At 31.7% G+C, this 112,941-nt stretch overlaps 3 protein-coding genes across 4 annotated transcripts in view; all 3 read left to right on the plus strand.

Moving 5' to 3' along the window:
• Positions 1 to 2,923: 2,923 nt before the first annotated feature.
• On the plus strand, positions 2,924 to 11,563 carry LOC127700941 (beta-1,3-galactosyl-O-glycosyl-glycoprotein beta-1,6-N-acetylglucosaminyltransferase-like). The gene is made up of 4 exons (XM_052204677.1): positions 2,924 to 3,013; positions 3,779 to 4,882; positions 7,305 to 7,531; positions 11,211 to 11,563. The coding sequence occupies exons 2-4, from the start codon at positions 3,861 to 3,863 to the stop codon at positions 11,519 to 11,521; spliced, it is 1,560 nt and encodes a 519-aa protein (XP_052060637.1). The 5' UTR covers positions 2,924 to 3,013; positions 3,779 to 3,860; the 3' UTR covers positions 11,522 to 11,563.
• Positions 11,564 to 24,426: 12,863 nt separating this feature from the next.
• LOC127702465 (rRNA 2'-O-methyltransferase fibrillarin-like) lies at positions 24,427 to 72,345 on the plus strand. The gene is made up of 10 exons (XM_052206674.1): positions 24,427 to 24,483; positions 49,007 to 49,183; positions 49,484 to 49,501; positions 50,810 to 50,869; positions 51,336 to 51,430; positions 52,237 to 52,407; positions 61,044 to 61,176; positions 62,377 to 62,489; positions 69,107 to 69,252; positions 71,209 to 72,345. The coding sequence occupies exons 1-10, from the start codon at positions 24,471 to 24,473 to the stop codon at positions 71,225 to 71,227; spliced, it is 945 nt and encodes a 314-aa protein (XP_052062634.1). The 5' UTR covers positions 24,427 to 24,470; the 3' UTR covers positions 71,228 to 72,345.
• A 32,696-nt stretch (positions 72,346 to 105,041) lies between these two features.
• Positions 105,042 to 112,941, plus strand: part of LOC127702469 (2-oxoisovalerate dehydrogenase subunit beta, mitochondrial-like) — a 47,932-nt gene continuing 40,032 nt past the window's right edge. For both annotated transcript variants that reach the window (XM_052206678.1, XM_052206676.1), the window contains exons 1-2: positions 105,042 to 105,193; positions 106,830 to 106,877. The gene's annotated coding sequence lies outside the window, so the exon portion shown is untranslated. The remainder of the gene's footprint in view (positions 105,194 to 106,829; positions 106,878 to 112,941) is intronic.

A 112,941-nucleotide genomic window follows, 5' to 3' on the forward strand; every position in this document is an offset into this window, starting at 1 on the left:
TCGAATTGCCAGACACGCAGAAACAAAAGACCTACAATTTCTAACTCAGGATAAGGGTAACTTCAAAATAGGATGGTAAGGTCGGGGAGGGGGGGGGAGGGGGGTATTTTCGGTCACGTTTTGAAATTTTTCTTCATTTTCTTATCCCATGGGCTCCAAGATCTTATGATAGGGAAATGATTATTTAATCCAGTCTTCGTGCTTTTAAGTATCTCAATCTTTCCGAAATGTGCTTTGTTCAAACTTAGAGCTTACCTATTCCGCAACTAAATGCAAATCCTATTTCAAGGATTTCCTTTCGAAGTTTTCAGTAGATTCTCTGATATTCGACGTTTCGATTTTGTCACTACCCCATTCTATATAATTGTTTGTTCCTTTATAGATTGGCCGAGATGCAATTTGGTGTTTCAAAACCAATTTCTATTTATAATATTCATTCTTTCTAGTTATGAAAATTATACGAGAGTTTATCTACATTTTTCTTCGGAAATAGTTGTTTTCCTGGTAATTATATTATGACTCACAGTCCTTGCATTCGTTTTTCGTTAATGAGCAAACTAACCACTTAAACATGTTAAAAATATTTTTTAAAACAACGATTTTCAAAAAATCGGAACATGCCAATCTTTCAATTGGAACTGCGGAAGTTTTCAAAATATCATACAATAAGATGGTCATTAGCGAGATATTATCAAAAGTTAATTATACATTTACCAATCGTCATTTAGAGATCTTTAAGTAAGCGATTTCCCTTTAGTAATGTACATGTGTGTTAAATATTGACAAAAATAATTATCAAAATTAGTTTCTCGTGTATATGAAAGTGTATTTATAAAATTTAAATGTCCAAATGTTGGTATTTTCTGTGTAATTAGAATTTTATTTGTTAAAGGTCTTATAAATCTATCTTATTTAAACGGTGTTTGATCCGAGTGACCATTCATATAGAAAGTAAAGTTTGTTAGAGGGTAAGGACGTCATTTGTTTATTTTATATATATTATTCATTCCACAGACTATGAGGTTTTTTGATATTTACGTTTGTCACCTCTTACTACTGCACACAGACATATGATGATTTTACGAATTTGATTCACAATCCTCTAGCATAAATGACCATAACAACATCTCAATAAGATTGTGTACATATTTCGTATGTGTACACACCTTTTTGTTAAATTATGGAAAAAGGAATTTAACTTGAAAATAGTATGACCAATTCAGTGGTACTATCATGTGCCGTCCATGAAAAACATTCACATGAAATATACAAAAAAACAACATCCGATAATTTTGCAAACATTTTGATAATATCAAAATCGTGATAATATTTACTCTTTTAGTATATTAAGTATAAATACATACGTTGTATAAAAATAGTAGGAGTAATTCGCCGTTTCCAAATTTAATGCATTCTGGGTAATATTTTCAAAAGTGTACAACAAAACGTAGTGATTGTTAAAAAAAACATGGTTAACAATAGAAATTAAAACAATGACGTGACGTTTTGAGATTACCCATAGTCATTTAGATTCTAAAAGGGCGAATAGGGTTGTATTGCTTCAGATGGACAAGTTTAAATGATACACGCCCAACCAGAGTTGCTATTTTATCAAAGACGGGTTTTGCTGATTTAGGGTGCATTCTATACAAATGTGATCATAGTTTACGAATTTTCATTGAAAAAATTCAAGAAAATATAAGAGATAAACACATTTTCTTATTTTCAGTTAGAATTCTAGATTCTTTTCAATAATTTGTATGTGAAATCTTATATAACTTTGTGACTTTAAAATTCTCCCTTGTACTATTACAACTTAGTCTAGGAAAACATGGTTTATATACATATACAAGAGGCTGTGAACTAGCTTCCAGTAACTGCGTGTACTCTTTGTGTTTTTTTTTTTGTTAGTTGTTTGTATTAAATATTGATCTGATAACTAAGTCAAATCTTTTCTAGATAATTTTTACAGTTTGTTCTCACGTTTTGCGGATGCACCACTGTCCAAAGTTATTGGAGAGTTGAGCGCTGATAATAATTTTAACGCCGCCACATTGTTTATGTGACTGTCCCAAGTCAGGTTGTCGATGTTTACCATCTATCCTTATTGAGGGTGTGGATGGTGGTTTACAGAATAGAGAATAATGGGCAAAAAATATAAAGAATAGAGAAAAATGGACCAAAAAAATAAAGAATAGACAATAATGAGGTGCTAAAATATAAAGGATAGAGAATAATGGGCAAAACGCATAAAGAATAGAGAAAACTGGCCTAAAAATTAAAGAATACAAAAATGTTATATGCTATTGGTTCACTCATCGTTGAATTCATTACGAACGCCCTTATGTTGGTAATGAATGGATCTAAAACAATTGTTTAAGATTAAATATTATAATAATAAATGTGTTTGAAAATTGATAATTGATTAATTCAATAAAATTACTGAAGGATTGACCATATGTTTACAAAATTAATTTTCATATCTCCTTCCATGTCAAAGTTACAATTAACACTCATCAGATTAATTTAGTTTGTGCAATTTTAACTATCAATATCTTTTGCTCGCTAAGTATATACTACTTTATTGAAGATGACCTTTATCTCAATATACGTCTAAATTACCATTAAAATTCAATATTTTATTCATGGTGAAACACTTCATCAGCAAACAGGGTATTTTTGGATGCACGACAATATATCTCTCGTCTTACCCAAAGAAATCACTAAAAAAACAAAACACATCGGTACAAGTTAATTCACATAACCTTAAATTTGATCAAGTTTGAAATGATAACAGGGGTTTCCAGGCAAAGGATGAACAATATTTTTGTTTTTGTTTCCGGTCATTAAAATTAAAATACTGAAAACTAAACTTTTGGTACAAAATTGTTTAAACAAATATAGGGTTGAACTCAGAGATAAACAATCTATATATATTTCAGGTACATTAGAAATGTTTTTGTTGAGTAGATATTGATATGGAGATTACAGAACAATTCTTTGCTTTCAAAAAGTAAGTTAATTCAGTTTTCCTGCACGTGACAGGGGCGTTCGACTCCAATCTTAATTGACAAGGATTGTCAGTTTTCCTATCGGTTTTGTGTTAGGGTTTATTCACGTAAACGTCATGTTGCTTGTATTACTGGGCCATACACCGGTGTCATTTACAAATACCAGTATGAATTTATGTATTGCATTTCTGTGTTTTACATTTTAATTATTTTCAGGTTTAGACGATAATTCTTGTAGAAAAGCAATTACTTCCTCTGAAAGAGATTTGTGCAGTCACAGTTTTGTATAATTTAGCACGAGTTTTTGTTTTTTGTTTTTAGTTTTTGTAGGAAGGATTTTGAGCTCACGGGTGAGCTCGGATGCGTTTATTGACACGCTGTACTGTTCACGCAACTTTTGATTTCCTATTTTCAACTACTTTTGTCATCAAAATTATTGGCTAATAACAAAATGAGGGGTTGATGTCGTTTAGTATCAAAATATATAACCGCTGTTATGTTCAGACATATTCCAAAATTACCACTGAACCTTAAATGCGGTTTTCAAATATAAAAAAAAATGTTGTATTGAATAGATGTCATTTGATAATTTGTATCGTTTGACTGCTGTCTCTTTGTCTCATTTTATTCATATAAAGCTTTATACATCTTTCATAGGATAGACATTACAGAAAATGTATCATGTGTATATAAATACACCCTGAACTAACTACATGTCATGAAATTTGTAAAATAGTGATAATATGATATCTTTTACTCTATTGTAGAATCAAGACGGCCATCTTGTTTCCATAGCAACGTTGCATAGTTTGCACCGCATTAAAAAATCTGCGGCTACCTTTTTCAGTGATGAGAATAACCAAAAGCGAAAAGTTCAAAAATAGCATTATATATATTTTATCGTTTTTGCTAATATGCATATACTACATTCATTATAATACTCGAATTTCATACATTCCAATAAAACAAATAAAGGAACGTGACAAATTTTCCACCTTCATATCTTCGAAATACTCTGAAAATAATGGAACATTACACCTAGAAGGCTACTTTGAGGGTGGCACATTCGGAAAAATATCTGTTATGGACATTAAAAACTTATCGTTTTTATCTCTGTGGAATAAGCATTCTACAATTTTGTACCAAGAAAGAAATGAACCAATGACAGTTTCAAAGAAAATAACAGGCTGTCCAGGATTTATCCCGTACCCTAAAGTGAAAATGAATAAAATGGATGAAATTAATGAGAGTGAAAAGAAAAATCTACCGGACTGGGTGTTATTTCAACAGGACAGAACAGTCGAAAATGTCAACTGCAGGCGTCTATTTGATAATAACACATTAGAACAAAACAAAACCTTAAACCATATGTTGAAACAACCATTTGCAGAGATAACGTCTTCGTCATACATAAATATAAGCAAAGACTGCGAAAAATACAAACAAGACAGAGGATATATAACATCTTCCCTGACAGAAGAGGAAGAAAATTTCCCAATAGCTTATAGCATTCTTGTCTTTAAAGGCATACAACAAGTCGAAATGTTATTAAGATCAATTTATCGTCCTCAAAACGTATATTGTATACATTGTGATACAAAAGCTGATCCCAATTTCAAACTGGCACTTCAGAGTATAACTAGTTGTTTCGAAAATGTGTTCATATCTTCAAGATCTTTCAATGTAGTATGGGGGACAGTTGGAGTTTTATTACCGGAAATTGCATGCATGAAAGATCTCTGGAAACACAAGAAGTGGAAATATTTTATTAATTTGACTGGCCAAGAATTTCCATTGAGAACAAATTTAGAGTTAGTAAAAATATTAAAAAGTTATAATGGAGCCAACGACATAGAAAGTACTGTAAAAAGGTAAGTGAAAATAGTTGGAATGTTTATTTTTACTATGAACATTAATGATTTGTTTTTATATGACTCTAAATGTGTATCAACTCTCATGCTTTCAGTCAATCTATGTTTACATATACATTTGTGCTACTATAAACTTTTTTATGTGATATAAAAAGAAGATGTGGTGAATGACACATAAATTAACAACTTAGGTCACCATACGACCTTCAACAATGAGCAAAGCCCATACCGCATAGTCAGTTATAAAAGGCCCCGAAATGACAAATATAAAACAATTCAAACGAGAAAACTTAATACATGTTTTAATGAAATTACCGATATTTTCTACTTCATATAATTCTTGTTTTTGATGTTGTCTAGCGAAAAACGTAATCGTTGACAGTCCATGCTTCCATCCCATTTTATGGCGAATAGAAAACCTACCTCTTTTCCCTGCGTTACTCAGTTATTTCCTAATAAACGTATTATTATTAGAATTTTAGTATTCTACGTTACGAAAGAATGTTCTATCATAATAGGGCACCCATTATGACCGTTCATTGATAAATAATATTTAATTTTAAATAAAATGAAATATCTTCCTTGAGTAATTACTATGTCGAAAACTAATTGTATCAATACAAGTTTAAAATTTTGAGAGAGAGATATCTCGTAACCTTTTTGTCATGATTATTCATCTGCAAATTTATAATTGAGGGTCTGAATAGGGTCCATCATTTCTGTATTCTTTAATTTTCTAGGCCATTTTTCTGTATTCTTTATACTTTTTGTCAATCATTCTCCATTCTTTATAATTTAGCCCCTCATTATTCTCTAATTTCCTTATTTCTTTGTCTTTTGGTTTTTTTTTCTATTCTTTATAGTCTTGCCCATTATTCTCTATTCTGTAAACCCCTATCCAAACCCTCATAATTAAGTATTATAGTCAACTTGGACATGTTGGATCAATAACCTTTGAAAATATTTTTAGCCATAGGAATTACCATCTCTTGTTTTCAGAAAGTGATAATATCGGTTTCTTTTTCTATTTCCAAATCTGTTGCAAGTCTACAAGTAATTATGATATATGATTTTTTTGGTCAAAAATTATAAAAATAGTAATAAGTCATAGGAGAATTTCTTTTTAATTAATATATAATCCCTCCGACTATAAATGCTATTCCCGAAGCTTCTATAAGATTAGCACGCCTGACTAGGACATATAATTTTCTCTTTTTAAATATTCATTTGAATATTAAAGGGAAGTCTGTGGTAAACGTCCTTGAGATAGCAATCCTGCGACTTAGAAAGATAGACATCTAGAGATATTCATGAATATACACAGTCTTCTAAAATGAATATTAAGTGTCTGTATTATATATACATGTACCAAACCCTAAATCGCCGGAGTCTTAGAAAAGCTGTGAATGTATTTAACAGAGATTATCAAAGAGCTGACTGTAATGTAATACCAGATTTCCTAAATAATAAAAAACATAGAGATTTAACAAATGATAACAACCAAAGACGACGGTGCTCAACTTTGCTACAACTAGGAATGATTAAGTTTGGTCTTTACTCGTCCTTTTTTTTTATTTTCATCTGTTAAATAATGAAAAGTATTTAGAAAAAAACGTATCAAGTACAATCAAAACAGTAATGAAAGCTCGAAGTATTAACTCGGTTGATAAGAAACTCTGCCGTTTTACACTCTAATATCGGCAGCTGTCCAGTACATTATATGCAGACCTTTATCAGTAAATCTTTTGAATAACATGTAATTCATCTTCAAAAGAAATAACTGAAAAAAAATCGAAACTTTTAGCTTTTTCAACAAATGTTTAGTGTAAAGCTGGATATCCTGAAATATACTTGTATAATTATTTTGCTGTAGCAAAAAATATAAACGTAAGCACCAGGTACTTGTTTGTTCAATAATTTGAAATCCACTGCGTATAACGATATATTTTTTTCAGTCTTTCTTACTTTCTTTTTGTTTGTTTTTTGTTTGCTCAGGTTTATATTTTTGCAACAGCGAAATTATCATACAAGTATATTTCAGGATGTCCAGCTTTACACAAAACATGAAGGCAAATGGAAAAAGTTTAATTGAAAAAACAAAAAAACCTTCGATGTCGATCCTAAAAAAGCCATTTGCTTAATATACATTGCCATATTGGCTTGCCAATAGAAGTCCTGTGGAATATATAAAGTATGCCAGTCATTTTACGTCTCAATAGTTTAAGTTGTATATAACATTTTGTCTAATAAACACAAAAGTTAAAAAAAAAAACACTGTAAAACTTTCATAAATATCAGAATTATGTGTAAACAATAAGCTGAACACGAGTGTTAAATTATGATTAAAATACATGGTCATTTGTTATTCTTTTTTTCAGTGAACAGAATTATTTAATCGAAACAGTGTTTAATTACATTTCAGAGCTAACAAAGCTAGATGGAAAAATGTACTTCCACCACCCCATGACATTCGTCCTGTAAAAGGGTCCGTGCATGTTGCTGTTACCAGAGGATTTGTAGAATACCTCCTCTTTGATAATATAGCTAAGGCTTTTTTCAATTGGACTCGAAGTGTTAAAGTTCCTGACGAAGTGTTTTTCTCTACACTCAACCATAATCCGCAGTTGAATATTCCAGGCTCATACAAGGGTAAACTATAATATATTTAGCTTTGCCATTAACATGCCCATACTATGATTCATTGCAACAGGTTTATTTATTCCTTAAATATTGCAGAAACTTATAACATGTATTTGCGCGAGCTGTATTAATTCCGTTGTAGATCTGGTCTTGATGACAGCAAAAGTTTAGTTGAAGCAATCATTTTCACTGATGACTGGAGTACTACTAAATGAGTAAATATTCAAAATATTTAAATTCAAATCCGATATTATCATATAATTTTGAAATGTGAGTGTAAATTTTAAAGACATTACGTATTGCTTGAACGGTTGATTCAAGGTCAAACAGAGAACTGTTTAGACACTTTGCTTGTAGTCAAAACGGATCTACCAGTTCATTTTACAATATATTCAGCACTCATTGTCCTCAGGCGGATAACTCTCTTACATTTACATAACTTATTTTTTAAGGATGGTTCAAGCTTACGTGTTTAACTTTATTAATACTTTATTAAGCACAAACTACACCCATAAGAGGGTCAAAGGCATAACAATTACATGCATAACAACAATATAATGATGACATTTATATTCACATCAAAATAAAACAAAATATTAAACACACAACACAACAAATGACCTCAAGTGCCCCCTGACCTCAGTTTCATTAAAAATCATTATTTCTTTTACATAATAAAAAGAAATGGGATTCATCATCCACAACTTTGCACTTATTACAAAGTCTTTGAGGGCGTGGACTATTTTTATATCTTCCAGTTTCAATAGCGAGAGAATTATCACTAATTCTAAATTTGCATATAAGTTTTCTTGTATCAAGATTAGGGCTAGGGTATGTCAAATAAAATTCTTGCTTATATTCAGTTTTTATATGCTTTACACAAAAGAAGTTCAAGTGTCAAGAGATGATATCTAATTGTCATATATTTCTTTATATCTTTGCTGAAGTTCATTTTTATAGTATTTTTTACTAATTAAAAATTCTTACAGGCTATGTATTTGTTTTTAGTGTCATCTTTTGGGTTTGCTAATATTATTGTCGGACCTAATATGATTTACATATGAGTATCATGAGTATATACCTTGATCATGTAGTGACTTTAAAAGAGAGTAACACTCTTTAAATAAATCAGATGAGTTTTTACTCAAAAGTCGATCTTCATACAAAGGCGACTGCGTGGAAATGAAACAATAAAGAGGGAATCTTCCTAATTCAGATCTAGAGGCAATGTTACTGGCACATTTCTTTATTCCAAGTGTAAATTTACAAAACTTATTGTGAATTTTTCAGGGGGACTCTTATCTATAAAATTGAGTTTATCCGAAGGAGAATTATTTTTCTTGCTCTAGCAATTGCATTATAGTATATCTGTACACATCCATATACCAAATTTCACAATTATATATACTATGTAAGAATAGGACAATCCAAAGAATCAAATAAATGAACAGACAAAGGACAAGGTACGATAAGGCCTGTTTTTGGCCCCCCATTTACTCATTTTTCAAATTCTTTTTTGGAGAGCTACTTATTATGTTGAAATATTCCCAGATGCTTGAAGTTTGTTTGGATGAACTTCAAAACCACTTATTTTAGCAACTGGGTGAGGTGAGGGGGGTAAACTTTCTGTTATTATTCAAATATTGTCAATATTATTCACTTTGCAGGTGTTCCGTACGACGAATTTTTAGTTTTTAAGTGCCTGCGCCGACGTGACCCAGTAATTTTTTTATTCCAAGTTCATAAGCACTGTTTTTGATGTCTAAATCGCCGTAATTTTCTCCGGGTCACGTAGGCGCACCCTATTCAATTTTAGGAAACCATGACCAAAAATCGTAATTTTTCCTTCTTTTGGCGTTTTTGATGCTCTTTGACCCCCCTATACTAACCTATTTTCTGAAATAAATGGTTTTGAAGTTCATCCAAACAAACTTCAAACCTAAGGGAGTATTTTAACGTGATAAGTAGCTTTCCAAAACAGAATTTGAAAAATGAGAAAATAGGGGGGCCAAAAACGGGCCTTATCGTACCTTGTCATTTGCTGGTAATTGGTTCAGACCACTTGATAGCTTTTGATAGAGTACATAACTTTAAGAGCTTATTTGGAAAGTGCTTCCGCAGATGACAATAAGTTTCCATTGTGTGAGAGCAAGTTGCCTAAAAATTTAAATTCATTTACTGATTCTAAAAAAGTGTGCTTGCAATTAAATATTGTAATTTGCGTCTTTTTATGACGATGAGCAACAACCATAGTCTTAGTCTTTTTACAAATAACAGTGAGTTGCCATTTATCACAGTAAGAAGAAAATTTATCTAAGCTTTCCTGAAGACCTTCTTTTGATTCTGACATTATTAATATATCATCTGCAAACATTAAACTTCCAATATATCTTTTATAAAAATGCATATTGCAAATTACTTTCAGTGTTAACCGTAATGTGACTCGAATTATGTTTCTTCCTAAAATTTCATCAAAATACAAGTCATTAATATTTGTACTTTTCGAAAATACATCGAGTATGCCTTATTTTGTAAATTACGGATGATATTCATATTCTTCATCATCATTAATAGAAATTCCAGAACACAGTATGCGATTTTGTTTTTAATGTTATTTCATGATTTAAATCCACTATACCTGCGTACTTCTAACTAATAGGTGTTTCATGTGCATCACTCAAGACAATTAGGTTGTTATTTGAACTTACTGATAATAGGATCTACTTAATGAAGGAACTGGAATTTTGAAAAGACGTAACAAAAATATATTAAATAACAGACACAATGGATAAGCATAGGATCATGAAAAAGACATAATTCAGTCTCTGGGTTCATGGTATCTTTTTAACAAATCAACGCTTATCAATTGTATTCTCTTAAAACATCTAAATGATCACAGTTTAATTGAAAAAAAAATGTACATGTACCTGCTATTCAGAAATAGTAATGTTTTAACAACCTAACATCGACAATAAAACAGCGAGAATATACCAAGGGATCAAGAAAACCCCATATATAGGTCGCTAAGATAATAATCCCAGGATAACACAATAATCAAATCAAAACCGATTAATTGATTGATTGCTTGCTTAACGTCAAATTGAAAATATTTCAAGCATGTAAAGAATTATATATTAATACTCATATAGTTTTTGCAATCGTTCTTTCCGTGGAGAGAGCGTGGCACTCTTTTCTTATCTAATGTCGTACGAAAGAAGAATAAGGGATGACTATGTTTCTATACCCCAGTCAACATTTTTGTGGTTCAAGACAAGACAAGACAAACAACAGCCCACACAGCACTACATAGAAAACTATTTATTTCATAACACGAACCCTATTAAACTGGTTGAATGCTAATAATCTAGAAGAATCAACAGCATCTGTGACACCAGTAACACCCGTCATGTTTCTACTGTTCAAATAGGCCGATGAGTCAGCGGATTGTCTAATGTATCTTTGTAGGTACAAATACAAGTGCATAATGTACCGGAACGTGTTAATTCTCTAACCCTATAATTTTACTGAAGCGGACATTTGGAATGAAAACACCAAACAAAATAATGGCTCGAATATAACACTGAAAATTAAAGAAAACCGACCTCATGATTATTTTTAGATGTAAGTCAAGACTTTGACACCGACTTGTTAATACTGTCAAACTATTACATGTATATATTTTTTCCAGGTGTTCCGGAAACAGACTGTGACACAAAGCCCTTTCTTACACGATTTAAAAACTGGGGGAATCACATCTATAACTGGCCGTGCCATGGTTCACGTGTTAGACTGGTTTGCGTATTTGGAATAGGAGATTTGCCATTGCTAGCTTCAAGACCAGAAATGTTTGCCAACAAGTTTTATCTCCATTACCAACCATATGCCTTACAATGTATGGACCAGTTAATTTACAATCGAACAAGGGACGAATATTTCAATGCTTTGAAATTTGACGTAACTAAATATCAGTCGTTAGAATTTATTAAACATACTGTATGAAATTTCAAATATACTGACGGGCATTAAAAACGCAACACTAGATTATTCTTTTTCTTTTTTTTTATGAAAAAAAAGCAATATTAAATCAATATACAAAGTAACATACATTACTTTAGTGTCTGAATAAGGTGAGCTGTTCGAATGTTTGATTAATTACATCACGTTTAATGTTCAAATCATGTGGAATGCACTGAAGGCCTGGTTTTCTCCTTATCAATGACTGCTTAGAACCAGCACCTAAATGATTGACAGAAAAGTCAACCAGTTCTATTGGGCATGTTTTGCGTGTTGTTTAGTCACTTCTGATTTTGCCTCTGTTCCACCCATTACAGTCTGTTTTGTCAATTATGTGGTTTAAACTGTGGCCCTTAAATGGTTTTCTGCAGTTGATTCTATGGCATTTCAGTATGTGACAAACATTTATGGGGTGAATCTGTCTCCCATGACATATGACGACTTGTTAAGCAGTTGAGGTTGCAATAGTAGACATGCCTCCAAAATGGCGTTGCATGAAGAAATTTTATTGACGTGGCAATGTCACTACAGGTTTATCTAGTCATGGGTGGTCATTAACTAATCCAGTCTGTCTGTACCGTTGTTGTAAGGACTGTAAGAGGAGTTTCTAACGTGATATGTACCGATTATCAGGTTGTCTGCATATTGATATTGTAAAATATCAGCTGCGAGTCACAATATGAAGTTTTTTGTCCAGTGTGCGCAGCGAAAGAGTTCAAAAAGGCTTCATATTGTGTCATACAGACGATATTTAACATTATCAATATGACGAAGATCTGATAATCGATTTATAGGTTGTATTTGTGTATTTTGCATGACAGAAACAAGTATTTTCCTTCGTTTCACCAGCAAACCGGAAGATGAAGTTTTAAGAAAAAATAATAGGGAGTCCCGGCGCGGCCTTACCAAATTGTGATGTGTACTGAAATTGTGCTCGTGTGTAAACAACGAATGGTAACGTCATGTGACCACATCAGTTCTGTTATCCATGTTCCAGTTTAAAATATTTCATATTTATTTTTCCTGGGTAAACCAGGTCTGTGTCAATTCGTCCCGAGCTGAAAATTTGTCAATGACAGTAGAGGTTGAAAAATGGCGGTTCCGAAGACAGAAAATTAATGATTTGAATTTCTTTTTCAACAACACATTACTTTGACTTCTTATATTTTTCAAATAATTTTAAAACTCATAATATCATGTATACCGCTCATGATACGTTTGGTTTCTTAAAATTTCACAAATTCACGATTTCCTACCGGGTTGTCTTCCGCGGGGAATTTTTTTCTGCGCAGCGACATCTGTTGACGGCTTGCCCAGAAATTATCTCTACTTGATTCTCGGCCGTAATAAACGGGATTTTAACGGACAAATCACGGATTTGCTGTCCGGTGCTAAATATATATATATATAATAGTACAAATAAGTTTGTTCATGAAAAGTGTCAACAAAAGTAACTCGTAAATTACTATCGGAACCGCTTCGTCAGAAATTTCGACACATCGAAGTGGCATATTTGCGTATTACAGCGTATTTAGTGGCACAAATTTGACACAGGCCAGTTCATTAAAAGCCTCATCATATATTTAAAATTCAGCATAGGTTCCCCAGAAGTTAAGAAAGAAATTTCAACTTGTGTGTTGAAAAAATTGACGCGGCGGGTGACGACCTGGGGTTTGAAGGCTTCGTATTCTAATTCAGTACGTTTAATCAAAACAATTTGTATGTTAGAACTTCTAAAACGAATATGCAGTTGGCATTTATAACGTACTGCATGCTTTGATTTCATTTGATATGACTTTTTGGAGGAAATAGACTCGTTTCAATTGATGAAAAAGTGACAAAAAAATGCCCAAATATGGTAGTCTCATGACTTCCATGGTTGTCTATAGAAATGGGGTCAAACCGGGGTCAGCTTTCCGACTGTTTATAGCATGTGACACAACATAACAAAATAGAAATAAACAATATTCAACAAGATCATTAATATATACAGTCCGCCAAAAGTTAAGCACCGCCTATATATAACTGTCAATATTTTTTTAACTATTGCGAAAAAAATATTTATGTTTGGTGTTATGAATTGCCTATAGCATACACTTAGAAAATTCATTACGACCAAAAAAATTAAACTCCGATATACCCGCCAAGCAACCTTTTATTAAAGGTCATCTGCACTTTTACAAATACACTGTTTCGATGCCTTTAAATCATCTTCCTACTGTCCCGCGTACACATGAAATTTGACCTTCACCAAGTCACTGTGAAATATGGCAAGCCGTAAGTTATCTGTGACTGAACGTTGACAAGCAATTGACATGTCAAATGCCGGTAGGAGCACTAGGAGCATTGGTAACCATTTCAATGTTAATCGCACCGTCATTGTCAGATTTTTACAACGTCATATTGACCCAGGAACTGTAAATGATGGACCAAGGTCCGGAAGACCCCGTTTAACTACCTATCGTGATGACAGACTACTTATTGGTCGTGCTAAAGCCAACCCATTTACTCCTGCCCCATAGCTTAGACACCACTGGCCTCCAGGTGGTCGTGGTAGTGTTCGAACATTGGTCCGTCGACTTCATAGAGGCTACATAAGAGCACGTCGTGTTGTCAAAAGACGTGCCCTAACAGCCAGGCACCGTATAATCAGGTTTCAAAGGGCTAATGCTCATCGACGATGGAACATGAGAACCTGGCAAAATATTCATTGGTCAGATGAGAGTTGATTTCTGTTACGACCAATAGACGGCAGAATACGAGTTTGGCGGGGAAATAAAACTGCCTATCCCCAAAACAACAAGTGCCCAACGACACTGAGCAATCGTTGATGGTGGTGTTACAGTATGGGGTTTCTTCTCATACTGTTGTAAGCTGGGTATGCATATTTTGCAGGGTAACGTGAACAGACAGACATGCAGGGATTTGGTGCTTAGAAACATTGTAGTCCCTCATTTTGAGAATCCCCAACTTGCGTCAAGACCCTCTTACATGGACGACAACGCTAGATCACACAGGGCAAGGATTGTAACCGATTACAAAGATCAAGAAGCCATTGACACTATCTTTTGGCCTTCAATGTCTCCAGACCTGAACCCTATCGAACATGTCTGGGATGCCATTGGCAGAAATCTCAATCGTTGAGATCCACCTTTGCAAAATCTTGGCGATTTAAGAGGGGCAATTGTTGATGAATGGAATAAATTTGCTCAACTAAAGTTCAGAAGGCTTGTACAGAGTATGAGACGCCGTGTTATGGAACTGTACCGGAAGAGAGATGGTTACACATCCTATTGACTTAAATATTGACATTAAATTTGCCGAACATACCAAAGATTATTTGTAGAGACTTTTAATGATTTTGGGTGATTATTTGTTGTAAAAAAATAAAATCAAAGTAAAACTTAAATTCCGTTTCTGATTTGTGTAATTTTCACTATTTCTATGAACGCAAAGTTCAAATGCATAGAACCTGCGTCAGTGACCAAACTTAAGTTTATGGTTTGTTTATGGCATATGTTAGCAAAATTGCTACATGAATATTTTCTCTTTTTCGAGGATTAACTGGTTTTTTTAAATGAAAACAATTTCGATGCAACAAAGATAGGTGGTGCTTAACTTTTGGCGGACTGTATACATAATAAAAGTAAATAGTTCAAGAGTCCCCTGTCCTCAGTTCTATAGACTGTTTTAAAAAAGATCCGAGCTTATTTACCTGAATGTGTGATCTTAGGTTGAGAATATATGTAATTTTATCTATATATATCATTTAAATCTGTAAATTGCATATTCTCATTTATCAAAAAATCAAAATAAACTTTTCTATTATTACTGTTACTGCCACAATATAAAAAGAAATGAATTTCGTCTTCAATTTTTATGCAGTTTTTGCATAATCATTCTTCTCTTGGTATTTTAAGATATCTTCTCTTTTCTATTAATAAATTGTGGTCACTTATTCTAAATTTTGTTATCAGTTTTCTAAATTCAAATTTTGAGCAAGTCAAATATTTTTCTTCTGTATTTTTTAGTTTTACATGTTTATAAATAGTGCGTTTGCTGTTATCCTTTATATCTGATATTTTATCCTTAACTAGCTTTTCATAAAAATGCTTCAATTTCAATTTTATTTGTTCTCTTATAGTTTTAGTTTTCTTATGTGAGGAATATTTCTTCAAAGTGACCAAATCCATACCGGTTTCTTCTCATACAAGTTTTACATATGAAAACCAAGAATAGATTCCCAATAGATAAAACAAAACAAAGGATTGATCATGATTTTGTAAAAAAATAAATCACCAAAATGTGTGTTACGTTCTTAGGTCCGTTAGTATACTTAGGTCTACTTTAAAGCAGTTCAACCATTCGAAACTCTTTTGAGATATTGTTCTCGAGATTACAATTGAAACGTAACATGATATAGATTGGTCTATATTCGGACTAGTTGAAGTAGGTTGTCTGTGGAAGATATTTTGTTGATGTTCCTTACTTCCACTTACTTTTCTATGTGTGAATAAAAGGAAATAAGGGTATACAAGTCAATGAGATAGCAATCCAATGACACAAATAAAAAAGGAGGGTACAGTATAGTCTTCACTTAATTATTTGCAATTTAGCTATTACTATGATTTTCTTCCGGCTATGAAGCTGCACCTTTTCTCCTGAAGGTGGTAAAAAATAATTGTGCTGGAGAATTACTGCTAATATATTCATGATTTTGCTCTTCTAAAAGAAACAAATTGCGCAAATTTGTTTATTTTTTCATTCCACAGAGTGTATTCAATATGAAAGAAAACATTTCAAAACGAATTATTAATAAATGAAATTACGACAATCAATGGGGTGACATTTGACGCAAAACCAACATAAAAATGCAGAGAAATTAAAATATTAAAATAAAACCCTAAACGCCTTTGTAATAATACAATAAACTAGCATTGGAAACATGAGGAAAACAGAGCCAGGTACAGTTTAACCATACTTACAAATTTATTTATTTTGAAAAAATATTTGCGTACTCCTAACAACAAAATTATTATATTTAAATTCACCTGTGTACGTTATTTTTATTTAACGCCATTTTGTCCCAGGTTAGAGTTGTCTTTTTGACATTGTTCTACAACTTTTTTTTTATTAATATTGTATTTACATTGTGTCATAGATCAAACTTATTCGTTCAGTGTATGTTTACTTGTTTTTGTTTATTATATGTCTTTTTGATCGAGTTAAGCCATTTCAATTGATATTTTATAGTGTGTCTTTTTATGTTGTATTGTTACACTACTGTTTCAGGTTAGGGTGAAGGTTGGCGCCTGTTAAAACGTTTTAACCCGCTGCATTTGTATGCACCTGTCCTAAGTCAGGAGCCTGTTGTTCAGTAGTTGTCGTTTGTTGATGTGGTTCATAAGTGTTTCTCGTTTCTCGTTTTTTATATATATTAGACTGTTGCAATGGTTTTCCTGTTTAAATTGTTTTACACTAGTCATTTTTGGGCCCTTTATAGCTTGCTGTTCGGTGTGAGCCAAGGCTCCGTGTTGAAGGCCGTACTTTGACCTATAATTGTTTACTTTTTACACAGTGTGATTTGGATGGAGAGTTGTCTCATTGGCACTCATACAACAACTTCTTATTTATATTGATGAGGGAGTTGAAACCTTAGTTTCGTATAATTTCAAAATTTATTAACGGACAATTTTTGAAATGTTTGTTATAAATCATGTCAGTACCGAAGTACTGACTACTGAGCTGATGATACCCTCGGGATACCCTCGGGAGCCGAAGTTCTTTTCTTGATTTACCTTCAACAGGAACGCTCAAATCCGAATATTTGAAAACCAAGATGTCTAGGCAAAATCAAACTTGTTTAAAGTCACAGGAAAAAAGTCAAATAATGAAAAAAGTAAACTAGTTATTTTGGTTTAATAGATTTTTAAATGAGTTTTTCATACATTTTCAGAGGACTTAATTAAAATATTTAAAAGTGTTAAAAAGTATTTCATTGTTTTTCTCTTTTTTTTTAAGTTTCCAGTAAGAACTGCCCATCCCTTCTAAGGGCTAATTTTGGCCTAAAATTTGAAGTACATCTGATTAAAGATTTTTGACACTTTTTAAACACTTAAGTGTGTACTTTAGTAGATTCAATTAGTTTTTTGTAAAAGATTTGAACTGATTTGGTCATTAAAGACGCTCAAATTCAAGCTTAAATATGAAAAATCTATCAAATATGGCACAAAACGTCACTTTTCAGATGGTTTTTGTCTAAAATGAAAGTGGCCGCATTCGTGTTCAGTTTCAACCTTTATATATGTTATGTAATATCATCAAGTACAACATATATTTAAATATTAAGACTGAACACAAGTGCGGCCACTTTCATTTTATACAAAAACCGTCTAAAAATAGCTCAAATGTTAAAATTGTGAAGATTTCGGTAATTTTGCAGGAATTAATGATGCTAGTACCTGATGCATGTGCATTGTCTTGTCAAAAACAGCCAATATTTATGTAGCAAAAGTATTCTACTTTCCAATATGTAGCTAAAAGTTTACATTTTAACAAATTTGTAAAAATGCTATATTTTGGGGACAAAAGGGAGTCTTACCGGACCTACTCCTTTGTCATGTCGACCGGTACCATGCACCACATTTTTATTGTTATTTCTTCATAGACAGAAACAATGTTAGTCATGTCTTAATTAAATGCAGGTATTTGTGAGTGTTTACCATTAATAACGGATAAAGGATTTGATTGTGGATATGACAAAAAATTAGAACATTTAGCAAATTAAATGATCAAGATTTATCATTTTTAGGATTTTTCCAATCCTGGAGATATTGGAAAATTATGAGACTGAATTAAGACAGATACTTCCTTTTTCCATATGTCCGGTAAATCACCTGTTTCATAGGATCGCCTGAAGATGGTTGTTAGGATTGGTGCAATGTCTATGGCTAATTCCTTCAGCACCCTTAATTATAATTCATGCCATGGACTATTTCAGAAATCTATATAAAAGGTGTTTATTCATTGTCTTTTCAATTGAAGTGAAATGGATTAAAAAGAACATTCCACAAACTGGTGACATTTTCCTTGTCGGTGGAAATTCAGCACCGGTAGATCTTGCGATGTTAACGCTTACAAGCCATACCATAATAACCGTTAGAACATTTGACTGGATTGTTGGATGGATGACTCGGGGGGAGACAGTTCACTATATGCACCCGGCCACGCCTGACTCTGCATTTTCTTGACTTCATTCGAACTGTACTGATCATTTCTATCCGGGATGGATTCTCGTGGCATAAATAAAAAGAGAGACGATAAACCCCTGGTTTAGTGTATTCTAAAGTGTCTCATGAATTCATATTAACTTGAATATAAAAGAAGTAAATTTCACGAACTTTGCTAAAGTCTAAAATTGTTTAGAAATTAATTTTCATTAAGTACTACATGTAACAATAAAATATAATAAACAATTAGTATATTTACTAAACATAATTATGTTAAGGGTTAAAGTCAGGATTCTGAAGGCTTTAGATACTTTTGGTGATACAAATAAAAACCGACCTTTTTGAACTAAGGCAGTTATTGCATGAGCTTAAATACATGGCAAATGCATGTTAAATGTTATCTTTCATTTTTTGTCATCACTTCATTAGTATGCTACAGATTAATAAATATAGATTATCAAATCAGCTGTTATACTTGAAAACGATACATACCATTTTCAAATTTAGAAAAACTCTATTTAACTTATATAAGACCATTATTTGAGTATGGTTGCGAAGTATGGGATAATTGTGGTGTTACTAATACTGAACTGTTGGAAAAACTTCAGCGTGAAGCTGCAAGAATTGTTACAGGCCTACCTTATTATTGCAACAGTGAAATTTTATATTCTGAAACGGGTTGGGAACCTTTTTCTGATAGAACAAACCGAAGAAAACTTCTCAATCAGTTATTCTATAATATTTATAATGGACAAGCACCTAATTATTTACGAACACTAATACCACCTCCTGTATCAACTATTTCTGGATATAATCTTCGTAACAACCCTGACCTCATAGTACCCTTTTGTAGATTAGAACTAACAAAAAATTCATATTTTCCAAATACTATAAGAAAATGGAATAAAATCGATAGTGCAATTAGAAATGTAGATTCAATCTCCAAATTTAAGTATTCTCTACGAAAGATATCACATCAATCTAAAGCCCCAAAATACTATTATGTTGGAGAACGTAAGGCAAACATAATATTAACAAGGCTTAGACATGCATGTTCAACTCTAAATTCTGACCTTTTTAGATTCAAAATATTAATTATCAAAGCTGTCGGTGCGGTGCGGCAGTCGGTCTGAAGACAGATTTCATTTTTTCTTTGAATGTCCGCTTTATGCACAAATCAGAATTCGCCTTTTAGACAAACTAATTTTTGTCCCGTCTTTAGATCTTGGTACTTTACTAAATGGAAACGAAAATTTAACTCTCAGTCAAAATACATCTTTAATTAAAGAAGTCTTGCATTTTATTCGGAAAAGTGAACGTTTTGACCTTTAGAAAGATATTTTTCTTTTTCTTTTCTTTTTTTTTTTTTTTTTTTTTTTTTTATTATAATAACTGATATAGTTAAGTATGTCGATGAATTAAGCTTTTTGACGTAGGACTGTTGTTTATCTTTTTGGGAAATTGTGAACTTTCTTCTTTTTTTTTATAACTATTGTACAAATCTATATATAATTATCTAATGTTGTTGTTGCATGTCTTTATATTTATATATTATAACTTATTATATTTAGGAGAGGACTATCTAAGTTGTGATTACTTGTGTCTGATCCTTTTTGTTATATGTAATGACAAATAAAATATGTTTAAATGAAATACCATTTTAAAAAAAAGTTACTGTAATTTGATATCTTAATCAGCCAAAATATCTAAGTGTAAAATAGATTATAAACAGTGTCATCTGGTCAATAAAACCGCTCTTTTATCGAATTGTAAACAGTTGTGTAAAAAAGAGTAATAATACAGACAAATGTCCTACAAAATATGATACAAAATGAAGAAACTCCCCTTTTTTTCCCTGTCAAGACATTCTTTGCTATGCAACATGACCCAAAAGACATAAACCTAAATTCCATTGCAATTATATATTGTGCATCGCCATGAAATATCCCAGACTTATGTGTTCTGTCTTATATGTGTTCTGTCTATATATATAATTTAAATTTATAGATATATTGAAAATTCAGGATAACTATGGTCAAATTTATTAAAAATTATCTTTATTTTTACCTGTTTTACCTGTAAAATGAATGTAAATTAATGAAAAGCTGCGCACAAATTAACGTAAAAATATTTAATCCCCAAATGCGCGCAAACGTAATGTACCGATTTGATATCTGTAACAACAAGTTATCACACCTGTCGTTGATTTACTTGAAGGTCGTCTACCTGACATAAAAATGTCCTAGGAAGATTAGTGTACGACCTTTTTATTTCTTTTACAAATTTTATTGGCAAATTTGATGAAATATAGCTTTTCGTCATTTTGAATATCTTTTCGTAAAATGACAGAATATGTTCTTCAGACTAAATATGCGTGCAAATTCTTAATAATTTTTATTCAACCGCAAGATGATCAATAGATTGTCAACCATGCATAGAATTATGTGAACCGTTTGAAACTAGAGGCTCTAAAGAGCCTGAGTGTGTCGCTCACCTTGGTCTATGTGCATATTTAACAGGACACTCTCCAACATTGTGGACGAGAATAGGATTCATGACAAAATCTCTGTTTTGTGAATCTTGTATTACTGATCATTTAGTCTGATTAGCTGTAGTTTTTGCTCAAATCACAAAAGAGGATAAAAAATCCTCTCATAAGGGCAATCACTCCTATAAAAAGTGACAGTCTACTAACTATATGATCAGCAAATTTTAACTTGTTAGTAGATCTTGCCTTAATTGTTGATCACTTTTGTGATTTAAAGTGTCTTTTATCTATTATAATTTTTATCATAAAAAACAAAGCGTAAAAAAATAGTAAATATTGTTACAGTATTTAAAGGACAATAACTGCAATAAGGAGTCGTCGGACGATTTCCTTCTTTTGTCTAACTTGTATATCTTGACTTGCTGATCATTTTTGCTTATTTAAGTTTTCTATCTATCTATTATAATTTTTAAGATATATAAGGCAAAACATAGTCATCAAAGGGCATTAAATGTAATAAGGAGTCGCTGACGATTTTGACCATGTAGACTTATTTGTAGAACTTGTCCAGCTTATCATTTTTGCATTCTGAAGTTTCTCTATAGCTATAATTGTTTTCAAAATAATAGGCAAATGTGAAACAAAATGGTAAAATTTGTCATTTAAGGGAAATAACTCCTTATAAGAAGATGTGTGACGGTTTTAACGCATATGGACAATTCGTAGATCTCAACATTATAACTATTGTTGCTCCTGTCAGATTTTCTCTATTTATTGCTGTTTTTCAAAATAAAAGACAAAGTCAGTAGGCTTAGAATATAGATCAGTGGATATATGCCATCTGTGAGCGAGCTGGAGGTATCGAGGACGCCTCAATGGCCATAGGAGTAATATCTCTAAGAAGCCACTTCTCCCAGTTTCTCAGCATTTCAGACAGTCTGGTAACAAACTTGATGACTTTAACCGCATGGAAATCTTTGTGATTGAACAGAACATTCACTGGAGTGATGCCCAGCGACAGGTTCGGGAAAGCTTTTGGATAAAGGAACTAAATGTACATCATCCAAACGGCATCAATAAAAAATACTAAGTTTTATTTTTCACTCATTTTGGGATGTAAATACACACAGTCACGTTTATTTGAGTATCGAGTTTTGTTTTATATTATGATGTTCAGGATTTTGGATTAAATCAATAGACCAAAACTTACCTGTATTACTGATCTATTTTGATACATACAATCAGTATTGTTAAAATTATTGACACTGAGAAGAAGGCTATTTGTTAAGCCGAAATATTTGACAACACGATTTAATAACAACATCTTCGTATAATACCATATTATATGCGTTGTGCAAATCTCTAGACTTATATAATTGTTTCCTTATCTGCACAGTATCGACTATTCTAGACGATCCGGTACATAGTAAATTTGCTGGTTGGTCCTTTTTATAGACTTCTATATATATATATATATATATAAAATGACTGAATAATAGCCAACGATAAATCTTACGGGGCGATGGATCATATAAATATGATACAGTACACTACAAAATATAATATATAACCAGTCTAAAAAGGTACAACATCACCAAAAAATGACAATAAACGAACAAATGTAACTATAAATATTTCGGATAACAGATATCCTTCATCAATATGAGCACGATGTAAAATGAATCAGATAAATCTATTCTGATTATTAAACTATAGCAATCTTGAATTCTATACAATAAAAAAAGTGAAACAGTTTCACCCGAACATCATATGTAGAGACGCAAATTTTTATTGTATAGAATTCAAGATTGCTATAGTTTAATAATCAGAATAGATTTATCTGATTCATTTTACATCGTGCTCATATTGATGAAGGATATCTGTTATCCGAAAAATTTATAGTTACATTTGTTCGTTTATTGTCATTTTTTGGTGATGTTGTACCCTTTTAGACTGGTTATATATATATATATATATATACAAAAAAGGCCTTTATGCTTTGGCCAAAGCGCTTGGTCGCTTACTTATCATGATACTTTCCTTCATCAGGAAATATCTCTAGAAGTTAATACTTCTATGAGACAGTCTGGATGGGTGGTCTTTAATTTCTGTATTCTTTAATTTTTTAGGGTATATATATATATATATTTATTCAAGATAAAAAGGCATCAATTTGACAGATACAAAATATTACAAAGACACAGATATAGCACTAGATATAGTTTATAGACACTAAAATGATATACATGTTTACTAAAAATTTTAATTTAAAAAATAAAATTATGAAATTATTAAATAATGAGTGAAATTTAAATAGCCTAATATCTTAGGATGACCCACAAAAGTTATTAAAACTTATTTCCAGTGGGGTCCTTTTATAATCGGAGACTTCCAGTTTACACCAAGGAATGACACATAGGAAATACAAGCACAAATCATTTAGAATTTATCACAGATATATGGTCAAAGCCCCAGTATAATTAATAAAAAACAAATTCACTATTAAAGATGGATTTAAATTTATCCATCAAAAACTTTTTCACTTGTACTTTAAAATTATATTTTTTAGAGCAACTTTTAATCATGTCTGGTAACGAATTCCAGTCTTTTATTCCATTATAAAAGAAAGTGGTGGATTCACACCCTTTAATTCCTGGTATATAGAAGTTTTTACTACTAGATCTTGTATTGAAAGATGTTTTATTTTTAACAAAATTAGTATGTAAATAATTTGGGCATATATTGTTAAAAATGTTGAAAACATGATTGAGTCTTAGTTGTTTGACTCTATTACTAATAATTAAAAAGCCCAATTTCTTAAATTCAACATATGTCACACTCTTTCTGGGATGTCAATCAATCACGTTCAGTTCACGTCCAATCAAAGACTTCGCAGTTCACATCCAATCAGACTTCGTTTATTTATGGTACGTTGTTACTTTTGATCGTATTAGAACTCACATGAGGTTTGTAGACAGTCCATCAAAGCGCACTCGTCTAAACTCGGCCGATTTCGTTCCTCCATCTGCATTCGTCACAACTCGGCCGATTCCGTACCTTCATCTAAGGAGAGTAGCGGATTCACCCGAGGATTGTCGATTGCCTCCATCTGTTGCGGATTCCTCCGAAGGTTACCGATTACATCAATTCGGAAGTTGCTTTTCTAATGCATTTTGGGTAGATAAAACGACAACAACGACGAACACGTGCTGTAAGAATGGGATTTCCAGGTACGAATTTGATAGCAATTACAGCACAAATATATACTAGCACTTAAAATCGAACTTAAAATATCATTATCTATGCTGTGATATCTTTGCAAAAATACTACTGGGTCATAGTGTTCACTGTTGCAATAAGGATAAGAAATTTAGAAAAAGGGGGGTTTCACAACCACGTGGTATCGCATATTTAATCAAATATCAAAGTTTTAAGCAGATTGTTACGATCGGTAGCCTTTTGATTCTGTTTTATAATTAGATAAAGCATGTCAAAAATGAGAATGAAAACGTAAACTTAAAAAATTAATACAATTGAATTGAAAAATTATGGTAAACTCCCCTGCACGTTTATTTATTAGAAATAAGATGTGGTATAAGTGACAATGACACAACTCTCAATCCAAGTCACAAATGTGAAAAGTAAACAATTATAGCTCAAAGTACGGCCTTCAGCACGGAGCCTTTGCTCGCACCGAACAGCAACCTACAGAATGTATTGAAGGGCCGAAAAATTACTAGTGTAATACTATTCAAACAGGAAAACCAACGGTCTATAAAGCTACTAGTATATAAAAATCGAGAAACACATATGAACCACATCAACAAATGACAACCACTAAACCACAGGCTCCTGGCTTAGGATAGGTGAAAACAAATGCAGCAGGTAGTCAAAATAGTTATGTCATCTTGAGAGGATCTTATGACATCGAAGGAAGGCGTTGGAGCAAAACAATTTAAATAGCTCTAACCCTTTCAGTCACAACAAAAAAAAAGCCTTTGAACATTTGGACTAATTATTTATTACAGTTTCTTTTTTTTTCTGTTAGACATTAGTCCAAATAATTATGACGTCTTGAAAGGCTATTTTAATTTTTTTTTCTGTGTTCCAGGTGTCACAGAAAAAAAATTTAAAATAGCCTTTCAAGACGTCATAATTATTAGGACTAGTTAGACATCAGACTTCACAGCTTAACAGACGAGTTTGTCTTATCAGACATACGTACATGCATCTTAACTATTGGACAACAATGGCTTTGTTTTCACCTAGAATATTAATTTCCTGAGTACAGAGCTAGACCAACCCGTGAAGTTGGAAAAGTTTTAAGCCATTATGATCCACTGACCTTACTTTTAACACTTAAAAAGACAATTATATTTAAATTTCAAGTACAGAATACCATGAATATTTATTAAATCCTACAAAATCGGGAAGACATTTAAATTTATTGACAAAAAGAAGACTATTCCTTTCTGAAGGATGTACTGGGTATATAACAGTCTGCACCATAATCTTTTCCAACTTCTAGTCTGAAGACCAATATTCCAAAATTTTTCTTATGACTATAATGGGCTGTGTGTAAACAAAGTTTTGCAAATACTTTCTAGTGACTAGTTGGAATAACATTTTACTATTTGGGCTTCGGACAAGTGACTAACAGTGCAAACTGTGTAAACCATCACACCCTGAATAAAACTTTTTACTCCTCAATGGGATATCTGTCAAGTCTTATTTCTGTTGATAGTGGCAAGAAGATGTTAGGCACAAGTTTTACTCAATGTTCCATCAGGGTTTCCCCTGGGTCAATTTTCTTTTTAGCCACCTCTTTCGTCACTTTCAATTATTTTTCGCCAACTACAGAAACATATTTTTCTTTTTAAATTTCCTACTTGCTAACAAAAATATCAGTTTGCAGCATTGTTGTCTAAAATCTATTATAATTCTACATATCGATTGTTTATTCAATGTACATTTTAATAAATAAAAACTCATAAATTATTTACTTTTTTAAAAGATACTGTAAAATTGCAATTTAAATCTGACATGAAATCATCATATTTGATTTCTTGGAACATGGGATTAATCTTCAATAAGTTTATTGGATACTTCGCGTCTAGTTGAAGGATAAAGGCTAAAGTCAGATATTTTTCTTACTTTTGAACATTTCATAACAACAGTTTTTTTTTCTGCACCATCGTTAAAAAAATTGAATACGTATAACTATGCTCTGCAGGGGCGGGTCCAGGTAAGGGCGTAATGGGCGTACGCCCCCCTTTTCAAAAAAAAAAAAACTATCGTTATCTGCTTATATTGTATTGAATATGGCAATTTATCATATTCATTAATTAAACACATACTCTGATTTCTTTTTATACTGATTCCCCCATCCGATAGGTGACTTGGACACCTTTTTTAAACAACCAAAGCAGTTAAGTAAATCTATACATGAAATGGTTGTTTTGTGTGACACTTCCCCAATGGCCATTCTACATCTTCCCGGGGGATACTCGCTATATATATATGATACCGGGTATGTTCCGACAAACGGGGTTGCATTTTCAGCTAAATTGTCTGAAATGGGATTAGGTTTTTTTCGCCTTGCATTGGAAGGGGTCAGTTTGACTATCTAGAACGGGGTATCGTAAATATAAATACAATGTTACACTACTGTTTCAGATAAGGGTGAATGTTTGGTACCATTAAAACGTTTAAACCCGCTGCAACTGTTTGCACCTGTCCTAAGTCAGGAATCTGATGTTCAGTAGTTGTCGTTTGTTGATGTGGTTCATAAGTGTTTCTCGTTTCTTATATAGATTAGACCGTTGGTTTTCCCGTTTGAATGGTTTTACACTAGTAATTTTTGGGGTCCTTTATAGCTTGCTGTTCGGTGTGAGCCAAGGCTCCGTGTTGAAGACCGTACTTTGACCTATAATGGTTTACTTTTATAAATTGTGACTTGGATGGAGAGTTGTCTCATTGGCACTCATACCACATCTTTTTATATCTACTAAATTGAAAACAACGTTCAAACCTATGATTGCGTTGGATAAAACCTCAATTTTTATACGTGTGCATGCAAAACAAATTTCTGGGTAAAGGGGTCTAAATACAGCACAAACAACATTTTCCAAAAGACCAAAACAGTGAAAAGGTATATTTTAACAAAACGGGTATATCAAAAATTCAGAAAAAGCTATCTTTAAAGATTTATTTTTCATTTGTTATGCCCATTTCATATAACCTTTAAACTGAATTTACAACTTCTTCCAAAGATTTGATATCCACATGTTAATCAATACATAATTTGAATGATCTGAAAGCAGACTATTTTCACCTATTTGTCTATCATGGAGTCTGTTATAATACTTCATAATTTGATGCTAAATTGTTGAAATCCAGGAGCTTCTGACCTTCCCCATGGACCCTATTCCAGGGCAACCGGAATAACGCCTCCCGTTCATAAAATCCTGGCCTAGGACTATTGAAATGTAAAGTAACGCCCTATACCCTAGAATTTGGAATTTCTCGTTATTGGTCTACTGCTGTTAAGATCCATCCAATCATTTTAATATACCATAGACAATTAATGGAGAGAATTCGGCATAAAAAATATCCAACCCTGACACTTTAACTATAAAATATACATGCTCCAAGTCAGGAACCGTTACATTAGTGCATTTCACATTTATTTTATGTTTTTTAGCCAAAAAATTTTTCGCCTCGGCCCGCTCAGCAAAAGATTGTATCCTACGCCCCCTCTTTCAAATATCCTGGAAACGCCCCTGCTCTGAACACGTGCGTCGTTAAAATGATTGTGAAGTACCCACTTCAAAACAATTATTTGTATCAAAGTTGTAAAAAAAATCCTTTCTGTGATCAGTGAAGCCATTTTAACACACAATTTCATTAAACAATACAATCGACATCTTTATTAATTAGTCCATTGTTGCGGATAGCTATTTTAAAATGCAATCAGCTGATTATTGATTTTCTGTCAAGATCGTAACGCTCGACGAGTTCAAGGTTCGGCTGAGTCTTCAGTCAGAGCTCTGACATAAACAAGTCAGAATAAAATGACTTCCATAGGTCAGATATAATTTGATGTAAGTGTTGTCTCCCTTCTTGCACTCAACAGAATATGACTTGTACAGGTCAGTTTATGTCAGACTTTAATTTATCATAAAATGACTTCCACAGGTCAGCTTTTGCACAAAATATTGTGACTTAATATCTTCATATTCTAATAAGATTTATGCCCCTTTTTAATGCATTTTGACTTCGAGAGGTCATTTTTGTTCTGATTTGAAGCAGTCATTACTACCACTTTGTTCTCAATCTCCATAAAAATATGGTGATTACTAGTTTCGAATTAAAGAGTTTTAAAAAGTGGGGCTCATCTGACATCATACCTTCTCCTTTCCAGAATCTAAACATAATATATTTATCTCATCACTTTCAATTATTTCAAAATACATTTACTAGTACCATGACAATACTTCAAATCTTCCAAGGAAAAACAAGACACTTATTCATGATAAGACTATGTTAATAAAAGATATATTCTCATCCACTTTAAGCTAAATGTATTAAGAGCAAAACATTTATTATTTTAATATTTCATTGAGGTAAATACTGTTGTGCAAACTGACTCAAACAAGTCACATTATGTTCTGACTTACTAAACGTATTACAACTTTTAAGTCTAGTATTGTCATATTGATTTAAAAATGTATAGGTAAGCCAGATAAAAGACTGAGGAAATTAGGTCCCCATAAGTCACAATAATGATGACTATAAAAAAGTTTATTTGGTATATTCAATATTAAATGTATTTTGTTTTAAACAGGTCAAATCATGTTCTGACTTAAAAGAGTCAGTCCAAAACTAAAATAAATTTATTGAAATATTTAAGCCGGGCATTGCCATATGATATTAAATGAATGTATGGGAACGTCAGATAAAAGACACAGGAAATATATGTTAAGATCCCCTAAAATAAATACTTGTGGTTGCCAAAAAAAATAATATTTTAATAACCATTTGGCTGAATTGTTTCTAAAAAAACTTATCAATTTATTAACTCAACAGTAGCAGATTCATATTTAGGAGAGGGGCTTAGAGGAAGAACACCTAGCTTTGATTGGAAATTTTGTTCTGTAAACTGACTCAAGCAGGTCAAATCATGTTCTGACTTATAAGAGTCTGTCAAACACTAAATGGATTGCAACTGTAACAGTCAGGCATTGTCATGATTGTGATGTGATTGTTAGAATGTATGGATACAAGTAGGAAAAAAGATCACAAATATTAAGTCACAATTTTTAGAACTATATAAAAGTTTATTTGGTATATATTTGATATCTTAATATTTCATTGAGGTAAATCCTGTTGTGCAAACTGACTTGAACATTAAGTCACATTATGTTCTGACTAAAAAGAGTCAGTCAAAAACTATACTTTTACTAATTATTGCAACTTTTAAGTCTGGAATTGTCATATGCATTTAAGAATGTATGGGAAAATCAGATAAAAGACACCCAATAATAAAGTCACAATAATGAGGACTATAAAAAGTTTATTTGGTATATTTAATATTCAAATGTATTTTGTTTACAAATTTCATCAAATTATCTTAAAATTTTATTCTATTTCTGCATTTTCATGACTTTTTTTTCTGTTAAGTTAACATATGGAAATTTTGGTTATAAAAAATCTTATTTTAAAAACCATTTGACTGAATTGTTTCTAAACAAACTTATCAATTAATTAACTCAACAGTAGCAGATTCAGATTAGGGGGGGGGGGGGGGGGGCTTAGAGGAAAAGACCAGTTTTGATTGGAAATTTTGTTCTGTAAACTGACTTTAACAGGTCAAATCATGTTCTGACTTCAAAGAGTCAAATAAAACTTAACTTATTACAACTTTTAAGTCTAGTATTGTCATATTGATTTAAAAATATATAGGTGAGCCAGATAAAAGACAGAGGAAATAAGGTCGCCATAAGTCACAATAATGATGACTATAAAAAAGTTTATTTGGTATATTCAATATTAAATGTATTTTGTTTTAAACAGGTCAAATCATGTTCTGACTTAAAAGAGTCAGTCCAAAACTAAAATAAATTTATTGAAATATATTAGCTGGGCATTGCCATATGTTATTTAATGAATGTATGGGAACGTCAGATAAAAGACACAGGAAATATATGTAAGATCCCCTAAAATAAATAACCATTTGACTTAATTGTTTCTAAAAAATAATCAAATAATAAACTTGAAAATGGCAGATTCAGAAGCAGGGCTTAAAGGAAGTACACCTAGCTTTGATTGGACATTTTGTTCTGTAAACTGACTTTAACAGGTCAAATCATGTTCTGACTTCAAAGAGTCAAACAAAACTAAACTTATTACAACTTTTAAGTATAGTATTGTCATATTGAATTAAAAATGTATGGGTGAGCCAGATAAAAGACAGAGAGAATAAAGTCCCCATAAGTCACAATAATGAGGACTATAAAATAGTTTATTTGGTATATTCAGTATTAAATGTATTTTGTTTTAAACAGGTCAAATCATGTTCTGACTTAAAAGAGTCAGTCCAAAACTAAAATAATTTTATTGAAATATTTAAGCCGGGCATTGCAGGGCTTAAAGGAAGTACACCTAGCTTTGATTGGAAATTTTGTTCTGCAAATTGACTTAAACAGGTCAAGTCATGTTCTGACTTTAAAAAATCAGTCAAAAACTAAATTTATTGAAATGATTAAGTCAGGCATTGCCATTTGATATTAATGATAATGTATGGAAAAATCAATTAATAAACTCAACAGTGGCAGATTCAGAAGGGGGCTAAGAGGAAGAACACATAGCTTTGATTGGAAATTTTGTTCTGCAAATTGACTCAAACAGGTCAAATCATGTTCTGACTTAAGAGTCCGTCAAAAACTATATGGATATGCATAAAATCTGGTTCATAATTTTTGAAAAGATGGAGAGGTTAATGAGTCTATATTTTGTTATTCCGACTCACAAATGTCACTATGTGACAAATTTTGGGAATTTTTCTCTCCTTTTGACTGATTCCTACATGTTGTATGGGTGCCATAACTATCACTACAATTCATGTACAAAGTCAGCACATTCTAAGGGATGCCATCAAAAGACCAATGTAGGATAAAAAAACTTAAATCAAATAGTTTGGGGGTGGGGGTGGGGTTAAAGTTACTGCAAGTTTTGTTTATCCAAAATCGATTTTACATAAATCCATATTGGTCAATCAATCTTTCCCAAATTAAGTTAAGAGGGGGGTAGGTGGGTCAGTGAAAAAACTATGTGATGTGAATTAAGTTTTTTATCCTACATTGAACTTTTGATGTCGTCCCTAATGACTTGACCTATTACAGTATTTCTGTCTGAATTTTGTATGAATATTCTGTATTTACTAATTTAACTACATGTATGTGATTGCAAGTGTATTAATTAGCTTTGTTTATTACTTATATTAAACTAAACCTCTATTAATCAATTATCTTTACTCTGGTTATTGATTATATAAGAAAAACTCTGCCTATTACTATATGACTGTAATCTAAACTCTGATTGTTAACATCCTGGATTGCATATCTGCATGACCATTAAACTCATGGTATGCCCATTTTATTTGAGGATTTAAAAGTATTGTTTTTTCAATATAACATTTTCAGACACATTGAATCTGTGAAGACAACTTTCAATTTGACTTTAGAAATTAAAGAGTTTGTAAGCAAAATGTTTGGGAAATTTAATTATAATTAAGAATGTTTAAAATTAGTTAAGAAAAAAGCCGACATTTTTAATGTTAAAAAAATTTTGAGGAGAAAAAACATACAAATTCAGACCAAATATGGTGACTTTGTTGTCCTTCAAGAAGCCGTACATATAATCCATAATATTTTCACTGTTTTTTATACGACCGCAAAAAAATTTTGCGGTCGTATATTGGTATGACGTTGGCGTCGGCGTCGTCGTCGTCCGGCGTCGTCGTCCGAATACATAATGGTTTTCGCACTCTAACTTTAGTTTAAGTGAATGGATCTCTATGAAATTTTACCATAAGGTTCAATACCACAAAAGGAAGGTGGGGATTGATTTTGGGGGTTATGGTACCAACAGTTAAATAATTAGGGGCCAAAAAGGGGCCGAAAATAAGCATTTTTGTAACTTCCAGACATAACTTGTGTGTTATTGTATGGATCTCTTTGACATTGTACTACAAGATTCCATATCACAAAGGGTCGATGCTGGGATTGATTTTGGGGTTAATTTCCTCGAAATTTTAGGAATAAGGGGCCAAAAGGGGGCAAAAAACAAGCATTTTTCTAGTTTCATGACAATAACTTGTGTGTTAGTGTATGGATCTTTCTGAAATTTTACTACAAGGTTCCATTTCACAAAGGGAAAGCTGGAATTGAGTTTTGTGGTAATTGCCCAAAACGTTTAGTAATAAGGGGTGAAAAATAAGCATTTTTTAGTTTCTAGACAATAACTTGTGTTCAAGTGTATGGATCTCTCTAAAATTGTATTACAAGGTACCATACCACAAAGGCAAGGCTGTTATTGAGCTTGGTTTGGGGGGGAAGGGGGGGGTGATGAATCATAGGGGGGGGGGTAAAAAAAGGGGTAATTATTTTTTTTCGTTTTTTTTTGTTTAAAATTTACATTTTAAGTTAGTTTTTTTTATCATGAAGAGAATTTGGGGGGGGGTCCAAAAAGGGGTAATTATTTTTTTTCGTTTAAGGAATAAGGGGAAAAAAGGTTAAAAAACTAGGGTTTCCATTTTAATAGACAAATAATTGAGTAAAGAACATTATTTAAAAGCAGTGTAAGGTTGGTAATTCAAACTCATTTAAATATCTCACCTGCACTATGTTTGAATTATGTAAATTGGATATTTGCCAATTATTTTAGTATAATAAACTTCATTGGAAATTTGCCAATATAAAATTTTGCTGATGAAGGTTTTTTGTTTACCTTTAGTCTGACTATGATGTCATTTTCTATTTTAATAGCCTTATGATGTAGTAAAATTTTTTTAAATACTTTTATGATGTATTTTAATGCGCTTTTATGGTTGCAAATTTATTGTTTTAGTATAATAAACTCCATTGGAAATTTACCAATAGTTTGTTTATTTTTAGCTATGACTATGATGTCATTTTCTATTTAATTTTAAGGTTACAAATTAATTTCAGTTTTAAATATTATTGTAAAATGTTTGCCCAAAACATTTATTAATAAGTGGCCAAAAAAGGGGGCAAAAATAAGCATTTTTTTAGTTTCCAGACATTAACTTGTGTTCAAGTGTATGGATTTCTCTGAAATTGTACTAAAAGGTACCATACCACAAAGGGAAGTGGGTAAAAAAATTTTGGGGGGGGGGGGGATTTTTTTTCCTTTTTTTTTTCTTTAAAATTTTCCATTTTAAGTTGGTTAATTCTGATCACAAAGAGAAAGTTGGAATTGAGTTTGGGGGATAATTGCTCAAATGTTTAGGAATAAGGGGCTATAAAGGGGTTAAAAATAAGCATTTTTTTTTAGTTTCCAACAATTAATTGTGTTTAAGTAATTGGATCTCTGTGAAATTGTACAGCAAGGTACCATACCACAAACTGAAGGCTGGGATTGAGTTTGGGGGGGCGTGATGTGTGAAAATTTTCCACTTAAAGTTGGTTAATTATTTCTGATTTAGATATAAAAGCAAATAATAATGATGTGGTTTGATTTTATCAAAAACTTAAATTGAAGTTATGTATATCGTAAATTTAGGTTACATTGGAATTTAAGAATTGGCTTTGGGGTAGGGTTATGGCTCAAACCTTTAAATAATAAGGGAAAAAAAGGTGAAAAAACAAGGGTTTCCAGGTTAATAGACAAATAAGTACAAAACATTATTTAAAAGCAGTGTAAGGTTGGTAATTCAAACTCATTTAAATATCTCACTTACACTGCTTTTAAATTATGTAAATTGGAAATTTGCCAATAACTTTATTGTTAATAAATGCATTGGAAATTTGCCAACAATTTTAGTATAATAAACTTCATTGGAAATTTGCCAATATAAAATTTTGCTGATGAAGGTTTTTTGTTTACCTTTAGCCTTGACTATGAAGTCATTTTCTATTTTTATAGCCTTATGATGTAGTTGAATTATTTAATACTTTTATGATGTGTTTAAATGGGGTTTTATGGTTGCAAATTTATTGTTTTAGTTTAATAAACTCCATTTAAAATTTGGTAATAAAAAAAATTTTTGTATATTTTTAGCTATGATTATGATGTCATTTTCTATTTTACTTTTATAGTTGCAAAGAAATTTTTATTTTTAGATATTACTGTTAAATGATGCTGATTAAGGTTTTTGCTATGTTTAGCCATGACTATGATGTCATTTTCTATTTTAATATCTGTCATGATGTATTTAAATGGGCTTTTATGGTTACAAAGGAATTTTATTTTTAGATATTACTGTAAAATGTTGCTGATTAAGGATTTTGTTTATTTTTAGCCATGACTATGATGTCATTTTCTATTTTAATACCTTTATTATGTAATTTCCATTTTTAGATATTACTGTTAAATGATGCTGATTGAGGGTTTGAATGCTGGGATTGATTTTGGGGGTAATTGCCTCCAAATTTTAGGAATTAGGGGGCAAAAAACAAGCATTTTTCTAGTTTCATGACAATAACTTGTGTGTAAGTGTATGGATATTTATGAAATTGTACTACAAGGTTCCATATCACAAAGGGAAAGCTGGAATTGAGTTTGGGGGTACTTGCCCAAAACGTTTAGGAATAAGGGGCCAAAAATAAGCATTTTTCTAGTTTCCAGACAATAACTTGTGTTCAAGTGTATGGATCTCTCTGAAATTGTACTGCAAGGTACCATACCACAAAGGGAAGGCTGGGATTGTTTTTGGGGGTAATTGTCTCAAAATGTTAGGAATTAGGGGCCATAAAGGGGCAAAAAACAAGCATTTTTCTAGTTTCATGACAATAACTTGTGTGTAAGTGTATGGATCTTTATGACATTGTACTGCAAGGTTCCATATCACAAAGGGAAAGCTTGGTTTGAGTTTGGGGGTAATTGCCCTAAACTTTTAGGAATTTGGGGCCAAAAAGGTGCAAAAAAACCAAGCATTTTTCTAGTTTCCAGACAATAATTTGTGTTCAAGTGTATGGATCTCTCTGAAATTGTACTGCAAGGTACCATACCACAAAGGGAAGGCTGGGATTGAGTTTGGGGGTGATGAATCATAAGGGGGTTTCAAAAAATTTGGGGGGGGGGGGATTTTTTTTTCCTTTTTTTTCTTTAAAATTTTCCATTTTAAATTGGTTATTTCTGATTTATATATAAAAGCAAATAATAATGATATGGTTTGAATAGGTAAATTAAAAAATTTTAAGTTCTTAGACTACTTTCATTCTGTGTGAGAAACCTATGCTGTGTCAAATATTTAATTACAATCCAAATTCAGTGCTGTATCAAGCTTGAATGTTGTGTCCATACTTGCCCCAACTGTTCAGGGTTCGACCTCTGCGGTCGTATCAAGCTGCGCCCCAGCGGAGCATTTTATTAAATACATGTAAAAGTTGAAAGATAACTATCTATTGATTTTTTTTTTAAATAGCTTTTTTCACAACACTTATAACTTTGTAATTTATGTTCCATTGTACACTTGTTATTCTTAATATCTTTAAAAATTGTTGTTTGGGAACAAAATCTTGTCAGGGTTTCTTATGGTACTAGCATGACAAGTGCATTCATAGTCTAAAATACTCTAAACATTAAAAAAAGTCAGTATTTTCAGATCATTCTGAGTCTTTCTGACCTTATTAAGTCAGAACATTCAGACTTTTATAAGTCAGAACATTCTGACTTCCAATGTTCTTCTCACTTCTGTAGAAACAAAGACTATCTATGTCTTAAATAAGAGGTAAATGCTTCATGTGGCTAAGCATCTGGGGTAAGAATTATAGATGTGTAATTTCAGAGGAAAACAAATATGCCAAAAATTTTTTTTTTTATATAGATAAGACCGTTGGTTTTTCAGTTTGAATGGTGTTACACTTGTAATTTTTTTAGGCCCTTTATAGCTTGCTGTTCGGTGTGAGCCAATGCTCCGTGTTGAAGGCCGTACCTTGACCTATAATGGTTTACTTTTATAAATTGTAACTTGGATGGAGAGTTGTCTCATTGGCACTCATATCACATCTTCCTATATCCATGTAATTAATAAGATGTGATGCATGTGAGAGGAAAATAATACTGAATAGACAATTCTGTTTGCACAAACACTGATAAATATAATATGTAAAGGTGGTCTCTCAGCAGATTAAAATAAACAAGAAATAATTGTAACAGGATGCTGTTACGAAGTCTCCCAAACAAAGCTCCCGTAATTTGTCATTCCCATGGTTGCCTGACATTGGGCAAGTTCCAGTACAAATTGGTTTTGTCTAGTAAAGTGATATGCATAAGTGACGCCTAGGGTTTGACCCTGCATGTCATTCAAATCTTCTTGAAATGACGAACAGGAATATCATATGGTTTACCTTTAGGGGTGGTGATCCAGAACATTTCAAAAAGGGGGATGGGGATGACCCCAATGGACTTCCCCTATATTTCATTTGATTTTTATACGACCGCAAAAAAATTTTGACGTCGTATATTGGTATGACGTTGGCGTCGTCGTCGTCCGAATACACAATGGTTTTCGCACTCTAACTTTAGTTTAAGTGAATGGATCTCTATGAAATTTTACCATAAGGTTCAATACCACAATAGGAAGGTGGGGATTGATTTTGGGGGTTATGGTACCAACAGTTAAGGAATTAGGGGCCAAAAAGGGGCCGAAAATAAGCATTTTTGTAACTTCCAGACATAACTTGTGTGTTAGCATATGGATCTCTTTGAAATTGTACCACAAGATTCCATATCACAAAGGGTCAATGCTGGGATTGATTTTGGGGTTAATTGCCTCAAAATTTTAGGAATAAGGGGCCAAAAGGGGGCAAAAAACAAGCATTTTTCTAGTTTCATGACAATAACTTGTGTGTAAGTGTATGGATCTTTCTGAAATTTTACTACAAGGTTCCATTTCACAAAGGGAAAGCTGGAATTGAGTGTTGTGGTAATTGCCCAAAACGTTTAGTAATAAGGGGCCTAAAAAGGGGTTTAAAATAAGCATTTTTTAGTTTCTAGACAATAACTTGTGTTCAAGTGTATGGATCTCTCTAAAATTGTATTACAAGGTACCATACCACAAAGGCAAGGCTGTTATTGAGCTTGGTTTGGGGGGAAAGGGGGGTGGGGGGTGATGAATCATAAGGGGGGCGGGGGTCAAAAAAGGGGTAATTTTTTGTTTTCCTTTTTTTTTTGTTTAAAATTTACATTTTAAGTTAGTTATTTTTTATCACGAAGAGAAAGTAGGAATTGAGTTTTGGGGTAATTGCTCAAACATTTATGAATAAGGGGCCAAATATTGGTCGAAAATAAGGATTTTTATACGACCGCAAAAAAATTTTGTGGTCGTATATTGGTATGACATTGGCGTCGTCGTCGTCGTCGTCCGGCGTCGTCGTCCGAATACACATTGGTTTTCGCACTCTAACTTTAGTTTAAGTGAATGGATCTCTATGAAATTTTACCATAAGGTTCAATACCACAATAGGAAGGTGGGGATTGATTTTGGGGGTTATGGTACCAACAGTTAAGGAATTAGGGGCCAAAAAAGGGGCCAAAAATAAGCATTTTTGTAACTTCCAGACATAACTTGTGTGTTAGTGTATGGATCTCTCTGACATTGTACCACAAGGTTCCATATCACAAAGGGAATGCTGGGATTGATTTTTGGGGTAATTGCCTCTAAATTTTAGGAATTAGGGGCCAAAAAGGGGAAAAAAACAAGCATTTTTCTAGTTTCATGACAATAACTTGTGTGTAAGTGTATGGATCTGTCTGACATTGTACCATAAGGTTCCATATCACAAAGGGAATGCTGGGATTGATTTTGGGGGTAATTGCCTCCAAATTTTAGGAATTAGGGGCAAAAAAGGGGCAAAAAACAAGCATTTTTCTAGTTTCATGACAATAACTTGTGTGTAAGTGTATGGATCTTTATGAAATTGTACTACAAGGTTCCATATCACAAAGGGAAAGCTGGAATTGAGTTTGGGGGTAATTGCCCACAACGTTTAGGAATAAGAGGCCAAAAAGGGGCCAAAAATAAGCATTTTTCTAGTTTCCAGACAATAACTTGTGTTCAAGTGTATGGAACTCTCTGAAATTGTTCTGCAAGGTACCAAACCACAAAGGGAAGGCTCGGATTGATTTTGGGGATAATTCCCTAGAAATTTGAGGAATTAGGGGCCATAAAGGGGCAAAAAAACAAGCATTTTTCTAGTTTCAGGACAATAACTTGTGTGTAAGTGTATGGACCTTTCTGAAATTGTACTGCAAGGTTCCATATCACAAAGGGAAAGCTGGGTTTTAGTTTGGGGGTAATTGCCCTAAATGTTTAGGAATTTGGGGCCAAAAAACAAGCATTTCCAGACAATAACTTGTGTTCAAGTGTATGGATCTCTCTGAAATTGTACAGTTCATACATGTGAACCTCCCGACGGGAGTACAATAATCCCGTTTTCAGGGGTCTCCTCCCGACCTCCCGTTGAAGACAAAAAAATCCCGTGTATGAAATATTTCATGAATGAAAAATTTCAGCCAAACATATCTGGTGTAACTGACATTACTGAAGTTATATTTTACCTGTAAATCAATTAAAATGCATAATTATATGGCCTCACTTGTCACCTTGGGTGTCAAACATACTGGTAATAAACGACTTTTACCTCAGGCTAACTGCCGTTGTGTAATAAAACTTTGTTTATCTAAAATGAATGTTGGGTTACTTCCCTTGATTTATCCTGTTTTAAGTTACTTTCCTATAAATAATGTAAATTTTTAAAAGAATATAAATAAAATATAAATTGAACAAATAATCATAAAAGGATGGTAATTAAATGATTTTAAATGTTTTAGGACAAATAAAAAAATAATAATTTGAAAATTATTTGAGGGTTCTATACTTCCTTTCAAGGCTTAAATTGAAATTTATATAGTAACTATGACCCATGATAACATTATGAATGTGTTTCTTATCATGCATTAAAAATTTACTTGCATAAAGATAAAATAAAAGATCTACTTGCAGATAGATAAGCAAATGTTCTGATTGCAATGAATAATGGTAAAAAAGATATGACCTAAAAAATTTAAAGAACATACTGAAAAAGAAGAATGTTAGATTGAACAAGTTGAAAGTTTAAAAAGATAGAGAAAATTTATAAGTACAAAGGTACTATAAACATAATACATTCGGATGGAAAGTTGAAGAAAACACACTTTAACAGACAATTTCTACAGCACACGGTTACATTTACGACAGAATTTATGTCGATAAAAAACATCTGATCTGAGTCCTAATCTCCAAAACTCCTGATCTTAGTTTCACAGTCCATCACATGTATGTGTACTGCAAGGTACCATACCACAAAGGGAAGGCTGGGATTGAGTTTGGGGATAATGAATCATAAGGGGGTTCAAAAAATTTGGGGGGGGGGGGGATTTTTTTTTCCTTTTTTTCTTTAAAATTTTCCATTTTAAATTGGTTATTTCTGATTTATATATAAAAGCAAATAATAATGATATGGTTTGAATAGATAAATTTAAAATTTTTAAGTTCTTAGACCACTTTTATTCTGTGTCAGAAACCTATGCTGTGTCAAATATTTAATTACAATCCAAATTCAGTGCTGTATCAAGCTTGAATGTTGTGTCCATACTTGCCCCAACTGTTCAGGGTTCGACCTCTGCGGTCGTATCAAGCTGCGCCCCAGCGGAGCATTTTATTTTAGTGTGCTCTAATGTTTAAGGAATAAGGGGAAAAAAGGTTAAAAAACAAGGGTTTCCATTTTAATAGACAAATAATTGAGTAAAGAACATTATTTAAAAGCAGTGTAAGGTTGGTAATTCAAACTCATTTAAATATCTCATCTACACTGCTTTTAAATTATGTAAATTGGAAATTTGCCAATAACTTTATTGTTAATAAATGCATTGGAAATTTGCCAACAATTTTAGTGTAATAAACTTCATTGGAAATTTGCCAATATAAAATTTTGCTGATGAAGGTTTTTTGTTTACCTTTAGCCTTGACTATGAAGTCATTTTCTATTTTTATAGCCTTATGATGTAGTTGAATTATTTAATACTTTTATGATGTGTTTAAATGGGGTTTTATCATGTTTATGGTTGCAAATTTATTGTTTTAGTATAATAAACTCCATTTAAAATTTGCCAATAAAAAACAATTTTGTTTATTTTTAGCTATGATTATGATGTCATTTTTATACGACCGCAAAAATTGAAAATTTTTTGGTCGTATATTGGTATGACGTTGGCGTCGTCGTCGTCGTCGTCGTCTGGCGTCGTCCGGCGTCGTCCGAAGACACATTGGTTTTCGCACTCTAACTTTAGTTTAAGTGAATGGATCTCCATGAAATTTTACCATAAGGTTCAATACCACGAAAGGAAGGTGGGGATTGATTTTGGGGGTTATGGTACCAACAGTTAAGGAATTAGGGGCCAAAAAGGGGCCAAAAATAAGCATTTTTGTAACTTCCAGACAATAACTTGTGTGTTAGTGTATGGATCTCTCTGACATTGTACCACAAGGTTCCATATCACAAAGGGAAGGCTGTAATTGATTTTGGGGGTAATTGCCTCAAAATTTTAGGAATTAGGGGCCAAAAAAGGGGCAAAAAACAAGCATTTTTCTAGTTTCATGACAATAACTTGTGTGTAAGTGTTTGGATATTTCTGAAATTGTACTACAAGGTTCCATATCACAAAGGGAAAGCTGGAATTGAGTTTGGGGGTAATTGCCCGAAACGTTTAGGAATTAGGGGCCAAAAAGGGGCCAAAAATAAGCATTTTTCTAGTTTCCAGACAATAACTTGTGTTCAAGTGTATGGATCTCTCTGAAATTGTACTGCAAGGTACCATACCACAAAGGGAAGGCTGGGATTGAGTTTGGGGGTGATGAATCATAAGGGGGTTCAAAAAATTGGGGGGGGGGATTTTTTTTTTTTCTTTTTTTTTCTTTTTTTCCTTTTTTTTTCTTTTTTTCCTTTTTTTTTTCTTTTTAAATTTTCCATTTTAAGTTGGTTATTTCTGATTAATATTTAAAAGCAAATAATAATGATATGGTAGGAGATACACACCAAACAGGATGTGTAAATTATTATATAATAAGTATTGTGCAATAGCAAGAAATTTTCAATTGCACAGTATTGCACAATTGCAAGAAATCTTCAATTGCACAGTATTGCGCAATAGCAAGAAATCTTCAATTGCACAGTATTGCGCAATATCAAGAAATATCCAATAGCACAATATTGCACAATAGCAAGAAATTGTCAATTGTACAGTATTGCACAATAGCAAGAAATATTCAATTGCACAGTATTGTGCAAAAGAAGATACTTCGTATAAATTGCTTATTTCTTGATCAATTTCAATGGGGTTTTATTCTTGAATTCTTGGGGTTCTTTAATATGCTGAATCTAACCGTGTAATAAGTTTTTGGATTTTGGGCCCCGTTTTTAAATTGGTCCACATTGAGGTCCAAAGGGTCCAAAATTTAACTTTGTTTGATTTCATCAAAAATTGAATTATTGGGGTTCTTTGATATGCCGAATCTAACCGTGTATTTAGATTCTTAATTTTTGGTTCCGTTTTCAAATTGGTCTACATTAAGGTCAAAAGGGTCCAAAATTAAACTTAGTTTGATTTTAACAAAAATTGAATTTTTAGGGTACTTTGATATGCTGAATCTAAACATGTATTTAGATTTTTGATTATGGGCCCAGTTTTCAAGTTGGTCCAAATCGGGGTCCAAAATTAAACTTTGTTTGATTTCAACAAAAATTTCATATATGGGGTTCTTTGATATGCTGAATCTAACCATGTATTTAGATTTTTGATTTTTGGGCCCCGTTATCAACTTTGTCCACATTGAGGTCAAAAGGGTCCAAAATTAAACTTTGTTTGATTTCATCAAAAATTGAATTCTTGGGGTTCTTTGATATGCTGAATCTAACCATGTATTTAGATTTTTTATTTGTGGACCCGCTATCAAATTAGTTCATATTGAGGTCAAAAGGGTCCAAAATTAAACTTTGTTTGATTTCATCAAAAATTGAATTATTGGGGTTCTTTGATATGCCAAATCCAACCGTGTATTTAGATTTTTAATTTTGGGTCCCGTTTTTAAATTGGTCTACATTAAGGTCCAAAGGGTCCAAAATTAAACTTAGTTTGATTTTAACAAAAATTGAATTCTTGGGGTTCTTTGATATGCTGAATCTAAACATGTGTTTAGATTTTTGATTATGGGCCCAGTTTTCAAGTTGGTCCAAGTTGGGGTCCATAATTAAACTTTGTTTGATTTCAACAAAAATTGAATATATGGGGTTCTTTGATATGCTGAATCTAAACATGTATTTAGATTTTAGATTATGGGCCCAGTTTTCAAGTTGGTCCAAATTGGGGTCCAAAATTAAACTTTGTTTGATTTCAACAAAAATTGAATATATGGGGTTCTTTGATATGCTGAATCTTACCATGTATTTAGATTTTTTATTTGTGGGCCCGCTATCAAATTGGTTCATATTGAGGTCAAAAGGGTCCAAAATTAAACTTTGTTTGATTTCATCAAAAATTTAATTATTGGGGTTCTTTGATATGCCAAAATCTAACCGTGTATTTAGATTTTTAATTTTGGGTTCCGTTTTTTAAATTGGTCTACATTAAGGTCTAAAGGGTCCAAAATTAAACTTAGTTTGATTTTAACAAAAATTGAATTTTTGGGGTTCTTTGATATGCTGAATCTAAACATGTGTTTAGATTTTTTATTATGGGACCAGTTTTCAAGTTGGTCCAAGTTGGGGTCCAAAATTAAACTTTGTTTGATTTCAACAAAAATTGAATATATGGGGTTCTTTGATATGCTGAATCTAAACATGTATTTAGATTTTAGATTTTTTGGCCCAGTTTTCAAGTTGGTCCAAATTGGGGTCCAAAATTAAACTTTGTTTGATTTCAACAAAAATTGAATATATGGGGTTCTTTGATATGCTGAATCTTACCATGTATTTAGATTTTTTATTTTGTGGGCCCGCTATCAAATTGGTTCATATTGAGGTCAAAAGGGTCCAAAATTAAACTTTGTTTGATTTCATCAAAAATTGAATTATTGGGGTTCTTTGATATGCCAAATCTAACCGTGTTTTTAGATTTTTAATTTTGGGTCCCGTTTTTTAAATTGGTCTACATTAAGGTCCAAAGGGTCCAAAATTAAACTTAGTTTGATTTTAACAAAAATTGAATTCTTGGGGTACTTTGATATGCTGAATCTAAACATGTGTTTAGATTTTTGATTATGGGACCAGTTTTCAAGTTTGTTCAAGTTGGGGTCCAAAATTAAACTTTGTTTGATTTCAACAAAAATTGAATATATGGGGTTCTTTGATATGCTGAATCTAACCATGTATTTTGATTTTGGACATTGGACCATAATAGGTAAATTAAAAAAATTGAAGTTCTTAGACCACATTCTTTCTGTGTCAGAACCTATGCTGTGTCAAATATTTAATCACAATCCAAATTCAGAGCTGTATCAAGCTTGAATGTTGTGTCCATACTTGCCCCAACTGTTCAGGGTTCGACCTCTGCGGTCGTATCAAGCTGCGCCCAGCGAAGCATTTTATCTATTTTACTTTTATGGTTGCAAAGAAATTTTTATTTTTAGATATTACTGTTAAATGATGCTGATTAAGGTTTTTGCTATGTTTAGCCATGACTATGATGTCATTTTCTATTTTAATATCTGTTATGATGTATTTAAATGGGCTTTTATGGTTACAAAGGAATTTTATTTTTAGATATTACTATAAAATGTTGCTGATGCTGATTAAGGATTTTGTTTATTTTTAGCCATGACTATGATGTCATTTTCTATTTTAATACCTTTATGATGTAATTTCCATTTTTAGATATTACTGTTAAATGATGCTGATTAAGGGTTTTTTGCTATGTTTAGCCATGACTATGATGTCATTTTCTATTTTAATATCTTTATGATGTATTTAAATGGGCTTTTATGGTTACAAAGGAATTTTATTTTTAGATATTACTTTAAATGTTGCTGATTAAGGATTTTTGTTTATTTTTAGCCATGACTATGATGTCACTTTCTATTTTAATACCTTTATGATGTATTTAAATGGGCTCCCATGTATTTAGATTTTTGATTATTTATACATGTTACCAAATTGGTCCACATTGAACAAAAACGGTCCAAATTTCAACTTTATTACATTACATCAAACATTGAATTCTACATATTCTTTGATATATTGAAATTAACAAACAATTTAGTTTATGGAGATTCCACCATAATAGGTAAATTAAATTTTTTCCAGTTCTTACACCACATTCATCCTGTGTCAGAAACCTATGCTGTGTCAAATATTTAATGACAATCCAAAGTCATAGCTGTATCAAGCTTGAATTTTGTGTCCATACTTGCCCCAACTGTTCAGGGTTCGACCTCTGCGGTCGTATCAAGCTGCGCCCCAGCGAAGCATTTTATTTTTATTGTCCTGTGCAAGAATGTATATGGTTTAGGGGTGGGGATCTCGACCGTTTACAAGTTTTCAAACATGAGGGGGTTGGGTGACCCTCAGGGACTTCACCTATATTTCATTAGATTTGTCTTATTGACCCTTACAAGAATATATATGGTTAAGGGGTGGGGATCTCGACCGTTAAAACGTTTTAACACAGGAGGGGGTGGGGGTGACCCCAAGGGACTTCCCCTATATTTCATTTGATTTGTTTTATTGTCCTATTCAAGAAAATATATGGTTTAGGGGTGGGGATCTCGACCGTTTACAAGTTTTCAAACAGGAGGGGTAGGGGTGACCCCCAGGGACCTCCCCAACATATCATTTGATTTGTTAAATTGTCCCATACAAGAATATATATGGTTTAGGGGTGGGGATCTCTACCGTTTACAAATGGCAGGGGGTGGGGGTAAACCTGGAGACTAGCCCGGTATATTTCATTCAAATCAATTTGACATTATAAAGAGGAATAGAGAAATGACAGGGATAGGGGTGATCCCTGGAGACTTGCCCTACATTTCATTTGATTTGTTTTATCATGTCCCATGATCATAAATGAAGACCAGGTGTGTGCATCACTTATTGTTCTTAAGTTATAACTTTAAAAATAAAAAAAAAATTCTTTAGTAAAACCCCCTCCCTTTCTTTTTCTTTTATTAAAATTTTTTCCATTTTCGTTTCATTATCATCATATCAATATTCACAATGATCGTTTTTCTCATAGGGAGAAACGAATCAGAAAGGTTAAAATCAATTCGTGATTGAGTTTAAAAATAGAAAAATCAAGTGACGATGTTCAGCTCGAAGCAATAATTTTACTTTTTAAATTGCACTGACTGGTTAATAATGTTAATATTGTTTAAGACAACACGAGTTATCTCCCGAAAATAACAATTCATTATCATAACAACATTTTCTGACCTGAACAAGTCAGAATTGTCAAACACCAGGTCATCTCAAAGACCACGCGTCCGTATTTACAGGTCGCGCGCCTTCATGAAACAGCAAAAAAATCACTTGCAAGGAACTTCTTTATAGGCAAAAAATATAAAAATGCCCATGAAAATACGGAGGTAATATGAATTACCTTTCTAAAAATGCCCACAATGACCTAGATTTTCACTAAAAATCGTAAATAATCAATATAATATTCAATGACTTCTCATTCGAGACACTTCCAAAACAACGACTCTCAAACACGTGATCTCTTGCAAAAAACCACGTGATCGTATGTGTCGTAGATCGGCGGCAAATTCAAAATAACTTCTGGTTTGACGGACTCGAGTGAAAACTACGCAAAACAAAAATTGACGCGTACAGGTCAGAATTTCAAAACACTTTCTGACTTTAAGAAGTCATTTTATTCTGACTTGTTTATGTCAGAGCTCTGACTGGTCTTTCTCCAATAATGAATTTTAATCGCCACAATTTTTATTTTTTCGCAAATTGTGGAACAGTGGAAACCCTGTGTTCCATACATGTAGACTGAAAACAAAGCTTTTAACTGATCAACCCAACAAGTTTAAAAGGTTCCAACAGAGTTCGCAAAAATGGTCAGTCCTGTCGGTCAAAATGAGGCTCGGACCAGTATTTTGGAGGCTAGTGCTGGTCCCTATGACTGATGTAAAAACGGCCGTTGTAGTGCATATTTCAGCACTTTTTTACATCGGTTATTAGATGTAACACAACTGTTTCCAATAAGTGTTTACATCGGTTATCAGATGTACCCGCTGCCAAATTCCGGTACTGGTTTACAGATTTATTATAAACAAACCAAAGCGGCGATCTACACGTGGCCTACTAAATTTGTTCATAGAGCCATTCCTGGCAAACAAACGGCGATTGAACCCTACAATGGAGCAAACAAATACTGTAACAGCCGAGAAAGTGATTCAGATGATGAAATGGATAGTGAAGATGACTTTAAATAAGAACAATCAGAAGACCTTCTTCTTCTTCAGTTATACAACAAAACTTCAGGATACTGGTTTACCTGAACTGGTCCTTCATTGTTGATTTGCCTGTGGGTGCGAAGAATAAAACTAATATTAATAAAGTTATTTTGCAATAAAATTTATTATTAATTTTATTTCAGGATAAAATTGACAGATTTTGTAGGACTGGCTAAAATTTTGTAGGACTGACAAATAATCATGCTTTGTCGGTCCCATGACCGACGGGTCAAAATAAGTTTTCGCGAACTCTGTTCCAATATATACTAAATTACAAAAGAAACTTGGCATCAGTATTTACTACATGTACATATATAGTTATTTGATTTTATAATATGCTTTGTATTCAGAGTCTACAGGAATCTGAGAAGTAAAATCAGAAAAAATTCATGCACGTTTTTCTTAGTTTAAGCACTTTAGGCCAGCTAAAATTAGTTTGTAGATTTTCATCCAGAATGTTGAGAAAAAAAATGGGGCGAGAAGGAGGATTCTATTTTTATGCCCCCGCCACGGAGGGGGCATTAAGTTTTACCCTTGTCCGTCTGGACGTATGTAAAATTGGTTTCCGTTCTCTAACTTGAGTTTGCCTCAACCAAATGTTATGAAACTTATTCACAATGCTTATTACTACAAAATACAGAACAAATTTGAATTTTGGTAGCGTCACTCTAACCATTCTAGAGTTGTGCCCCTTTATCAATGGAAAAATTGCAAAGTTTCCGTTCTGTAACTTAAGTTTGCCCCAACCAAACATTATGAAACCTTAACACAATACTTGTTACCACAAAACTCAGATCAAGTACAAATTTGGGTAGCGTCACTTTTATTGTCTTGAGTTATGTCCCTTTATAATGTTGTATGCAAGCAGGGTTACATATTATCTGTGTCCATGAGGACACATTCTCCATTTATTTAATTTTCATTTCCTCCGAAAACCCTTTTGTAATGTGTTCTTCGAATGCAGAGGTAATATTAAGCTTATATCATGTACATATATACATGTACATAAGGAATTCTACATCATTTTTCAAATTCTTAAATAAATATTTCTGTTTGGCCATCACTGCTCTACTTGGCGCTTTAGGAACCTATTTGCAGTAAATACCAAAAACATGGAAAAATGATCTCTTTTAGGCAACCTACATCAAATTTATTTTGCTTTCTAAGCTGTGGTTTGTAGTGCCCATTAAATGAAACATATGCATCATGTGCATTGGTAAGCAACACAAATATTATGAGTAGAGTGAAATGAAAACTCAAACTCTGTTGAAAATACTAGGGTTGATGCTTATAAGATTCTTATGTAATGTGCAAATATAATAACAACAGAAAGAACATGAACTTTACCAAAAAGAAGTTGTTAAATGAATCTATTGAGGGGCTGGGGACAGAGGATGTTTGCTGTTTGACAACAAAAAACAACACCCTCTGGGTAAATCTAAGGGCTTGCTAAAATACATTTTGTACATTGGCTGACTTTTTGTACTCAATATACGGTCATAAATCGCACAAGTTTGTGCTTGTGTCAATTTCTTTATTGCAGTCATGCTTTTGTATCAATTTCTTTCACGAATCTCATTGAATCAATATAAATAAACATGGTTTTCTAATCACTGAAATTTGTGACATACCACTGAAGATTTCTGTTCTTGGACACCCTGAATATTTCATGGTAATCAATTTCTATTCTTGGAAGATAATTTTGTCATCATAGAGCAGCAGAATATGTGGAATTTAATTATTTTGGTTAAATTTCTCAAAGAAATACGAAAACCGAAATTTGCAACAGGAAGTTTTGAATGAAATGAAAGTATTGTCGGTTATATTATCTTTAACAGAAATGAAAAAATAGAGAAATTATAGTTTTTTTAATTTAAAAAAAATGGGGGTGGGCGGGGATGAAAATCTATCAATTATTTTTAAATGGCCTTACTTTTTACATGTATTTAGAGATTGCACAGTCTATTATTATTTAGTCATTAACTGAAAATTAAACCATCTGATATCTTTTGTAGGATTTTCACCAAGAGGAGGGCGGGGTGGCAGAGGAGGTGGTGATAGAGGTGGGGGACGTGGTGGATTCAGGGGAGGCAGAGGTGGTGGTGACAGAGGAGGACGGGGTGGATTCAGAGGTGGAAGAGGTGGTGGTGACAGAGGAGGGCGTGGAGGTGGATTCAGAGGTGGCAGAGGAGGTAATACTTAAATATGCTATGGTTACTCTAATGTTTTGCCCAATAATGTCATAAACAAATTCTGCTGTTTAATTTGGGATTGTACACGTTTTCCTGTCATTAAATAAACTGTATGTTATTACTTACTTCCTTTGATAAATCTGGTTTCTAAAGCTATAATTTTTGTACAAATAAATTGAACATTTTCCTGCAATGTTGATATGTTTATTGCATATTTTAATTGGTTGATTAAAAATGTGAGTTAAATTGATTTCCTTAACATCATTGAATGGTATTGATAAATCTTTGTTTCTTTTGTAGGCAGAGGTGGGGGAAGAGGTAAATACGCTCAGAAGATGTTTCTTTACATTTGCAGCTCATAGTACTACATGTATATATATAGATATAAGAAGATGTGGTATGAGTGCCAATGAGACAACTCTCCATCCAAGTCAAAATTTATAAAAGTAAACCATTATAGGTCACAGTACTATCTCCAACACGGAGCCTTGGCTCACACCGAACAGTAAGCTATAAAGGGCCCCAAAAATTACTAGTGTAAAACCATTCAAAGGGGAAAACCAACGGTCTAATCTATATAAAAAACGAGAAACACTTGTGAACCACATCAACAAACGACAACTACTGAACATCAGATTCCTGACTGATGTATGATATCTATATTCAATTAGTCCATTTTTCTTGGTTTGTTGAAATATCTATGGTTAAGTGTTTAAAATCAAAGGTTTTGTACTAAGTATTGTACACAACAAAAAAAGGTATAAAAAACTTAATTGATACTCGACTTAAAAGAAAAAATAAGTTCCTAACGATTGTAATATTTATTTACAATTATACCTTACTAAGAATGTGAATTATAAAGTGTATCAGTCAAGAATAAGATTGTCTTCACATAATTTATTTGTTGAAATCGGCCGATACCGAGTTGTTAATATAGATAAGCAAGAAAAGGCACTGTACTGTGAAACAATAAAGGCTGAATTTCATTTAATTTTACAGTGTGATTGTTATAATGAAACAAGGAGACAGTACATTAAGCCATTTAATTATAGACGTCCATGGTCATTTAAGCTTTTACATGTTTACTGGTGTTGAGCTCAGAAAATGTAAAAGACATATACACCCTTTGTAAAGTTCTTTTCCATGCATTTAAAAACAGAACAGACTTGTTAGTATCCAATAATTAATATAGATCATTATTTTTCTCTGATGTATTCATTAATCAGTTATGTATTTATTTATCAGTGATTGTATTTGCATATATATTTATATGTCATTCTGTTGATGAGCATTATTTGCTTAAAGTATTAAAGACTTGAATTTTAAAGAACTTGAACTGCAGATTAAAACTATCTGACAATCTTGCATCATGCCATGACACCATTTCTGTATAGACAATTGAAAATAATTACTGTTAACTCACAGCAAGTGATATTTGTATATTCTGAATTATAAACCAATCATTTGTGTAATAAATTTACATTATGTTTATTAACTTTGAAATAAATAGGTTTTTCAGTTTCTTAAAATTAAAGGGTAACACTTTAGTTTACAATGTAAACAATAGTACTGACCGATTGAAAGATAAAAAGTTAGCCCTATGATAATTTTGATGAACCATTGTAGGAGGCAGAGGAGGGTTTGCAGGTGGAAAGAAAGTTGTTGTAGAGCCTCACAGACATGAAGGTAAGATTATTTAGAGATGATGAACAGTCTAAAAGGTTGACAGTGTCCATTGATGAAGATGTTATAAGTCAGAATGATAAAAAATTATAACTTTCAAGAGTCTCTATTTGTAACCTTTTTGAAAATAGAAAATGGATCAGTCAGAAGATATGGAAAGGGGGATGGGGGATAAACAATGCACTGCTCTATTCTTATAACTAACCCAGAGGTCTGAGAAATTTTTTATTTTACGTTACTTCAAATCTGTGGATGTGCCTTGTAATTACAACTCTAACTAAAGAGCTAGGAGAAATTGATGAAACTTTACAAAGTTGTAGAAAACTACCTGAGGAAGTGCATAAATGAATGATCCTACATGTTAAAGGGGGAGATAATCTTATTTACCTACTTTAATACTGTGATAAGTCTATTCATTGTAAAAGTTTGTCTTATAAATGATATTTGATAAACATACCTTCATTTGCAGGTGTATTTATAGCTAGAGGTAAAGAAGATTCGTTAGTAACATTAAATTTGGTCCCAGGTGAAACTGTGTATGGAGAAAAGAAAATATCTGTAGAGGTATAATAAAAAAAATTACTGTCAGATAAAAATATGGTCATTTTTTTGCATTGTGTATTAAAAGTCTCGTCATGAATGTGCATGAAATTTTTGCCATCAAGCATTCAGCAAACAACCAATACATCAAACTTGTGTGTCTTCTTCTGGTTGAGATTGGATTTAAAGTATTTTGGAGTAAAGGAGATGTGATACTTGTATCTGAAAAAAAATCATATAAAGGGAATATATCTAAATTTAATCTTTAGAAGTGATGTCAAAAAGATGGTGTTTACAGCTAAAATGGTGTAAATAAAGTGTTTTCAAAAACTTTGAACATTAAGGTAATAGTCAGTACATCATGAATCCCAAATGGTTTTATCAAGATGCGAAATTTTTAAAGTTGTGTCAAATGATGTCATTCATAACTGGGTATATGAAGAAAAGTTGGCCTTGAACATGCTCGATATATGTTAATGAGACCGCAACCAAAGAACACAGAGAGTTTTGACAGACATGAATAAAAAGAGATGTTGGGTATATACCAACGAGACAGTTACACTATGTCACAGAAAAAAACGAATTCAACAAAGGTCATCTAGTCTTAAGACATTTGTCAGGACAATTTATGAAAGCTTTAATATAGCAACACTTATTATGTCACTGATTTTCAGATTTTTTCGGCGAATGATCCAGAGGTAATTCAATGAAAGCTTTTGCATAGCAATAATATAGGTCACTGTCACTAATTCTCAGTTTAATATACAGTATCAATAAAAACTAAAATTAAAAGCTGTCTAATGCAAATCTAATTATAATGTGTCTTTTAGGAAGGAGAGAAGAAGATAGAGTATAGAGCATGGAATCCTTTTAGATCTAAACTGGCAGCAGCCATATTGGGTGGAGTAGATAACATACACATGAAACCAGGGTCAAAAGTGTTATACCTTGGTGCAGCCTCTGGAACCACTGTCAGTCATGTCTCAGATATTGTAGGCCCAGTAAGTATTCTAATCCAAGACAATTCAGTATGGACTGGCAATGTACACTGCAGCTTTGGGGATTTCTTTGTTTTAACCGGTCAAAAGTAGGAGTGAACACAGCGTGCAGGAAATAGTTATATGGTCCTTTGTTACAACCTTTTGGGAGTACACAAACATTTCTTTTCTTTTAACATGCTAATTGAACATACAAAACCATGATTTTGATTTAGCAGACATTGTGTAGGCTGCATCTTTGTTGATAATCGATGGAAATTCTTTTTCTTGACTTTTGTTTAAGAATGTATATGATTCTACTGTTGAAAAATGGTGTAAAGAAATTTCCAATGATGAAATTATACATTGCCTGAAAAACATGAGGGCAAATTACTGATTTAACTCATTGGCCCCTGTAGACACGGATATGCGTCATTTTTACTTTCGTTTTGCTCCCTGGTGACGCATATGTGCGTCTGAATCCGCTATTTTGTATTTCCCGAAAGACGCATATAAGCGTCATTTTGGTTGGGTCCCGTTTTTGTTAAACCTCTTCTGATTGGTTCCTAGTAGAAGGATGGCTTTAGAGTCACATGATTCTCTAATGAATATTTATGAGATTTAACACGTGGCACAGTTTTCATTCATAAAATACTCATCGGAATTTTACTACAAAGTCATTGATCTGTGAAACGTAAACAATGGCCGGCGAAATCGACTTTCACTTTGATACTAGCTCAGATGAGGGTGAATTTGAAGGATTTACGCCAGAAGATGTAATTCAATCAATAGAGAAGGGTGCACAGTTGCACCAGATCAATGAGGATGAACTGTCTGACATTAGTTTTGACGAAGATGACGAAGACGAAAGTCAAAGTGAAAGTGGAAGTGACGACAGCGAAGATGAATGGACTGATGCCTTGTCACAAATTGATTTGCCTGTATTTACTGAATCTGTGGGACCAACAACTGCAATGACAGCTGACAGAAATGAACTAGATTTCCTGAATTTAATGTTTCCAACAGTGATCTTTGAAATTCTAGTCGCACAAACTAACTTATATGCCAAGCAGCTACAAGAAAAAGCAGGCAAACCTGACACTCAGTGGTCGGATACCACAGTGGTAGAAATGAAGGCATATATAGGAATAAGACTCTACATGAGCATCCTTCAACTTCCAACAATGGAAATGTACTGGTCTAAAGATTTTATGTTTGGAAATTTGTTTGTTCCTAATATTATGCCCAGAGACCGGTTTGATAAACTATGTCAGTACTTTCATGCGAATGATAAAACTACCAATCCTCCCAGAGGAATCCCAGGACATGACCGTTTGCATCATGTCAGAACAATATTAGAAATTGTCAATAAGAACTGTATTGATAACTACAAGCCTCATCAGAATACTAGTGTTGATGAGGCAATGATTGCATTCCGTGGCAGACTTGGTTTTAGACAATATTTACCAGCTAAACCAACTAAATACGGCATCAAAGTTTGGATGCGTGCTGACTCAGAGAATGGATATTGCAATGAATTTGAAATTTATACAGGGAAAACTGGAGATACCCAAAACCATGAGCTTGGTCTTACCTCTTGGGTGGTAGTTAACTTGACTCGTAGACTAGAGAACAAGAATCACATCGTAAATATTGATAATTATTTCACAAGTTTTGACCTGTTCAAAATTTTAAAGGGAAAGAAGATTTATGCTAGAGGGACTGCAAGATCCAATAGGAAAAATTTTCCTAAAGCTCTACATGCTAAATGTGTGAAGAATCCAGGGGAGAAAAAGGTGGTTCAAAGAGGGAGGATTACAGCTTATGCTTGGAAAGACAAGAAAGTGATTTTTTTCTTGTCCTCAGCTGATGATCCAACTTTAGACAACCTTCAAGTTCAGCGTAGACAGAAAGATGGTACTCAAAAAATGGTTGCCAGTCCATCTGTCGTACAAAACTACAATGTCAAAATGAATGGTGTGGATAAAGCAGACCAAACTAGAACAGAATATCCAACTTATCGAATGTGCAAAAGGTGGTGGACATACATTTTTTATTTTCTTCTAGACCTCTCAATTGCAAACTCTTTCATTTTAATGAAAGAGTCTCCAAACCATAACTTAATGACAAATACTGGAAAGAACAAAGTAAGATCATTGCTTAGCTTCAGAATGAAGTTAGCAAAGCAACTCACAGGAAATTTCAGGGGTAACAGAAAAAGAAAACGTTTATCAAATATTGATCCTCAGGAAGTTGAACATTGGCCTTGTGAAAATGACAAAAGGGGACGTTGCAAACAATGTTTTTCTAACAAAGTGAGAAAAGGTGTAAAAATCAAATGTAGTGGATGTGATGTCTTTCTTTGTCTCAGCTGTTTCAGAGAATTTCACAAGAAATAATGGATAAATATATGGAAAATTATTACAAAACTACAATATAGTGCAATAAACAAGGAAATAAAAATAAAAGTCAGAATGTATTAATTTTTATTTTACTTTATTTATAAAATATAACATATTATTGAAACAAAAAACAAAACACAACAATTATATCTGTTTGATAAATATTTTTAATTATTTTTTTAAAATACACCTATGTTTACAATCTATGGCAGCCATTTTCCTTCAGGGAGAGAGATGCTGCTGTTGAAAATCTAATCAGGAATATAGTGCAGTTATCTAAAAATAGATTCAGGAGGCAATGAGTTAATGAGTCTGAGGAAATCTTATACCATTAATATTAATGTGAGATTTTATTGACATTGGTCATTTGTAATTTATGGATTAATGACTATATGAAGTACTTTAGATGCATTATATAATTCATAGGATACCGATTTTTGCAGATTTCGTGGTTATAGGTTTAAATGTTCCAAGATGTACAAATTTTCTATGGGCTTGTGTATACTGGCTTTGACAAAACCACAAAATCAAATATCCACAAAAAATACAATCTTTCTTCAATCCACGATTATTGGTATCCAAGAAAATAAAAAATCCACAGTATGCAAAATTTCTCGCATATGTTGGCTGTGTAGTCATTTTAATTTAAGCTTCCTACCATGCCTACCCAAATTTGGTTTCCGTTCTCTAACTTTAGTTTGCCTCAACAAATTGTAATGAATCTTATACACAATGCTTATTACCACAAAATACAGATCAAGTTAGAATTTTGGTGGTGTCACTTTAATCGTTCTAGAGCTATGCCCCTTTAAGCTATTCCTGCTGCACTAGGTGCACTCGTCTTGTTACTCATTAAAATATACACTAAAATCTGATGTAAAGGTCACCTCTTTTACAGGAAAACCTGTCTTGTAAGGTCACCTCTTCTTGGCTTGCTGCATTTTGAACCTCAATTTAAAAGTCACTTCTCTTATAAGGTTAGATTTCTTTGGTCTCAAAAACTATATTTTTATGCCGTTCTCTAACTAAATGTTATGAAACTTATACACTATGCTTATTACCACAAAATACTGATCAAATTTGATTTTTGGTGGTGTCACTTTTACTGTTCTAGAGTTATTCCCCTTTCCAAAGGGAAAATTGCTGAATTTTTTGTTTCCATTCTCAAACTTAAGTTTGCCTCAAACCAAATGTTATGAAACTTATACACAATACTTATTACTACAAAACTCAGATCAATAACAAATTTGGGTAGCATCACTTTTACCGTTCAGTTTTGTCCCTTTATAACTTTATATGATATGCAAGCGGGGGCATGGACACATTCCCCATTTATTTTTAAAAAGTAACTAGAATTGCATTTCTACAATGAGATATCAGATTCCCAAAACTAGATGTTCCAACTACGAAACAAATGGCTACTAAATTAGTTTCCAATGATGATATCATACTTTGCCTGATATATATGAGGGCAAAATACTGATTTAATGAGACTGAGGAAACTTGGTTCTTTTCAAGAAATAATTATTGTTTAAGGGATCTGAAGCCATGAATAAAATTTGAATTAAATGGGTTGTGGTTGTTTCTGGAGATTGACTGAAATAAAAGAAAAAAATCAATGACAGTTTATGCTTCATATTTGATTTTTCAACATCACTGACAAAATTATTTTCCTAATGACTGATTCCAATTTCTGTAGGAATGAGCTTTTCGTTTATTGACACACAACTAATATTTGCTATACAACATGGTGTTACATGTAGATGATACATGGATCGACAGATTTTTGTCTCAGATCAATTTGCTTAGTTTACATGTATAAGTTTGTGATTATGTCAGTTAAAGGGGAACCATTAGTGGTAGGTCAATGATATTTGGTATGCAGTTGTATAAGCATTGGCACTTCTCATTTCCCGCCCCCTCAGTCATGGTCTATTGACATGGAGCTTTTTTTATGCCCCCACCGAAGCGGAGGGGCCATAAAGTTTTACCCTTGTCCGTCCGTACGTCCCAAAATTGGTTTCCATTCTCTAACTTAAGTTTTCCTCAACCAAATGTTTTCAATCTTATACACAATGTTTATTACCACAAAACACGGATCAAGTTTGAATTTTGGTGGTGTCACTTTAACCGTTCTAGAGTTATTCCCCTTTATAAATTGAAAAATTGCAAAATTTTTCATTTCCGTTCTGTAACTTAAGTTTGCCTCATCCAAATGTTATGAAACTTATACACAATGCTTATTACCACAATACACAGATCAAGTTTGAATTTTGGGGGCGTCACTTTTACTGTTCTAGAGTTATGCCCCTTTACAAATGGAAAAATTGTTAAATCAACTACAATCAATGCTTTAAACAATGCAATGTTTAATTTTGCCTTCCACTGATAAAACACAGATCAAGTTGAATTTGGGTAGTGTCAGTTTAACCATTATTGAGTTATGCCCCTTTATAAATCGAAAAATTGCAAAATTTTGTTTCCATTCTGTAACTTAAGTTTGCCCTTACCAAACATTATGAAACCTACCGTTCCTACTCGCTTATTAGTCGGAAAATTGGGAGTAAAATTCATAATCCAGAGAGGGGGACCGACTAATAGACGAGATCTAGCGACCAGAGGAAAAATCCAAGCTTGAGAAAAGTGGTCAGGAGTGAATTTCCTGTTCAAAACTACGTTTTTGATTGCCAAACTTACATAAATCAATAAATAAAAAGTTTTTGTTGAAAATAAATGACTACAATACTGTCTTTGTGTTTTATTTGTTCTTTGGTAAACATTTTCTGCAAATTCGTGTTGAAATTCTACTGTTTCCGGTTTGTGTATTGATTTTCATGGTCACATGGTTTTCCTATAAACCCAAAAGAAGAGCCAAGAACCAAAATTGAAAAGGAGATAACAATGTACCAAATATGTGAAAGGATGTTTTCAGCGGAGTTATTGTGTCATTATTGTGATATCATGATATCAATTCAATGCTTATAAATCATATAATAATCAAAAAATAATTTTAAGATTCATTCCCAAAATCAAAACATTATTCATTAAAGTGTCTCAGGCAAACAAAAATTACAAAATTGATTGACAAGCCAATATAATCCATTGATAACCCCAATTAAGAGACAAAGAGTTGTATTTACTAAAGGTGTGAAAACTATCAGTGATAGGTAAACAGATGACACTAATGAGTTGGAGTTAGTTATTTTAATATATTGATTAGCTTCACTTAATTTTTTTAATCCTTTAATCATCACAATATAATAAGAATTATGAAGTGTACATGCTCATTTAACACCGAGTTATGTATGCTGTGAAAAATATTTTCATCAAGTGTTGATTGACTTTAAATTTTTCAGGTTCATATTGGTTTATATTCGCTTTTCTCAAACAATAGGTTATTAGTCATACCCTACAAAATCATTGATGCATTACGTAAACAACACATGGCTAATCTAACATTTGAACAGTGAACAAAACAAGAGAAATGAATACATCTTTATTATTAACAGCAATATAAATTATCATGATGAGCATCAACTAAATTCAAACCAAACAAACATTAATGCAGAAATGAATATTATTCCTGGATTTGCATTGGTTTTACCGGCGTTCAGTTACTGTCAGCTGAAAAAAAAATGCCCAAATTTTGTCCGACTTATACGAGGGTCAAGACTAAATCCTTAGAATTTGGAGCTGAAAAGGGCCCCCGACTTATAGTAGGATCGACTATTAGGCGAGTTTATACGGTACACACAATACTCATTACCACAAAACTAAGATCAAGTACAAATATTTTTTCCGTTCTCTAACTTTAGTTTGCCTCAACCAAATGTTATGAAACTTATACACAATGCTTATTACTATATAATACAGATTAAGTATGAAATTTGGTGGCATCACTTTTACCATTCTTGAGTTATGTCCCTTTATAAACATAAAAATTGCTGAATTTTTCGTTTCCATTCTCTAACTTTAGTTTGTTCAACCAAATGTTATAAAACTTATACACAACCGTTATAGAGTTATGCGTGTTTACAAATAGAAAAATTGCTGAATTTTTCGTTTCTGTTCTCTACTTAAGTTAGCCTCAACCAAATGTTATGAGACTTACACACAATGCTTATTACCACAAAACTCAGATCAAGTTCAAATTTGGGTAGCGTCACTTTTACTGTTCTTCAGTTATGTCCCTTTATAACTATATGATATGCAAGGGGGGGCATCATCTGTGTTCACATGTGGACACAATCCACATTTATTCTTACCTGTAATACTGTCTTACTGCTTATGTGCATAATATCAGATATCAGTATCCAAAATCCAAATATGATGAAAATAATTCAATTTTTTTCAGAAACATGAGTGTGTAATGATATAAACAGTTGATATTTGCATAAAAGTTTCATTGTTTTGGCAAGAGCCTGGAGGTTAAAGTAATCCATGAACTTTTATATGATAATCTAATAGGTTACTGTAGAACACTCCACATTGAGAAAAAAGTTTTGCTTTGCCTCTTTAATAGTTGGAAATGATGTTGATAATAAATCTACAGTGTAGATTTACAAAGATTTTTTATTTGTTTGTAATACACTCTAATGATTTAAAATTTTGTATACATGAATTTTTTACATTTGTTGCAATTAAGTCCAGTTATTAAGCAGTTATAGAAAATTTGTAGTTCACATATGAAATAAATCTGGTATTTTTACCCTCTCCCTGATCTCATACAACAATAGGTTTTGCCAAGAGGTGAATGAAATTGCATCAAAACAAATGTAGGGTATATTTCCTTGTATTTTTCTTCTTTTTACATTAAAAGTTATTGTAATATAAAGGATAACTATTGGAAGATGTCCCAATTTCAAAAGTTGTAATGAAATAGTGACAAAACAACACTGTTAATTTACCATGCTCATTCTTAATCTAATGTGTTGTTTAGTCACTAGTGAATATGTTTCAATGTATAGACAGCAGTGAAAAATCATGAAAGGTCTTTTCACAAAATGTTTTAGTTTTAAAGGTTAAGCCTTTGACCCTAAACACTTGATCTGAACTTATAGAAAGGTTTCCAATGATGATATCATACATTGCCTGAATAACATGAGGGCAAAATACTGATTTAATGAGACTGAGGAAATCTTGATGTATAAACCAAATATATTTGTTTACATACTTTTCTTTACATTATATTTAGTGAGCTTAGTGTCTGAAAGTTCATGGTTGGTTTGTAGATATTGAGCTGTCCAAATTGCAATTAGTCAGCCCTTTGTCCATTCTATATATTAAGTGCCAATCTGCCTAAGAATCAGGCAGTGGTGAAAACATGACAAATAAAAACCCACTCAAGTTTACATTAATTTAAGTTCAAAACATATAATGGTGCACTAATAAAACGTTCATTTCCTTGTCCAGTTCTGCTAATTTACGATATAATTTGGTTAAAATGCACTACAAATTACCAACTGAGGGGAGCTAACTCTGTAATTTGCTATCATTCTAACCCAATGTTATCAAGAGATTTATCGAATTACCAGACACGCAGAAACGCAAGACCTACCATTTCTAACTCAGGATGAAGGTAACTTCAAAATTGAATGGTCAGGTTGGTGGGTTTTTTTGGGTCAGGTTTTGAAATTTTTCTAAATTGCCTGATTCTTACAAAGACTGACACTTAAGGTTAAAGTTTTGATTTAATGTTGTTAACCATATTTAATGTGGTCATATCAACTTAAAACTTAAGCCACATGTTCATTGTGATGTAAACTGTTTCAAAAATATGCCAACTTTGGGTTTTAGCCAAGATTTCAAGGTTCACTAAACGTGGAAATGTGATAGAGTAAGCGCTGCATGGTGTCTTATGGACACATGATCTAGTTTAAATATATATGCATATAAAAAAATTGAAGAAATGAACAGAAAAAACTTAGATCTGTCAACAGCACTTAATTTTCCAAATAATAAAAAAAGCTTTTCGTAAACTTTCTTTTAAACTTGTTTTCTGTATTGTTTGCTAAAGAATTCATAACATTGTTAGAAGTTTAGAAAGTCCCCTTTAAACCCTCTGAAATACAAAGTTTCTTCAAACCAATTAAACTGACCATTATAAAATTGTATGAAAGTCGAGAAAGTGCCTTTGAAACCCACCAAAGAGACACATCTTTCAGCACATTGCAACACCGCTAACATTTGCCATCCAACATGGTGTTTGAAGATACTGAGATCTACAGATTACTATATTTATTTTGTATTTGTTTACAGGAAGGTTTGGTTTATGCAGTAGAGTTCTCACACAGAAGTGGTAGAGATCTGATAAATGTAGCAAAAAAGAGAACAAATATCATACCAATCATAGAAGATGCCAGACATCCACATAAATATAGAATGTTGGTTGGTAAGTTGAACATAAAATGAGGTACTGACTAGTAAGCAAAACTTTCAACCTGTTGAATTGACCTTTATTCACCATGTTCACACCAGAAAAGATCTATTTTAAGCCAGTGTATTTTTTAAACCATTTTTGGGGTAAAGAAAGCACGAAATGCAATCAAAACCCTTATGGTACTGACTCTATCTCTTCCAAGTTTTATCACTTTTTTTTAACTTTGATGGTTAAAAAAAACAATGCAGTGAAATGATGATTCTTTATATCCTAGTCAGGCAATTTATTGATGATATGTTATACCTAGACATTTAAGTTACAATCTGATGTTTATTTGAATAATCATACTTTTCAAGAAAACTTTCATTAAAAATTATATATTAAAGTAGTGCATGGTGTATGGATCTGTTATAAAAATAGGTTCAACTACAACTGTACAATCATGAACAAAGGAAGATAACTCCAACTCAGGACTATAATTTGCCAAACTAAATACAATTCAATGTTCTATTTCAAATTTACAAAATTGCAAAATGAAAGCAATCTTTGCCCTTCAATGCGTGCTCACAAGCACTTTGATTTTTTCTTATCAACAAAAACTGGAAAGCATCATTTTCCATGTCAGCTCAAATCTACACCACACACACAATAAAGATAGTTACTACAAGTGAAACTTCTGAAATTTCAATGTTGCATGTATGACAACTTTTTCAATTGATTTTAGACAATTTTATTAGGACTGTTTCAGAAAAAATATATATGGGGGGTTGGATTGCACTTTAATTATTTTTGTATGGGTTGGGGTAGGTCAATTGTATGGGTGATGGCCATAAAAAAGTGCCTTCCTACCCCCATATTGTTTATTTCTGGGATAGCCCTTACAAACAAGTCAGTGGGAATAGTATTCATAGTCTACTCATTTTAATTTTCCTTGTTTTGAATGATCTTTTTTAAAAATCCTCTTGAAAATAGTAAATTTCATGCATTTTTTAGATCTATTATTTCACAGAAAAATATAATTATATGTTCATATTTATTCATAGACAGACTTAAAAAAAGGAATAATTTATTAAAACCAAATTTTCTCCTGGATGTTTAACAAAAAACAATCAACTTGACAATCAATCCATATGTTTATAATGTGGTACAACCAAAAAAAGATAAAAATTATGAATACTCAGGATTTGTAATTGTATCTAATTGTATTTGTAGGTATGGTAGATACGATATTTGCTGATGTAGCACAGCCTGACCAAGCCAGAATTGTAGCCATCAATGCCCACAATTTCCTCAAAAATACTGGTCATATTGTAATTTCAATCAAGGTATATTTATTCTTCCAAAACCTTTGAAGTTTTCTTTATGATAACTCCTTTCAGTAGAACAAGAAGGTTAATTATTGTACATCTTTATCTCTACAAATGTTAAATTTTGGTTATGTGGACCTTGAATATTGAAAAGTTTGCAAAAGTGTAAAATAAAAAAAAATATGTGATTTGGGACTATAGCATGTACATGCTTTATGATGGTAAAATAGTCATTAAGCTGTATATTTCATATTTTAAAACTTTGTTAGAAAGTTAATTAACAGAACACTTAACTTTCCTGAAAGCCGAACAGAGGATTTTCAAAAAGAAACTTTTTACACAAGAAGAGAAAATATCTAATCATGATAATATCAACGTCAGATCTATTATATCTATTTTTGATAAAAGTTCTGCAATGTTAAAGAATTGTGTGTGTATATTTTCTTATATTGCATCAGTGACCTATTAAAATTCATCGTTCATTTGTATACAAATTTGACAGATTTTTCTTTCCTGTAATTTCAGCATCCAACTTATCAATATCGAAATGATGCAAAAAAATCAATGCCCCAAAACTGTTATGTTAGGGCAGAAATTGATTGAATAAAGCTGACGAATATTGATAAGCAACAAATGCAATGATATTTAATTATAAGTACACATAATGTATTCGTATACATTGATAAATATGCATAAGTACGATAAGATTTGGGGAAAATGTGATTGTTTATTTTGCTGGAATCTGTGAGTGCCAAGTTAAGGTATGTTATTTAAATATAGCACATACTATAATATTTTTAAACATGTATTTTAAGACTAGGACTGTTATAATGTGTGGCTCTTTAACTAATGAAATAAAAGTCCTTTCATGTTGAAAGATGAATTTTGGATATTTTTTTTTCCAGTTTAGCACCATATATGGTTTATTATACATTTAATGTCAAGATTCCAAAATATGGCTTACACCCTATCTCATTTTTAGGAAACAGCAGTAAATTATCAATTTTTATACGACCGCAAAAAAATTTTGTGGTCGTATATTGGTATGACGTTGGCGTCGTCGTCGTCCGGCGTCGTCGTCCGAATACATATTGGTTTTCGCACTCTAACTTTAGTTTAAGTGAATGGATCTTTTTGAAATTTGACCATAAGGTTAAATACCACAAAAGGAAGGTTGGGATTGATTTTGGGGGTTATGGTACCAACAGTTAAGGAATTAGGGGCCAAAAAGGGGCCAAAAATGAGCATTTTCTAGTTTCCAGACAATAACTGTGGAACGGTGTATGGATCTCTCTGAAATTATACTACAAGTTTCCATACCACAAAGGGATGGTTAGGATTTGCTTTGGGGGGTTATGGCTCAAACCGTTTAGGAATTAGGGGCAAAAAAGGGGGAAAAACAAGGTTGTCCTGGTTAATGGACAAATACTTTAGTACAAAACATAATTTAAAGCAGTGTAAGGGAGATAAATCAAATACATCATTGAAATTATCTCCCTTACACTGCTTTTAAATTATGTATTAAGTAATGATTAATGAACAATAAAGATAATCTAAAACAGTGTAAGGGAGGTAATCCAAATACAACGTTTTGGTTACTTCCCTTACACTGCTTTTAAATTATGTTTAAAGAAATGCATATTTATAAAGGAAGACCAGTAAAAATATCTGCAAATGTTTTCATCTTTTTTTTTTACAAAAAAATCCATATGAAAGATTTGACACTATATTTTTATTAATTCTATTATAAAATAGATTAAGTTAGGGATCATAGATTTATTCTTACGAGGAAGCTCCGAGCATGCTCGGAGGATGCTCGGAGCTTTTTCAGTAGGCTCTTCTCTGCAGTTTATGTGAAAATAATTATCATGATCCATTAAGATGTCAATCAAATCTACACCACTTCTATAATAAGGAAAGTTGAGCATTATAGAGGAAGCTCAATTAACACCTGTGTAAACAACTGATCTATTCAAATACATTTTGCATGAAATTTTACAAATTATAGAATAGATAAGAAATTCTTCAACAGTACTGTGTAATGCTTGGAAAGAAATCTCAAGTCTCCACAAAAAAGTGAAAGTCATTTAACAAAAAATATACTATTATTATATTTAATAATCATTTCTTTTTTTTATAATAAAAAAATTCTCAAATTTTATAATTATATGATATGATTTAAATATAGTTTATATTATATAATATGCTACATAAAAGTTATCAAGACACAAACAACAGTCAGGGGGCGATACTAAACGAGTTATTTTTTTTAGTTACTTATATTAATAGGGTATTTTTTGTTTTTTTAAATTATTTGATATAATCTCAATTGTTATTTTAAATGTCAAAAGTGGACTAAAATGTAGTTTTTAAGAATTTTTATATCATTTCATTAAGTAAAATTAAGTATTTATCCAACTTGAGATGAGTATAGAGAGGTTACTTTAAAAATAATGACAAAAATATTACTTTTATAAATTATCTTATACATCTTCGAAAAACTAAGTATACTTACAATTATTTAAGGAACATATGTAATTGTTTTTGATAAATATTTCAAATTACAAATAACTTCAAGTCTTAATTAAATCACAAGGTTCCATCCATTTATATTTGTTCATCTCTAAGATTTTGAAGGAAAATGTTATTTTAATAGCCCCAAGAGACCAATCTATGACCAAGAAGTGTGGCATCAGAAAGGCAATTAGTGTTTCAGGAGGATTTAAATAGTTTTATACTGCATGGGGAAAATAACCAGATGTGAAAATTTGTTAAAGCTTGTAAAACCTGTATGAATGGACACCTATAGAATTAACTTATTCATGATATATAAGTAATATTTGAAACAACCTTGTTTTCAATATAACTTGTAAGGTAATATTGAAAATTAAAAGTTTTTAAAAAATTGTAAGTATACTTAGTTTTTCGAAGATGTATAAGATAATTTATAAAAGTAATATTTTTGTCATTATTTTTAAAGTAACCTCTCTATACTCATCTCAAGTTGGATAAATACTTAATTTTACTTAATGAAATGATATAAAAATTCTTAAAAAATACATTTAGTCCACATTTGACTTTTAAATAACAATTGAGATTATATCAAATAATTTAAAAAAACAAAAAATACCCTATTAATATAAGTAACTAAAAAAAATAACTTGTTTAGTATCGCCCCCTGACTGTTGTTTGTGTCTTGATAACTTTTATGTAGCATATTATATAATATAAACTATATTTAAATCATATCATCTAAATATAAAATTTGAGAATTTTTTTATTATAAAAAAAGAAATGATCATGATGATTATTTTAAAAATATAATAATTATATTTTTTTTGTTAAATGACTTTCACTTTTTGTGGAGACTTGAGATTTCTTTCCAAGCATTACACAGTACCATTGAAGAATTTCTAATCTATTCTATAGTTTTGTAAAATTTAAGGCAAAATGTATTTGAATAGATTAGATGTTTACACAGGTGTTAATTGAGCTTCCTCTATAATGCTCTACTTTCCTTATTATAGAAGTGGTGTAGATTTGATTGACATCTTAATGGATCATGATAATTATTTTCACATAAACTGCAGAGAAGAGCCTACTGAAAAAGCTCCGAGCATCCTCCGAGCATGCTCGGAGCTTCCTCGTAAGAATAAATCTATGATCCCTTAGCACTATGGTAAATTTAAATGGGTAATTATGGTTGCCAACTCCATTGGAAATTTGAATTGAGATTATGACCATATCTTGAGGGAAAGAATTTTTTTGGGGAAAAAAGGGGGGGGGGGGGATAAAAAGAAATTGTGGGGGGCCAATTTTTTCTCATTTCAGATTTTAGAAATTAAAAAGAATTATTCTTCAAATATTATTTTTTTTTCAAATTTCAAATATTGAAAAATTTCAAGAAGTAATCTTTAATTGCACAGTATGGCGCATTAGATTTGTAAAATCTTTGATCACATTTATTTATTTGTTATGCCGAATCTAACAGTGTATTTAGATTTTTAATTTTGGGTCCAGTTTTCAAATTGGTCTACATTAATGTCCAAAGGGTCCAAAATTAAACTTTGTTTGATTTTAGCAAAAATTGAATATATGAGGTTCTTTGATATGCTGAATCTAAACATGTATTTAGATTTTTGATTTTTGGCCCAGTTTTCAAGTTGGTCCAAATTGGGGTCCAAAATTAAACTTTGTTTGATTTCAACAAAAATTGAATATATGGGGTTCTTTGATATGCTGAATCTAACCATGTATTTAGATTTTTTATTTGTGGACCCCGTTATCTAATTGGTTCATATTGAGGTCAAAAGGGTCCAAAATTAAACTTTGTTTGATTTCATCTAAAATTGAATTATTGGGGTTCTTTGATATTCCAAATCTAACCGTGTATTTAGGTTTTTAATTTTGGGTCCTGTTTTTTAAATTGGTCTACATTGAGGTCCAAAGGGTCCAAATTAAACTTAGTTTGATTTTAACAAAAATTGAATTCTTGGGGTTCTTTGATTTGCTGAATCTAAACATGTGTTTAGATTTTTGATTATGGGCCCAGTTTTCAAGTTGGTCCAAGATAGGGTCCAGTATTTAAACTTTGTTTGATTTCAACAAAAATTGAATATATGGGGTTCTTTGATATGCTGAATCTAAACATGTATTTAGATTTTTGATTATGGGCCCAGTTTTCAAGTTGGTCCAAATTGGGGTCCAAAATCAAACTTTGTTTGATTTCAACAAAAATTGAATATATGAGGTTCTTTGATATGCTGAATCTAACCATGTATTTAGATTTTTTATTTGTAGGCCCCGTTATCTAATTGGTTCATATTGAGGTCAAAAGGGTCCAAAATTAAACTTTGTTTGATTTCATCTAAAATTGAATTATTGGGGTGATATTCCAAATCTAACCGTGTATTTAGGTTTTTAATTTTGGGTCCTGTTTTTTAAATTGGTCTACATTGAGGTCCAAAGGGTCCAAATTAAACTTAGTTTGATTTTAACAAAAATTGAATTCTTGGGGTTCTTTGATTTGCTGAATCTAAACATGTGTTTAGATTTTTGATTATGGGCCCAGTTTTCAAGTTGGTTCAAGATAGGGTCCAGTATTTAAACTTTGTTTGATTTCAACAAAAATTGAATATATGGGGTTCTTTGATATGCTGAATCTAAACATGTATTTAGATTTTTGATTATGGGCCCAGTTTTCAAGTTGGTCCAAATTGGGGTCCAAAATTAAACTTTGTTTGATTTCAACAAAAATTGAATATATGAGGTTCTTTGATATGCTGAATCTAACCATGTATTTAGATTTTTTATTTGTAGGCCCCGCTATCAAATTGGTTCATATTGAGGTCAAAAGGGTCCAAAATTAAACTTTGTTTGATTTCATCGAAAATTGAATTATTGGGGTTCTTTGATATGCCAAATCTAACCGTGTTTTTAGATTTTTAATTTGGGTCCCGTTTTTTAAATTGGTCTTCATTGAGGTCCAAAGGGTCCAAAATTAAACTTAGTTTGATTTTAACAAAAATTGAATTCTTGGGGTTCTTTGATATGCTGAATCTAAACATGTGTTTAGATTTTTGATTATGGGCCCAGTTTTCAAGTTGGTCCAAGTTGGGGTCCAAAATTATACTTTTTTTGATTTCAACAAAAATTGAATATATGAGGTTCTTTGATATGCTGAATCTAACCATGAATTTAGATTTTTTATTTGTGGGCCCCGCTATCAAATTGGTTCATATTGAGGTCAAAAGGGTCCAAAATTAAACTTTGTTTGATTTCATCAAAAATTGAATTATTGGGGTTTTTTGATATTCCAAATCTAACCGTGTATTTAGATTTTTAATTTTAAGTCCCGTTTTTTAAATTGGTCTACATTAAGGTCCAAAGGGTCCAAAATTAAACTTAGTTTGATTTTAGCAAAAATTGAATTCTTGGGGTTCTTTGATATGCTGAATCTAAACATGTGTTTAGATTTTTGATTATGGGCCCAGTTTTCAAGTTTGTCCAAGTTGGGGTCCAAAATTAAACTTTGTTTGATTTTAACAAAAATTGAATATATGGGTTCTTTGATATGCTGAATCTAACCATGTATTTTGATTTTGGACATTGGACCATAATAGGTAAATTAAAAAAATTCAAGTTCTTAGACCACATTCTTTCTGTGTCAGAAACCTATGCTGTGTCAAATATTTAATAACAATCCAAATTCAGAGCTGTATCAAGCTTGAATGTTGTGTCCATACTTGCCCCAACTGTTCAGGGTTCGACCTCTGCGGTCGTATCAAGCTGCGCCCCAGCGAAGCATTTTATTGTTTATTAAATCCTTAAGTCGAGAGCCTGAAATAGGATTGGAATGAAGAAAAAAGAGAATAACAGATTCAGTAAGATAGAGGCAGTGTTGTATTGTGTTATCATATATAGAAGATGAAGGGAACACCGTAAAAGTGGGCAGTATATTTAAGAGTTTGGTATAAACCGATCCACACAGCTAGAAAATTTAACTGGAATAAAAACTGTTTGAATAAACTATTTTTAGGGGGGGGGGGGAGGGAATTGTTAAAAAGAGAATGAAAAGCTTAACTTGAAAAATACAAGCAAAAAAAAAATTTTAAGCAATTGATTGTTTTTTAAAGGCTAATTGCATCGACTCAACAGCTGAACCTGAAGCAGTATTTGCAGGAGAATTAAACAAATTGAAGACAGAGAAGATAAAACCACAGGAACAGTTAACTTTGGAACCTTATGAGAGAGACCATGCTGTAGTGGTTGGAATATACAGGTATGTTTATCAGAATTTTCTTTAGTAGTTGGAATTGACAGGTATATTTATAACAATTTTCTGTGGTGGTTGGAATTGACAGGTATTTATAACAATTTTCTGTAGTGGTTGGAATTGACAGGTATGTTTATAACAATGTTCTGTAGTAGTTAGAATTGACAGGTATGTTTAAAACAATGTTCTGTAGTGGTTGGAATTGACAGGTATGTTTATAACAATGTTCTGTAGTGGTTGGAATTGACAGGTATGTTTATAACAATGTTCTGTAGTGGTTGGAATTGACAGGTATGTTTATAACAATTTTCTGTAGTGGTTGGAATTGACAGGTATTTATAACAATTTTCTGTAGTGGTTGAAATTGACAGGTATGTTTATAACAATGTTCTGTAGTAGTTAGAATTGACAGGTATGTTTAAAACAATGTTCTGTAGTGGTTGGAATTGACAGGTATGTTTATAACAATGTTCTGTAGTGGTTGGAATTGACAGGTATGTTTATAACAATTTTCTGTAGTAGTTGGAATTGACAGGTATATTTATAACAATTTTCTGTAGAGTTGGAATTGACAGGTATATTTATAACAATTTTCTGTGTGTGTGTTTGTATTGACAGGTATGTTTATAACAATTTTCTGTAGTAGTCAGTAGTGACAGGTATGTTTTTAACAATGTTCTGTAGTGGTTGGAATTGACAGGTATGTTTATAATAATTTTCTGTAGTAGTTGGAATTGACAGGTATATTTATAACAATTTTCTGTAGAGTTGGAATTGACAGGTATATTTATAACAATTTTCTGTGTGTGTGTTTGTATTGACAGGTATGTTTATAACAATTTTCTGTAGTAGTCAGTAGTGACAGGTATGTTTTTAACAATGTTCTGTATTAGTTGGAATTTACAGGTTTATTCATAAGACATATGAATGTAATTTTAAAAACAAATTCTCTGACTATCAGCCAACAGAATGAATGGAAAACAACTGTCATATTCCTGACTTGGTATAGACATTTATGAAGAAAAGGGTGGGTTTCATAGCTAGGTAAATCCCCACTTTCATGACTGTTGTTTACAGTATTATAGTACATTTGAGTTCTATAAATCTTCAAAAGGTGAATTATTAAAATTCAATTTCCATTGATGCACCGGTAGATTTTAAGTCCTACATATTTCTTATCATTATACAAACTCTTCACAATTTTTTATGCCCCACCTAGGGGCATTATGTTTTTTCGTCCGTTCGTTTGTCTGTGTGTCCTGCTTCAGGTTAAAGTTTTTGGTTGAGGTAGTTTTTGATGAAGTTGAAGTCCAATCAACTTGAAACTTAGTACACATGTTCCCTATGATATGATCTTTCTAATTTCTATGCCAAATTAGAGGTTTGACCCCAATTTCACGGTCCACTGAACATAGAAAATGATAGTGTGAGTGGGGCATCCGTGTACTATGGACACATTCTTGTTTGTAATTAGAAAAAAGTTGCCAATTAGCATGATTAGGTGTCTAAAGTTAACAAGTATTTCAGCTGAGAGTTTCAGATGAATAAATACTGGAAAATAAGCAACGTTATTGGCAGATCCAGGGGGTGTAACAGGGGCTGGAACTCCCTTTTTTTTCGATTTTTTTTTTCTCAGTCTTTTTTAATTATGTGAGGGTTTCATGGTGCTACTAGGGTTGGAACCCCCTTTTTCAAAGTGTCTGGAATCGCACCTGAACATAATTAAACAAAATTGATAATTTATTTTTAGAAAATATATAGTTCTTGAACAGACCTTAAATTTCTAATGAAGGTTCAAAAAGCTTCCTGAGCATCTTGGATGATCTTGGATCTAGTACAACCTTTCAACATGTTCAAGGAAAAATCACATTTGTCAGTTGTATATTCATTTTTGTAGTGTCATAGTTTAAACAATGATATATCTGTAATTAACTAATGCCTGAATTTTATTTATCTTTTTAGACCTCCAGCAAAGAAATGATGATGATGACAGCTTAAGATATACATATATAGACAATAGTAGTCCTATTCTGAAGACCTAAATCAAGATCAATTGTGTTTTGAAAAAGGAACTAGAATTTGAAAGACTGTACTGTGGAAAGATCTTAATGTACAGATACATATGTTAATGTGTATTGTATTAGAACAGAGAAAATACACACAATAAAGTTTCATTATATCATTTTAATTCTTAAAACAGACATGCATACTTTTACTGCTCCCAATTCATGATTAGCATGACTGACTTGTCTGATATATTGTGTTCATAGAGTGTTATTACTATTACTATAATTTGAGCATTCAAAGATAATTTTGGAATGGTTTTGGAATACATTCGTCTATTTGATAAAGTGAAACAACTAAAGTTATCACTTTTAAAAGGTGATCTACAAGACAATATGAGAGTCTTGATTTTTTTTCTCAATTTTTTTATCATCAGAAACTGCAGACATGTTTTGTGTCATTTTAGAAACTTTACTCTGTTCATATACCACTCCATTGTTAAATAATATTCATTAGTTTGTATCATTTCATTCAGTTTAAATGCATCAATCATTCATTTTAGTATACAATTTCTTATCTTACTCTTAACAACTCAACAACAACATGATAAAATTGTTTGCCAGATTCAACATTTATCTTATTGGTAAATGGTGAAGTAACATTACTGTATAGTTGTAATATTAAAAGTATGGACATTAAATTTCACTCTGCTTCAGTAGTAGAAGTAATAGACTTATATTTAAACTTTAAAACAGCTATTGAGATTCATCTCTAAGACTTGATATATCTACATGTAAACTTAACATGGTAATTGTTATTTACATATTGTAAAAGGAAGCGAAAAAACAAAGATAATGATCATGATGAATTCAGGAATTGGAGATGGTTTAAAAGTCATAATTTTTTAAGACCAATTCAAATTTTGCAACTTGTACAAGGTTTTTTAATGTACCTTTATGTATCTTTGATATTTTTCTTGAGTGATTAAATTCTGTTAAGTTTATTATGAATCATGAAAATAACAGATCTGTGTTGATCATTAATCAATCATGAAAAAGTTAAAGAAAATCTGTGAATAAAATTTTAACAGTTCAACTTTTATTGTGATTTAAGCAAAAAGTTTTTCAGGGCAAGTTACTTGGTCTTTTTCTTTTTTAGCCATGGCGTTGTCAGTTTATTTTTCGACTTATGAGTTTGAATGTCCCTTTGGTAAATTTTGCCTCTCTTTGACATGTATGGTCAACTGAGTTAGTACAAACACTAGTCTGCTGGGTTATACCATGAGGATGACTTTACAGTTATCACTAAAACTAGGTATACCTACTTCTGTGAGACAACATAGAATCTACCTGTGTGCTACAGTATCAATAGACCCTATCATGTTGATGTAAGCTACTATAAGTCACTGTATGGCCTATACCAATGAGCAAAACTCAAACATAAAGTAGAGTAAGCAATAAAAGGTCAGACATGTCAAAATGTAAAACAATTCAAATGAGAAAAACTACAGCCTGATTTATGTACAAAACAGTTAACAAAATGAAAATATGATAGCAACCTACACACACCATGTAATTACAGGGTCCTGACTTGGGACAAGCACATACGAATTGTGGCATGGAACCCATAGCTTGAAACACAAAATGTATATAACATGAGCAACAAAGCCAGATAAATCAATAGAAGAGTACAATCTTATACCATACCGAATTTAATATAACTTTTGAAAACAATCCAATAGTGTTATTATGAAGCAATATGTATATATATAATCTTGTTATTACGGAAGCCCTGGTTGCTATGCAAGACGGTACACCAACCCTGAACTGGATTTGAGATGCCATCAATAACAGTATGTTACCAGTTTTAAGTGTGCACACATGATTAAATACACTAAAACTAAAACATATTGGATTGCTAATACAAAAAACATGATGGTTACAAGTTCGCTGTTTTTGAAAATGAAAGTTTGCAACAAATACTTTGCGGATAAGATTGAGTTTTCCCTTGCTTGATTTTAATAAACCTTATACTGGTAGAACAATTGTGAAAAGAGGAAAGTCTTTATATTTAGTGACAATAGGGAATTGAACATCGTTTTTTTTGGGAAACATTTGTTTCCTGATGATATCTTGAATTTATTATGACTTTAAATGAAACCTTTGGGAAGAACCTTTATGTCCTTACTGTTCAAAATTTGTTATAGGTTTTGGATTTTCAATTGGAGCATAACTAAAGAGATATTAATTGCTGAAATGCGCATCTGTTGCAATAAAATTGGTACGGTTTATGTTATTACTGATATTGTGTTTAAAAGTTTATTTGCACATCTAATTTGTTTAACTTGGACTGACATGTATAGACAAATAAGATGCACTTTTTTGTTTTGGATGGTTACTTATGGTACAGTTAATTGAGTTTGATAAAGCTTATAAGTGGTAGGTTGTAAAAAAGATACAAATCCTGTTAGTAAGAGGTCACCAGGTGATAGACTTTAGTTCCAACATATACTGTAACAGCTATTTTAGGAGTAAGATTATCCAAAATCTTTGTGTGTTTTGGCATTTTGTTTTAAATTTCCGTGAATATTTATATTTCGCAGTTCGTGTACAGACCCAGACTTTGTCAGTTATCAAGGATCAGTGGAACCCCTCCCTTAATTTGTCTCAAAGAGACTCCAAAAGGGGAACATGTATAACATGAGGACTGTTTAACACATGTCCAGCTATATATAGATGAGATTAGAAACAATCTCTTGAAATGGAATTATTTTTTTACTAACATTATTATTGGGCATAAGTGTACACCTCAGATGTGGCGGGTTAACCCTAGTCTTTGGGAAACCTGTATAATTTTAAAGGTTCGTTCGTTCGATTGATTGATTGATTATGGTTTAACGCAACTTTCAGCACTATTGTGCTATTTTGTGGCGGTCAATTTTTGTCCCCGCGTAACGCGTTGCGGGGGACATAGAAACACCGAGCGTTCTTCTGTGCGTCCGTCTGTCTGGTCTTGTCAGCGCTCTCACGCCAGATTTTCATAAAACTTATATCATAGGTTTTATCAGCAATGTCTAAGACAAGTTCGAAAATCAGTGCCGATCATTTATTCTTAAAAGAGTTATGCCCCTTGGAAACATTTATATGGGAAATTGCATCGTTAGCGCTCTCATTTGTACACTTCTTGCCAGATTTTTATGAAACTTATATAATAGGTTTATATTAGCAATGTCTTGGACGAGTTCAAAAATCAGTGCCGATCAATTATTTTTTAAAAAGTTATGCCCTTGGAAACATTAATCATATGGAAAATTGCATCGTTAGCGCTCTCATTTGTTCAATTCTGACCAGATTTTTATGAAACTTATATCATAGGTTTATATCAGCAATTTCTTTGGCACTTTCGAAAAATAAGTGATGATCAAATACACATTGCATTTGCTCTGGAGCCTTCATTTCTCTAAGATATTAATAAAAGTTTATAAAGAACAAAAAAAGTGCTTTTTAGCTATTGCCCTTGTACCTTGGATAGATAAAATATGTGCAACGCGGGGAACATTGGAATTATGTCCTTTTATTATTGGTGAAGGAAGCTGGAGTGCCCGGAGAAAACACAGACTTTCGGTAGCAAACTGACAATCCTAGGTAATTAAAATTGGAGCCTAGCTAGTGCACCCGCACGAGCGGGGTTCGAACTCAAAACCTCAGTGTTTACTAGGTAGTGATTACAGTAGTTGAACTACTTGGACCACTCGGCCATCGAGTGCCGTAGGTTCGTTCGAAAAGGATTGGGATCTTGAGAAAGTATTTTTACGATTTGGCTTCTTGATCACTGACGTTTTTTTTTAATTTTTTGTTATCGCTTGGTTTGTCTTGGAACATCCATCAATGACCGTGCCAACCTTTCACTTGTTTTAATCATGCCTGTATAGTAGAACTGGCTAGCGACTGGCCGGGAAAGTAATCTGCCCAATGTATGTGAAACCGTATTCCTATATTTGTGGGATTAAACATGGTTTTGAAATGACCTTCTTTAGGTACAATCAGAACATCGCAGTCATAATAGTCCTAGCTAAATTTTACCAAAGGGAATTATTACCTGGAGATAGTTATCAAATATAAAATAAAAAAAAAGATGTTTATTTCTGCCATGGCGTTGTCAGTTTTTTTTTCGACTTATGAGTTTGAATGTCCCTTTGGTATCTTTCGCCTCTCTTTGAAAGCTTTTGTTTTTATTTTTATTTTCAGTCTTGTATTTACAGTCGGACAGGAGTTTCAATTTCAGTAAAAGGATAACACATTACAATTAACTATTTATTTCATTGTAAAACATAACTGTGATTATGGTGAAAGTTGAGCTGAAAAAGCAAATGACATGTATGCTATAAAAAACGTCAACTTAATTTATTAACAAAGCCACATTTTTATATATATATATCTGGCTGTAAAACTTTCCCGAGTCTACATTCTTAACAAAATCACGATTTTTATTTCATAAAAGATAAAATATTATGTGAGTGTATTCATTCTATTTATTCACTTTATAACTATTTAGCCACAGAGCGCAGTATCTACAGTTGAAGACTTATGTTTACCTATAGATATCTTTCTATTATTTGTGTCATTAGATCGGTGTCTCGGTGGTGTATTATATGAAAATTGTATAAAATAACACACATCTTTTATTTTTGATTTCAATGAAAGGTAGAGCAAAATACAAATTAGTATTGTTTTCTATTATTGATATTCAATTAAAACAAAAGTTTTGTGTTACTGTTTTTTGCATTACAGTGAAGCTGTAGCGACATTTAGTGATTACTACTGTCGGCTTGTGTCATCGTCTTTCGCGGCAGAATTTGTTAATCATAATACATGGCTCGACAACCAAAACGTGCTCAGAATTTTTTTTCTACAAAACGTCAAGTTTTGCACCTGCTATTTTAATTTTTAATCTGATTGATAAAGAGTGTTTCTTATACCAAAACATGGACTTTAACATGTTGGCAGTCGACTCACGTCTTCTTTCATAGACTCACAATTCTTTATTATCAGAAAGTTTGGTTGGTAATACTACATATATACACAAACGCAAATATGTTTATTCGATAAATTGTAAGCACTGCACGATGCGCCTGGATTTACACTATACTGACTGAATAGATTAACTAGTATATGTTAATGAAATGAATAAACATTATATAATACTAGAAGTAATGTAACTAAATGACTTGTTCTTGATGCTACTTTTTTAGATAAAGAATCCATGACCTGGGATACAATTTTGCCCCTTTTACTTACCACATAAATTACAGAATTTCGGACAGTTGCTCTTTATCCATGTAAGATATGGGCCACTGCAGAGACTTTTACCGTAAAGAAGGCAATTAGGATTCGAATCATGGCAGCTGATATCTACAAAATCAACATTAATTTGAATGTTATTGTCAATTTTTCTTATGATGGATATCTCACTTAAAAGAGATATTTACCTCACTGTAAGGATCAAATTAAGTAACCCTCAGTCAAGTTGTTACACCCAGGCTTTTGCAATTTATTCTTAATCTTTAAGGAAAACAAATCCTGTGTACTGTCTTGTATGCTTTCATTTAATTTGAAACTAACTCTGATTGTAAAGATATACATTTAAAGCAGACAGGATTCATATTTTAAGAAAAAAAAATAATATACATATATTCTCTTCTTATGAAGGTGCTTCCTTTTTTTTCTTAATATACATAAAATTCTTTGCAAAAAGTAAAATCACAAAAATACTGAACTCCGAGGAAAATTCAAAACGGAAAGTCCCTACTCAAATGGCAAAATAAAATGATAAAACACATCAAACGAATGGACAACAAATTGTCATATTCCTGACTTACAAACGTGCAATCAACTGATCGTCAATTATGGTTCTATGCAATTAATGGAAATAATATTGAAAAACATGGATATGCTAACCATACCAATCGATCGTAGAAATATATTGCCAACAGAAATCTGGCATCTTAAAATAATATTCTTATCATGTTTTTTCTTATAGTGTTAAAATGTACGAAAGATACATAGCAAACAATACAACTGCTTGACTTTTTAAGACATATAGCATATGATTTGCAAGGTATATTTGCTAAATGTAAATTGATAGCTAGTTTTTATAATGAACATACTGGCTTTTGTCCCTGATCCCGTACTTGGAGTGCTGGAACTAATACCAGTATTGAGTTCTGAAACTAACACGTGTAAGTAAAATAAATGATAATTTCAATAAAAAATTTAATTTTTCGTTATAAATTACGACGTTTTTGTTTATAGTACTATGAAACAAGTGTGGACACAGATCAGTGTGGATAGTAATTTTTTATTTGTGTTAGTATGTTTGACTGTTTTCTCCATCGAGTTTATGATTTTGGTGTGCCCCCACCAGATGTTTCCTGAGCTATTTCTATGTCTTTCTCATAGTGTTCTGTGTAAAACTTTGTTCAATTCTGAACTTTGAGAACGCTCATGAATAATTATCGAGTTTCAGTTCTATTGATGTATTTATTTTTCATCTTCTGTTATTTCACTTTGGTTCAATCTTTATTAAAATCAACAGTTTTAAGGTGATCCCCAATTTATTCTATTCAATATTGTGTCTCATATAGTATTCCTTAAATAATTGAATCTAATTCGATTGGTTCATAAAAAAATGTGGACACAACAGATTCTTACACTATTGGCGAATATTTTTGAAATGTCTATAGTTATGAAGGGAAATTGTCGACAGCGCCAGTGATTCTTGAAATGAAGATTTATTTGTTAAAAAGAAAATTGATGAAAAATAGATTCTGTAATTTTAACGGGTTTTGAATTTAAATTTGTACTTGTCCCGTTTAATTGGAGCAGCTGTTAATGTCGAACAATTATAATGTCATTTATTCAATATTTGTTTATAGTATGGAACTATGAGATATAGGGTTAACTTATATACTACAAATAGATTTACATCAAAATAACATATATTGGGCGAGAATAATACACCAAAGGAAAACCGAACAGCTTGACAATCATTAAAACTTGACGTCTCTTATTATATAATATTTATCAATGTACGATAGTTAACAACATTCCCCAAACATTGTCTTATATAGTAATATAACGAGACTGAAATAAAATGGATTTAAATATATACAGCTAACATAACTATTTTGATGTTATACCCCTTGTTTTCATTTTTATTCTAAATGTCAATGTACGTTATAATGATACAAGGAAATATATATACATATTTAAAGTAATAATGAGGTTGACGTCTATTTCTATGGTCAAATTGACAGTACACCGACGATATCAAATATGTTATTGTATGTATGTTAATTTATCTTACCGCCTATACATTTCTAGGAATATCATTGGTTAAAAGCTACCGCGTGAAGACCCTGTTTTTTTTATATTGGGTTAGTAGGCATGGATTGTTTTAATACACGGTTAGTAGTGGTGTTATGTCCCTTTATAAGAACAACACGGCGTTGAGGAAAAATCTGAAACGTTTCACCCGGATAATAGAAAATGATTTGCTCTTATCTTATATTGAGTTTACTGACCCATATATATTGTATAAGGTCACTAGCACACTGTGTAATTAATAGTATAAAAGAAAACTGTGTTGTCAATATGCCTAATACTTATATACATATAAATATTCAACCCTGTTAAAGAATTTTGCTTATATTTCAGATTTTCTTTTGTATATTAATTCATTACTCTTCAGGTATTTTGCTTGCAGTGATTGATTCGTACTAAACTAAGTTTAGACTGAACAATGCTATATTGACACAAGCGATGTTTCCTAAAATGCAGTTCTGAAATCCCCACAGTTGGTACCTCTGCAAATGACTCACTCATATTTATAGGTTAGACTATACTTTGTCATATTTTATTAATATTTTCAGCCCGAGGCAAGCTTATATGAAATTCAAAACATATTTACCACAAAACCTGCAAAATTTAGCACAATTCTGTTTGGCCCAGTCTGCATATGGAGCAAGGCAAGCATAATGACCATGTTCTTTACAGTTGCTTAGCCGATCTTTACAGTTTACGGCTGAAATAAGTTATGAGAAGAACTATGACTTTTTTTGTAATCTAGTTAACACATCATGTGCCAAGATATATAAAAGACACATTCAACGTTAATCAGTAGTGTAGGAAAAGAAGAAGAAGAAGAGGAAGTTAAACTGACAACGCCATGACTAAAGTAGAAAACGACAAACAGACAAACAATAGTACACAAAACACAACATAGAAAACTAAAGACTGAGCAACTCGGACCCCATCAAAAACTAGGGATAATCTCAGGTACTCCGGAAAGGTAAGCAGACCTGCTCCACATGTGGCACCCGTTGTACAGGTTAAATATTTTTCTCATTGTATGAGGTAATTGTCAATTTAAATCCTTACTTGATCTGAATTCAATTCAACCCGAAATTAATTAAATGATAAATAACTAGTTTTTTTCTTAATAAATTTCTCACCCTGTTTATCTGGTATATCGAATTCTAATATGACGTGCTTCTTTTGATATGTAAATAACACCGTGATGAAATTCTCGATATATCTATACTTAGCGCAGACTCAGAGATGTACATAATAATTGCTGTTACATTAATATACCTCTCACGCAAATCCACATGTATCGTAACCTATGTGCAAACGCTATGCCGATTTCGCTGCGTTACAAATTGCAATTGAAAAAAAAAATGCAGAACCTTTATTCTTATTCTGATGCATAACACAAAGAATTAATGCATTAGAGTTCGGAAAAATGTACAAAATCAAAATAAAACAAAATTCCGCGAAATTCCATTAATGATTTTGGCGCATTAAAGTTATTTCAAAACATGACGTTATGCGAATGAAAACGCTAAAGCTGAAGGTTTTTCCGTTACGTGAACACTCCAAATCCGAATAATATTGCATTCAAATGGAGTTTTAAGGTAGGTGTTTTTATTTTCTATTTTATTGCATTATTCACACATTTAGTGATTTCAGCAAGTCAACATGGCGGCTCCTTAGTTACGAAATGCCAACTGTAGATTTGAAGGTAGCTTAAGAGAAAAAAATGAGAATTAAAAATGGCAAATGTTTGGGTTGAGAATTAAAAGAATTCAACACATTTTTTTTAGCGGATTTAAGAAATATTTCATGCAAGCTATTCATTTATTGGAAATCTTTAGCTTTATCTAACAGGGTGTAAAATAGAACAGCCACACATACGGCATACCCAACCTCGCTTCAGCTTTATAAATTGCCGTATTTGGCCTATTAGAATCGAAACAGTTCATGGAAGCCATAGATTTGTTGGAAATTTACACAAGGCCTGGGCCTTGATATTCGTTAATTTTATACATAGCTAACGCTAAGGATAAAATTCGAATATCACAACCCAGCTAGGCCATGTGTAAATTTCCAACAAATCTATGGCTTTCATGAATTATTTCTTAATTAATCCACAATTCTAAAGTGTTTTAATGATTATCATTAATCTTAATCTTTCGTATGTCCAAAAAGTAGTTACAAATTTGACCTTTCATTAGATAGCATTGTCATTTTTGCTCTTTAAACTTTGCCAGAATAAAGCTAAAACAAATGAAGATTCCTTATGCGACTGTCTCAAGTTAAGAGCAATAAATTCAGTGGTTATCTTTGGTTCATGTCTGTCATTTTTGTTTTGTTATAAACTAGGCTGTTAGTTTTCTCAATTGAATTGTTTCATATGTCGCGGTCTTTATAACCGACTATACGATATGGGTTTTTCTCATTGTTGAAGGCCGTACTATTGCCTATAATTGCTAACATCCACTTCATTTGAACTTTTTTTGCAAACCAAATGAAACTTTTCGACAGATTCATCTCCTATTGGTTAATTTATTTTAAGATTTGTCAGTTCTATTGTCCCATTGGATAAATACAATAGCTATTGTTTTCAGTTTTCTTCACTGGGACCTTTAAATTTTTTCTAAGAGAAACCCATCACTTATCATTGATTAATTTACCCAAATGAAAAAAAATATCTTCTAAAAGATGAAAATACATGTTATACACTCACAAAACTGCATGTGATATTGCATTTATTCAATATCATTAATATATTTTCAATCGGTTGAATGTAAACACTGATTCAAACATAAATAAATGTTGATTTCTGACAAAAATAAAAACTTGAAAATGACTATGTTTAAATTAGGGCCTTCTTAAATGTATTCTATAACTGAAAAAAAAAAAAAAATTAAAAAAATGCAAATTTCATTAGGAACAATGCTATTTTTTTGGTCTTTTTATGATAAAATCAGTGATTATATTGAACAGATTAAAAATATATTATTGATATTTAATAAATACAAAATCACATGCAGTGTTGTGAGTGTAAAACATGTATTTTCATCTATTTAGAAGATAATTTCTTACTCAGATAATTTAATCATAGAGTGATGGATTTCTCTTAGAAGAAATTTAAAGGTTCTAGTGAATAAACTACACAGAGAACAATAGCTATTGTATTTATTCAATGGGACAATAGAACAGACAAACGTTTGAATATATTAACCAATAGGAGATGAATCTGTGGAAAAGTTTCACTTGGTTCGCAATAATAGATAGTTGTCAATCGTTATCAAACATACTTATTTTTATAAAGAAGGCTGCTTTTCTAATATACTTTGCTGTCATGAACAGTAAAACGCGTACATATTTTCCGCAATGTAATATAGGCAGGTATCACTAGTAATAAAATTAGACACAGATAAACCATCATCATTATGGTAGTATGCGATTCACACAGATTAGTCATCTTACATAATATTATTCATTTATGATTTACTTCCTCAATATTTTACGACAGTCGTAAGTTGTTCCAGAATATTTCGTGTTTTGTCTGTTTTCAGACATAATATGGTGTTGGCAACGTGGAGCACAGGTTGAAATAGATTGCCGATTATTACTAGCACGTTATGCATACATGACCATTGTGTATTAATTCATAAGTAGGTTTACCTGAATTGATTTGGAACTCTCAAAACTCCACTGAACGTATATGTTACGCATTTCAAATAATTCCAAATAGTAAACCTTCCATATTCATGTATTTAGTTACGGTTCATACCTGTTATGATTTACCCTTTGACATTGACTCAACAAATACATAGCAGGAGACTATTACTCTGTCGACAGACTTGGTCTCGCTCCTTTTGAATTTTAAAGCGATTCCTTCAGCTTTTGTTGGTTACCTTAAGTTGTCCCTTCTTAATCTATTTAATTTAAGAGATTTGAACATCGTTAAACTACTGTCGTCCTAATTTCTGATAAAGGTAAAAATTGCATTCTAATATAACATACTTGTAACTGTGACTGATCCAACGGATGGATTAGGTTTACTGCCTGCGCTGCCTACTGAAAAGTATTTATAACACAATAGGTAAGCCTTAGCAGCCCTGAATCCGATACCGATTCATCCTAGTATTTTACTTTCAATCATAATTACACAGTACATTGCAGTTTTGGCTATCAGGACTTGAAGGGGCATTATCTACGATTTAGACAATACATTTAACTGTCAAAGTAAGATTTGTTTATTCCAAACATTTATAGAAGCGGAATTATGAAATAGTAGTTCACTTTTAACAGTCCGTTTGCCTCGTTGTCGTTTATTTCTACATTATTTTAAATAATTATATGATCATTATGTATCAAATCGTTTGAACATTCTAAGTTGACCGTAAATGAATTTGGCTATTTTTAGGTACTTTTTGATCCTATAGCTCTGCAACTGTTTCGATTCTTATACATCCTCGACTATCAAATATTCGGCTTTGAGCTTTCTTGATGAAGGTAAATCCAGAAAAGCGCTTCGGACCCATAATATTAATAACGTGTTTGTTTCTTTTTTTTTATTCGGAACTCTCTTAATTCCATTGACCATATATATATAACGCATTTCAAATATCTCAATAGCTAATCTTCAATATTCATGTATTTATTTACGTGCATACTTGTAATGATTGATCCTTTGACATTGAAACAACATGCATAGCAGGAGAGTCTTACTCTCTCGAGACACCCGGTCTCACTCATATTGGAGTTCAAGCTAGTCATTCAGTTTATGTTTGATACCTTTATATGTCTCATATAAATATTCAGTCCTCTTAAAGAGTGTTTTGTATGTAAATTCATTACTCTTCAGGTATTTTGCTTGAAGTGATTGATAGGTACTAAACTGAGTTGAGACTAAACGATTCTAAGTTGACCCAAGCAATATTTCCTAACATGCAGTTCTGAAATCACCACAGTTGGTATCGTTGAAAAAAGTGTTAATGGCTCACTTATATTTATTGGTTAGACTATACTTGGTCATATTTTATTAATATTTTAGCCCAATGCAAGTATATGGGTAATTTTCAAAAAGTGTTGAGTTTTCAGTACACCTTTGCTAAAACTTTTATTTTTAAAGGAAAATGCAGTTGTAAGCGTTTAAATGAAAGTTTGTGGAATTTATGATTCGGAACATCAATAATAAACACGATTTAGATCTATTTTGATAAGATTAAAAAATATTTAAGACAGAGTTTCTGCGTAATTTATGTGCGTTCAGTGTCAGGGTAACACATTTCAAATGATTTTTTCCTTGTTTTCTTATTGCCTTGCTATCTGCAAAAGGAACTATTTTAGAGTGGTAATAATAACTCTAACGAAAAATTACAGCTTCTTTATGATTCTATTTAACATTTTTTCTACAAACTAAATTCAATCGGTGTACATGAAGTGCATGTCCATCCTGCTACCGCTACTAAATCAACCGTAAAAAAGGGTAACCTGATAGAACTTAATATAGTGATCTCTCGTTAACGTACTTTCCTGTTACCAACAAAAGAAAGACAAAAGTAAACCAACATGCGACGGAATTACTTGATGTTGGGTTTGTTCGAAAGAGAAAACAAATGCTGAACATAATGAATTACCATCTTAGACTTGTGTTGCTGGTTGTTATTTTTATAACCTTTGAAAAGCAATTTTTAGAGTTATTTTTCAGTACAACATGGAAAATAGACGAATAATCTATTATTACACGGAATGAAATATATTGAAGTTTTTACTCTTGAAAACCATCTTATAGGCTATGAAAAACAAGCTTAAAATGTTATCTAAACCTTTTCTAAATAACCCAAAATTTCATTTCAAGATGGTAAAAGGAGAAACAAAATATTGCAACACCTATCATAAAATGTTTCAATATATTCTTGTCATCTTTTTATATGTTGTTCCATAAGAACTGTTTGTTTTGATTTGCTTATGAAGAGGGTTATTTGATTAAACTTTGCAATTTCAAAATTCGACATTTTTTTTTAAATGACCCATAATAATTATATGAAATTTAAAATATCTTTTACCACAAAACCTGCAAGTTTTAGCACAATTCTGTTTGGCCCAGTCAGCATATGGGTCAAGGCAAGCATAACGACCATATTCAATGCAGTTGTTTATCCGATCTTTACAGTTTACGACTGAAATAAGTTATAAGAAGAACTACGACTTTCTTTGTAAACTAGTTTACACATCATGTGCCAAGATATATAAAAGACACATGCAAAAATCAGTAGTGTAGTTGTACAGGAAAAATAATGTTCTCATTGTATGAGGTAATTGTCAATTTAAATCCTTATTTGATCTGAATTCAATTTAGACCGACACTAATTAAATGATAAATAACTAGTTTTGTTAATAAAATTCTCACCCAGTTTATCTCGTATATAATTTGTATATGGAATTGATCCACAATTATAAAGTGTATTAATGATTATCATTAATCTTAATCTTTCGTTTGTCCAAAAAGTAGTTATACATTTGACCTTTCATTAGACCCCATTGCCATTTTTGCTCTTTAAACTTTGCTAGAATAACGCTAAAGTTACTCATGATAAAAACAAATGGAGATAATTTATGCGCCTGTCCAAAGTCATGACCCAGTAACTCAGTGGTTGTCGTTGGTACATGTCTATCACTTTTTTTTCGACAATTGTTTTGTTATAAGTTAAGCTGTTAGTTTTCTCAATTGAATTGTTCATGTCGGGTTCTTCTGGAGTACACGCGATTCCTTCAGCTTTTGTTTGTTACATTGAATTGTCTCTTCTTAATCTATTTAAAAGATTTGTACATCGGTAAACTACTGTCGTCCTAATTTCAGATAAAGGTCAAAAGTGCATTCTAATATAACATACTTGTAACTGTGACTGATCCAACGGATGGATTCGTTTTACTTCCTGCGCTGCCTACTGAAAAGTAAATATACACAATAAGTAAGGTTTAGTATCCCTAAATCCGATACAGATTCATCCTAGTATTTTACTTTCAATCATTATTACACAGTACATTGCAGTTTGGGCTATAATAACTTGAAGGGGCATTATCTTCGACAAAACATTAAAGTAGGATTTGTTCGTCGAAAACATTAATAGAAGTGGAATTATTAAATAATAATTCGCTTTAAAATTTTGTTTGCCTCGTTGACGTTTATTTCCACATTATTTTTTTTTATCTATATGATCATTATGTACTGAATCATTTAGAGTTCACCTAAATTGATTCGGAACTCTCTTTATTCCATTGACCGTATATATTACGCAAATATCTCTCAATAGTGAATCTTCAATATTCATGTATATATTTACGTGCGTGCATACTGGTAGTGATTGATCCTTTAACATTGACAGAACATGCATAGCAGGAAACTCTTACTCTCTCGACGCACCCGGTCTCACTCCTATTGGAGTTCACGCGAGTCCTCCAGTTTTTCTTTGGTACTTTGGTTTGTCTCTTCTTATTCTTTTTACCAGATTTGAACATCAGTACTGTCATCCTGATTTCAAATACAGGTCAAAAACACATGTTATCATTACATACTGGTGACTGTAACTGATCCAATGGACGAATTTGTTTTACTGCCTGCACTGCTTGCGCTGCCTACTGAAAAGTAAATATAACACAATAAGTAAGCCTTAGCTACCCTGAATCGGAGACAGCTTCATCCTAGTATTTTAATTTGAGCTAGTGTTACACGTTAGTAAAGTGGATTAGTGAATCGTCAATATTCATGTTTTTATTTACGGTACATACTTGTGATGATTGACACAACATACATTTTGTACATAGCGGGAGACTATTACTCTGTTGACGCATCTGGTCTCGCTCCTTTTGGTGTTCACGCGAGCCTTTCAGTTTTTGTTTAATACATCGAGTTGTTTCTTCTCAATCTATTTACGAGGTTTTAACACAAATTTAAAATGCATTGTAGAATTACATATTGGTTACTGTTACTGATCCAACAGATGAATGTGTTTTACTGCCTGAGTTGCTCACGGGAAAGTAAATATAACATTATATGTAACCTTAGCAACCCTGAATCGAATACAGCTTTACCATAGTATTCTACTTTTAAATTAATGTTACATGGTGTGGCCTGTAACATGTTTAAGGGCTTGAAGGGGTATTAGCTAAGAATTAGACAATGCATTACAGTAGGGTTTGTAATATTGAAATGATAATTCACTTTTAACGGTCAGTTTGGTATAACTTTGTGAAAATAAGATTCAAAACATCGCTGATTTCTAATGGTCTTGCAAGAAAATAATTCGACTTGATTTGGATCTTTGTGCATGCGACCCAAATAAGTTAGAGATGGGTTGCGCATGTGTTATACATGTTCATTATTCAACGAAAATAAATTTCAAAATCGAAAAATGGAATAAGGGAACTACTAGAAATAACCATTTTGTTGGTTTGATTTGGCTCGCAAAAAAGCATTACTATATATATGAAGGTGAAACAAATATTTACATATTGTTTTTAATTCATGATATAGAATCAAACAGATCACGAAAAATCTTCATCATACTACTACACGTGCTTGTTGGTCTAAATAGATCTATATATATATCGCATCTCATGATCATAGACATTCTCTGTTGGTTATATCGAAGGTTAATCCGCTTGTGTTTATCTTTTGCAACAAAAAAGTTAGGTATGCCACTCCAAAGGATAGAAGTGTCGAAAAATATAAACGAAAGATTTAGTAAATATTTAACATTTTGCCCACACATATCTCTAAAAGCAGCATATGAAGGTATTTTTTATTTCATATTTGAACTGACTACTTGAAAAATAGCTGGTATGCAAATTTTCGTCAAATTGCACCGCGGGATAAAATCTGTATCGTTTGCCCCTAACGTTTATTGTTTCCTATGGAACTTTTTTTCATAGTGATAAATATTTAAGTATGTTATAAATCAAATAATTAGTTTTTTGTCGTTTCAGTTGTAATGAATATTGCATCTAATGCAACCTTTTAAAAATGCGTATTATCGATATAGTTTTCTTACTTTTTTGACAAACATCAAAAAAGGTTATGATATGCCATACTATGTTTCTGAACAAAAATTTTGATTCTTAGATGTGTATGAATTGTTGATAATAGAACTACGAAGGGTTATAAATGAGAACAAAATGGTCTCTCAAAATATATCTTTTATAAATTTAAAAAAAATTGATATGATAGAAAAAAAATATTATTGATTTTGTAACGTCTTTTTATTAAATTCCTCGATACTTAGAAAACATTTCTCCGGGTTACTTCACTGAAGCTTGGGCATTGATGTTTAATTGTAACAGGAAATCAATCTTAGAATAAAGAAAATTTATCTTTTGTTTAACTTTTTTGCGTCAACGCCTATCCGAAAATTACATCCTCCTCTAACAATATCTTCTTAAATGTAATTTACAAAAACATTTTTTCGAATCTGATGTAGAGAAATGGATGTGAAGTTAGCAGCCGATTCGTTATTCGTTATTCGATATTCGATATCCAACCGGCTGCTAGCAGTCGGTTCTTTATTCAAATTTCTTAGTCGAAAACAATAAAAATTTAAATATTCGATAACAATAAAAATTTGATAGCCATAGATAAAAGGAGTAAAAAGATATGTAGAAAATCGTTTTATGGCCCCTTCAAGCTGTGATAAATAATATTGTTGTCCTCAAATCTAAACCCTAATGTAAATCACACATTTGTCTTTATGAAATATAGATTTTGATCAATACAAATAAACTGCAACCAAAGATGTACTTTTATCCATGATATTTCTAGAAACAAAAACATACGACCACTCTAAAAAAATGTTTTTAAATATTTATAATTAAGGAAAGCCCCCCCCCCCCCCCCCCCAAAAAAAAAGAAAAGAAATCATTGAAAATTCATAAACCTCCCTAGTCACTCAATCTCCATAATATTATGCCGATAGTGTATCGAACTGGCACTTTGAGCCCTCCATAAACTAAGAAGACGAAAAGTTTACCCAAATTTCTTTTGATGTCATTTATATATATATGTTAAATAACTATATGCAGAATATTATGAATATTGAGAGATCAGGTAGATCTAACCAACCCCTTGGCCCTCTTTCATGTTTATATTTGAATATGTAGTCAATCGATAATATCGTATTTTTGGCTTTCCATAGTTGTTTCTATTTATATTTTTAAATCTTACTAAAGGAGCCGATTCTTTTTGTTTCTTAAAATATTATCTTTTAAATGTACATCCTTGATTATATTCTATTGATAAAAATCTATAGGTCTTAAAGAGAAATAATCGATTTACATATGGGTTTATATTTGATTACGATAACTTGAATTGGTCACAAAAAAGATTTCCTATATCTCTTAGTTTTTACTACTTTTGACTAATAACTATCGTGCTTTTAATGTTATCGAATGTTTAATTTTATATCATATTCAACTTTGAAAATTTGAATATCAAACCTACTGCTAGCAACCAGTTGGATATTGAATATCGAATAAGGAATAACGAACCGGCCGCTGACTTCACATACATGATGTAGAAAGGGTGACTTTTGATACTTGTAACTGAAATACTATTTGATTTTTATCATAGCTCAGAGCAGGGATTTGAAAGCAGCAAATAAGTATAATATTCTTTTTTTTTAAATGTTTGCTATAAGCCTCTTTAGTGCATATAAAGGACATATATCGGCGAGATTGGTTTTTATAACTTGTTAAAGTTGGACAATTCAAAGTTTTCTTACCGCAAAAATCACAAAACTTAGGGCAATTATGTTCAGCCCAACCGACAAAGGGTTCATGACAAACACTCCGAGAATATTCCTTGCAGTTAGATAACAAGTCTGTGCAATTACCACCTAAAACAAGTTTGTAAATTATACAAACTAATACAAGGAAACACTTATGTGAGTACAACCATCTTTGAATAGAAAACATTCGATAATGTAACTATGTATATAGTAAACAAAACCTGGTTTAACTAATACCAGTGTAGGAATAACTAGTATCTCCACAATCTTTCTATGCCTTATCCAAGTCAAGATCTTGTAATTCATTGGTTTTTATGGTTACTGTATGTCATATATTTGTTTCACTTATTTCGTTTTTTTAATTCATCAATTAGATTTAATTTTTGCGCTTGAATTATGTAATAAGTGTGTGTCGGGACATTCATAACTTTGTCCTCGTTGTTCAGGGCATTTCTTTGACCAATATTTGGTTACATCCACTCCATTTTTGTCTCTGTTGTATATTTGTCTCATTTACAATCATACCACGTATAGTTTAATTTTACTATAATACAGTGCTTAACGATTTCCATGTTTATTTATTTCACATAGGTTTTGACCACAATGACCGTTATAGTCCAAAATTCAGAAATCTGTTACAGGTATGATAGTTATATGATGTTCTAATAATTTATCTTCGCGTAAGATTATGAAAAATACGAAACATTTACATACACTATTCTATGGGGATAAATGTTTAAGATAATATCTCCTCAATTCAAATTAACTCAAATGCATACATGCATATGACCTATAATTGTTTACTTTTTACACATTGTGACTTGAATGGATAGTTGTCTCATTGGCACTCATACCACATCATCTTATTATATATAGTTATAATCATATCATGCGATTTGTCCATGGCTGAATGTTTTAGATTTTGTTTTTTATCTAAAGACTGTTGTGTCTCACATGAAGGTATTTCATATCATATCTATATGAATACTTGGTTTTGAATCTTAGATAAGAATGATTGAAAATGATATTATCATCAATTATTTTACTTAAAAGCACATCAGTTACACTCACTGTTGACCATTCCAGTGCCACCTGGTCCAGAACCTGCGCCATACCCTAAAACGTAAATTATCCTCTTTTGATCTAGAATGACATTTAATTTGATTATACTCATATATTATTATATTAATAGCCATTAAACCAGGTTCAACCAACCATTTTTCTTAAAATGTCGTGTACCAAGTCAGGAATATGGCAGTTATTATCAAATAATTCGTTTCTATGTATGTTGGTGTTTGTTTTTGTTGCACTTCAGTGTTCCTGTTGTTCCTTTGTTTTCCTCTTATAGTTGATGTGTTTCCCTTGGTTTTAGTTTGTAATCCGGATTTGTTTTTCCTCAATCGATTTATGACTTTTGAACACCGGTATACTACTGTTGCCTTTAGGTGTAATACCACCAAATCATAGTACGTCACATCCGGTTGCATACGAAAATAGGTCTAAAAAAATATTCCCTTGAACTTGACAGTTGTAGGTAATTGATCCTACATTTCACTGCAGTAAAACATTTCTGAGTCATAAACATATATCTTGGGTATTTCAAAGCACCATTATTTCTTTATTTGGGGTTTCTATAGAATATTTTGGAAACTTGAGGTTACATGGTTACTAAAGCTTGTACACAGGTTAAAAGGGGGGGGGGGGAAATTTGATTGGTTAACTTCCAGTGATGGTTATTGTCTTATATGCAATGAAATGTTATGTGAATTTTTTTCTATAGTACTGGACAGGATAAAATTTTACTCATGCCAAGTATTTCTTTATTTGAAACAAAAATAAATTCTGCACAATTTTTTGAAAAGTGCAAATTTAACAAAGAATAATAGGGGAAAATCAATGGTGGTATTACACCTTTATATATTATTGAGGTAATGAAATATGAACACATAGACAGACATTTATATTGAATTTCTCGTTAATTTAAATTCTGCTGTTTGTATTACCATTAAGATAAAAAAAAAAAGCCAAGCACTTCGTTTTCAAAATCTTTTTATCAATCTTGTCAAAACTTATTTTCATTCGGGTCATAATTCCATTCAAAACAACAAATGTAATTACAGTAATAAACAATTTCCTGTAAATGCACATTTTCATAAAAAATGTTTAAAAAAAAATTACCTCTGCTTAAAATTTTAACATAACTCTGAAATGAAACTAAGATAACTAATTTTAAAAAGACTAAATGTTGAATTCCAAACTTGTTATGGATATGGTATACTTACCACATACCCCGCACGTGACTGGACAGAATTTCTTTAGAGAGGGAAATCCACAAACATTTTTGCTGCAGTTAAAGACATGATCATCATAGCAAGCATCTGAAATTAAATGACAACAACATATCTTTAATCGCAAAGAATATATTAGATCATCAACAAAATTGACATATTAATGGCTTCAAAAACAAGGAATTGCGACAAATATCACATCACACAATCAGGATAAGAACATGATATCGGGACACTTGATATCATTTGCAATAATTTTCTTATTGCCTGAAATTGGTCTTGTATGTTCTTGTTGGTCTTTCTTGTGTTGACCACACAGTTCGTACACCTATACAACTGTCCTTTATTTGTCTCATTCGTTAAATGCTACACGAAATCCAATTACAAATATACACTGAGTTATATTGTGATGCTCTTGCTTTTTTCACATTATCTGTTATTCATATATGTAAGCCATCATTACAGTATGTACAGACAATATTTGGAACATATTTTTAAACTTCGTTTAACAGACTGGAACAAGTTAATCCATTTAGAATATACTTTTTTAAATCGGATATAAATGTTTAGGGCAACAAATCAGAATTTCGGAATTTTGGAAAAGTATTAAACATGTTAAAAAGTACATGTGTTAAGATCATTTGTAACAAATTTTGGTTATCGACTTTTCCAGAAAATATGAAACTATCTAGATTATTTTCTCTTAAAACCATTTTGCTCAGAGAGATCAATCTCATAAACAATCAGCTAACCTGAAAAAGTTGCTTACCAAAAGTTGTTGCCTTTGTGTAATCATTTGCACTTTGTAATATTTTCCTAATAATCAAAAATGATTTTTTGGCACAAATTATTTATTTCCCATTTGGACATTTATATCCCAAACGGATTACTACTTCCCATTTGGATGACTGATTCCTGTTTGTTTAAGTAGTGATGTCTTGATTATCAAAATATTTAGTATTTCAGCATTATTACAATATGGTACAGGGTTTGAAAAAAATCTTTTATTCGAGGTATCAACATATCCAACAGACGAATTATACATAAACTTGTTTGATTGGTTATTTCATATTTTCTTTTGTCTTTAGCGTTAACTGTTTTACAATTAGGAGATAACTGTATTGTACTTTAAGCTTGGCCTTCATAAAACGTAGATTTTGCTATCGCAAATTGAGCGAACCTAGCTCCGCTACGCGTCGCTAGGTAAACTCAATTTGCGACAGTACAATCAAGTTTTACGAAGGCCAAGCTTAAAATACAATAGGTGATCTCCATTCTTATTCCACATATTTAAATAAATTCCATTTTAGTAAATATTTTGGCTTAAAATGCCATAAATGAAAAAATCCGCGAAATTGTTACATCTTCCTTGGCATCTTAACAATGTGACGTCATACTCCCGATGTCAAACTTAAACATTTGAATAAACATTGACAAACAGATTTTGAGGCACACACTGTGGCTTTTGTGTTTATTTAAAGAGAAATTAAATACCCCCCCCCCCCCCCCAAAAAAAAAAAAAAAAAAAAAAATCAGAATTCAAAATGGTGGCTTTCCCTAGTTATGGACAGGTAGAACGTGAAATCTAACCCTTCAAAATATATGTCAACGTCCAATGAAAATTATCGTTCTAAACGAATTGCATTATTATACATGTTTTTATTTCAAAAATTGTGCTGATCCTCATATTAGATATATAGACATAATTAGATACATATTAGTATCAGCGTTGTCGTTTGTATACTTTCAAACACCAGATTATAACTAAAAATTCAGATATTCTATCTTAAATCGGGTTTAAATATGAAAGTTGCTTTTAAATGTATCCAAAGAATGTCGTGTCGTCCATTATTCTCTTTGTAGATCAATGAAGACAAACCAAATTTTTCATTTGGTGATGTGCTTATCTAGAAAATTTATAAAGTAAATTCTAATGAAAAAAATAACTAAACTTTGAGGCACTTGAAAAACTATTTGCTTACTTGTATTTGTGTTTTATTGAATCATTATTTTATTTCTTTTTTTATCGTAATAAATTTCTCCTTAAATCCAAATACAAGTTGTGTTCTTCTTACAGCATTCATTAATGAACAGTTTCTAAATGTTTCATTTAATCTTTTGGTATGCATTCCAACTAAATAGAAATAAAGTTAAAAATGGAATAGAATTTTTTTTTAATAAACAACTTCTTGCATCAAAGATTGATGATTGTTGGTTGCGTAACGTCCAGTGACAAATATTTCGTACCAAATGCATTAAACGTAATCAATCCCTTCCATTACGGTGCTATTCAATATCATTTAGGCATCCACTATTGCTTTTTAGTTTTCTGTTGGGTAACTGTTACAAACAGGTAAGGAACCACAGAAAGAAAAAGTTTTGACATATTTAGGTTTGGGTTATGCCGATTTCTCTAACAAGAATCACTTATAACAACTAAAATCTTTCTTGCCTCAGCCTGCCTCAACTCATAATAACAAAACTTAAAACATTGTTAGTACCTGATACGTTATTCAATATGACGACTGTTTTTTTTCGCGAGGAAGATGGAAAAATGAAAACAAATGTTAAGTTTAAAAATATAATTGTATTTGCATACCAAAGAAAAGGCATATTTCATTGATATATTGATGTGTAAAACCCCAATCAATTTAATAAAAATACTCGACTAGACAAGTTCATGTTCATTTTGGAAATATCGATGATGTTCTATACCAAATTGTAGTTAAAAAATGTCAATGGCAGATTCAATTAGAATAAATTATGTTTTTGATAATATGTATATAAAAATTGCTAACTTGATATTTTCGTACTGCAAACTCCACAGGTCACAGGACAGTATTTTCTCAAGTTTGCATCACTACACACATGACTGTCGCTACAGTTGACAAAAGTCGCGTCCGAGCAATTTGATGCTGTAGTGGTTGCCAATGGAGAACGTGACACTGTGTGAGATCATAAGAAACAATTAGAAATAATTATTCATGTCACAGCCTTCAAAATTATCTGTTTGTCGTAATATTACAATAGTTAATTTTCGGAAACAAGCAGAAGTTAAAACCTGTTCATTATAATATTGTTAAATTTCATAATGCAAAATAGATATTTATGTCGCACAATTTAAAATTATTATTTACCAATTTTTGAAATACGACGAAAATAGACGACTGATGCCTGTTTAACGTCCAGTGACAAATAAAATTCAGATTCAGCACGTAAACATAATTAAATGATATGAATTGAAACCCTGCTTCGTACATGGACACGTTTTTCTTATTTCAATCCGACCAGTCTTTGCTAATGACAGCATACTTAGTGGGAAAGCAGCAAATATAAATTTTCACTTTTTTAGTTTGACCTCCCGCACTTGTGACAAGCAAGCTACCACGAGACCACGATGCGGTTTCGAAGAAATTTGAGGTCCGCTGAACATGTATTTGAATTTCTTATAGATTACAATCAATTATATATTTAAATATTATGTACATTGTTTTTAAGTTGCTTAAATATTCTCTTTGTTTTTTTTGGGCACATGTCTTTAATTTTCAAAGAAATTAAAATTGCTTCAACGCGAATTGCAAAGATGACACGAGGAGAAACTGGTCCATAAACAGTCACTTATATACATGCTTTGAAGCATGACACCAGATACTGAGAATTGTGCAATTTACGAATTTTGCATAGTACAATAGATATTATAAGATATATAAAAGCATATTTGATATGTTAACATATGGATGTGGAAATATTTAATCGGATATATGTCAGAGCGGCAGCAATCTAAACGTCGACTATAGCTGTTGATCATAGTCTATGTACCTGTGTGTCTATACAACACGTACAATAAGCAAAGCTCTTACCTCAAATCTTACAATTTTAATCAACCTATTGATGATCCCTATTGATGATTTTTATGGTCTTATGTGCTTAGGATTTATACGTAGGTTAAATTCGTATACTTCCTTGGCTTTCAAATGTTTGGGTATGAGCATTCCCGATGAAGGTAAATCCAGAAAAGTGCTTCGAACGCACGAAATTAGTACAGTGTTATTTTCATTTCATGCTTTGCGACAAATACTGTTAAGTTCCCAATCAAAGAAAACAATGTTTATCGAATCAGTAAGAAAGCCATTAGGACAATAAAGCAAAGTGTTGAAGCTAATCATAACAAAATTAAAAGCACATACCATCGGCTGTTAAAAAACAGAGTGCAGCAAATAGTAAAATGGACGCCATCGCTATACACGTTCGTGTGATAAGAAGTCGTGGTTTGTAGATTGTTATAATTCCTTATCTCCAATGAAACAAATTGAAATATACAGATTTGTGAAATCATAACCTACAATTCAAGTTAACGCAGATACAAGACTTTGTGGTGTTAAACATATGAATAAGATGACTTATATTAATCCGCTTTTTACCACACATATGTTCATAAGAGTCGTAGAAGTTCGTGGAAATCAGCTTGAAAATTAGACCTATTTCTTTTCTTGAAAGAAGACTTTTTCTTAAATCAACATTGAACAAAACGTAAATTTTCATCATTCATACCTGTGAGGAAGTTTACATCCAAACCCGATAGTAATTTGTAACCCCAAAAGTTGCTTAACTGAAATCTGACTTGTAGTAGGTTAGATTTTATTATTATCTAAATCAATTGATACATGCTGTATTGCATTTACCAACATTATGATTTATTTGACTGTGTAAGATTAGTACACTCATCTTACGCCCAATCTATCAATACGTCATCATGATGACTTCCTATTGGGATTGTTTTTGAAATTAAAAAATAATTATATCTGAGCTAAAATGTTCAGTCTGAATAGATATTTCATATGAAAATGAAATAAATAAAAAGTGATATTCCAACATTACGCAATAAGATTTAAACTACAATCGAAATTATGATGCATAAGTTATAATTCACTAACTAATAAAATCAACAACTATTTTAACCTGCTTATTATAAAACTTATCATAGATACCAGACTGAGCTTTAGACTTTGGTGTCTCGAGCCTATTTTCTTCCGTAGATGAGACTAGCAGTAACGGAACTGATTCTTTAGCTGTCTCCCCGTTAACAATACTTGGAGAGAATTCTGCGGAGTTAGGAGTACGACTACTAGAAAGAGGAGAGTAAAGTTCTTCTTGTAAACCAGCAACATGAGTAAATGAATTTGTACTAGATCTCAAACTGGCTCTAGTTTTTTCCACTGTGGTATCTGCTTGTGCTTTTCTGGAGAATAAAAATGCATTTAGATAAAAATAGTAATAGACAAAATCACTGTATATTGCTTTTCAATATTTTCTCCTAAACTTAATTATCAAACGATACCATTTTCGTTAATTTTCATATATCAACAATTCTGATTTTTTAATGTCAAGGTGACCTTGCCTAATACAATAATAATTAGAAATTCTTACCTGTTCTCAGGATACAGATAGATTAAAGAAATTTCAACCAATTAAGCAACAGAACTGTTTTGGTAACTGATATTTATAACAGGGCCAATCACATATTTATGACAGAGGTAAAATGTTACAACATTATCCATTAAAAATGACATAGTAAGTATAAGATAGAACAAAAAATCTACATTGCAAATTTGCATGGGTTTTTTTTATTTGGGCTACAGTATATGTAAGGTTGAAATATAAGGCAAAAACGATCTGGTAATCCTTGTCCACTATATTACCATCTTATGTGTATCTTTTGACTTTGAAATTTTCGAACTGACGATTGGAAAGAATAATAATTAATTTATGGGTCAAAAACTTTACAAAGTTCCTACTTAATTATGTTAATAGTGCCGGTTTAGAGTGTCGGGTATAGAAAATAGAAAGCAAATTAGCATGAACAATGTCAAGCATTTGATCATATTAGTGACCGTGTCTTTATGTTTGTGCAGTTTGATAATTCCGTATAAACAACATTATATGCTTGCAAGAAACTCATGTCACAAAATTAATCAGGATTTTGAAAGATACAGGTACATATTAAGAGCATTAAAAAAAAATGAGAATGACAATTTTTCCATTTAAATTTATTATAACAACAATGCATTTGCATTTACAATAGTAAAACTAATTTTTGAAAAAATAACAAAAGTCCGAAGTTCAAGCTAGTTGCCAGAATAGCATCACCAAAGTCAAACTTTGATAACTGGGTAAAATCTTTTAAAAATTTACTGCAAAATTAGTTACAAAATATATCAGATAATAATTTTAAAAATTCCAAATACACCCTGAATTATACAAATTTGTATTTACCGATGCATTTAATGATTGATTTGATTTTAGCCAAACCACATTGAAAAAAGGAAAATCCCTCATTTTTCTGCATTTTTCAGATTAAGGACTTGAGGTACATGTACTCCAAATTTAAGAAGTTAAGAGTTGGACATAATATTTCCAGCCCAAACCATCTGTGGTCTTAAAGCAATAATATAGTATTCAAATAAACGAAGAGAATCATTTTAGATCTTGTAGCATCTCAAGTTTTGGCAAAGAATTTTATAATCCTCCATTCCATAAACTTTCTTAACATTTAAAAACATACACAAGCAAATACCGTTATTGATATTTCAACTAAATAAATGTTAAATTGGTGAGGTCAATATTGCATGACTGCTTTATGCGACAGGCAGATCGTGATTCGTGTCGTAACTCATTTTTCGATTAGTGCCGGTATAAAAAAAAGTTTCAGCTTCAATTCCAGTAAATCATTTATCGTACATATTAACAGATACTGCTGTATTAAGCATATACTGCTTACAGATACTGAAGCTCCATTATTCGGATATCGTATACAAATACTACTGTATGATGTAGATATTATATACACTTTAGTTACTTTTGTATTGTAAATATATTATATACATATACTGCAGTGTAACATGTATAATGACGACATTAAATATATAAAGCTACTGCTATATTCATTGTATTATGTAGATATCATATACATAAACTGCAGTATAATGACGACATTATATATCTACAGATACTGCTGTATTATATAGATATCGTTTACAGATATTGCTGTATTATGTAGATATTGTAAACAATTATAGATATATGTACGATGTCGGAAAATATTTTTTGTACTAGCTTAAGAACCATGACGAGAAGTGAGTCTCACTGAGCTTTGCTCATTTTGTACTGTTGTTTTTGTTTTTTACAAAATAGAAAAAGTTTTTTTTTTATAGAAATCAAAATTGCCTTAGAGCAAACACAAGGAAAAGGACTCAAAAATACACTGTGACGTTTACAGTGATTTTTTTACTTTTTGCATTCGCTCAACATAGAAGCACGATAACAGGATACTTTATTTGTTCACGTTAAAGTAAAGCAAAAACATATCTATACACCTGTCACATGTATTTGAACAATAGTTTGCTGATTGCAGGATAAAATATTTTATCTGTTTAAAATGATTTTCAAAAAGTGGTTATATGTATTGAAAGGTAAACTGTGCACAACACTATTTCTGTATTGTCCATAGTGTGTTATGTTAAACAATTTCACATATCTTTTATTTTTACTTTACAACTACAACTATTGTTACTGATGTAATTGGTAGTTTATGGTTGACCAGTATGAAAGCTTCAAGTTTAATATTTTCCATTTATTGTATATTTTGGTATGTGTTAATCTAAGATGTTGCAAACAAATAATATGTCTCCAGTGCCTTTCTATAAAACAAAGAGCTGTGTGTATTTGCTCATTGTTTGCTGACATAGGAACATGCTCTACTTTTATTTGTATGATTTCTGTTTAGAGCATGAATGGATAACAGGGATTTTTAGGATGCAAAGGATTGTGTAATGCAGAATGAAGATCAATCTGGATATATAACAGGTACTAGTTTGTTTCCGTATAAATCTCCTTCTTCGGATACCTTTTATAAATCCACCATTGACTTTTTGAACTTTTGCACACTGCCTAAACATCGAAACCGATAGATTTCATAATATTGAAAGAGAAAACAGATTTTGTAATATGTGTGATTAAAATATGATTGAAGATGAATAACATTATATTTTATTATGTGACAAATAATTTGATATAAGAAAAAAAATATAAAAAATCATTTCACACTTGTTTGTAATTGAAAAACAAATACGTAATTAATCACTGATGCTATTATATTATTATATTTGTATATGTATTTTACTTGTATGTAAAATAAGTATTGTTTTTACAAACAGTGATTCCAGTTTACCAATATAATCAATGTAATGATAAGATGCTGACATTATGGATACATCAAATTAACATACATAGACCACTTGTTATATCTAGAGGTTAATTTCTCTAGCACTTGACACTTTGAAGTTACAACTGTAATCTCTCCAGGAGGCCCACTAATCTTTTCTTAATCAGATACATGTCACAAACAAACACCGTTGGTGGGAAATTGCAGGATATGATACAAGATCTTATAAAGATTAATTACACAACAATACGTATATTATCTGAAGGTCAGTGATAGCAGTCTGACTAGTTGATATAGTTTAACAGTACTATTGTTCAATTTAATATTATTTTAATTTATACCACTGGACATGAACAATGTTTAACCTTATCATTGTCTGGCTGCATTACTGAACTGCTACCAACTGATTTTTTAATATTTACTGCTTTGCACATGAACTTGCTTTATTTCACTTTTGAATCTTATTAACACATACACAACTTAGTTTTCAATGTTTGCAAATTTGTGTAGTACCGAGTACATGTACACTTTTATATTTTTTTAACCAGGATTTGGATGACCAGCAATACTTGTTTGTAACTGTGTTAGAGAGTTAATTATGAGATAGAGCAAGACTAATATCATAAGATCCACATACTATAGATCCATGTGTATTTGTGATCATACAGAGAGATTTCCTTCTGGTGTTTATGAACTGGCTTTACCTTCTAAATAACTGTTCTAGGCAAGTTTATTTGTATTGAACTTTCATTTTTTTATGTACATATGTATTGTGATTGGAATTTTCTTTCAAATTTCTAAATTTCAGGCAAACAAGAGACTAGCAGATTTAACTGATTTATATACAAACAATTATATGAACTTTTATTCACATATCTTAACATGAATATTCAAAAAAAAGCTCCATCAAATATGGATTCATTCCATCATCTTTATTTACTTGTATAACTAAATATATTTTTATTTGTCTCTCTCTTTCGGTGATATTAATATGTTTGCTGATGTCCTTATAACATACCCCACTTATTGCAGAACAATTACTAAAATAGTTTCAAGATCTAAAGATAGATAAGATATTAAAAGCCCGGCCAGGATGAGCAAAGTAATTTATTACAATTTTGTAAAGATTTTAAAACTTTTTATTTTAATTTAGTTTTTTTTATAATTAAGAGACACATAATTCTAACAATCACATAGCATAGTATATTCTATATGCTGAATACCTCCTTGCATCATGCGCTTGATATAGATATTTTAAAAAGATATTACGGATATTTTGCATCTATATATACATTACTGATTTAGAAAGTTGAGGAATGACATTTGTTGACATTCAATAATTTAATTCACATTTCAAATGATTCTAAATGGGTTAAACAGTTACGTTGCTTGTTTTACAAATATATATATATATATCTATATTTATAGACTTAACATAAGTACAGCATTTGATATTGCCTATTACTGACCCCTTTTTTTGTTTCTTTTATTTGCATATTCAAACGCTGACGAAATGGAGACATGCTCCTCCTGTATGCACACTGAGTTCATCAAATTTACAATGAAAGACACTGAACACTATCAGTTTACAGTGATTTATTTTACCGTAGATGTGTCTACAGCTGGACTTATATGTCAATGGGACGAACAATGTCCAGGCGTGGATTATTAAACTTTACATTTTAATCAACTGAAGCTTAGTCATACCGACATATATACTTGAACATTGCCGGTATTCTTATCTTAGTATCACCAGTTTGAAAATCTTAAACAATATATCATCTTTCAATTGTTGTTTAAAGCACAGTTCAGCAACCAGTTCTCAAATTTATCTAGTTCATAATGTTCCCATGTTCAAACAGGATTGCAACAGATACTTCAACTATAAAAAATTTGATACCAGAGCCTCCTAATTACAACATGTACCCATAGGTATGTTCAGATTCTTTTTCCATGTGGACATTATTTCTCCAACCATTCAAACAGATCATGCAGGATATACCATTTTAACATATTGACTACAAGCAAGCACTAATGTGAGCCTCATCAGTGCCCAAAGAGTCCAGAAGTATGTGATTCTGAACCAAATTGTTAACAAACTTGGAGTGTTGCTATTTCAGGCATACATGAACCCTTAGAATCTGACAACATACAACTTTTAAATAGACTATTTTACATTTAAAATCTGCCAAAACCAAGGAACCATACAGTTTGCTTATTACTTTAAGAATATTATAAAGAAATTTTATTATCATGATTATATATGTTTTAAACAAGGTGTTTTATTTATGTAAATGTAGAGACAGTGTGTAAAATATGTTTTATTGCTGTATAAGCTGTGGGGGAGTTACTGATGAACTGAAAGTATTAAATACATTAACATGATTGATTTTTTGAAACTTTTATTTACACACAATGTTTACTTTACAGACAGCATTATACATAAGCACCCAATACCACCCCAGAATTTAAAAGTTTTTATAGTTGTGAACTTTGAACTTTTGACAAACACGTCAAAAGGATTATTAATTTTATTAACTGCATATAACATGTATTCAAAGATGAGAGCGTCGAGCTTTAGAAAAAAATATTTCATTAACTGCATAAAACTGCACAGATTGGCATCTTCTTCACAAATTTTTTTTAGGAAATTTAGCATGTTTGAATACTGAATATAGTTTATAGCATTCTCATGCCTGTTTTCCAGTGCTAGTTTTGATATGCCTATGCTACTCTCCAAACAAATTGGTTATCCCCCATACAGATCTTGCACACCGCCGGCTGCAGATGAGACATGTTGTCTCATCCCCACGTGGAGATCCCTCGCTCCACATTCCTTAACTGGCATATTGTCATACAGGCAGTTTCGTCCTCACTCTGAAATGCAATACTGAATGTATATCCAATGACGTTCAAAATCTATAATAAATCGATCTGGTATAGCTTTCTAACTTTTTAACATTGAATACCATTTTCATAGCATTCGCATCATTGAGTACTGAATATCATTTTTATAGCATTTTCATGTTTGAGACTTTGAATATCATTTTAATATTATTCTCATCATTGAATACTGAATATCATTTTCATCATTGAACATTGAACATGTTGAATATCATCTTTATAGAATCTCATGTTTGAAACATTGAATATTGGATATCATTTTATAGCATTCTAATCAATGAATATATTACAGGGGCTTCTGGTATTGGTATTCACTCGTATCATTTGGACACTTCTGCTGGTAGTACGGTTTTATATGGAATATGGGATAAATATTTACATGCCTAATAGTATTCCTTTATGTAGAAACTGTATACACATGCTAATAGTACTGTGTAGACCATGTACGCCGCGGCTGTTTTTATAATGCTGACAGTTGTCTTTTAAGTGCAGATGATATAAGTATAGAAATTGAAACAATTACTGGTATTGCTCACATAAAGTATATATCATTGTATTAAACAGATTGTATTACAATTGAAAAGAAAGACATGTATGGCTATTGAATAGTACAATGTGCGTATGATCTTAAGGATAAGTTAAGGGTTGTTAACAAATGAGATTAATGTGTAAGACTGTTTATCTAAAAAAAGAAAAAAAAAAGTTATTTATTGCATTATTTAGATTGTTTTATCAAATACCAATTTATTTTTCAATTCAATTTTTTCAACTTGAAAAAAAAATTTGGGTAATTTTGCACGACTTGTAGCATGTAAAATTGCAAATACCCTTTGTCAAATAACAAGAAAATTCTATCTGTGATGATCCACCTTCAAAATGTAAAAGCATATGACAACATCAAGAACGTTTTTAAACTTTGATACCTAGCGGGAATCAAATTCAAAGATCCTTATCTACAAACGAATATTATTGTCGACTTCCATTTATTAACTTCACTTATACTGCAAGAGATCCTAATTGAAATTCCTATTCATTAACATACTAAACCATTATCGAATAATGTCTCTACATAAGCATGTTAATTGATAAAATATATTTAAGCAAATGTTTTCAACCATTTGGTCACGACAGGCCACACAGTATTGTTACAGTTTATGTTCGTTCCAGGTTTCAAATCAGCAAAATTATAGCATAACAACCATGGTGAAGGTAAAATATCGAAATTAATACAATACCGAATCGTTTCAGCTAATATGAGGAATTTTCTTGTTGTTTTAACACGACATGTGCCAGATGTGGAGCAGGATCTGCTTACCCTCCCGGAGCACCTATTATCGACCTCGATTTTTCGTGTAAAACAACAAACTGTTGCTCAGTCTTTAGTTTTCAATTATGTGTTTTGTGTGCTGTTGTTTTTCTTTTTCTTTTTGCCATGGCGTTGTTAGTTTATTTTCGACTTATGAGTTTGAATGTCCCTTTGATATTTTTTGCCTTTCTTTTGTAAAATTGCAATACAACTTTTAAATGCAGAAATTAGTTTAAAAGATTAACGTATGAAATCTTGATTCAGTATTGACGGATAACAATAAATACAAAATCGACAAAAAATGTGTTCACCGATCCAACGTAACCATACCGCGCCTGTTATACATGACGCATGCAATCCTTGGTATATTGAAAATTGAATAAGTCACATCGTATTATGCAACCTGCATAAAATGAGTCAGGAGGCATGAATGTGTTACAACATTTTTGTATCAAATATTCACCTAATGAAACGTATGAATTAGATATAATAATGCAATTCGATATCGCTCCAGAAACACCTGATATGCGCGGGGAAAAGTATCTTACGTTCTTTACTACCATTGTATTGACATCACTGCTGGGTGGATATTTGCCTTTTTGAATTAGAGGAAAATACTGGTAAAACGTATTATGGAAAGCTGCATTTGTCTTGCTTTGGTCGAGTAGAATTTAAGGTGAATCTGTACAAACATTATAGAAATACCATGAAATGGAACTGAAAAAGTCCCAATATTTGATTTTCCCTTTGAGGCGGTTTATTATCAATGAATATCTAAATGTAACAATAGATGACGTACATGATTGAATTACCATATACATTATGAATAACGAACACAATATCAATTGAAACTTACAACACCTTGAAAGGAATTTACTTGTCCTATTGTTAGAATTCAGAGAAACCGCATTTAGTATTTTTAAATGTAAATATCGTAAATAAAATGATCATACTGTAACTTGCTTTCGTTATTTTATTTTAAGGAAGGAAATCTGGTTGGAATGTATGTACATACAACTTTTTATAAACTTTGTGCATTAGTTATCTATCGCGAGGTATTTAACAAAACATCTTTTATAGTTAAGTTATAGGTAAGTACGTTTATTTTTCTTAAATACTTCTGAAAATGGTAAAAGTAAATCCGTCCAACACATATTTACGAGATTGTCATAAGAACGAATGCTTGTGTTACCGTTTGTAATCTTGTCAATGTAAGCTCCAATATCTTTTAAAAGTATTCAGTTGTAACTCTTTAAAATTATTAGACATCTGTGTAGAAAATTTGACGATACCCTTACTTTTCTTCAGTTTTATAATTGAACCTGTGATTGTGATACTTTAAAACTACTCAATAATTTAGTTTGGCCTACGATTTATTTTCAGTGGTTAGACTTTTGGTTTGAACATAGTTGTTTCATCAAATTAGGATGTGAAAAATTAAATCAATAAGTTATTTATTTGTTGTGAACTCAACCTTTACCAAACTTAAGATACTTTAAGAAAGCCATACAACTTGAATAAAAACAATACAATAATAAAAGTAAATACATGTAGGAAGTCCAATGAACTGTTGCACAAATGTAAAAAATACAGAAAATGTATATAACAATTTACTATTTATACGGTCCTGACCGTAGCTGGATAGGATGTACTTGTATATATGATGTATTTTTTAAAAATATTTCCGTCTTGAACATAACTGATTAAGGTTAATACACAATCACATATTGTGGGTACTAGACTATTTATCATACTGACAAATTTTAACCATGTACAGCCGTGATAATTTAATCAATCCCTAAAAATCATAATGTGATATTGTGTATAGGTTATATTTAAATAAATCATACATGTCACATTCTGTTTCTTTTTTGCTGTTGTTGCATTGTTCATGAGGGGCGTTTTTAAAATAGAAAGATAAGGTTTCATGGTTAAGTCAATTAATTATTTAAATATCTACTTTAAAAAATCTAAAAACAGGTGAACAGGAAAGTGTGTGATTACATAAGCGAAGAACGAATTTCTGTTTTCGTTGTCATTAAACGAACAATAATGTATAATAAACCGATTATGATCTAATTTTATAAATATTGGCCTTCTGTTTAGCTAAATCTATAAATGGAGGTTATTTTAACTAAAATGAAATTAGATATGACCTATAAGATCCCCAAATCAATACTTCCATATTTGAAAATGTTAGAATCTATGTATTCTTCATATTGAATTTTCCTTGGAGTTCGGTATTTTTGTTATCTTACTTTTTTGCATACAGCTCTTACACAAGCAGTCATAGGACATTGTACATGTTGTATTTGCTCTTTTTTTTAGCAAAATTTACCTAGAGTTTGTTACTTTGTAAACATTTACAAAATTCCAAATTAAACGATCTACTGTCAAGTCAAATAAATATGATCTTTATATTCTACAATAGTCTTTCACAATAAACTTGTTATATTTTACCTATGTTGGACCACAAAATGAAAGAAAAACTCGAGCGTCATAAATTAGCTGTACTTGGTCAATTCAAGATATATTGCTGTTGCAACGGAATCCCCTCGATGGCTTAATATAAGTTTTATACTCAACGTATGATTTGGTTGATCTCATTGGTCAAAATTCAATTATGACGTCAAATTTTTATACTTTTTTACAATTGCAATTATAATTTTACGACAAAAAGGTGACCATGTCTGAAGACTTTGCATAAAAAATCTCTTCTTTTTGCAGATCATTAAACCAAAGATAAAGTTTGCAAAAGTACAGTCGTAAAATTGTGTAAGTCAAATTGCTTATTTTAGGAATATATTTATAATTAGTTTCATTTTAAGCTTTTCAAGTGTCATACATTCAAATTATTGGCTGACAGGTATTTCTCTTCCGTCTTATTTTGTCAAGATAACGCATCTTTGTAGAATAACGCATCGAGGTATTTTTAAAAAAAACATCTGTTATTAATAAATCATTAAATTATTTATTATTTGTGAACTTTTATCAAACTTTAAATACTTAAAGGAAGCCATGCATATTCAATAAGAACAACATAAAAAAGTACATGTAAAAAGTGCAATGAATTGCACAAATGAAACACTACAGAAGAAAATGTGTTTAAACAATTGCTGTTTGTTCGGTCCTAACCGTAGCTGGTAAGGATGCACTTGTGTATGTTATATGTTTTTCTTTGCTTGATATATTTCCATCTTAAATGGAACTGGGTTAATATCCCTAATGGACCTTGAAATGAGGAAGACAGATATGTCGTCTGTCTGCTAAATACCGAACGTGACCTACTCCCGAATATGACTGTTATACCGAGGGTGAATTTACATTGCTATACGACGTGTCTCGGTATTTTGTACATCCAACATTCATGTATTTATTTTTGATGTTTCTGTTATGGTTTCGGTTGGATAATGTGTTATGTCTTATCGTTTGAAGTCCATCATTGTCATGAAATTGTTTGGACTGGTATTGTGAAAATAATTGTATAAAGTTCGAGATTGCATGTTCGTTACGTAAGTGCATCACTGTTTTCGATGTCCTGTGGTGTCTGTCGTTGATGGAAGATGTTCGTTGTTGTTCGGCGGTTTGCATGTTGTGTCGACTATGATATTATTTGTTTGTGCGTTTCTCTGTGATGAGTGTTCTTGCGTGTGTTTGTGCTGTATTTCTGTCATGTAGTGTTGCCATGTTGGCGATATTTTTTAACATTGTCATAAAAGCGGGAGGTTTGGATAGCCATAAAACCAGGTTCAACCCACCATTTTTTCTTTAAATGTCCTGTACCAAGTCTGGAATATGGCAGTTGTTATCAAATAGTTCGTTTCTATGTACGTTGGCGTTTGTTTTTGTTGCACTTCAGTTTTCCTATTGTTCCTTTTTTTCCCTCTTATAGTTGATGTGTTTCCCTCGGTTTTAGTTTTTAACCCGGATTTGTTTTCTCTCAATCGATGAATGACTTTTGAACACCAGTATTCTACTGTTGCCTTTATTTATGAACCTCATTAAAATATTAGTCCGCCATCGAATTGTGGAAGCTTTGATTGTAAAAATTGACATAACTGAACTAGGGTTGGTGTCTCATAGAGCTGATGTGATATGAAAAAAAAAATTTAAAAACATAAACCTGTAAAAATGATTACAAAGGACAGTTGTTTTTAATGATTTTGTATGTTGAGAATTTTGGGATTATTTCATGAGATGAGTGACATTTTCCACTATCTTTCAGCATGGGTTGGGCATTTGACGGGAACAAGAATCACACTTACCAACCCAAAAATCGTTACACACATGTGTAAGTGTCTCAGCTTCAAAATGAGCCATGATACATATCCAAGTTCACGATATGGACTGAGCTACAAAAGAAAATGTTACCATTACCGCCTACCTAAAATCAATTGCGCATACTGACCCAACTGATCAAGATTATTATACAAACACATATTGCGGGTACTAGACTATTCATTATACGGAAACATTTAACCATTTACTGGCCATGGCAAGTCGTAATAAATTAAACCATCCGCAAAAACATCATATGATATTGTGTATAGATTATTTTTTAAAGAATCATATCCATTTCTATTTAGTGCATTGTTCTAGAAAGGTGATGTTTAAACTTCATAGAGAAGGTTTCATAGTTAACTAAATTTATCATTTAAATATCCGCTTTAAGGAATTTTTAAATATAGGTTAACAGGAAAGTGTGGTTACATAAGTGAAAACGTTTTTTTTTGTCTATTTTCTTTGTCATTAAGGTAGCTGGGGAGTTTAAATGTTCGACGATAGATTTTTCTTCAACTTCTTTAAAAGAATTCGCGGTCAATGTACTTTCACATTTCAATGTGAAAACTGGAGGTCACGGACCTTTTTTCGCCTCGGCTAAAATACGTTGAAATTAACGAAATCACAGTTATTCTATATGGGTTATATAAGGAATTCTTCATGTTTCCTTATTGAGGAAACATTAAACGATAGAATAGGTTAACATTCAATGAAAGAATTGCTTTTCATCAATACTTCCGAAATGTCAAATGAAAATAGGGTTTTTATTGTCTTGAAAAATCAAAAAACAATAAACAAATTGTCCTATCAAATTCAGTATAATTATCTGCCCTTGATTTTAAAAGGATGTTTTCTGAAAGTTTTAAATACACTAAATAACACATTTTTGATAGTTTAATCTTTTAATTTCAAGTTTTAGATGTTTTTCTTGTATATTGAATGTTTCTTGGTAAAAATATTTATAAAGCAAAAAGGAATTTTTGCAACATGCCCAGAAGGGATGCTCAGAAAAAGACAACCGATCTACCTTAAAAGAACAATACTATCTGATAAACCGATGAGGATATATTTTATCAAGATAAGTTGTTTAGTTATTAAACATTAAATTAATTATCATAAGCTAAATCTATAAATGGAGATTATATTTACTAAAATGAAATAAGGTATGACTTATACAAGTCAATACAAAGGTTTCCATATTTGGAAAAGTTAGATTCTATATACTGTACATATAACTATATTTATTTATTTTGTGTTCTGCAATTCTTTTGGTATTTTGCATATAGCTATTGCACAAGCAGTCACAGAAAATTGAGAAAGAAAAATACCGTTAGTCCGTCCGTCCGTCCGTCATCAGTTTGTTGTCAACATGCAAGCACCTCATTTTTGTCGAATCCTTTTTAGATGTGGAACAATGTTTACATTTAACATTTTATTGCACTAGATTAAACCACTGAGAACAATTTTGATGATGAATCAAATCTGTAGTGAGGCTCACTCATGTCGAGAGGGAGACTTTAACAAATATTCCAAATTATTTCGTGTCAGCATGCTAGTGCCGTTATTTGTTGGTTAGATTTTCTTTAAAATCGGCGGAATTTGATTATCAAAAAATAAAATAAAAGAATAAATCTTATTCGTACTGCCGTATGAACATGTGTAAAGTTTGAAAAGAAAGTCGATCGAACAATAACTATCCGCTTAATTGACTTAAGGCGAAGTGTACGTAATCAACTACTCCACAAATTTTTTTAAAATTTAACGTATGGATTCTGCTTATAAAAATACATCAGAAAATAAAATAAAAAAAGGGGGAAACCGTTTTCGTTTTTCAGATACAATCTTTTTAAATTAACAGCATGATACGTAAAAAAAAAACAAAGGGTATATAGGGAAAATCATAAAAATCGGCAGACATTTTTACTCTATCAAGATTTTCTAATTCGTTGGTCCACAGAATTTTTTTAAAATCGATATAGGATTAAAAAATGAACGGCGAATCCAATGTTGCAAAGAAAGTCCCTAGCAACCGTGCTAGTTTTCTAGCTATATCGTGTGGAAGTTTGATTTTTAGCGGAAAACATAAAAAAAATATTTGGCGACGTTATTGATGTCTACTGTAACGTCACCACAACTTCTACTCTATAACGCTATTATACCGTACAATGACGTAATAAAGTCGTGAGTGTGCATAACCCATTTTGCTAATTATTGCAAATACTCAAGCGTCATCAATTGATAAGGAAATAAACTGACTAATTTTTAAGGATATTTCTGCTGCCAAAAAAATGCAAATTGGCAAATAACTATACTGCAAGTGAAAGAAAGCTACTGTATAGGCTTCAACTCCATCTTTTCTAAATTTGACGGACTGTCACATCTGTTTAAAAAAATGCTTGTATTGTTCTAATTTTTATGAATCAAATATCGAGTTTGGTTGAAATTGTCCCGGTTAACACAGCGTTGACAGAATGATTCTACACATATTTGAATAATCGGTTATGATATTGGTATTGCGTGTACTCGTCTTTTTTAAATCGTATTTCTGCATGTTTGTATTTAATAAAAAGTAAATATAATTTTCTGCATCTTTTCATTCTCACCATTTCCGGCGCTATTCGGAGTATTGCGCACAAAACCCATTTTATTTGTCAGGTTCACACACGTGCATGTGACTAAACTCTGCAACTTTATGTTAAAAATTTTCTGTCTCGTTCGCTTTCCCTTTTCTTTAACTACACGAGAAAACATGATATAATGTTTGCTGGAGTTTCAATAACAAAGGAAATAAGTTCTTGTACCATTATTTATAAAATATCCACATGCACGACTCCAAAAAAATAAGAAAACTGCATCTGCATAATTATTATCTTGAGAATTTTTACGGCTGTAAAGAGGTCAAGAGAAATACCCGCTGATGAATTTCAGCAAAATAAAACAGATCGGAGTTTTTGATACAAATTCCCGTAGCACAGATCATTCCCAGTGTTATGCCGTAGTATTGTGTAAATTGTAATGCTATAACATTGTGTATAGTGTAATGCTAAGGCCCGTTCTGGTCATGTTGCAAAAATACTTTTTTGCTTTAAAAATATTTTACAAAGTATCATTCAATATACAAAAAAATACCTACAAATTGAAATTTAAAGATTGAACTATAAAAAAATTAAGTGTCATAAAGTATATTCAAAATTTTTGGAATTTTTCCAAAAAAAATTAAGGCCCTTGACCGCTAATTCTATTTGATATTTCAGAAGTATTTTAATGTAAAGCAATTCTCTCATCGAATTTCGCTCATTCCATCATTTAATAGAAATAAGAAGATGTGGTATGAGTGCCATTGATTTATCCATCCAAGTCAAAAAGTGTAAAAAATAAACAATTATAGGTCAAAGTACGGCCTTCAACACGGAGCCTTGGCTCACACCGAACAGCAAGCTATAAAGGGCCCCAAAATGACTAGTGTAAAACAGTTCAAACCGGAAAATGTTTCCTCGATAAGGAAAAGTTAAGTTTCCCCTATATATTCAATATAAAATAACCCAATTTCGATAATTTCAATATATTATTACGAAAAAACAAGGTCCGTTATCCCCAGTTTTTATATCAAAATTTGAAATTACATTGACCCAGAGGTCTCTTACAGAAGTTTAAGAAAAATCTATCGTCGACCATTTAGAAACCCCAGCTACCTTAAATGAAGTGAATGTAAGCAATTATTATAGGCAACCATACGGCCTTCAACGATGAGAAAAATGCATACCGTATAGGCGGCTTTAAAAGGCCCCGACATTGTATACATTATTACTTCACCCCTTCCCCTTCTTCCCCTACCTTATACTCTTATACTCTATTCTATCATAATCTTCAATTGAGACTTGAATAGAAAAGTTTACTTCAAAATTGTATTCACTACTTCTGAATAATACCCAAAAACACAACAAAAAAAAACAAATTTCGCTATTCTTTCGAAAATGGAATTTGATAAAGGAAAAAAATAACATGTTCTTTTTTTATCATACATGTGTAGTTTCAGTTTCAACTTTGGTTCTAAATTTAGATTTTACGGAAAAGAAGACACCTGTTTATATTCTGCACCTTGAAGCTAAGATTTGAATGACATAGATTTTAATTATTCTGAGATTTATAAATGTTATAGTGCTCAATTCTTTGTTTCTGTGTAATGTTTTGTGGACGGAATCTGATGGTTTTTTCTTTCTTTTTTTTTTGGCTGTTGGCTGTGTGCTTCGACTTACAATAAATGTTGCACTACTGCCGTAGTGGTCGATTACCCCTTAGTATCTTTTATACTTTTTATATAAATATGAATCATGTCCTAAAATTTTAAATTGCATAAAAAACGGACATGCCAAAGTCTTTCTAGTTCAACACACAAATTCACATACAATATAATTATTCGTTACCTACAATTTTACGCTACACTGTGAATTTTATTTAAATCTATGGTTTTTCAAAAAATATTGTTGGTCAATTCTGGTTTGATTTCAATGAATTTGAAACGAATACAAAACTGGTTTATTTGTTTATTTGTTTATAA

This window comes from Mytilus californianus, unplaced genomic scaffold (genome assembly GCF_021869535.1).
Source record: "Mytilus californianus isolate M0D057914Y unplaced genomic scaffold, xbMytCali1.0.p SCAF_5, whole genome shotgun sequence".
NCBI classification, from domain to species: Eukaryota; Metazoa; Mollusca; class Bivalvia; order Mytilida; family Mytilidae; genus Mytilus; species Mytilus californianus.

Coding starts and splice junctions, on each gene's coding strand:
- LOC127702465 (XM_052206674.1), top strand. Junction 51,431..52,236: donor AAAAGAAAATATCTGTAGAG/GTATAATAAAAA, acceptor TGTGTCTTTTAG/GAAGGAGAGAAGAAGATAGA. Junction 52,408..61,043: donor TCTCAGATATTGTAGGCCCA/GTAAGTATTCTA, acceptor ATTTGTTTACAG/GAAGGTTTGGTTTATGCAGT.
- LOC127700941 (XM_052204677.1), top strand. CDS start 3,861: ATGAGAATAACCAAAAGCGAAAAGTTCAAAAATAGCATTATATATATT. Junction 4,883..7,304: donor ATAGAAAGTACTGTAAAAAG/GTAAGTGAAAAT, acceptor ATTACATTTCAG/AGCTAACAAAGCTAGATGGA. Junction 7,532..11,210: donor TATTCCAGGCTCATACAAGG/GTAAACTATAAT, acceptor TATTTTTTCCAG/GTGTTCCGGAAACAGACTGT.